The 121,896-nt window shown below is 35.1% G+C and overlaps 2 protein-coding genes across 4 annotated transcripts; one reads left to right on the forward strand and one right to left on the reverse strand.

Annotated features, from left to right (window-relative positions):
• Nucleotides 1-40,416: 40,416 nt before the first annotated feature.
• Nucleotides 40,417-72,145, reverse strand: LOC138700507 (uncharacterized). Of its 2 annotated transcripts, XM_069827109.1 has the most exons (5): nt 71,955-72,145; nt 57,111-57,432; nt 45,882-46,196; nt 43,285-43,505; nt 40,417-40,593 (listed from the first exon to the last, which is right to left on the reverse strand). In XM_069827109.1, the coding sequence occupies exons 2-3, from the start codon at nt 57,318-57,320 to the stop codon at nt 45,894-45,896; spliced, it is 513 nt and encodes a 170-aa protein (XP_069683210.1). In that variant the 5' UTR covers nt 57,321-57,432; nt 71,955-72,145; the 3' UTR covers nt 40,417-40,593; nt 43,285-43,505; nt 45,882-45,893. The 2 variants fall into 2 exon arrangements, with proteins under 2 accessions (XP_069683210.1, XP_069683211.1); XM_069827110.1 differs by lacking the exons at nt 57,111-57,432; nt 71,955-72,145 and adding an exon at nt 53,122-53,231.
• A 19,230-nt stretch (nt 72,146-91,375) lies between these two features.
• On the forward strand, nt 91,376-119,162 carry LOC138699848 (uncharacterized). Of its 2 annotated transcripts, XM_069826038.1 has the most exons (5): nt 91,376-91,512; nt 95,829-95,941; nt 108,969-109,118; nt 117,089-117,330; nt 118,945-119,162. In XM_069826038.1, exons 2-5 carry the CDS (start codon nt 95,935-95,937, stop codon nt 119,059-119,061), a joined length of 516 nt encoding a protein of 171 aa, XP_069682139.1. In that variant the 5' UTR covers nt 91,376-91,512; nt 95,829-95,934; the 3' UTR covers nt 119,062-119,162. The 2 variants fall into 2 exon arrangements, with proteins under 2 accessions (XP_069682139.1, XP_069682140.1); XM_069826039.1 differs by lacking the exon at nt 95,829-95,941 and having other exon boundaries at nt 91,379-91,512.
• Nucleotides 119,163-121,896: the final 2,734 nt, after the last annotated feature.

Raw genomic sequence — 121,896 nt, forward strand, 5'->3', positions numbered from 1 at the left:
ATCCTATAAATGGACAATTTAAGATTTTATAAGTTCCATTTATTAGTTTGGAATTTTTAGGTCCCACCAAATTAGGTCTTTAGATTTTCTTTCTTGACCTATTTTTCAAAATGAATGGGGTTTTCTCATTCCCCTTTCCTTCATTTTATTATTCATATTGGATACTATCACTATAAACATTTCAAACACTCTTTAGTGTTGTATTAATAGACATATGGATTCATTGGTTCTTGCAATTATTATTTGAGGATCTTGTTTTCTGTTTTACTTCTGCTTTAATGTGTTGATCTTCGCTGAGTAATGATCTATTTAATAATATTATTAGAATTGATATGTTTTCATAATTACGTTAATATAGTTTCGGTATCAGAGTTATCATATGATCAGTTCTGAGTTGGTTAATTGATTTAAAATGCAGGACTCCTTATACAATGTAATATTTTCTATCTCAGCTGTGACAAAACATATGGGTGGTTTGTAATATATGAGGCGTTCCGTAAGAGAAGGGCGAACCCGCCAAATATACAACTGTCAAAAGAAAAAGTGGCCGCTCTCCTGAAACAAAGTTCCCTTAGGGTATCTTCGCTACAATTCGGAGACAGGAGATGTTACATGTTGTTGGACCACGTTGCCTGATATCTACAGTTATAATTGATGTATTCTGTGTGTTATTCGATAGCGTAATGGTAGCGTTCAGGCCTCTTATTCATGAGGTCCTGCGTTCGACTACAACCTCTTGCTTTTTATGTTCTTTTTTGTTCTGTTTTTGAGAGAGACAAACTATACATAATGGCTCCTTTCTCTTTTACGATTATTTTAGTAATTAACATCAGGTTCATTAATATATTATGCCATGACTTTATCATTATGATATTGTGGCTGCAAATGGAAAGAAAAAATATTTTATTCTCAATAAAAATATCTTTCGTAGCATAAACAAAACAAATTTACTGGCGTCGGCCTGAAAACAGTCAAACAATTAAGCGTTCAAAAAACAAAACAAAAAGCCACAATTCAATATTTAGTCTATCTTCCTCTTATCTCGATCATCTTGCAGTCGAGTGGGCATGGAATTGACTAGTCTTTGCAAATAGCGACTGTTCTTAGACACGATATTCCAGGCATTCTGAACATACTTACATAAGTGTTCTGTCCATGGGCAGGTCTTTCATTGCAAACCCAGCAATCTCCAATCTTTCCTATTTTCTGCCTTCCTCTTAGTCTCCGCATATGATCCACGTATCCTAATGTCGTCTATTCTTTTCAACCAGAGACCCAACCAATTCCTTTTTCTCTTTCTAATAATTTTCAGCATCATTCTTTCTTCACTCACTTTTTCAAACACAATTTTATTTCTTATTCTGTCTGTCCACTTCACACGCACCGTTCTTCTCCACATCCACATTTCAAATGCTTCAATTCGTTTCTCTTCATTTCGTCGTAATGTCCATGTGCCTTCTCCATACAATGCCACACTCCACACAACGCACTTCACTAGTCTCTTCCTTAGTTCTTTTTCCATAGGTCCGCAGAAGATCCTTCTTCTTCTATTAAAAGCTTCCTTTGTTCATGTTTGCAGTTTTTCTTGTGAAGGATAGGCCTAAATGCGGTAACATCCCGTTGCTTTCCGCACACCACTATCTATTTCGCATCTTATTAAATTCCAGGGGGCCCAAGCGTGGAGATGAGGAGAGTGGATTTGACTAATTGGGCCCTCCGCACTTCACCGAAAATCACGGCAAGGGTTAAATATTAATTCTATCAGGATGTTTGACCCGATCAGAGACCAGGAAATCTCAATTAGCCTTTTCCCCCCGCATCCTGGACTAGCTTCTACGAATCATCAGAAAATCTTAGAGTGTGATTGGGCCAATTTTTCCGAAAATGTTTCCACACTTTTGCCCTCGTAGCTCAGCGGACGAACGTCGGAATTTAGATGTCAACGTCTCAGGTTCAATTCCTCATTACTCCATTTCACTTTATTGTGGTTCAAGATAGTATAATGTAATAATACAAAAAGAAAAACTAATACCAGTTTTATGCAACTGGATTTTTCCAAACCTAATATTAAATTTATGTTATTTATATCGCTAAAGAACGATTACAATATAAATAACTTGAATATTATTTATACAGTATCACTAAAGAACGATAACAGAATATAAATGATAAATATCGGTTTGTTTAATTAATATAAGATATTATATAATACGTATTTCATTATCTAAATTAAATAACCTATTTTACAAAGAAAGATGGTTATTTGTGTTATAATAATTACTTACATAAAATACAGATTATTTATATTGCGAAAGAACAATAACAATATAAATAACTTGAATATTATTTTATAATGCTAATGAAGGAAAACAATATAAATGATAACTTGAATATTATTTATATCGCTAAAGAACGATAACAATATAAAAAATGTAAATATTATTCATATCGGAATTTCACAGATTTATTACAGATGTATTTAAGAAATTGTAGAAGAATAGTAATTAGTAACAGTGTCCTATTTATTCTTCTTGGAGCCAAATTTGTAACTTTTAAAAGTGTGGTTACTATGTTGAAGTGTATGTGTTGCAACGGATGCTTGATTTGTTATGTATGTGAGTCAGTTATGGGATGCTTGATGCCGTCGCAATGTCGTAATTATAGTTTGATTGTGTTTGTGTGACTATTGTGTATTAATTTATGATGTATGGTACGGAAAACTGCATATTTGTGTTATAGAAGTGTTACGTATGTGTGTTGTTAATGTTTTTGTATGTTTCAAATTGATAACTGATATTTGTTTTGCAATCGCAATGCCTAATTTACGGATTGTTTATATTTTGTGTCGTACGCCGGACTCCTGGTCGTTTCGCTCTCCGACGTGTTGTCGAGGTGGGGAGGGGAAACGGGAGTGACGTGACAAGATGGCTGTCGCTTGTGGGTGGGGTAATAATAAGGAACTGTGGTGAAGTTTAAAGGAAAGACTGTTTTAAAGTAACATTTGTTTATTACAGAAATAGCTAACAAAGAAAGTATAACTGTGGTTCCCTCCTAGTCCTGTGGTAGGGGTAACGGGAGAGTCGTGATAGAAATTGATAGTTTAGAAATTCGTCCTGAGGCTTCGATGCGAGGAGAGTTATGAGGGGTGATAGTAAAGTACGACTGAATGAAAGGGAGGTAGGGGTAACGGGAGTGCCTGGGGAAAATGGGCTTGCTTTCATGTGTGTTGTGGGGTGGGCAGGATAACGAGAGAGTTGGAATCGGGATGATGGTTGATTCTCTAGGTCGAAGGATCAAACACAGCGTACTGTGCGACTTATCGACGTTCGAGAACACACCTCTTTGGATTCGGAGGATCAACACAGCGTACTATGCGACTTACCGACACTGGGGGGGGGGGGGGCGGTATGGTGACCTCTAGCGTTCGGAGGATCAACACAGCGTACTATACGACTTACCGACACTAGAGGGGGGGATTCTGAGGAGATGGTTGTGTTTAATTGAACAAGCGGGGAGTCGAAGTCAGGGTGGTGAGAGATAAGGGTGATCAGGGGAGAGAAGTGTGGGTTGGAGGTGCTGATGAGGCCTGTGGCGAGACGAGAAGAAAATAAGTACGTAAGAAGTGAAGAAGATTCGGCTGGTGTAGGAAAGAATACAGGAGACAGGGGCGCGGCTGGCTCCCTGTTCCTGGGGTGGTGGCCGTGTGTAGACACGTCCGAACAAAAGGCAAGTCTCTGCGCCTAAGCGAGAGGAGTGAGCACTGGACGAGGGCAGCTGCTAGCTAACCCCCGTCTGACCAGTCTGCCGCTCTCGAAAATCGAAAAATCGAAAGAGAATTGGGAGGAAAAATTTTAAAAGGTACGCAAAACGCGTCCTTGCAAGGGGTTGGGGGCTGTACAAACCTAAATATGTGAGCTCCAAGCCTGTTGGCCACTAGTCTCACTCCGGATTACGCTGCTCCATTGAAGGAACTCTAGAAAATTTTGAAGGGGAAGCCGAAATTGGACGTAACCTCTTAGGTACCACATACGCGAGGGGGACTGAGATTTGATCAAGTGATCACGGAACGGGAAGAGGAAGGGCGGCTGGTGTTTGCCGTTAGGATGGCGAGACGCTGTCATCTGTTGTTCGATGACAAAGCATGTGAAGGCCGTCGGAAGAAGCGCCGTGAAATCTAAATCTACAATTTGAGAGGTCCCTGCCGCTCTCTTTTTTTTTTTTTTTTTTTTTTACCTTGGGGATTTAGTGAAGTGATTTTTTTTTAATGACAGGCAGAGTAACTATCTCATGCCCCCATGTTAAATTGCTACCAGTGCACTTCATTAGAACCAGGTACCCAGCTTCGAAGCCGTTAGCCCTGTGAACTTACAATATATTTATGTTCCCCTATTGTCATAATTCAGGGTTGGTATCTAAGAAATTAGCAATTTCTTTGTGATAGTAGAAGAGAAAGAGTGGGGGAAGGGAAGTGGTCCGTGGCCCATTTCTTTTAGGGCTCATCCCGACATTTGTCTTATTGCTCAAGGGAAACCACGGAAAAACCTAGAGCAGGATGAGATATCGTGCTGACGACAAGCCAATTGGCTATAGTGTGGTCGGAATATGTTCGGGTGGGAGGTTTTAATTTAATCATTATTCAAAATACACATATATTAAAGGTCCATAAAAGTGTTAACAATTGGAACAATGCATCTAAGCTGCCAATAACGTGATGACCCTGAAACAGAGAAATAACATTATTAGTGCATTAATAGCCTTGTCTGTGTGTAGAGTCAAGTGGTTATTTAGTGTTCAAGTTGGTATTCGTCTTGTACGTTGTCGTTTCAAGCTAGAGGGTGGAGTACGCTCTTAGGTCTTTTATGTTTGTCTAACGCAGGGTTGTAATTTCCTAGTGAAGAAATTAGTGGGTTTGTGCTGCTGTACGACTTTGTGTACGTGCAGAAGGCTTGATGTGAAATATATTCTTGAATTGTCGAAATTTCTAGTTCTTCATGAATCAATCTAACAGGAGTTACTCTAGGAAGTCCTGTGATGAATCTTAAAATTTTGTTTTGGAAAACTTGTAATTTTTTACGGACTGTAATAGGTGCATGTCCCCAAGCAGGACAAGCATATAATATTACTGACCTAATTAATGTTTTATACAAAGTTAGGGCTTACTGCCAACGTTACTCGTCGCCGCGTGATCTTTGCTTTCTCCCTCATAAGAGGGAAAAACGAGCCAACCTGCTTTCTTAGAGAAAACAGAGACTGTCGTTCGCGCGGGTAGGTTTGAACCATTTAAAGTAGGACGCACGGACATCGAAAATTGAGGTACACATTTCTCTTTATGCTTATCTTTTTTGTGTATAAAACTATAGCCCTAACATACATATGTAAAATAGGGCTAATCCCCATTGGAGATACAATAATAATAATTATTATTCATATCGTTATAAAACGATAACAGAATACAAATGATGACTTGAATTTTATTCATATCTCTAAAGAACGATAACAAAATATAAATAACGTGATATCCATAAAGAACGATAACTGGATATAAATGATAATTTGAATATCATTTACATCGCTAAAGAACGATTAAAAAATAAAATGAAAACTTGAAGAAGGCCCGAACCCACAACCTTTAAATCATTAAACAAGCACTCTACCGCTGGTCTACGAGGCGCAGATAGGGAACACTTTCATAGTTCCGGAACTGCTTGTACAAGCACATGCATCGTGTAACATCGCCGCGACCCGAAGTGGACTTTGAAAATATTCGCTGTTCACGAGTGCGGCCACTTATTTTTTTGACAACTGTACCTGTAGAGATAATCGATGTTCAAAGTATTTTACCTGTAAACGAGATAAGGACGAAGCCGTCAAGGACACGTCTGTAAATAATGATAATTACTTTGTACACTCAAAAACGAGTATCTTTATTGAAAATTGCAATTAAATGTCCAATTTAATATTCCAATTTAATAGTGGTCATAGCATTATGAATTCATCAATATTATGGGAATAATTTGAAAACAGTAGTATTAGAAAAAGCAAAGGGCGTAGAATGAAGTCAATAGTGGCAGATATTAATAGCAATATAATAATAATAATAATAATAATAATAATAATAATAATAATAATAAATAAATAAAAACACTTAATCGCACTGTGATGTGACATTTACAAAGTGTCTGAAATTATTAATAAACAAAAATAAGTAGATGCCTGTCATGTTATTACCCTTGCTATTAAAAGTGGTCTCACTTGTTCTAGGAACAGAGGTACTAATAATCCATTACAGCATCTTCATGAAGATGTTCCTCTGAGTCGGTCACTGCTAGTTACACGTTTCCCCCCCCCCTCCCGCTGATCACTTCATCCAGAAACGTTCTGTGGCACATAGATAAGGAGAGCTTTCAGATCCTTTACTTTATCAGAAGTGAGTTGTATTTGCCTGACATACCTCTTTGACAAAACCAGCTGAGAGAGGTCGGTCTGTTCTTAATGCGACATCTGTTCACATCAACACTGGTTATGAGCTTAGAAATCCTATAGGCATTCTGGAGGTCATAATCACTCAACTCCCAGAAATTACGAAATACAGGTTGTATTTTCTCCATACCTAATGCGTTGAAGCACCCACAAGTAGCTAAATGGCGGGCCTATACCGCGAGCTTGCACATGTCGAGATGTTTTCGTACTAAAGTACGATTCACCTTTGTTCCTTTTAATCTTTGCTTGTACGTTTATCAATTTTTCGACATGCCTCTGACGTTTCCTATAATAATAAGATATGCCTGGTTGATTATCACTGTCACTATTACTCATACTAAGCTGTTGCAATGTCCGTAAATACACGTAATTCCTCACTACGGTTGTACTCGTCAATGTGGTTACAACAACACTGAGATAATGAATGGCGCGCTCCTTCAGGTGGAGTGGCGTATTCGCCCTTCTCGTACGGAGTAATATGAATATTATGAACCTGTCACAGACTACGCAGCTTCTCCAACCTTACAAACAATGATAATTTCGATGTAGTAAGGGAGAGCCCGCCAACGTCTGCCAGGCTTATGTTGCAAATATGTGTCTTAAATATTCAGAGGAGTAAAAAACACAAAATTCGATCCTTGGCGAGCTCGCCCTTCTCTTACAGAACGCCTCATAATATCTTATATAATCACCGTCTTCATCACTCTGTATGTATTTTTCTCATCGTCGTCATGTTCTTCAGAGAGTAATAGGTACTGTATGCATAATTTAATATTGTTATTGTCGTCATCGTCGATATTGCCCACATCACCATCAGCAGCAGCATAATACCCCTCATTCTCATAATCGTCATCTTACAATAATCACACCTCTATTTCATCATCGTTGTTGTCAAAATGCTACTATTGTAGGTACTAGTGTCAATTATTGTTGTACATGTCCCAGAGCAGATATTCGAGTCACTTCCCATTGACTGTTTTAGTAGGAGTTCTGTAATGAGTCTGCCTTGAAATCTGTTGTGTTGCCAACTTCTTGACAAGCAGTGCTTTCTGCTGCTATAATTAAAACGAGGAGAGATAAACGACATCCGACCCTATAGAGATCCACAGGGAATACATGCCAGCGACTGTCAGTTCATCTTGAGAAGGCTGCGGCTTTGTAAATTGCAGGTTGCATTAACTCCGCAATATTACTCACAGAGCAAATACATTGACCTCCCCGTGAAACCACACTTCCCGTATCTTTGAAAGCAGAAATATTTTCCGGGATTTAAAAGCATGTAGGAATGAATAAAGGTAAAGGCTCTTCTTTACGGTCTACATTAAAATTCCCATTAAAGGAAATGTATTCGAAATTTAAAAAAGGCTGTCATTAATATTTCGCATATATAGATTTTATTGAAAACATCACACTAACAATTTTGGTAGATCTCAAGATTCCGAATTTTGAAAAACAGAATATTCTGAATAAGAAATATAATACAATACTATAATCTATACTAATAATAAATCTGTAGCCGAAATTTTTCTGGTAATTTTCGATTTTAAAAAAATAATTGGTCCTAACATATACAATTAACCACCCTGAAACCGAAAATCGCTTTTTTGAAATTTTTGTTTGTACGTCTGTCTGTCTGTCTGTCTGTATGTTTGTTACCTTTTCACGCGATAATGGTTGAACCGATTTATATGAAAATTGGAATATAAATTAAGTTCGTTGTAACTTAGATTTTAGGCTATATGGCATTCAAAATACATTATTTAAAAGGGGGGTTATAAGGAGGCCTGAATTAAATAAATCGAAATATCTCGCTTATTATTGATTTTTGTGAAAAATGTTACATAACAAACGTTTCTTTAAAAATAATTTCCGATAAGTTTTATTCCTTGAAAAATTTTGATAGGACTGATATTTAATGAGATAAATGAGTTTTAAAATTAAAATAACTGCCATCTAAGGCCGTGTAATGAATTAAAAAACAAATGACTTCGTCTATAAGGGGCCTTGGGCAGCAACAATCGAAAGCTATGAAAGATAGCCTACAGATAATGTTTCTGTGTTTGTATGAAGTAATATCAGAAGCTAAATTAACTGATTTGTATAATTAATTATTAATTCACCATTTGAAAGTGTAGTTTCTCTAGATGGACATAATGCTATAATGTTATTACAGTAACTTCTGAGTGAATCGAGGACAGGTAAGATTAAAATAACTTCTTATGCACAGAAAACTTGATAGGCTATTCTGTACATTCGTTTCCTGTATTTCCTAAAATAATTTTTATGACCAAATGAGTGGTCTCTGGATCAAAATGATCGCATTTTAATTATGCAAATACAATTTAAATTAAGTAACATAATAAACGATTTATCCTTATATCAAACACGAATGTTCCCTGGATCAAATGTCGTATTTTAATTATGTAATTACTTTATATTTATTTCTAACGGGTGCAGCGGAGCGCACGGGTACGGCTAGTAGAAAGAATAAAATTACTTACTGTTAGACGAAAGAAATCAACATTATCAATTCTTGCAGTAAGCAAGTCGATATTGTTCAGTCAACTGTCCGAAGACAGGCATCAGTTTTGAGGCAATTCAACCAGAAGATAATGGGGTAGGGTGGTCAGTTCCTTTCCCCTTCCATTGTATATATCGCTGATTAGTTACATATTACACTAATCAGACTTCAGATATATATATATATATATATATATATATACAAATCATTGTTCTTCCTATGGCACATATCGTCAAGTGAGATGTACTGCCTGATAATAGATGTACTGGATGTTCATTTCAAAGTGTCATGACGTCACTGTTGTGAATCAGCGATTTGAAGCGAGTTTCAGCTTTTATGTCAGAGAAGTTGCCTATTATTCAAGGCGTTCAATCTGAACTTGAGAACGTGTACGGTATAACTTGAACGTCGTAGCAACAGATGGCGGTCTGTCGAACTGTAGCCTATTTTGCGCGGGCAAATCATACGCAGGGTATTTGTTATTATCGGTAACGGCAACATTCCACAACAAAAATCAAATGCTCCGTGTCCATGTTGACCGTCCAAGTTAATGTCAACAAATACGTAAGTAATCGTCTTAACCCTCTCCTCATAAAGAAAAAAAACTCACCTCAGTACGTGTTTCCAAACAGTTCACATTCCTGCCACTACCGGCGTTACCGTAAGTATCGGTAAGTACTCTTCAGAATGAACGCCGTACTTGCCAGGCAACTTCTCTGGCACATAGGTAATACGCCTCTGTGGAAGTGTAGGAAGATTGAATTCTCTAGGCTCATCGGCTAGCCACATGACGGCATACAGCGAGCCATGACACACTTTGAACTGAACACGCAGTATATATCAGCCAGAACCTCAATCAGAGGGAAAAAGTCAATACTACAATTTGGATATTGTCTTGCAATTTTAAACGGTAATCAATTAGGTAACATATAATAATAATAATTATTATTATTATTATTATTATTATTAATACTTTATTATTATTTCGCATTGAAATGAATATATGTACGATTAATAATACATATAAAACTTATTGTGCGTAAAAATGAGTGTCACGAAACTTACGTAGACCTACTATCTTTTTGTGCATTATACCCATTTCCCAATCAGTTTTTTTATCACACTGTTAATTATATTTTCATATTTTCTCTGATTATTATCATTTAAAATATTGCATAAATGAAATTACTACGCATTGGAATAAGGGCATATACTTTCGTTCTCAGGATTGCAAAAAAAATCATTTTAATAATCAGAAGTGAGTTATTTGACATAAATGATAGATTGTATGATTTAATTTTGAAGATTGTAGACATCTTTCTTAGCGCTACTTCCTTATGTGTAAATTCACCCATATTTTATTTTATTTATTTATTTATTTCATCAATCTTTGTTCACGTCATGGCGGATTAGATGTATTCCAGTTCTTAATCCGCCATCACTCTCAATACAAATATATCACAAAGTAATGCATAATGAACCTATAAGTTTCCTCTGTTTACAGTAATAAAACTAATAATAATAATAATAATAATAATAATAATAATAATAATAATAATAATAATATAATATAATAATAATAATAATAATAATAATAATACATAACTAGGCCTAATACTAAGTATAGCTCTTGTATTTAAAACTCCTACCTTAGCTTTTTCATTTTATGCTCAATCTCTTAAGAATTATTCTGTTAACTTCATTGACTACTCTTCGTAGTTTCTTATCGTGTAACTACTCAACATTTATAATTCCATCTCCGTTAGAGCTTTGACTTTCTCTTCCCATATAATTTTAACTCTAAAAAGAAATTTTCCTAATTTATGCAAATTGCTGGCGTTTAGGTGACCATTCATTTTTTATAAAGCTACTATAGCGTTTATTTGTAGAAATTTTTTATCTACCCAACTGTGTCTCAAATCATTCGTTGCCTGACACTTTAGCGCAATATGCATTGAGTCTTCAGCTAGTCCACACAAAGGACATTTATCCTCCTCCACGTTCCCTCTTTTATTCTTGAGTCTCCAGATACCTAATCTCCACCATGCCATTCCCGTTCTCTCTTCCCTTGAATTTAGTCTAACATATTCTTCCTGTTCCCAAAACTGCTTAACCTCCCTATAGTATTTTAGTGATCCTAGGTCTTTAATATTACTAAAAATATCTTGTCTCGAAATTTCGTTTGCCCTCTCTTTTACTATTCTTCCAATAGTTTTCGTGTTTATAGACCCTAGTTCTCTCCATAGCCAATTTAGACCTAATCTGCTTATTTCTCGTTCCAGCTCTTTCAGCCAATTTGATTTCCAATTAGCGGCTTTCATACAAAAGATACACGTTTTCATAACTGCCGAATTATTCCTACACAGAATAATACCTAAATATTTGATTTTTCTTTCTAGAATAATTCCCAGACTCGAATCGATTCCCATCTCTAATAACGCTGCCAGGTTAGAAGCATTCTCCGGTATTCCTTGAAATTTTTTACACATTTTGGCTCTTACTTTATCGATGTTTCCGCTGGATAACCTACTACCCCAGATCTCGATATTATATAATATCTTTGATTCTACTAGTGCATTATAGATGTTGACCAAATTCTTCATCCCAATATTCGGCCATTTATTTAGGCATCTGTCTACTGCTTGGAGTGCATTTTTACCTTTATTCAGTGCCAATTCATTTTGCAACTTCCAATTTCCCCTACTGTCTGTTATCACTCCTAGGTACTTGAATCTGGAAACACAATCAATTGGAACTTTATCCACGTACCATTTCTCTTTCTTACTATGCACATTGCCCTTTTTGCAGATTAGGACTTTTGATTTCTTTTCGTTTATTTTCAGATCCCAAGTTTTACAGAAGCTATTAATTTCGTTAATCGCCTTTTGAAGCCCGTTGACCGAAAATGCTCCAATAGCGCAGTCATCTGCAAAAAGTAGTCCCGGAATAGGTATGTTATCTAACACTGGGCAGTGAGAATTCACATTTGCTACATTATCTAAAATATCATTAATAAATATGTTAAATAAATAAGGGCTCAGGTTACAACCTTGTCTCACTCCTCTCGTTTGCTCGATCAATTTGGACAGATTTCCATCTGCTAGCCTAATCCTAAAACCCACATCTCTATACACTGATTTTATATTTTCTAAAAATAAGGAACTGATACCAATTTTTTCCATTTTGTACCACAATTTCTCTCTGTTAATTGAATCAAAAGCCTTTTCTAAATCAATAAAGCACCAGTACATACAACCTCTTTTAGAATGTATATATTTATCAATTATGGTTTTAATTATTAAAATGTTATCGCTTGTTCTTCTCTTTTCCCTGAATCCGCTCTGAAAGTCAGAGATGATATCATACCTCTCCATCCATGCTCTTAACCTTCTTGTTAGCAGACCTGTATAAATTTTTCCTAAGCACGATAAGAGTGATATGCCCCTATAGTTATTCGTATCTTTCTCGTCCCCTTTCCCTTTGTAAATTGGCACAAGTATTGCTGAAGCCCACGAGTCCGGGATCCTGAACCTTTTTCTCATTCCGTTAAACATTTTCACTAATATTTTTAACCAACTCTCCTTCCTACTAACTTCTTTCCAGCACTGAATGGGAATTCCATCTACTCCCGCAGATTTCTTATTTTTTAATTTACATATAAAGTCTCTAAGTTCCTCTAATTTAAAATCCTCATCGAGTATTTCATTATATCTCACAATTATGCCCGCACCACAGGTATATGGAATCTCAGCACCCATACATTTTCTCATTAATTTATTGAAATGTCTCAGCCAATCATCTTCCCCAATTTCATTTGTCTTTTTCTCCCACTTCGTCACCCGTTTAATTTCCTTCCATGCTGCTGAAATGTTATTATTGTTAATTAATACATTCAGCTTGTTAAGCTCATTCTTTGCGAAAGTTTTCTTTTTTACTACGAGTAGGTCTTTGTATTCTTTTTTCAGATTTAGAAAAGCTTCTTTATCATCTCTACTGTTACTCCCTCTCCACATCCTGTATGCCTTCTTATATCGTTTTTTGCTTTCTCTACATTCCAAATCGTACCAACTCCCATTTTCTGTCTTCCTTTGCCCCTTTAAGCTTTACATCATACTTCTACTAGCTCTTTCGATACTGTGGTAGAGTAGTTTGACTGCTTTATCAAAGTTATTATCAATTGCTTCCTGTATTCCCATTTGTAGTAATACGCTCATTTTGTCCTCTAACAAATTATTAAAGTTAACTTTTTCCTCTTCTCTCCACACGATTCTTTTGTTCTCTTTCAATCCCCTTCCATATTTGATCTCTTTACCCTCTTCACTTGAGTCTCTAATAGGTGCTTCTACTTTTAGTTCGATACTTAAAGCCATATGATTGCTTAACGATCGGTCTTCGATTCTAAAGTTAATTACCTTATACCTCAGCTCTCCTGCTATTAACATATAATCAATCACACTTTGCCCATTCGAACAAACGAACGTGAAATTCCCTTCATAGTCCTCCCCATATTTCCCGTTTAACAAGTCAAAATTCTCTTCTTCACAAAATCTTATTAGTTTCTTTCCTTCTTCATTAATTACTTTATCTTTACTATTCCTAATTTTCTCGTTATCCTCGTCCCAAAGACTAATGCTTTCAATATCCTCCTCTGCTGTCCTTGCGTTGAAATCTCCCATTAATAATATTTCCTCCACTTCGTAGTCCTCTCTTAATTTATTCACGTCCAATTTTAGCATATTCCAAAAACTTTCGTTGACATATTTAGAATTTCTTGGATGCACGTATGTGCAGCCAATTATGAATTTCACTTTCCTTTTAAAATCTAATATTCCAATCCATATTATTTCGTCTAGTTTAGAATTAATTTCGATTATCTTGCTTTCTAGTTCCTTTCTAATTATAACGGCAATTCCCCCCGGATTTCTCCCCCCCCCCTTTCCCTGTTTTCGCATAGTTTTACTAATACATATAAAGTCTTGTAATTCTAACTTTTCATTTTCCTTTAACCATGTTTCCGCTAAGCCTAGTATATCATGATCCCTTAACAACCTTATCAGATCTTTATTTTTTATTTTGTTCAGGACCCCTTCAATGTTAATAAATCCGCAATTTATTGTCTCATTGCCCAGGTTAACTACCTATTTTTTCATACCTTTGCTTGTGTTTCCATCTCCAGTCATACACCAGTTGCGGAGATTGTAGCTCTTGTTTTCCCTTCCTGATGTTAAGGTCATCAAGCTGCCATTGGGTGAGGATACCGTCACTTCATTTGACATATCCCTCGCTGTTCCTCCACGGTGCTCCGAAGATCGTAGCCCTTCTTCATCTCTTCTTCCCTGCGACGAGTCATGAATTCCAGCTGTCAGCTGTCCGGTTAACGCTGACTCATGGGTGCTCCTATTCCATACGTTGCTCTGCTGCCTCTGCAAATTCTGCCGGTTACTCTTCTCCCCCGTCACTTCTCCTGAATCAGCTGTTATCCTGTTTTCCGCATTCTTCTCCGGTGAGGATCTTGACCCGTTTCTTCTTGCTGCCCCTGGTTCTATGATGTTTCCGGCAGTATTCTAGGTCTACTAGGTTTCCGTTTATCTTCAGTTTATCCTTCACCAGGACTGCAAACTGCCCTTTTGCCCTTGCCTCTTTGAGAAACGGGACCAGTAGTCTTCTCTGCTCTCTAACTTCAGGGCTGTAATCGTGCTCCACTCTAATCCGTGACCCGTTCAAATTTCTTCTATTTTCCAAGATAAATTCTTTCGTATATAAACTCGTAAACCTGGCTACGATCGGACGATTTCTCCCTCTTCCCACTCTAAAGACTTCTTCGATCCTACCTTCGTTCACGTTCAGTCCGAAGAATTCGCTACATATGTTCGCTACTACATTGTACGTATCTAGTCTCCCTTCTCGATGCACTTCATTCACACCAAAGCTGCTTTTTCTATGGTAGAATTCGAGGTTGTTCACTCTAGAATTCACCCATATATAACTTAGGATTTACAAATTAAGAAAGACTTTCCCTTACTGATGTAGTCATCTGGCCTGAACGAGCGAAGTTAAGACGGAAATTGCAACGAAAAGTAGAGACAACTTAGGTTATAACCATTTAAATCAGTTTGCTAATGAATACAATATAAAAATTTCAAGCAGCCATTAGGAAAGTCCAAGATAAGAGAGGGTTTGGAATTGAACGGGTTACATCAGGTGCTTGTCTATGCGGATGACGTGAAATGTTACGAGAAAATCCACAGATTATTAGAGAAAACACGGGAATTTTACTTGAAGCAAGTAAAGTGATAGATCTGGAAATAAATCCCGAAAAGACAAAGTATATGATTACGTCTCGTGACCAGAGCATAGCACGAAATGGAAATATAAAAATTGGAAATTTATCCTTTCGAAAGGTGAAAAAGTTCAAATATCTTGGAGCAACAGTAAGAAATATAAACGACACTCGGAGAAAATTAAACGCAGAAAAATGGGGGCCCATACCTGTGGAGTAATGGTTAATGCGTCTGGCTGCGAAACCAGGTGGCCCGGGTCCGATTCCCGGTCGGGGCAAGTTACTGGTTGAGGTTTTTCCTCAACCCAATATGAGCAAATGCTGGGTAACTTTCGGTGCTGGACCCCGGACTCATTTCACCGGCATTATCACCTTCATCTCATTCATACGCTAAATAACCTAATATGTTGATCAAGCGTCGTAAAATAACCTACTAAAATAAAAGTAATAATACATGTGGGAAATGCCTGTTATTATTCGGTTGAGAAGCTTTTGTCATTTAATCTGCTCTCAAAAAAGCTGAAAGTTAGAATTTATGGAACAGTTATATTACTGGTTGTTCTCTATGGTTGTGAAACTTTGACTCTCATTTGAGAGCGGAACAGAGATTAAGGGTGTTTGAGAATAAGGTTCTGAGGAAAATATTTGGGGATAAGAGGGATGAAGTAAGAGGAGAATGGAGAAAGTTACACAACACAGAACTGTACGCATTGTATTCTTCACCTGACATAATTAGAAATATTAAATCCAGACATTTGAGATGGCAGAGCATCTAGCACGCATAGGCGAATACAGAAATGTATATAGAGTATTAGTTGGGAAACCGGATTGCGGTGGCCGAGACGTAGATGGGAGGATAATATTGAAATGGATTTGAGGGAGCTGAGATATGATGGTAGAGACTGGATTAATCTTGCTCAGGACAGGTGCCGATGGTGGGCTAATGTGAGGACGGAAATGAACCTCCGGGTTCCTCAAAAGCCATTTGTAAGTTAGTTCCACCTGTCCAGATTCACCTGAAATGCCAGGTTCCGAACAGCAGTTATAAAATAGCATTATGGAAAATAAACTCTAAGCTGGGACTTGAAATCATCGTATATACTATATTGACTACAAAAAAAAACGCATCTCTTCGTGAAATATCACTATAACCAATGTAACGCCCCTTTTGAACATTTCGTTACTGTGCTTACACACACACACACACACACACACACACACACATATATATATATATATATATATATATATATATATATATATTAAAAGTAATATTTTATTCTCCCTCATGAGGGATTTCCCTTGTCAAATGGTAGTATATGACCTTCCTACTACACAGTATGCATTCTAGACTTCTCTGCAATAAATTTTGTCCTTCTAGCAATAAAGTTTTGGCTTTCGAATGATATTTTTTTTTATTCATGGTTATATCTACTGTTATTGTTCAGTGAAATCATAATTGTTTAGGTTTTCAGCCAGTTTAGACCGAATATCGTCACGTAATCTTTGTAATTCTGGAAGAAACTGTAAGAGAAATATCTTAATTTGTACAACATTATTCCAGTTAGATATCTCAATTGAATCCTGAATTACAAAAATCCCCCAAGTCACATTTTTTTACAAATTCAGTTTTTCATATCGTTATAATACAGGGTCATCCGTTTGGGTATGGATAAAATAAAAACACCGTAAAACATTTTCTACTGAACTTTATTTGTTGTAACTTTGTGCATTCAACACTGAAAGATGGGAGATTCCTCAGAGCTCAACATGACCCCCATTGCGCACCCTGCACAACTCATAACGATGATACAATTCAACCCATGTCCGTTGTAAGAGGGGTGATTTGTGGAAAATCTTGAGTAATTTTTACTCTCAGATCATCAATCTTCCTGAGTTTCTGTGAATAGACGATGTCTTTAACAAAGTCAGGAAGGGTTAGATCTGGGGAGTTTGGGGACCAAGCCAAGAGATATCTGCTTCTCGTACTGAGTTTCGCCTGCTACCTCCAGCATCTTTTTTTAACACAGAACCTGTTTCTACAAATGTCCATACCACAACATTATGGAATCGTATTTAGGTAGGTCTACATAACGCACACCATACTCACGTCGAAATTCCCTTTGAACTCTTTCAAAACTTTCAAATTTAGCATACCAAAGAACACATTGTCCCCGCTGTTGATTTGTAGTAGTCATTTTAATCATCTACGATTTTCATTTGTCTTTTCATATTATGCATTGTTGATTGTGATATATGGAAACTCCCATCTTTTAATCATAATATAACCAGCAAGAAATTTTTCCTATTATCATAATGGCTTTATAATAATAAATTAATATTAGCCATACCCAAACGGATCACACTGTATTCTTAGATAGGCCTTTCAAGTGTGCTGAAACCGCATAGAGCTTGGTGTACGTTTTACAGTGTCAGTAAGTTACGGTAAATTACAGGCACACAAGTCTAGGACATGTGGAATTCTTCAGAAATCAAACAATTTTTAAGTTCGCTTTCCTTTTTTTTTTAATTGGTTTAAAACAATTTGAGGAATTATATATACCACGCGTATAATTTTCCAGTTTTGCATGTTTGTATACCTTTTTTCATTTTCTTGGCTTAAATATGCATTAAAGTAGTTCATAAAATAAAAAAATAATCCTCCGTCTTCTTCACCTAGAAAATGTATTAAAGGAATAAAATAATTGTTACCAGTTATTAATTCCAGAAACAACGCATGTCCAGGTAATTCAGATTATTTCCAGAAAATACTAAAGAACAACATTCAAGTTGATATATGAAGAGTCCACTGCAAGAATGATGGATGTCATTTGGAATACATTTTGCAGGAGAAGCATTTGAAAGTTTGAAATGCTTAGCGCTCAAAGCTTAACTGTGATTTTCCGATCATTACTGGACAATGACTATCAGTGTTAATGTCATATAACTCTGTATGTACATTCTATGTGTCTTAAGCTATGCATTGACAGTCTTGGTTCATTTTCGATAAGAAAGTGACATCCATCATTCTTGCAGTGGACTCTTCATATATCAAACACTACATCTTATTATTAAACTTTAACAAAAATAATAGTAATTTCAAAATACCACACATTTTTTAAGATAACCAGCTTTTGTGTCTTCTGCAAAATTACCTCAAATGGACATGTGGGGATTCTGCAGTTTTATTCACGATTCCATTTAGTCCTTTCCAAATATATTTAATTGCTTACTTATGTCGTTATACTAGATGATTCAAAAGTCCATGGAAAAATTTAAAGGGTGACTGAAAGAACATAATGAGTGAAGAAGGTTCCCTTGGTAGTGAGGCTACTCATTTTGTTTCAACATGATTGTTGTGCAGCATATTTCAAGCGCTTCGTTAGGGAGTTCCTGCTTATCTTTCCACACAGGTGTATTGTTCGTGGCGGGCCTGTTGTTTGGCCGTCAAGATCACCAGACCTCAGAAAAATTAACTGTTTCCTGTAGGGTCACTTGGTTACGTTAGTGTACAACGTCTCTTTGAGTGACAAGAATCAAATGAGGAAGAGCATCGTTGCCTCAGCGGACACGATTCGTGCTATTCCTGAGATCTTTCCGAGACAACGACAATAAAATACTTCGCTGTTTTCAGTTCTGTGTAGAGATCAGTGGTAATCACTTCGAGCACCTCCTTTAATGTGCACCGGTACCACTGTATCCAGTTCTGTGTGTTGTGTGCGGCGCGATTCTCCCTATATTCACGCAACTTATCGGGTTAACAACGCAACAAAGAACTTACGTATTCCTACAAGAAATGTTCGTTGCGTCCTACTCTATCATCTCTTAAAACTTTTTCACAGGCTTTTGAGCCAACCTGCATATTGTCAATTTTACTTTCATATCTGTACAATGTAGAATAATAAAATTTGCACTGACAGAACATTTGTCATCCACTTTTAAATTAAAATGCTATTACATATGGTTTCTCTAGCGTTGACACCATCCTGAACTAATTTCGCTTGTCTGAATTTAATTTAAAGCCATTAATAGAGTGAGAAATACAAGATAATTTTAGAGTACAAGGATGTTCCTAAAAGTGTGTTCATGATTAACGACCCTCCATTTTGAATTCATCTTTAGCTGTGCTTATTATTTTAGGATGCGAGAAGCGTGTCCGACCTCCTGTGTATGGACACTGGCGGTGAAATATGGGCTCGCGGTCGATAATGCAGCAAGCACTATTATTGTAATGAACAAAAGGCTTCGCAGACAGACTGGATTACGGAACAAACATTTGCTGCAGTGATGTTCAACTTTTTTTTTTCTCGCGTTGCGTGGCTTGTTTCCCGTACAACGAGGACCGGAAACAGCGACAATATATCATGCGGAGCAACAGGAGAAACAAGAAATTACGAGATTTTAAGTTGTAGTGGTCAGATAGAGTTAAAAATGTTGTGTATCAACAAACTTCTAAAGGAAGAATAAATGCTGGACCATAGAACAGGAATAGGCCTTGGTAATATTTTCCGAAACTGTATCGACTCGGCATACTTTATTTTCTGTTTTATGACAGGAAAGAAGATTCATGAATAGACTATGTCTCTATTATGATGATTATTTCCCACTCTCTCATATATGAAATTATATTTAAAACATACCGATAGGCTATAACTTATACGTACTCAGTGTTAGTGACACTATTGAGACATAAATTACTTTCACAAATATAAGAATAAAATTGTGCTGGTGACGTCATTTTGGCTAAAAACTTCCTAAATATGTAATATTTCAAACGCATATAAATTATAGTAGTTACTTATTTATGAGACAAGTTCGTAAAAGTTCTCTTTTTGGCATGAGTATAAAGGCGAAGCAGAGTTCCATAAATACACGAGGGCCAAAAAATAACTTTACGAGTGTGTGTCATGCAATGTTTTTCTACGATAGTATAAATTTACATTAAATAAATATTTAAAGTTCGAGAGGTTATAAGATCACAATGTCATGGCCGTCTAAACTCAGAACCATAAAGAAGTGAGTGTCCATGGAATGGTAGCCTGTAATTCATGTTCACGATTTCACGGCCGCCTGAACCGGCCATATAATCAAAAAAGCGGTTAGGAACATTTGAATGATACATTTTGTTACAATGAGTACTACATGTAACTTCAGAATAATAAGGGCTAAAATGTAGGTATAAATGTTAAATTTGTTACTTATTTGTGTTACGTGTAATATTTAAGTAAGTAAAGATCGAGGTAATGCAATAATTTCTTACTGAATGAAGTTTGTACATTGAATATGACATTTTCTTTGGCAGTGCGTAAAATGAACAGCAGTACATAAAGTGATTACTTACTTTTTTAGGCACTAGTGTTTTAAAGACTCACTTTATGCACTGATAACAGTGGATAAAATGCAACTCTACGCACTATCGTAGAAAAATGTTTTAAATCTTCAAATAAGAATTGCTATGGTGCGTTGTTGTTATGGATGTGGTCGAAACTTTACTGCCAGGTTAAGATGATTCTGTGCAAAAGTGTTCTTGAGAGACGGTCCTTAACTAATGCCTTCTTATCGAGTATTAATTAAGATGATTAAAATATACACTAAAAATATAATTATTACAGTATTAAAACACACATTAAAAATCATGTTTAGACCATGCATATATCAGGACTTGCGGTCCTATCTTCATTGGTCATCCTTGTTTCAGGACTTATGGTCTTATCTTCAATGAAACATGTAATAATTAATAATAATAATAATAATAATAATAATAATAATAATGCCAGTAGGCCTTCTCTTCCGCCCAGCCACACTGTAATTCTAATAGAATGCAATTGGTTACATAGTTATTACATTAATATCTAGACCATAAAACAACATGAAAGTAAATAATGAAAGTTGAATAAGTAATGTTAGTGTGACAATAATAAACATTGGTAAGAAATAGTGATGATAATAATAATAATAATAATAATAATAATAATAATAATAATAATAATAATGAGATAATTTAGATATTTATTCTGTGATATATATATATATATATATATATATATATATATATATATAACTATTAAACATTGAGAAACCTGAACCAGCTATTATTGTTAACAAGAATTGTTAGAAAAATATTTCGTTAGTCTATTCTTAAATTGGTTTGATGTCTGACAGTCCCTGACATTACTCGGTAGGGAATTCCAAGGCCGAGGAACAGCCACAGTGAAAGAAGATGAATATGAGGATGTTCGGTGGGAGGGAATGGATAATATTGAGGAGTGTTGTGATCGTGTGTCTAGGTTATAGTGGATGGATAAATTTTGAAAACGAGACGCAAGATAGACAGGAGTGGAGAAATGCAATATGTGAAAGAGAAGGGAAAGACAGTGGATTTTTCTACGATCTTCTAGACGGAACCAGGACAACATTTCGAGGGATGGTGTTACGTGATCAGCCCGGCGAATATTGCAGACGAAACGGACGCACATTTATGAACACGTTGCAGTCTCTGCGCCGAAGTAACGCTTAGATCAGTAAACAGAATATCACAGTAATCGAAGTGGGGCATCACGAGTGTTTGCACTAACATTTTTTTTTCATGGAAAAGGATAGAAAGTTCTTCAATCGTCTAATGTATGGTCTAAACATGATTTTAATGCGTGTTTTAATACCGTAATAATTATATTGTTTTTATATTTCAATCAATTGAATGAAAACACTGTCGAATTGGTAAAATGGCACCAAGAAGTAAATCACGCGCTTGATCTTAACAATGTTAAATTGGTCAACTTTGATGCACCTTATCTAAATAACTATTGAAGTTAGAGCTCTGATTTTTTTAATGATCTAGAAACACAACCATTTTAAAATTATTTAAATTGTTTATTGAAATATGATTTTTTAAGTACGTAATTTTTTTACAAAGTAAATTCAGGGTTCAATTGCATATGATGTCCCCCACAATTAAAAAAAATAAAAAGCTCATGTTAAAATATGCATGACTATGTCACAAATAACTGGTAAAAAGTTCACTTTTTTATCTTTAATGATGTGAGAAAAAAAATAAATTTACAGAAAACTAATCTTAAAGATAATCTAATATTTGTAGTGCACTCCTGATCCATATGATGGACTTTCAGAATCCTCTTCCTATTCATCAACAAGTTTTCTCTTTGCAGATCATCTTCTTTGCCTGACTATCTTCTCCAACTCATGTTCTGACCTCTCAGCATCTTTAAGTCTCTCGTCGGTCATTTTCATTCCTTTCGCCCATTTCAACAGTCACAATATTTTCATTTGATGCACGTGATGTACAAGAAATTTCAGACTCAGAAATAATAATGACTTCCTTTTTTCCAACATTTCTTCGTTTTCTTAATACTTCTCCAGTATTTCTACCCATATTTACTGTTATAAATACAAAACAAAAGAGAAAACACAGTTTTGCTGAGAAAAATACAATAACCTCGCATACTTTCTATGACAACAAAGCACTGATTTTTTCATTGTTGCCACATTTCGTTTCTCTGTAAACGAGCTAGTTAACGCATGAAATTTCCTCACAAATACTAATTGCTTAATTGCAGAAAATTTGAAACTAGATGTAGGCCTACTATTCAAGCAAAAACGATCAAAATTGTATTAAACTTTCTTGTTTGAAATATCTCAAAGAATAACCCCTGAAATTAACGACATTACTTACGGTTCACCCTGTAGACCATGCACGCGTACATACATACATATATACATACACACATTTATTTTTTTTATTTTATTGGGTTATTTTACGACGCTTTATCAACATCTTTGGTTATTTAGCGTCTGAATGAGATGAAGGTGATAATGCCGGTGAAATGAGTCCGGGGTCCAGCACCGAAAGTTACCCAGCATTTGCCCATACTGGGTTGAGGGAAAACCCCGGAAAAAACCTCACCCAAGTAACTTGCCCCGACCGGGAATCGAACCCGGGCCACCTGGTTTCGCGGCCAGACGCGATGACCGTTACTCCACAGGTGTGAACCGTACATACATACATACATACATACATACATACATACATACATACATACATACATACATACATACATACATACATACATACATACATACATACATACATACTCACTCATTCGCTCACTCACATGTCTATGAAATCGAGTCTGATCTACTTGTTCTTGAAGTAATACACGTCTTTGTACACATCGCATCGTTATGCTATTGCAGACAATTTGCTCACAACGTCCCTTTTTTATTGTTGCTGAAATAGTCCCGGAATCTGGAGTGAGGTCATATGTTCTGTTTTGTTTTGCGTTTTATTTGAGAGTACTATTTTTTAATTACCTTTCGTTATTTCCGCCCTTACTATTTGTTATGTTCATTTTTTTTTTCCGATTTTGCATTGTGTTCATCTGTTAACCTCCAGGGCATAAAAGTGTAAATAGACGAGGGTCGTCCGCAGCCATAGCAACAAGCCGAAATATGTAACACATGCAAAAATGTGCTCTGCTTTTACATTTACCACTGATAGTACTATATATATTATTACTACTACAGAATCTACGCATTTAAAACTGTTGTAAGCTTTCCATTCATCTTTTTTAATTATTTACATGTATTGTGGAGACATGCCTCGTGCATCTATTTTTCTGCTTTGTCCTGCCTACACGCCTTCTTTCAACACTCATTTTGGAGTATGATGACGTGGGACCAGATTGATATCACGACGTAGAACGTTATCTTAACAGTGAACAAACTTACTAATTTTGATGTAAGCGAGAAGCGGTCCATAATTGTGCCCGGATTTTTCTCTTCCACAGACAAATCTTTTGTATGTTTGTCTGTCTTGTCTATATCTGCCTACCTAACTACCCATGTATCTATGTATCCTTGTATTCATCTATGTATCTCTGTCTAATCTATATAATCTAATTTATCTATCTAATCTAGTCCAATCTATCTCCAGATCATTACGGATTTAATACTCGCATTCCTCCATCATCATCCACTCGTCTTTTGATTATATGTAAATGATGTGTCGCAGCCTTCAGCAACGTTCTTGAAGAATACTTCACGTGAAAATAAGATACACTTGTTTAATACTGATTTCTGTCTGTCATTTTCTCATTTGCACTTTTTTCTCATATTTCCACCCTCATTTGGTCAATTTCTCATTCCCTCGCTTGCTTATTCTCCCACACACTCATTCTCTTAAACGCCCATTCTCTCACTTCTCCATTCTCCCAAACGCTCATTCTCTCACTCGTACATTCCCACACTTGTTCATTATCTCACTTACTCATTCTCTTACTTGCTCATTTACTACTGTACTCCAACCACGAGAAAGTTTCCAGGGAATGAGAGGGAGAGGGGTGATGCTGTGAATGAATTTTGATGTCATAAGGTCACACACGTGGATACTCGTATCTCTATTCTCTAAGTCTCACAGCACAAACCATAACACTGATATACACATTTTTACACTACCCTAGTTACAAAATTAGATCACGGTTAATCTCCTGGTCTTTTAATCCCTCCATACAGGAAATAACATATGCAGGAGAGCGCATGATTTTTAAACTGACGTTATAACTCTAATATTATCTATCTACTTCCTTCCAATAGATGACGCAATAGTAAGCATATTCCTTTCACGGTTTATCTCCTGGTTGGAGAACAGTACTTTATCACGGATCGCTTTTTCATTAGCTCATTTTTATATTTTTCTCACTTGCTCATTTTTTCATTTTCGCATTTCCTCCTTGGTTCATCCGGTCATTTATTCATTATTTATGCTTTACATATATTATTATATACACAGGTTGAACCGTAAGTAACGTCATTAATTTCAAGAGGTTATTGTTTGAAATATTTCAAACAAAAACAGTTTAATAAAATTTTGCTGATTTTTTTTATCCCTTTTCGAGAAAAAAAATTGTTTTATACCAAACATTTCAAAGCCCGTTTTAGTAAAGGCATTGATTTTATTCCCAATATACTCAGTCAATTCCACACCTGTGGAGTAATGGTTAGCGCGTCTAGCCGCGAAACCAGGTGGCCCGGGTTCGATTTCCAGTCGGGACAAGTTAGGCCTACCTGGTTGAGGTTTTTTCCGGGGTTTTCCCTCAACACAATATGAGCAAATGCTGGGTAAATTTCGGTGTTGGACCCTGGACTCATTTCACCGGCATTATCACCTTTATCTCATTCAGACGTTAAATAACCTAAGATGTTGATAAAGCGTCGTAAAATAACCAACTAAAATAAAATACTCAATCAATTTAAGACAGCATTTTATTATGATAATAAATTATTTAAAGAATTTTACTTTTCTCCTTTAAATTTTTAGAAATCTAATCCGAACAAATGTAACATTTTAAAATTTCTTGCAGAATTAAAAATTAAATTTGTTCGGATCAAATTTCTGTACACTTAAAAAAGAAAACTAAAATTCTTTGAATAATGTATTATCACAATATATTGTTCTCTCTTAAATTGACTTAGCCTATTGTGAATTAAATCAATGAATTTCCCAAAACACACCATGAAATGTTTCATATAAAACAATGTTTATCTAAAAAAGGAAGCAAGAAGGAGAAAAATTGTATTAAATTATTTTGTTTGATATATCTCAAAGAATAACCACAAGAAATTAATGAAATTACTTACGGGTTCATCATTTACATATATATATATATATAGCTCGCGCAAGAAACGATTACCGAAAACCAATGGTGGCGTTGCTGTTTTGACGTGTGTATGTAGGCACGCCGAGGGGGGAGAGGTGCGAGCCGATGGAAGTACTGTTCTTCCAAGAAGATAAACATATGAGGACATCACTGTGGAAATAAAGAACGTAGCAAGACAAAAATTTTAGGCTAATTAAACGCGCAACATGTGTTTACGAATGAAATAATAATACCGTGCGATACAAGACACGTATTCACATGCAATGGAACAAACTAAAGTCGTAATGTAACTATCACAACGCAAGACTGATTCTATCGACGTCATTTCTCTTCCGACTGTACTCTTGAATATAATTCAAGCTATCTCATGACCTTTCCTGTCGCCCGCTCTTCCTTATCGCAGTGTTTGATTCGCATTCCTTCCGTCGGTATTCCGTGTTTGCGAGACCTATATATATAGCAAGAGAATGTTATTTTTATTGTCATTTCTTCCTTTATTTATTAGTTTACTTATCTATTTTCAAGTACATAGGCATACGACGTTTCTGAAAAGTGGCATAAAAGTACGATAATTATGGTAGCTGATGATTGCTAGAACGAAAATACAATGTAACAATTAGATTCCTAAATATACGCAAAAAATCTTATCTAAAAGTATACGTATGTAGAATTAAAATATGATAATTGGACCTCGAAGGGAATAAAGCATGTTTTTAAGCCCAATCTGGAGTATTACGCCTTACGCCCACGTTCTAACAAATTCTTTCTCTCTGCGACCCTACTACCAGATTCTGACCGACCACTGCCGTATGGTTGTTTTGCTTCACTGCTCCGGAAAATGGAAAAGCTTCTAATTAGAAATCGGCTCGGTGGCTCGAATTTTAACCGAGAACAGCTTCTGGGTCTTGGTGCGATATAGCCTATAGCAGACCACAGTCGAATGGCCAGAGCAGAGAATGGAAGTGAGATCGAGGGATGGCGACAACGCTACAGTCACGTCACAACGTGCCGGTGCACTGTGACCTGGTTTAGCGCAGAACGACCGCCCTTATATTGCAATTCTTAGAGCACTGAGAATTATTGTCATTAATTTCTTTATTCAATATAACTCGAATAACATCATGTACAGCTACAAATTAAGTAGACACATTTTTTATTCCCGTCAGCAATTACAGATTTCCCTCCTATCCGTAGGAATTGATATTTAGGTCTATGCCTTGTTTTATATAGGTGTAATTGGTAACTTTGCACCAGTGTTGGCCACATAACAGTGAAGTACCACTATCATAAATGGTGTCAGCGATTGAAAGATTATTATTATTATTATTATTATTATTATTATTATTATTATTATTATTATTATTATTATTATTATTATTATTATTATTATTGGTCGGCAGGGTTGTCAAACTTTCAGAACGGCCCGAGGTTCACTCAGCCTCCTATAAAATTGAGAATCGAATCTTTCCCAGGGGTAAAAGGCTGTCAGAGCGTGGTGCCGACCAAACCACCTCATTCTAGTGCCGAGGTCATGTAAAGCATGGGGCTCTACCTCCATGCCCCCAAGTGCCTTCATGGCATGTGACGGGTATACCTTTACTTTTATTATTATTATTATTATTATTATTATTATTATTATTATTATTATTATTATTATTATTATTATTATTATTATTATTATTATTGGGCGGCAGGGTTGTCAAACTTTCAGAACGGCCCGAGGTTCACTCAGCCTCCTATAAAATTGAGTATCGGATCTTTCCCAGGGGTAAAAGGCTGTCAGAGCGTGGTGCCGACCACACCACCTCATTCTAGTGCCGAGGTCATGTAAAGCATGGGGCTCTACCTCCATGCCCCCAAGTGCCTTCATGGCATGTGACGGGCATACCTTTACTTTTATTATTATCACGGCCTACTTGATGAAAGGCCACCGCACTGAATGTGGCAACGCCGCTACAATGCATTTTTGGGGGCCGACATCTGTCACATTATAGTCTGTTTGAATGTAAAATGTTTCTAAATTCTATCATGAAATAAAAGTAGATTCTCAAACTTTGTTGGATATGTATTCATAAAACATTAACCATGTTGTATCAGTGAGCAAATTAAAGACGATTCCAGCATATAGCCTACTTAATATCTCACAATTAAGGAAATAATTCAGTTTTTAACGCCATGTAGGCACGATAATACATTTCATTATTATTGTCCGAAATGATTTTTTATGAGCTTTACAAACAATGATGATAATAATAATAATAATAATAATAATAATAATAATAATAATAATAATAATAATAATAATACAAAATTGAGGTAACACAAGTCATATTCTTGCAGGTCTGAAGACTGAACTTAAAAACATAACATTAATTAATTAAAAAAGGCATTATCCATAATTGTTACATTTTTATTTAATAGGGTTCGGAAACTCTTTCCATCAAGAACTGATGGAAAAACTATTTTGGACAACTACTAAAATGTATAGGCCAAATAGAAATTATTGGGACGAAATTCAAATACAATCTGCTGAGTCATTTATACTCGAACTCACACTTTCTAAAGTCGAAATTGCAATAAAAAACCTGAAAAAGTACAAGTCTTCAGCTATAGATCAAATTCCGGCAGAATTAATAGGCTACAAGAAGGCGGTAGCGCATTATCTAGCGAAATTTATATGCTTGTATTAACTATTTTGGAAAAAGACATTGTACCAGAATAATGAAAGGAGTCCATAATTGTACCTATCTTTATAAAAGGGGAAAAGACTTACTGCAGTAACTTTCGAGGAATTTCACTTTTGTTGACTTCGTACAAAATTTTGTCCAATATTCTTTTGAGAAGATTAACTCCTTACTTAGATTAAATTATTGGGGATCATCAGTGCGGTTTTATGCGTAATATGTCGACTATAATTCACCAGATTTTTTGTATTCGACAGATATTGGAGAAAAAATGGGAGAATAAGGGTAAAGTACATCAATTATTCATAGATTTCAAAAAGGCATATGACTCGGTTAAGAGAGACGTTTTATATAATATTCTTATTGAATTTGGTATTCCAAAGAAACTAGTTGGATTAATTAAAATGTGTCTCAGTGAAACGTACAGTAGAGTCCGTATAGGCCAGTTTCTGTCGGATGCTTTTCGAATTCATTACGGGCTAAAGCAAGGAGATGCACTATCACCTTTACATTTTAATTTTGCTCCACATTATGCATTAAAAAAGTCCAGGATAATAGATAGGGTTTAGAATTGAACTGGTTACATAAACTACTTCCTTATGCGGATGACGTGAATGTTAGGAGAAAATTTACAAACTATTAGAGAAAACACGGACATTTTACTTGAAGCAAGTAAAGAGATAGGTTTCGAAGTAAATCCCGAAAAGACAAAGTATATCCTTATGTCTCGTGACCAGATATTATACGAAATGAAAATATAAAAATTGGAAATTTATCCTTCGAAGAGGTGGAAAAATTCAAATATCTTGGAGCAGCAGTAACAAATATAAATGATATTCGGGAGGAAATTAAATGCAGAATAAATATGGGAAATGCCTAATATTATTCGGTTGGTTGAGAGGCTTTTGTAATCAGTATGTTCTCAAAAATCTGAAAGTTAGAATTTATACCGGTTTTTACCAGTTGTTCTGTATGGTTGTGAAACTTGGACTCTCATTTTGAGAGAGGAACAGAGATTAAGGGAGTTTGAGAATAAGGTGCTTAGAAAATTATTTGAGGATAAGAGAGATGAAGTTACAAGAGAATGGAGAAAGTTACACAACGTAGAACTGCACGAATTGTAGCTATTCTTCATATTCGTATTAGGAATATTAAATTCATACGTTTGAGATGGGCAGGGCATGTAGTACGTATGCACGAATCCAGAAATGCATATAGAATATTAATTGGGAGGCCGTAGGGAAAAAGACTTTGGGGAGGCCGAGACATAGAGGGGAGGATAATATAAAATGTATTTGGGGGAGGTGGGATATGATGGTAGAGACTGGATTAATCTTGCACAGGATAGGGACCGATGGCGGGCTTATGTTAATGCGACAATGAACCTCCGGGTTCCTTAAGAGCCATTTGTAAGTAAGTAAGAAAGTAAGGGTTCTGCAATATATCATGGAATTCTACACAATATTTCTAATTTTTCCTCTTTGCCAGAGCAGCTAGTACTTGCAAGATCATTTTAAATTTTGCAGTAGGCCTAATTATTGAGTAGTAGGCTACGACAGATATTATTTGTTTACAAATATCGAACACTGGTTTGCCACAACGGCAGACATCTGAAACTAATGTACTAAGATTTTCATCCTCATGTGATCCTTGTTCCACCAATTTAAACTACGCCTACCTTTCGTTAAAATATCAACATGTCTCAAATGACAAAGAATTATGTATGTGAAATTATCTCTACATACATAGCTACTTCAGGTAAAGATTAATATTACTGATGACAGTGATATCTTCTGTAAGCAATCTTCCAATCTGCCACAAATCTGAGCCCCCATGTAACGTTGCCACAATTACAACGCGGTGGCCTTTCAATCAAGTAGGCCGTGATTATTATTATTATTATTATTATTATTATTATTATTATTATTATTATTATTATTATTGGGCGGCAGGGTTGTCAAACTTTCAGAACTGCCCGAGGTTCACTCAGCCTCCTATAAAATTGAGTATCGGATCTTTCCCAAGGGTAAAAGGCTATCAGAGCGTGGTGCCGACCACACCACCTCATTCTATAATCTTTTCGCTGTAAGAAAAATCCTAATAGCAAGTGACTGAAGTGAGGCTTCATTGGCCACTGTTTGGCGCCATAGATTCTCAGTACGTGTTCCCGCCTACTGTTGTACATTCTGTTTCATGTGAAACAATTCCCGTTACTCGTCAAGAAGGCCTAACCTCATTACTCTGTATTCGTTTGCGTTGGAAACATTTACTTTATAATTACTTCAATTAAATTATTTTTAAGTCTTATGTCTTCACAATGGACAGTTGAGGACACAGAAGCCATACTTCAGCACCACGTGCTTACGTGAACAGCTACGAGCTCAAGTGACGCCCCCTTGTTACAAGAACAGACTACCTCGGCATTACTGTTGGTATTCATCCGCGTTCATAGTACATAACAAAATATAAACGTAGCTTTTCTTTTACATAGCGGTTTATACATGAGTGAAGTTAAATGTTTCATCGTGTTTGACACTAGAATTGAACTTTTTATTTTCAAATAATACAGGATTGTGTTTTCCAAATACGAACTATATTTTCCTGCGTCATGTGAGTGTTTCGACTGGGAGCCAATCACGGGTATGACAGCTGCGTGTTTATGTTTATATTAGGATTTTTCTTACAGCGAAAACAGCATAGTGCCGAGGTCATGTACAGCATGGGGCTCTACCTCCATGCTCCCCAAGTGCCTTCATGGCATATGACGGGCATACCTTTACCTTTATTATTATTATTATTATTATTATTATTATTATTATTATTATTATTATTATTATTAGGCTATTATTCCTTCATAGTGTTCTGCCCTAGGGCAGGTCTTTCACTGCAAACCCAACATTCTCCAGTCTTACCTATTTTCTGCCTTCCTCTCAGTCTCCGCATAAGACCCATATATCTTAATGTCGTTTATCGACTGATATCTTCTTCTGCACCGAACTTTTCTCCCGTTCACATTCCTTCCAGTGCATCTTTTAGAAGGCAGTTTCTTCTCAACCAGTGAACTAGCCAATCTCTTTTTTCCTCTTCCTGATCAGTTTCAGCATCATTCTTTCTTCACCCACTCTTTCCAATATACGAGTAGCTTAGTGTCTTATTATGTCTGTCCATTTCAGACGCTCCATCCTTCTCCATCATTTCAAATGGTTCTCTTCCCTTCGTCGTGAAGTCCATGTTTATGTCCCATACAATGTCACACATCACACAAAACACTTCACTAGTCTCTTCCTTACTTCTTCCTCTAGAAATCCGCAGAACACGATCTTTGTTTTATTATAAACTTCATTTTCCATTGCTATCCTCCTTTTGACTTCTTGGCAGCAGCTCATGTTACTGTTTATAGTACACCCCAAGTATCTGAAGCTGTCCACTTGCTCTGTTGTCTCATTTAGAATTCACAATTTTACCTTCTTTAATTTTCTTCCCACGACCACAGTCTAATATATACAATCACGAAGCTCAATACGTAGTAAATATGCATCCATAGATAGTTGCTAATCACTAGGATCGCTAGTATCGCCTCATTACAGACAATGCAAAATAATACCGGCATAGTCTATTGTTCCTAGCACCCTCACAACTCAAGCTTCGTGACTGTATATACTGTGACTTTACTACGACAATGGTCTTCGTCCTATAGGCGTTTATCGTCATATTATTATTATTATTATTATTATTATTATTATTATTATTATTATTATTATTATTATTGCTGTTGTCGACATTATTGTAACATTTAGATTTTTGAGGAAACACATTTTTATGAATAATAAGCAAGTTTTGAGATTTGAAAAGTGAAAAAATTATATTTTATTATCGTTATAGAGATGTGTTACATATAATAAGAAGAATTAATTTGGTATAATACATTATCAGAAAAAAAATAATGAAAACTAAGAGTTTTCTTCAAAACCTAACATCTACAGTTACAAATCATTTTAAACTTTAAACAACTCTTAATATTTTACTTATTCATAGTGAAAAAATAAAATTGCATCAGTGAATAGTTTCATCATGCACTGAAACTTCATTATCATTGCTATTGTTAACTGAAGGGCACCCGTAGGATCCAATCTCAATGTTAGCGAGACGGTTAGAAAATTATAGGAAATGAATGGACGAGGAGAGAAAAATTGAACATGAAAAGTAGCCAGTTCTGAAATCTAAATCACCTTGCGTATGCATTCATAGTTTAAAGCACTCGTTTTTCTTGAATTGTTTACCGATGGTTTGGGAAAAGCGTAGAGAAAAATAAAAAAACGCGTAAAAAATAAAAAATCTCAATGGTTGCAATTTCCACCACTGGCTACCCCCTGTGAGTGCCCTTGTTTTAACTAACATCTACAGTTACAAATTTATTTTAAACTCTAAACAACTTTTAATATTTTACTTATTCATAGTAAAACCAATGAAATTACATCAATGAATCATTGTTATTACATCAGTGAATGGTTTCATCATTTAGAACTTCATTGTTGCCTTTGATAAAACTCTTGTGCTTCTACAGACGTATTGTCAAAACATTTGAGAAGTTTTTTTCCATCCTCAGCTTTCTCGACACTTACATGATTGCTTGGTGCTATTAATGGAGTATTATCTATTTCCCTGAATTGTATAACATTTTTCTTCCGTATTTCAACTGTGATTGCCGGCCCAGTTTAAGTGGTCGGCGCTTTACGTAATATAGTATTTCTTTCTGCTTTTTTTTAAACAAGCATTCTTGATTCAGTTATCTTGAAAGGTGAAACTTGTGAAACTTAAAAGTGTTGCCAATTAACAGAAATGCAGGGTTAATAAAATATTCCATACAAAGTGTTTACAAGATAAGAAAAGATTGAAAGTTGTGTAGATGATAAGTTTTGTAAAATCTTTCTCCCAGTAGATGTTGAGTTTTGACAAACTTCTCTATGTTTGTAATGAAATTGCACCAGTATATGTTAAGTTTAACTTAATTCTGATAATGTCATTCGATTCCTCTTACTTCAAAATAAACTATGTCATTATGTAACTCATATTGAACATTTTGTAGATGTTGAGTTTTGTAAAACCGATCCTCAATTTATGTTTTCTTCTTATTAAAACTGGTAAAGGAAAATTATCATCACGGATATAGTCATCCTTTCCTACTTTTTTCATTAGGAACAGCAATAAATTTTGTAGTAATATACTGAATTAGGTTTAGAGGTCAGTAGGTCTAAGGGTTTTAAGTCTAAGGACAGAAGTGTAATTTTGTAAGTCTAATGACATTTTGTCTTTGAAACCAAGTCTAATACAACCTCGTCCAAATAACAAGAACGTCTAATACTACATAGTCTAACTTGCAATGACGTCTAATACTATTATGCCTAAATTATAACAATAATACATTTATCTGTATGTTATTGTTTATTACATAAAACTCATAAATAAAATACAGTAGGCCTAATGTTAAAATAGTTGAGCAATGAAAATATACAGTAGATTAATCTTGATTTTCATCTTCCGGTGCAGCATGGAATTTCAGCCTGTAGCTTAAAGTTCTCAAGTACAAATCAATTTCTCCACAATCTTTATACTACTGGTAACGTATAACCATTCTCTCTACTTGTTTTGATTACTTTGGTAAGATTTCTTTACGGGGTGCTGAACTTTTCCATGTCCTGCCAGGAACTGTGTTACTTCATTATTACGTGGGTCTGTTCTTATACAGTATATTCTAAAAATTTCCATATGGCTGCATGATGAGATATAATCATTTTTTGGAATTTCGAGTCCCATCCTTCAACACTATTTATAGTTCTTTGGAGTCTATTTAATACAAGATTAAACACATTCAACACTTCGTAGACTTGAATGTTATCCAAGTCCTCATTGGTGACACAAGTAGCATTGCAAGCGTCTCTGAGTGAACATCTCCAGTACATCCTATAGCTGGTTCTACTTCTCAGTCTTAAGTGGTAGTCGAAATTACTATGAACTGTATTTTTTACCTTTATGCGAATTAATGTTATATGTATTCATTTTGCTAAAAAAAATTCTGAAACTGACAAAGTACCGTATTACTAAGGAAACGTATGTTCATTATCGTAACAATATCAATTTTTTCGTAAGTATTGTTAAAATTATTTGAAATTTATACACACATTTTATTTATAAATTTACACAGACGTAGATTTTATTTAGACATTTATATATTAGACGTAAATTTTATTTAGACATTTAGGCATTAGACATTTTTCTTTTAGACCTGAATTATTATTGGACATTTTTTATTAGACTTCATGTTTTATTAGACCTGCTGTCCATTAGACCTGCTGTCCATTAGACCTGCTGTCCTTAAACATAATGACCTGAAACCCTAAATTAGATGACATCACCCTTAAGAATATTGACTTTGATTGTTTTTCCCCCTGTACTCTTAAGCTAGACTATGTGTGATTTCATTCATTGCCTAAACCAATTTCAACAGATGTATTTACGTAATATCCTACGGAACCGTGTTTTCTGCTGTCAATTTTTCTCATTACAAACTTTAATTATTTCAATATTTAATGCAAGAGTTTTAATCATGAGATGTATAAAAGAATTGTTAAATTATGGTCATTATTAAGATATCAATTCAAAAACGAATAAAATTGTTTTATTGAATATAACAAATGACAAGGCGAGAGAATAAAATTTCCAACATTTTATTCTACTCGTATAATGTTTCCTACAAACCACATAAAACTGCACTTAACTCACAGTACATTACTGTTTGACATCAAAAACGTTTAAAAATTAGCATCGTTTATACGTACATCAGGGTATAAACAGCTTTGACTCTTTTTTGTCCTGTTAAACTCTGCTAATTGTTATTATGAAATCACAGAAAAGCCTAGCTGATCCAGATAAAAGCCCGCCGCACGTAATGCCATGTAGAGTGCCTTGAAAACTCTAAACAGATTCTCTCCTATCGATAAATAAAAGCTGACAATTAGATCGTTCGAAATATTTCGCAATACGCATTTTTCTGCGAATGCGTTGAACCAGAAAAATGGTCGACCACTTGTGTTGACATGTGCCTGATATTGATCCAACATTTCATCACGTCTTTTATTATTATTTTTAATGGACTGCGATGGCTATTGAATCGTTTATCGCATTTTTTTCTCTTTCCACTTGAATAAATCTGTATGTACGAGTAGATATCTAGGAATGTAGCAAGCATTGTGTTGTTTTTGTTGTGGCCAACTTTAATGTGTATCGTTTTTAAAATTCCTCCCTCTAACGGTCAGAACTTTTGTAAACAAACTGCGATGCTGGAGTAGCAAATGTATCATGCAGTATCCTACATCAGTTCCCAAATGAATTCTATTAGTATAATGTGTGTCGCAAACTTTGGACTCTCGAAGTCCAGAGAGGTTTAGACAAATACATTGGGAAATACACAGAACATACATAGCCTACATACAAAACAAACTAAATTGAAACTCAAGAGTTTAGAAAACAAAATGAGTTGAGAAAGCGTAATAAGTGCCCTGAACTTAATCCGGTCATACGACAAATGACAATAAATCGAAAGATTAATGTTTATGATCTATAAGCAACAAAATACACCGTGTCCGAAATGAAACCTACCGATAAAGAAATGAAGTAACTAGACATCCATAAAAGTTACGTACGGCCAGCTTGCACTAAAATGTAGAGAAACTCAAGCTTTTATGTCGTGAAATTGGCGAACCTGTTATTTCTATTGTTGTGTATACACAGATTGTTTTCCAAAATGGCTCCATTCACACCGCAAGAAGAAGTGCAGTGCTGTTATTGGTTAGCAGAGTTTAAGTTTCCGGTTACAGTTCAGCGGAGATTTCGTGAAAAATTCGGCCGTGCAGCTCCTGATAGGCACACCATTGTTCAATGGCACAAACATTTGCTAGAAAATGGAGACTTTCAGCGACATGGTGGCGGCGGATGAAAACGTCGAAGCCATTCGTGAAGCATTCACAAGGAGTCCACGGAAATCTGCCGGGCAAGCAAGTCGTCATTATTGGGGACCAGTCGTTGAAACTTTACACAATCATTTCCCGGGACGATGAATTGGTCGTGGTGGTCCTATTGCACGATCTCCTGATCTTACACCATTGGACTTTTTTCTTTGGGGATTCGTGAAAGACCATGTCTACAACACCAGAGTGGATAACCTTCAAGTGTTACGTCAAAGGATTATCGACACAGTAAGATCTGTAACTCCGCAGATGTTACACAATGCCTGGAGAGAGACTGAATACAGGTTAGATGTGTGTCATGCTATTAGAGGGGGACACGTTGAGATTTACTGGTGGTGACATAAACTTGAGTTAATTAATATTTTTCCCTAATTTGTTTTGTGTGTCTTAATTAAGGAATAAATTATTTAGTATCTTTATCGGTAGGCTTCATTTCGGACACGGTGTATAACGAATAATCGATTTTTATATAATGTCGTACCTTAAGTTTCTCGAGTATTTTGTAGCATAAAAAACAGAAGAATTTTAGGCTTACAAAGAAAATAAAGTTCTCAGCATGTCATTATGTTTAAAGGAATGTGTTAGTCTATCACATCTTCTAACAAATCTTTTCACACATTGTAAATCAATGGAAACGCATTTATTTAGGTTGAAATGTTCAACCCCATTACAATACATTTTCTTCACATACTAAAAATGCAATGAATGTATCACAGTAATATATTAAATTGATTACTACTGCTCCAATTCCACTGAAAAAATTTCGCTATGGATTCTATAAAACCATCAACATTAATCTCAAGGATTCATCAATGATTGTTTAGTCCGATTTTATGAATTGGTCTCTAACCTCCTCCCCCCGTAGACTTCCTGGATCTTTTTTATTTCTTCTGGTTCGTATTGTAAAAGTTATTTTGGGAATAGTGGATCAGTTGATCGTTTGTTTATTTAGGTGATCCAGCCAATTTGTTCTGTATTTGTCAAATGTGTTCAGAATACCATCAATATGTGCCTACTTTTTACGTATTTTTTCGTCCCTTTTCCGGTTCACAAGAGTGTAACAAGCTATACCTTGACCAAAACTACTTCCGACTTGATAGCAGAGAAGGGAGAGCAGTGTTGTCATATTGCCCACCTTTCGTGTAAGCGAGCGCGCTGCCGATACAGTGCAATAATGAACGGCTGACATGAACACATATATTTCTAACCAATTTGTTGAACACTAGGCATTAAAATTGATGTACATTATTATTTTATTAGTCTATTATTATAAGAAGTAGTAAGTAGTAGTAGTCGTCTTCAATGTAATACCGTTAGAAAAGCGTCGAAAGGAATGTAAACTGTAAAAACAGGTTTAAATTTAATACGAAGCCTTTACTTTTATGAGTGCCGGTATTCTTCAATGTAATATTGTTAGAAAGGCGTTGAAAAAATTGTAAACTGGTAAAAATATTTATGATTAAAAATGTACACGACCTTTTTCTTTTCCAATATCGATAACAGTGCTCTTATTAATTTTAACACAAGCAACAGTTCTTATTACGACTTGCGCCAAAGGTAAAAGAAATCCGCCATTATCTTTTTCCCTCTCAAAATACTATCTTACATAACACACCATTTCTCGCGCTTGACTCTTTAACGGGGAACCTTGTACAATATTCTTTGTTCTCCGCCTGCCTTTTCTTCCTTCCGACATTGCACAAGTCACCTGTTTAGAAACTCTCGCAGAAACTAGAAACACACTCTATTCACACACTCCATCAATAACAACGAAGGTAATACATCTAATATAATTTAAACACAATAATTATCGATCGATACACTAAAACAATAATACAATTAAATAATATTTTAATTCACACAAAGCACGCACTAACCAGCTAACTCAAAGTCATTCCGGGCACTGTATTCACCACTAGGCTGTGGTATTCACGTGCAACTTGTAAACATAGACATGGCAACACCGTTCCGTTACCATGGTTACGTGTCTCTCGTGATTGGTTGATTTGAATGGTTGCCATGGTAACATGCCAAAAGCGCCATTTGTCAGGTCGGAAGTAGTTTTGGACAGACCATAAATGTCTTATGAATCTCATTTCTGCTGATTCGAAAAGAAGAAAAATATTAACTGATATCGAGTACTGGATATCAGTACTGCACTATACGCAATAGACGATTCAGTACTATAATGCAGAAAGATAGATGGAAAGTATTTTTGTGCGAGATTGTGCGTATTTGCTTGTTTTCCGCACAGAACCAATACGCGGTAAGTGTGAAATACCACATTCAGTATTCCCAACCTAACACACATAACAATTTCCCTCTTCTTACCGCTTAAGCGCGACATTCATTTTACTGCTTTAGGCGTTTAACATAGTAATAATTATAAATTGGAAACTTACCACTGCAATTTCACATAAATTGCAATGTTAATTATTGAATAATTTCGAGGGAAAAATTGTTCCGGAGCCAGGTATCGAACCCGGGACCTTTGGTTTAACGTTAAACCAAAGGTCCCGGGTTCGATACCCGGCTCCGGAACAATTTTTCCCTCGAAATTATTCAAATCAACTTTACAGGGAGTTATACCTGAAATCTTGATTTGCAATGTTAATTATTGTTTTTGAATATTTGCAAAAATTAAGTAAAAGTCACTACTCCACGAAACTTATTGCATTCCTGATACAAGTAACATTAAGGAAGCCATGAAAAAATCAACAAGATTCCAGATGCCGATGTTATTACTGCAATATGTTATATAAATAATATTGTTAAAATATTAAAATGAAAAATAAATCATTACATAACTTTACCGTTTGTTTTAAGTTCGCATTTATAGACTGGGGGGGGGGGGAAGACAGACGTATATCACTGCCTGTTGGAGTATAGTAAACACAGAAAACATTTTATAGCAACAATGTTGAAGAAAGATATTTTGGTTTTCCGAAGTTACCGTCATTGAACAGAAACCAAGATGGAGATTTCATTGCAACTAATTAGAAATTCGTCTTTCAGGTATGTAATAAACGATCTTCGCACAAAATAATGTACGATACACGAGCGGTATGTTTGTTTCCATATTCCCGGAAATTAAAAAAGCTCAACTACGTTTCGCTTTTTCAATCTTTTCCTCGAACATGAAACGTCAACATACTGCTCTTGTAACGTATATTACTATTGTAAGTATAGGCCTAATAGGCTTAATGTGACTAATGAACTTTTACATATTTCTGGAAAAACAAAATGTAATTAAATTCTGAACAGAATAGTCATTTAAATTTGTAAATTTTTATTACGGCGACCCCTAAATCGGCACGTCCACATCTGTGGAGTAACGGTTAGCGCGTCTGGCCGCGAAATCAGTTGGCCCGGGTTCGATTCCCGGTCGGGGCAAGTTACCTGGTTGAGATTTTTCCAGGGTTTTCCCTCAACCCTATACGAGCAAATGATGGGCAACTTTCGGTGTTAGACCCCGGACTCATTTCACCGGCATTATCACTTTCATCTCATTCAGACGTAACCTAAGATGTTGATAAAGCGTCATAAAATAACCTACCTAAATCGGCACCCCGGGCCATGGCCGTCTTGGCCAGCTTTGTGTCGACCTTGGTTCAGAATCAAGTACCTACTTAGTGTAAATAACCAAAGATTCAAATTGCAAGATATGCTGATAATTTAAGAATTAAGTAAAAAGGAATACTTGAACAACAAAGGACGATCTCTGTAAGTGATAATGAGACACAAATGTGATGCACTCTATAACAATTTATTTCACCACACTGTATAATGTACCGACATTGAAGTACTATGTTGCGGACCTGTAATCGCCTCTGTCATCTGGCCAGCACAGGACAGGTTAGGTATGGAGCTTGGTTCTAATTTTCACCACAGGAGTGTAGACCTGCTGTTACACAGCCAATTCTGTCCTTTACTGAAACACGAATTCGATGCATGATGAACTGATGAGACATAAAACCCATTATATAAGCACTTAATCTACTCATCTGCCCTTAATTTTTAATTTTCCTTCAAAATTGTTATTTTTCTTTACTTTCATGTCATCTCAAAGCTTGACCTTTCTAGTTTTTAAAAATATATCAGTTTTTTCTCTCCGATGTTTGGTTAATTAGTTACTGACTTTTTATTGACCGGAAGAACCCTTTCTTTAAACCGAAAATGCAGTTCTGCAAGTGTTAATCCGTCACATTCTGTCAATTTTATATATTTTTCGTGTAATAACACTTCGAATTTGGCGGTAGAGTTTGACTATTTCACACGGTCAGGAAGCTGTGTATTTGGTTTTACAATTTTTCATACCCCTCAGGATGTAGATGATTTTTCTCCATGTTTAGTTTTACAGCATTTTACAATATTAATGTTAACACAAAGTGCACTTGGAATTGAGATACTTTCACCATTCTTGCACACACAGCCCTGCAGTATATATTGACTACACCCCAACTCTGGCTACTAGCAACAGGCATCTATAATGAACACCGATCAAAACACCCCTCATTTCTCATGAAAAACAACAACTGAATAGACTACAGTGAACTATAGTGGACTTTATGTTGTCAGCAAACAGCTGAATACACTAAGAAGATTGATTGATCATTCTTGCACCAAAATTAACTGATTAATGTAGCTAAGTGCCAAATTACAAACAGTATCCTACTGATTAGAAAGTTAATTTATTTTATGTTCGAAATTTTCAAAAAATAAAATTACATTTTTGGGATAAGATAGGGAAAAATTGTTTTCGCAGCTTATTGTGTGTTCTTTTAGGAACAATACTACTGTATGATAGAAATGTTGTTCTAACATGAAAACTGTGGACCGATGACTAAAACAAACAGGTTTCAGTTTTCGCTTTAAAAAGTTTCCCCCTGTCCCCAAAAAAATATTGTACGGGTTTATTTTGTGTGAAAGTCTTTAATTTTGTTTCAAGAAATTAGGGAGAAAAGAGTTTTAAAAAATTGGATAGAAATTGCAAATTTTTCTCCCAAAGGCAGATAACTGCCTTAAAATAGATAAAAATGCCTTCTATTTCTTCCTCTCTTCTACGTATATTCGTGACTGAGTGTATGAGCGAGTGAGCTATTCAGTTCGTCATCGACGAGTGGGTGAGTTAGTAAGTGAATCAGTGAGCAAACAAAATAATGCATGAATAATTGGGTGATTTATTTACTTTTAAGGCCCATTCACATTGAGAACGTTAACATTAACGCGAGGACATAAACGTTTTATTAAAAGCTGGTCTACAATAAACCGGGAACGAGAACCAAAAGGAGAACGGGAAGCGGAGGACATGAACTTGAAGATTTTTTATTCACAATAAACCGAGAACTAAAAATCACTATGCATATCGATATGCATGTCAATAACGATATATAAAAGTCGATATTACACATTCTTTGTTATTTGTGTATAATTGATCAATGGTGTTCATCCATGAGTACAAGCCAGCCAACATAAACGCAGGTTAACCAACTTCAAAATTTATCACATAATATTTAAGAATTCACCTCAAAATCTGTGCTTCAGTGGCTGGTCATGATAATATCTTTGAAAAATATTGGAGTGCAAGAGCTCAAATGACTTTATTGTCAAACGCCTGACAGAAAACAACAACAAACAACAACAACATATTTAAGAATTCAATTCATGTGATAATTTGGTCACGCATACCCGTAACATATTGAAAGCGATTCTACTGAATTTCTGGGTTACTTAGACAGGAAGCATGAAGAAGAAAATGTCACGGCCTCCTTGCTACAAAATATACGACCACCAAATATCTTTATGATGACAACAGAAAGAATCTGGTAGGCTGTGATCGGAAACGAGAACGGCAAAGCTAAAACTTCGCCAAATTTCACATTCCCTTTCATGTGCTCCGACAAGCCTCTCGTTAATTGTGAATGCACACATTTAAATGTATGTACTTAGGCAATTTTCCCATTTTCGTTATCGTTGTCGTTTCCGTTCCCGGTGTATTGTGGTCCGGCCTAACAGTAACAGTTGAATCACCATTCACAGTAAAAACGTGACGTTACAATAAGGTCATGAAATATATCCCTAAACAGATGACTGCAAACAATCACTGATGTTACCGCAAAAGAAAAAGTTTGGAATTTGCAATCTGTGAATAAGCCTTTCCTGTAACGTTTGTGTTCTCGCGTAAATGTTAACGTATTCATTGTGAATGGACCTTAAAAAAAGAAAAATCCCAGGCCAGGCCGGTACTCGAACCCGGATCGCGAAGATTCTGACCGTTGAAGCACCGCAGGAGTCTGTTAATACATTATTTCATGTGATTTCATCATCACTGACTAATCTCTGCACTTTAAAGGGGCACTAAGTAGTTTATTAAAATGATAACATGAAACAGTTTCGCGATCACTACGACAATTTTAAGCGTAGCCTCTAATGTATTGACATGTGACGTCAGTCACGCAGTACAGGTGGGAAGGTAAGACCTGAGCCAAACGTGGTATGCGCAGTAGACTGTGATGACATCAATTCCTCTATAGCGACCGGCGGGAAAGGGGAAAATCCTTCCTCTTTGCGCGTATTTGGCTGAAGTCTAATCTTCCCAGTTATACATATATTACTTACTTACTTAAAAATAGCGGCGACGAGGACTCTGATGTCTTGCAGGGTGAAGACAACGAGCCCGGGGGTGAGCATGCACAAAACGGAAAGTGCGAATAACACAGGGATGATGAGTAGGATGTGGGGGTTGACGAGCCAGATGATGGGCACAAGAACGGCGACCAGCAAGGCCAGTGTCACCAGCGCTACCATCTCCTCCTCTTCGTTTGTCAGCTCCACCCTTCCTGCCTGCATCATAGTAAGAGAAATTATATTACTGTGAATTTGACGTTGCGAGCATGGTAATCCGGGGAGGAAAGGTTTCGTGTCCGCGTCTATGGAAACGTGTATCTCTCTATTGTTGTTGTTAACAAATTCTTTCCTTCATTGTTGACTACTTGCTTCCTACTTTCCTCCTTCCTAAGTTTAATTTATTCAATCATATATTATTTTCTTGTAATTTGTTTTCGTTTATCTCTTTCTTTCCTCCTCCCTCTCTTTTTATTCTGTCTGTCAGTTTGTTTGCCTGTCTGCCTAACTACCTACCTATCTACATTTTTTTCTTTTGCTATTGGTGGGTACTTGATAGTTGTGTAGCCAAATTTACCGACAGAATCTTCGCCTAATATGCGCCATAGCAGGCTGGTCTACGTCAGGGGGTCTCAACCGTTGTGTAGCGCAGCCCCATGGAGTGTGTCGCGGAATTTTGGAACTGAAAAATAAATTTTATGTCATCCAGAAAGTTTCTTTACAACGCACTTTTTATTTACAACGAAGTCTTTGATGTGGTACATTTTATTTTGGGATAGATTTTACCAATGAAACGTGAACTCCTGCAACAATACTCAGTTCAGTTTTTCTGCCTGGAGATAATTCGAATGAAAGTTAACACCAGCAATAATGCTTTGTAATTCGTTCACCCTTTCCACTTAATAAAAACAGAGTTTAGCATCGTCAGAACATATTGGTCAGTTTCAGTATATACGTGTGACCGGGTGATAGTGAGACTATTTTATCAAAAGTGCTTTATTTAGATTTTATCACGGACAAATCTGAAAAGGCAATCTGAATCAAGTTCTGGGTTAGAAGACGCAGTGCTGATTCAAATAATGTGTGCGAAAATTCACAAAAACGAACTGCGTTACGTAAATATAGGGATGAATACTTGTAATATAGTTTTACGTGGCGTGAAGATGAATATAAAAAAAATCCCGAGTGTCTTCTATGCGGAAATGTTTTGTCAAATCAATCGATGGTCTCGAATAAACTAAAAATTTATTTATAACTACCGTTTTCAAATTCTACCAAGAAAATAGCGAAATCTAACAAAGGAACAGATTGCTGCATTTTGAAGATGATTTACGTGTGGCCTGTCAATCGTAAGGCTACGAAAAAAGAAACTATATGCAACTCACCAAACGCAAACTTCGCATCAATTTAAATATATGAGTTTTCAAAAACGATAATAAAAATCTTTTATCGGATATCCTGCATAAATAGGTTGGGATTTTTTGACACATAGATATTGTACCTATGTTTTTATCTAATGCCACTGAAGTTGCTGCTTGTTTTCTTTTTAAAATTTTCGAATGCGTGTTAACATCGACCTGTCAACAACATTGGATGTCCGACACTAGATAGAAGTTGTTAGCAATGCTTTTTTTCTGGTGGAACGCGCTGGAACGGCTTAGACCTTGAAAGTCTTGGTTGGACGAAAAGGAATTTAAAAACAACAAAATTTCATTGCAAAGAACAGTGGTCATCTTCCCGTCCGCTATAAAATATTCACCTTTCTCTCCAGAAGGAAGCACTGGTTATTATTATTATTATTATTATTATTATTATTATTATTATTAAAAGCAAATAAGTGCGTCGCGATATCGTGGGCGTTCAGTAAAGTGTATCGTCAGTCAAAAAAGGTTGGGAACCACTGGTCTCCGCTACACCCGAGATGAAATGAGATGAGATGAGATGAGATGAGATGAGATGAGATGAGATGAGATGAGATGAGATGAGATGAGATGAGATGAGATGAGATGAGATGAGATGAGATGAGATGAGGATGGTGATTTGTTGGGATGCGACAGAGGAACTAGAGCTCCCGGAGATTATGATGCTGCAGCATACTGCATCAGACATTCGTATGTTGCAACCTCATAAGAATGTGTGTATTCACCGTCATATTGAACGGTCCCTAGACAAAACCGTCCTGTCCGAGACGGAATGTCCGATACAGTATGCTACCGATCTAAAGAAGAATCTATGTGAGCTCCGAGCCTGTTGGCCACTTGCCTTTCCGCTTTTTAGTGTTCTGTTGGAAGGACTTGCGAGAATATTGAAGGGGAAAAGACGAAAATGAATATAACGTCGTAATACATTCTATATGATGGGACGAAATGTCAAAAAGCACGACTGAACATCAGCAGGGCAGAGTCGACGAAGTTAAAACTTTGGACAGAGTGACTGAAAAGATGTGGTGTCGCTATCCTCGCTTGACATGGGATCCGAGTCCTTGCATTGAACGAGTGGCGACCGAGTAAGCTCGCCCAGAAATACCCAAAGCGACACCCGAAGGCCAAGGCTTCAGTTTGTGTGAACTTGAACAATCAGCTGCTGTTTACTTACGAGTGATTGGCGTTAGCTTGGGATTTGACTGTGAAAGGTAGAGTTGGCGTGGTTCAGAGCAGTGATCATCCAGTCGCGCAGGGTATCCACGCAAGGTGGCAGCACGTCTCGTACCAGCCACTGCGCCGTGTCTGGTCCCATCGCCACGACCAGCAGCAGCAACAACGATACGGGCCAAAGCACCGACAGGATGCACTGGATGGCCCAGCGCAGCAGTATCCATCCCAGCAGCAGCAAACCGGTTGTGATCAGCATGGACTGAGCCTCGTTGGACAGCACCCAGTGTGGCACCATGGTGTGCAGGACGCTGGTCACCTGCGTGGACACGAAAACCAAGTCTTGACAAACACAAAAGCAGTGGAAAGGAAATAAAAAATTAAACAATGAAACGAAGACTTGCAGGATGCTGCCCACATGTTTCAAGCAAAAGAACTCATGAATAGAACAAGGATGCGTATGGGCTATTCCATATGAAACCGATCAGTAAAAAAACCTCGCATTTTTTTAATATTCTAATTTTTTCCCTATTTATACTGTACAAGGTTCTGAGGAGAGTGCATTTTCAAAAATATACTATCGAAAGTCAAACGGTTTTCGTACTATTGAGCGACAAATTTAGCGTATTTTATAAAAACAACCCTCTTTCAGCGCTCAGAACTCTGGAACCGTTTACTGCAGAACATCGAACGGGAGTTCACTTTGAAGCTGACATTTGGTAGGTTATGATAAGAAGTAATCCTTATTTTTATTTTATACAGAGAGACAGATAATCTGATTTTACTTACTTTTAGGCTTTTTGCCCATTTGTTAAAATGTAAAAAATATTGAGAAAAAAACTTGCATTATTAAGAGGGATTCGGCATTGTTTGCTTAGTGGCTTGGCAATAAGTTTCGAGGGTATTAAATAAATTATTTTCACATGCCTAGACTTGAACGGCGCAGTACCGCACGCACTGGCCGAGAGCTGAAGATAAGCGAGCGTTGGGCGTCATTTTACTCCTGTGTTATAAAAACTTGTGATAAAGCTAGCCCAGCTATGCGCTACTAGACGAAACGTCACGTGTTTGTCTCCTGGCCTTGCTTGTCTCGGCTAGCTCCCGCCTCACAGTTAGCTGGTTACTTCACGCGCGTACTATTTATTTTCTTTATTTGATATTATCAATACTTCCTTAGCAACGGTGCACCAGTAAAAAATATGTGTTTATTTGTACTTTCAGTGCGGAATCTAACCATATATTTTAAATTTTTTTTTCGTGGTCAAAGGCGTCTTAATAAAGAAAAATCTAAATTTCTCCATTTTCATAAAAAGTAAGAAAAACTATTTACATGTCAATATAAACTTTAATTTCTCAGCATCAAAATAAACCATGATTTTGATCATTGGGTGAAAGGGTTTCGGAACCACAACAGTTTAAAGTTGCTAATTTTATGAAAATACGATAAATTTAAATATTTTTAATTTAAACACTATGAAGTTCTGATGCCTCAAACTTTGCACAAAGCATTGTATCACAGTTGTCAACGGACAGAAAAAGTTTCATTGTATTTAAAAATTGCAAGGTCAATTTTCTCTATATTTCGGTCGATTTGAGATGGAATAGCTCGTATGCAAATGCATAGACCAATATTTTTACTGGACAGATGTAGGCCTAAGTCATGCAAAAACATCTTTATACATATTTTGAATGTCTGACGACGAATATTCAAGTTAATTGTGCATATTTTTTACATATTCCAAGTGTTCTTGCATGCTAAGACTATTGTTCATTGCAGCATATTTTCAAGATTTTGTTGCATATTTTGTGAAAAAAGTAATATTGTGATTTCTTTGATTAAGAATGGGTAGAACGGAGAAAAATTCTCTCCGGCACCGGGGCTCGAACCCGGATTTTCAGCTCTATGTGCTGACGCTTTTTCCACTAAGCAAAAACCAGATTCTAGTTCCGATGCGGATTGATTCCTTCTCACAATCAAACATTCTGATGGGTGCAGATTAAAAACTTAAACCTTTTTCTACCACCATGTTAATAATGTTAAAAGAAGTGCTTATACAAATTTTGGCCACTCGATCGCAATTACGAGGCCGTCCAGAAAGTGATTTCCCCTGGGATCGTTTACAGAAAAAAACACAATTGCATGCAAAGATTTATTGAAATAAATACAGCAATTGTTGCGCTATTTTTCAACATATTCCCAATGGAATTGAGACATTTGTCATACCATGGGATCAATTTTTGTATCCTTGTGTTGTAGAAATCAGCCGCCTGGGATTGGAACCAGCGTTTGACAGCCGTCTTCACCTCTCTGTCGATCCCATGATGTGACAAATTTCTCAATTTCGGTGGGAATATTTGAAAAGTAACTCGACCACCAAGGAGAACAGAGAGGTAGAACTTAAACAGGTGGGAATATTGAAAAAATAACTCGACCGCCAAAGGGCAACAGAGAGGTAGAACTTAAACAGAGAAGGATCCAATCCGGCATCGGAATTAGAATCCGGTGTAGCTTAATTGATAAAGCGTCAGCACGTAGAGCCCCGGTGCCGGAGAGAACTTTTCTCCGTTCTACGCATTCTTCACCATATGATAATGCAGAATTTCTGCATGGAAATATTATGTACTTCGGTACATCGTTGTAAAACTGATTTCTTTGGTTGTCAGCACACAATATTTTTTTGGTTAACTGCACTCGATGGCTGGAAATTCCATGCATTTCAAAGGTGAATGTGGAAAAACTAAAACAACCACTCGACTCCCTGCTTTTTTTTTTTTTCATTGAATTACTGCACAACATGAAGCATTCCCAAACATTTTTCCCTACCTGACTGTTAACACTTTTTCCCTGTTTCACTTACTCTTAGTCGGCGCTTCACCAGTCCGTGATTGTATTTTGTGTGAGTGCATTCGTTCGTCATGCCTCGTAAAAAATTATTAAAAGTAGTAGAATCACACATTTTCCACCCACAAGGTCCACTGGTTAGGCTGTTAATATAAAACTAGACATGGTGATTAAAAAAACAGGTTCAAAGTGAAGAAGGTTTTATGCTATAAAAGAGTGGCTTGCTTGAAGCTGGATCTTACAAACTCACAATTTGTATACTAAAATGTTGACCAGTTACCTCACGTGACGTTAAACAATCATTTTTAGCATTCAAAAGTATCTTCGTAGATGACGAAGTATGATAACAAATAATCTAGAAGAGTTTTTTGATAGTTGTGTTTTTCTAACCAGAAAAAGTAAGATAAACAAAGAAATAGTCTACTCGTAAAATGTACACATTGAACATTAATGCCAAATAAAAAATATAGGTCTACCTAACATATTATCCACATATTATTGTTTTTTACAAATATAGTAAATCCTACAAACTTTGGATTTTGTATGTTTTTGCACATATTTGGAGGGGTCAGAGCCATAGTGGGCCAAGCGCCATACATTAAAAACGGAGAAAACAAGGGTTAAAATTAAGTGCACACCATAATTCAATTAATCATATAGCAAATAATATATAAAGTGTGCACATTTAAACTAAATTATATATCAATCTTCATTAAATTATGGTATTCACTTAACTTTAACCCTTGCTTTCTCCGTTTTTAATAAATGGCGCTTGGCCCACTATGGCTCTGAACCCTTCATTTCTTCTTTCATTATCATAATTCAGACTTTGTTTTTGCATATAAATCCTGATCTTAATCTTAATCATGAATAAAGGTTGCAACAGAAAAAAGAAAACAACATGCAAACGAATGAGGGAAAGACGTAACACGAAGAAGATGACAAAGAAGGGAATAAGGAATAGAGGAAAGGAAGTCAAAAAAGAAGAAAATGAGTGTCGCGAAAAAGCTCGTACTTTTTTTTTTTTTTTGTAACAATTCAGTTTCTTCATCATGTTGTTGTTAACAATATCATTGTTTAGAATTTATCTCCTTAAATTGTCATATATAAAGCCCCCCTGTACAGACCAATCTCCTGGAGGTATATCTGAATTGGATGATTGTCCAATGCCCATACATGGTCTGACTTACCTCCTAGACCTAAGTTATAATTCACCAAGAAGACATAAGAGGTCGTTGAAGTTATTTCCAATGGAGAAATGCGATCACTGAAGAAATACTTTTCCTCCATTGTTCTGCGTTCATTTCTAAGTGATTCCTTAGCGCAATTTTTAAATAGTATAGCTAAAGTTTCGCTGTTATAAGTGTTATTAAAACTTATTTATATTTTCCATAGCAAATATTTACACATTTCTATAAATTCTAAGAGAAATGCATGCGAATAATTCCTTAAATCTGAACTTTCATAGCTTGCCGCCATTTCCCTACGGAGAATTTTAAAACGTAACAATGAAATCTCGACCGGATGCCCGCAGTATCGTTTGTTTCTGTGCTTACTTTTTCTGCCGCTTAATTTTGAGAGCGCTACAGTAGGAAAATTTCAACCAGTCCTAGAATTATGAAGACTTATCCCAAGGCCAAAAGCCTTGATATTTTTCGACCATACACGAGGAAACTTGCCTGTGGATTTAGGTTTGCACAGACTTGCCTCCAGTTAAGTCTTTGCGTGTATGGGGCCATTAAGACAAGTATAAAAGATTTAATATACACTGATGCAAAGCCGCCGTGGTAGTGCCAAAACCTGACTTACCGTCACCCGAGTTCAAATCTCGGCTGTGGGGGTTAGTATAGTGATGAACAAAACCAAGTGTAAGGGTTGTTCTCAGAGCTCTCCCGTTTGTTCATCGTCCTTCCATCAATATTCTCCACATTTCTCCCTTTATCATCATCTCTGTTTTGAAAAATGGGACATCTCCTGTGTTTCCATGACGTCGAGTCCATCGTCCGCCATGGTAGATGGCCCTCGCGGTTTGTCCAAAGATTGGTGGATGGCATAGATGTTGAATTGTAGATAGCTTATAGATCTGCAAAAGTGGCACTTAAGCTTCCCAGGCTCGTCCTTGCTTGGAGGGAACAAGACTTCTCCTTAATCTGCTGTATGAGGTATGGCTGACCACTACCAGAGATACGGTATACGGATTTTATGGCTCTAGATCAGTTATGTCAATCGGTGCGCATAATATATCCTACAGATAACGTTTGCGCAGATAGAGCACGCTAAGTATGCCGCAACAGAAAGTATAGTCGGATCAGTGAAACGTGAGGTACCGGTACTAAATTGCAAGCTTATTAATTTTCCCCCATCACTTGATCAGCTGCTTAAATTGGGCGATTTTCTATCTGTTAGATTCACTTAACAATTCACAACACTTCCTCGAATAAACGCATATTACACATATATCACGAAAGTATTTTTGTAACATCTCTGGAGTCGCCCTCTGTAGCTTAGTTGGTATAGCGCTGGCCTTGTATGCTCGAAATTGCGAGTTAGATCCCGGTCGAGGTCGATGGCATTTAAGTGTGTTTAAATACGACAGACTCATGTCAGTAGATTTACTGGCATGTAAAAGAACTCCTACGGGACAAAATTCCGGCACACCGGCAACGCTAATATAATAGCTGCAGTTGCGAGCGTCGTTAAATAAACCATAATTTAAAAACATCTCTGGAGGCCTTATATACGCGGTCAATCATGGCTTAATGTTAATTGTTTTTAGCAATAAGTACCATAGTCACAACAATCTTATAAAATTCCAGATTAAATTATGAAGTAATGAAGTAACTAAAATGCGATTATTTGGTCCAGAGAGCATACACTTTGGTGCAGAGATGTATTCCTTTTATATGATTTAAATTGCTATTTTATCCAAATAATTAAAATATGACTATTTGGTCCAGGGATCATCCATTTTGATGCAAGAATAATTATTCGTTTAACACATTTCTAAATCAGTCTTGAATATATTATTTAATGTATTACTTTAAACCAATATATAGTCTATATGATGTGGATTGAGTAAGAAGATAATGTTTTGGCTCCATTGTGCATCATTGTTCACGAATAAATACGAATAAAAATTAACATGGCACAAAAACAATATTTTAAGAAGTACAAGAAAAATAAATATTGTATAAATAAGTAATAAGAATGTGTACCTTAAGGAATAATAATTAATACTTAATATATGCCTCGTGTAACCTAAAGTTATTCCTTCTCTAACATTCATTTAATCATGAAGTAGCGCAACGCAAATCAGACATCAGTCACGGGAGTGGTATGGGAGGATATTAAAGTTTCAATAGATGTTCTCAACTATAGCTTAAATTAGGCCTATAGTACTTCTGGCTCTAAAGATAGCAAACAGCAGCATTGATTCTTAGCATTGATATGTTGTCTTAAGTTGTAGTTTGATTTTAATAACTTGGGCTCGGAAGTTGATGAAATATCTTCTTTCTGAGACATCACAGGGTGCAATACAAACTCGTTTCCCTTCAACACGAACTAATATACATAGCCTACTTTATTTATATATATTTTTTTTTGCATTTTTCTGTCTTTTATTGTCTATTGGTCATTTTTTAGGAAATATACATTTTACTTCTTTTTACCCTTTTATGCTTATGAACGGACTTTTTTTACGGTGTAGTCGAAGTCTATATTCGAGAACCTACTGCAGATTTCTTACGCAATTCAACTATGTCTTACAAGAATTTTCCTTATGGATGCATCAGTCTTGTCTCCTGATCACGTGTGTTACGTGCTTCCACCCATTCAACGCAACAGAGCAAATACCGCAACCGCAGTGCCCGCAGTCAGCATATTGCATCACACGTGAAGACGTAAAAATGCCGAAAGTAAAACAAAGCCGACAGAGTTTTTTTTTTTTTTTTTTTTGCGATTGTTAATGACTGAGTTTGGTAACAATGTATTTCCCACAGATGGTAATATACTATTTTGTTTGTGTTTTACTCTTAAATTCATGCTCATATTTTTTTTAATTTTAATGTCATATTTTCACCAATTTAAGGTCACTTTATAGGTAATTAGTCTGTGATTTTTAGATCATCATCTTCTGTGTCCTACAATAACATGTGAATATCTAGTGTTAAATTGGATCATGAACATGCATGCAAAGCAGTAAAAATATCAATGGCTTGTTATGTTCAGTAATAATAATACATCTGAATTATAAACTTTATAACTTATATCGTAGTGTTATATTTCAATAAGAACAAAATAGATTTTTAATATTAGACTACTTCGCGAACTTCACGATATCTTCTATCTATCCGTAAGAAGTACAAAAAAACTTGTAAAATATTGTTGAATTATTATTACTTACGTCCACCATACTGATTTTCAGATGATTCAAACTGAAATTTAAGCGCGTAACACGACAAAAAATTATTGTGAATTATTCAACACGCAATGGTTAGTTGTGTGCATCCGCCATTGTTTTGGGACCATTGTTGATGGAGGAAACAGAATATAAACGTCTTCATCTCGGCATCTTGGATTGCCAAAAGCTGGTTCTGACATGATCAGTAATATTGATAACATTACCATCACACAGTGTTGTCAGGTGAAGGGAAATTTCCCAAAAAACGGAAAATTCATGTTCATAGAGGGAAAGGGGAATTTTTGCTTAAAAACGGGAAATTTCTATTCAGTTACTAAGCGTATGCTAGAATGTTATGATTCATTAAAAATACAGTATACTATTTATAACAAATATCAAACATATTTTCACAAGTATTTATCTCTTTTAACGGTCTAGATTCATATATTGAACAAAAGCATTCAACAATTTATACATATATTGCTATTTAATTGACTAATTTCAGGCAATATTGAATGAAAACGGTTACCTTGCGCATTTTCTTATGTTTTAATAATTGGTTATTAAACTAGTGGTAATGAATTTTGCAATAGAAATTATAATTATTATGACATTACTAGTGCACTGCCGTGGAGTAACGGTTAGCGCGTCTGACCGTGTAACGAGCGGGCCCGGCCTCAAATCCTGGTTGGGACAAGTTACCTGGTTGGGATTTTTCTGGGGTTTTGCCTCAACCAACTAAAGCAGAATTGCTGCGTAACTTCCGGCGTTGGACCTCGGACTCATTTCACCATCATTAATTTACAGATCATCATCATCCATACCATAGGCCGGGTACAGTTCACGATGCACCGTGCCGTACTTGTACAAGAGCGCTGCCGTACGACTATCCAACCATTCACAGAATAGGAGTGGTAAGCACAATAAGCCTTAGGCTGCAGTGCAAGCTTTCGGGTCCCTCCTCCGTACAAGAGAAAAAGTGGCATTACTAGATTGTCACTAAATGAATGACAGACTCATATACCTAGTAGAATATATATAATATAAGTCAATACTAAAGACTTGCAGTAGAAGCTTATACCTGCAAAGTTCTTTAGTTTAGAATTATTCCTCCTTCAAAAAAAAATTATAATTGGAAAGAAGTGAAAAATGTTTTTATAAATGTATGATAAGGCGGGAAATGTTTCCCGAAATCGAGAAAATGTAGGTGATTGGCTGGAAAATTCCTTTATTGAACCTGACAACATTGCCGCCACAGATTTATGCATAAGCTCAAGAGAAATTATATCAAAACTTGTTAAATTTCGTGAAAAATATAAACTTCCTTAAGAATTGCAGGACGAAATCGTGACGTCAGATATACAATTTTCCGCTTCTGTAGTTAGAAACCACTTCATAGTGTTAATAATATGTAAATACCATAAATGGCGAAAAAGTTATAGTATCCTACCCAAAACTGCATTACTATAAGATCAACTCATAATATTATGATGTTCATAAATTGTTGAAATAACTGAAAACATGAAACTATTTCTATTGCTTTTTGTTTATTTAAAAAAATTGCATTTTTTCTGAAATTCGTTGTTACACAACTAACCATTCTCTTCTTTGTGTAGCGGAAAAAATTGTAAACTATTATGTGTATTTTGGCAAACACAAGTATCTGTGTCAGATTGTGAATAAATGACAACAGAAATTATGTAATTAGTTTCATGTCTTTCCTCGCATAATAAAAGTGTTAGGTACGAGAATATTCGCCCTCATATACAAAGCACCAACAAAAGCTCTGACATATACAACCGAATATGCAAAACTACAGCTGAATTTATAATCGAATATGCTACTCTACAGATGAATATACAACTGAATATGCTATTCTATATCTAGACATACAACTGAATAAGCTACACTACAGCTGGGTCTACAACCGAATATGCCATTCTAGACTTAGATATTCAACTGAATATGCTACACTACAGGTGGATATACAATCGAATATGCTACATTACAGCTGGATATACAACCGAATATTCTACTCTACAGATGGATATACAACCGAATATGCTACACTACAGCTGGATATACAACCGAATATGCTACATTACAGCTGAACGTATAATCGAATATGCTAGTCTACAAATAGACATATAACCGAATATGCTACACTACAGCTGGTTATACAACCTAATATGCTACATTACAGCTGGATATACAACCGAATATTCTACTCTACAGATGGATATACAACCGAATATGCTACACTACAGCTGGATATACAACCGAATATGCTACATTACAGCTAGACGTATAATCGAATATGCTATTCTACAGATGGATATACAACCGAATATGCTACACTACAGTTGGACGTATAATCGAATATACTACTCTACAAATGGATATACAACCGAATATGCTACACTACAGCTGGACGTATAATCGAATATGCTACTCTACAAATGGATGTACAACCGAATATACTACTCTACAGCTAGATATGCAACCATATATGCTACACTACAGCTGGATATACAACCGAATATACTATTCTACAGCAGATATACAACCGAATATGCTACTCTACAGCTGGATATACAACCGAATATGCTACTCTACAGCTGGATATACAACCGAATAGGCTACACTATAGCTGGATATACAACCGAATATGCTACAATATATCTGGATATGCAGCCGATTATATTATACTGCAGCTGAATATACAGGGACATCACTTTATTTTTACCAACATTTTTAACATTAACCTGGCTATACTCGGAAACACTGTTGCCCCCTTCCATTACAGGAGTTTGGTGTTGCTAGTGCAATATGTAAACAAATCATTTTACTAGGTATAGGAGGAGAGAAAAGTAGTGTATCCATTTATGTTGTAGGGAAATACGATATTACGATTTTCAGTTTGATGATCACTTTTACGGGATTTATCAAAATACGGAAGAGTAGTAACATTTTTTTTTCAAAAACTCAACTTTTCAGGCGGCTATGTTCGTTATGTAATGTCCACTTTATTTAGCATATTAATTATTGGTGTTAACATACAATATAGAGAGTGCATTTAAATTGAGGGGGTCATAAGTAAAGGCCTGTAAGTGCACTTAAGTTACTTTTGAGAAAATGGGGTTTACATATTTAAGCTTTCGTAAAATCGGTGAAATTTTTATTTAAATTTTAATGTGTGATGCGATTAAAATATCCCTTTGCCACTAAAATTTTAGATACTTTTGCTTACACTGGATGCACTTAATTCATGTTATTACAAATGTCACTAGCATTCCTTTGCTTCCAGCCACCTCAATTCAAAATAAGCTAATCTGAATTTTTAAACAATTTGCTGAAAATGGTTGCCGTTCATTACAATGCAGGCTTCAATTCTTTACGCATATTATTAAAACATTTTGAAGCATATTCTCTGAAATTGAATTTATCGTTTCTTGAATATAATTTTTAGTACGATATTATTAATATAGGTTCTTTCTTCTATAGAAAACGCAACCATATTTATGAAACACACTATACACTGCAGTGTTTACTTCACTGCTTGAAGACTTCGAATGCAACAGCGGCCGTAAGTTTGTGTGTCTGACGGGAGCAAGGACATTAGTGAAGGGGTGGGAGTGAAGTTCATTCAGAAATGCAGGTACAATAAAAATGCAAGTAAAAATAAAATGATGTCCCTGTACAACCGAGTATGCTAGCCTACAGATAGATACAATCGTATATGCTACACTTACTTATTTTAAGGAGTCCGGAGTTCATTGCCGCCCTCACATAAGCCCGCCATCGGTCCTTATCCTGAGCAAGATTAATCCAGTCTCTACAATCCCCTCTTTCTCAAATACATTTTAATATTATCCTCCCTTCTACTTCTCGGCCTCCCAAAAGTATTTTTCCCTCCGAGTATACGCTACACTACAGCGGACTGAAGCTCTAATCTGTCTTTGCCATAGTTGCGACGTTTCTTTGGAACTCACCAACAAAATAAGATTCGGAAGAAGCATTAGGCTGACTTGGAATTCATATCGTAGATCCACTGAAAAGGGTGGTCGGACCAGAACACAGTCGTCATCGTGTTTACGAGGGACACCAGACCGTCGATGATGTCCAGGAACACATATTCGAAGCCACACAGGATGCAATCCAACAAGTAAACGATTGGCTTCAGAAGACAGAGGACGAGCCATAGGAAACGTTCGAAAGTAACTACGATCACCCCCGCGAACATAACGACGACCACAAAGATCATCAGGATCACCAGCTCCATCATTCGCACTGCCGCCGTCATCTTGTTCGGTCCTAAAACAAGAAAATTCACTTTATCTTTACAATTTATACATATTACACGTTGTAACATAGCTCTTACACCATTACAAGTCATCTGCTTTAGTTTATAAATCTCTAATTATAGGAATAAAATTAAATTGCAAATATATATAATCAGGATCGTGGCCAGTGGGACGATCCCTGAAATTTTCCCGATAATTTAGGTAAAAAAAAAAAAACTTTTAGCAGTTATTTTTCTCAGTGCAAAAGTAAGTTTAAAATGAACCTTTCGAAACGTCTGAAATTCCATTTTCATTACTGTTCGAAAACCATCATCGATTATTTGCACTATAGTTACATTATTTATAATCTTAGTTTCTTTATGAACGAACACCAACAATGTACTTCCGACGTCTATTACCTTCCCTTTCTATCTCCGCCCATCACAGATGTTTTTATGTAGTATTTGGTGTAGTAGCACAGATAGTAGTGTTTTTAGTGACTATTACACTTTTACTACGTCATACTACTTTTGACCAATAAAACGGTACGAAAGGACGTCTTTCAACCAATCGCGCAATTTTATCGCGTCCCTAGCATTTGTTTGTTATTATCATTACCCTAGCATTTGATTCTTTGTTTGCCAACATTTCAAACTGCACTGGTCTGGACATGAAAGAACAGAAAATTACAAACCACTCCAGTCGATGCACAGCAGTTTCAAATATGACTCGCATTGCCATTCAAGAATAAGAATTAATAAAGATCACTGGTCATAGCTATGCATCTTCCCTGAACCCTATTTACAAATAAATGAAGAGCATCATTCGGAAATCCTGAATAAGTTGAGGAATACATCATGTACACTTTTAGACAAAAAAAAAATGACCGGGCTCCAGATTCTATGTCCGATTCGGAAGACTTCGGGTGCATTCGTCAGAGCATGATCCACACGCGGATGAATTTCTTCTGTCGTAAATGTTTCCAACACTCCACTCCCACCACTGTACCATGATTATATAGCATGCTTTTCAAAAGAGTCACCGTCTCTCTCGCATAGCGTAGTCGGTACTCGGTAGCATTGTGGTCTTGTATTCGAAAGGTTCCGAGTTCGAATCTCAGTCTATGCTTTGCTTTTTCATTCTCATTTTTTACTTCTTATATACTGATAATAACCAGTATTGTGAAATATTTAACAGAAAGTTAATATTTACAAAGGGCAATTTAGATACATAATAGCAATTCTTTCCCTTGTATCTTGTATTTAAAGAGACTAAACGAAATCTTCTCGGATAGAAATAAAGAAAAATAAACCTTAAGTAGGCCTAAAAGAAATCCTTCTCGGATAGGAATAAACAAACATAATCCTTTTCTTTGTATTAAACAAAATAAAGAAATAGATCTCGGAGATCAATAAACAAGAAGAGCTTGTCTACACGTATCTGGCCTATGTCTTCTGTCAGCCACGTTATCCCCTGATAATGACAAGAGAGAATGGTTGTTTCACGTTTAATATGCGCAGTTACATGTGCACAGAACTATTGTTTTCAGAAGTTCCAGATGTCTCTGATTAAATTACACATCAATATAGAAAAACATCTGACGTCCTTACGGGGTACACGACCTTGAATCGCCTACACAAGAAGCAAGGCTGTTACCACGGAGCTATTACAAAGCAGATATGTAACGGCACTATTTACGAGTGTAGCCAATATCTGGAACGCATTGGTTTTGTCTTTAACATTATTCATCTCGTTTTTGCAATACTATTAACATTATGATGATGATAATGATGATGATTATTATTATTATTATTATTATTTATTATTATTATTATTATTATTATTATTATTATTATTATTATTATTATTATTATTATTGCTACTACTGATAGAATTATAGTAACTGATCAATACTCCTTATGGAGAAGGGAGAAGATCCAAGAAGTGAGCATCTATTTGAATTCAAGGGTAATTAGGAAGAAGTCACCGATATTACTGAATGTTTTTGTTTAATTTTTCAACTAATCCAAACTCCTGTGCACGTTAATAAATGTATCATTTGTTTCTAGCTAGAGAAAAAATAAAACGAAACAAATATATATACTTATACGAAGGCGGATATGAACCCGGGTTTTCTGCGTGTGAAGTCAGAGTTTTACCACGGAGCTATGACACACACACACACACACACACACACAGTTCAAGCCCTTGTTTGCCGATATTAGCGTAAGTTCTTGGATCTCGCTGGTTTCGTCCTTACTACTCTGATTTTAGTCTTGTGTATCAGGCGCACAGCCGAACGGAACTTAGACAAATTTACGCTTCAAGAGTCCGATCATTTTCTTTTTTTTTGTCTAAGAGTGTACATCAATCAGTTCCACTTCTTTTGCGCACACGTCCAATATAACATCAACTGAACCACTAAAACATTCAAATTTGATAATTATACTTTCAATAATTGTTCCTTTTAAAATTATTCATGTTTATTTTTTATTTCATCATCCTTAATTAAAAGTTTTCTTGTTTATTTCATCATCCCTAATTAAAACATTTTGTTTATATTATTTAGGTTATGTTATAGCTTCTGCTATGTGATAGCATGGGTAGTCACGTATCAGAGTTGTTTAATACTAGGATTTATTGAAAACCATCTGTCAAGTGACGTTGATTACTGGGATCCAGATAATTGAAGTGGAATGCAACTTTTTTAATAAAAATGCAACTGAATCAACAAGGTCTTTTTTACTAGTAACCGTCCACAGAGTTCAATTAAGATTCCATAGTTGGCACAACTGATAACAAGAAAACAGCTAAGCATAACACACTACTGCCATCTAGCGTAACATTTGTAATGTTCAGATGGTACAATAATACATTTGAAGACAGTTGTATTCTCGTAAGTCAATATTTTATTGTATTGGAGTATTTCATTACTTCTAATCTTTATATACTTTCTTCTAATCGTGTAATAGTCGATTAAATCCCACTCGAGTTTTGATTTTCTCTAGATAAATCAAAACCTCTAGTGAGATTACTGTTGATAAAAGTAATTTTCGCTGGTGATCGATGTGAGATATAATATTATGCAGAGAGGATTATGGAATTTGACAGTAGATCGTTTTTAAACGAATCTCCACGACAGACTGTTTCAGGAATTGTTTGCACCTGATGAAACATTTAGGGCCGATTATATAAACCATTTAATTTTTGATCAGAGGTTAAATTCATCCTCGTTCTAGCTGAACTTGGAATTTTGTGTTGTGTGAAGCCTAATCTGAGAATAATTTGTCTTAAACTAAAGTCAACTTTGACTGAAGAAATTTCTCCGATTAAGTTAGATGATCCAAGTTCAGTTATTTCTTTTCTGTTTGAAATATACGAGTGGCAGACTGTGCAAAAAGAATAACCATTATTATTAATATTAATATAGCTCGCGCAAGAAACGATTACCGAAAAACAATGATGGCGTTGCTGTCTGTTTTGACGTGTGTATGTAGGCACACCGACGGGGGAGAGGTGCGAGCCGATGGAAGTACTGTCTCTTTCAAAAAGATGAACATATGAGGACATCGCTGTGGAAATAAAGAACGTAGCAAGAGAAAAATTCGAAGCTAATTAAACGCACAACATATGTTTACGAATGAAATAATAATACCGTGCGATACAAGACACGTATTCACATGCACTGGAACAAACTATAGTCGTAATGTAACTATCACAACGCAAGACTGATTCTATCGATGTCATTTCTCTTCCGACTGTACTCTTGAATATCATTCAAGTTATCTCGTGACCTTTTCTGTCGCCCTCTCTTCCTTATCACAGTGTTTGATTCGCATTCCTTCCGTCGGTAATCCGTACTTGCGAGACCTATACATAGGGTATATAATATATATATATATATATATATATATATATATATATATATTAGGGTGGCCCTTATTTTTCAACTTTCTAAAAGTTTTGCTCCCACCCCTTTATTTTGTTCCAATCAACAAAACGACGATCTGTGCAAATTTTCAGTTCAGTCAGACAACTTCTAGCCGACCCTCATCGACCATGAAGTTTTGAAATTTTAGTCCAGAAAACAATTTTTCCAATATTATTAGATAAACCTATATTATTATTATTATTATTATTATTATTATTATTATTATTATTATTATTATTATTATTTTGTGCTTTATTCACTTACTTTGTAACTAAACATGATCTTGTCTTTGATGAATGATTTTTAAATTATTGTTTCAAAATTGCCTGTGCTGATCTGCTGACTGCTAGTGTAAAGTGACTTACAAGACTTTTTTTCCTAGAGTTGTAAAATGGCATCAACCTCTTTATGTAGTTCGTCACATAAGTTAAGAAAAGACTTTAATGTCTCTCTTGTTGGCTACTTCTCCAATCAAATCGTCGAAGCCAAACTACTTTCGAACCGACAAGTTTTAAGACTTTTCCTGTACAATGTAAGAGTTGTAAATCTTACAACAAAGGAAGGTGTAGCACTGGTGATTCAAGAAGTTTCCATTTGTTGGCGAAAAGCACGAATCCTTACTAGAAGATCTGACCACTGCGTTGATAAGTTATTCAAACCCTATGATGATTGAAAGGGTTTACAGAAAAAAGTTGAGTAGAACTACAGGCAAGGAAAGAAAGAGAGATATTTTTGTGGAAATTATGGATGATCTCTTTGACGAAGCTAATTCAGATGCTTTGGGAGAGATAAAAATGAAGAGGATAGGAATTTCTTAATGCTTCAGCGCCAAAAAGGACGACCAGGCTGTATGGTTGTTGTAGATCAAAAACTAAAACACAAGGAAGAAAAGGCATTGAAGCTCAATGCAAAGGAAACTGCCAGGAAAGAAAGGACTTATGAAGAAATGTAACAACATTTTACTACCCATCAGCTTGCTACATCACAAACTGATGATTCAACATTAAGCAGCCAAAGCAGTGATGGTGGTGACAACAGTGAAAGAGCAACAACCGCAACAGCAGGAGTAGTTCCAGCACCTCGAGGTACATTGCAGGTTTTTACTCCTCGTCTCTCTGAAGATTTTGATAGGTGCAAAATCAGTGATAGAAATGGGATTTACTTATGAGGAAACTTTCGGGAGTAATACTGAAAATCTAATAATAAATCGCACTTCCTTTCAACACCTTAGAAACAATTTGGAGAAGCAAGGCACACATAAATTATTTTTCTTGCTCGAGTGTATGTTCGAGCCTAATTTTGCTCATCAGAAGCATTTAAAGCACCTTATCATTTCCTATTCATGAGTAAACTGATAAATTACCTATTGATCCAGAAATCAGTAAGGCTGCTGTAAATAAATTTTCCAACCATCTCTGGTATTTAATTCCCTAAACTGTGGCTCTATCCTTATTTGATGACTATGTTCCAACAGCGGTTAAATCAAATATGACTCAAGTTATACTGGAAGTGGACGAAAGTGAAGAAGAGAAAGACGAAGAAAATGTACTGAAGAGGTACATTCTGCACCAAAATTATTTTTCTTCCTTTACAAATATTGAGTTTTCGTCTTTTGTAACTCCTGGTACTAAAATTTTCTTCACGAGATTTTCTATCAGCACCGATTTCCTCGACAAAGATCCTTCAACTTGAAAGGATGATCCTGTTTACAAAAGTGGACTTGAAAAACTTGAGAAGATAGTTGTTGTGGATGACGTTGCAGAAAGAGAAGTCAAACTATTCAGGGTTACAATAAGTTTCTCACAAAAGATGAAACTGAGAAACAATTTGTTTTACAGATCTTTACCAGACACCATAAAAAATACCGAACTGCTACTTAATCCTCCCTTAGAAAAAAATAATGTTCAATGTTCGTTCCTTCAGATAATGTTTTGATTATATTGAAATCAGAATAATAAAAATGTGTTTCTCTTGTAGAAATTGTGTGCGTTACTAAAAAAACCTAATATTTCTTAAAATTGTCATCTTATTTCACGAATTTTTCGAATTAACTTTTGGGAAATTTCATTCAGAATATTTTTAAACAATTGCTGGGGTTTCCAGGATGTTCACATAAATTTCTCTAAGAAGAAAAAAGGAAATGGTCGAGATAGGGAAGAACATCCCGCTTTTGTATGGAATAAATCGTTGGGTGTACTATGTTACAACTTCAAAGCGTTTGTGGGTCGCCAAGCAGTTGTCCGATTGAGCTGAAAATTTGCACAGATTATTTTTTTGTTGGTTGGAACAAAATAAGAGGGTGGGAGCAGCACAATTTTAACTTTCGGAAAATTACCTATAGCTAAGGGCCACCCTAATATATATATATATATATATATATATATATATATATATATATATATATATATATATATATATAATGTTTTCAATTTCTTGCCTTAATACACAAACATTCTTATAATATTTTATTAGGCTTTATCGTGTTCAGCAGTATCAAATAACATAACCTATAATTATATTATCTTTATAATCATTAATTATTAATGGATATGATAGGTACATTCATAAATTTTCAATTAACTGTATTACTAAACGAAAATTGTCGTTTTATAAAGCTTTATTATGTTTAGCAGTATCAAGCACCATAACATGATAACAATTTGGAAAACGGTCAATATTCTTCTTATTGTTCGCCATTATTTACAATGCACAAAACAAACCAGTGTCTCCAACAGAGTGTACGGAAAGTCGCCAAAAAGTAGTTGGAAAGTCGCTAGATTTCTCGTATCAACAAAGAAAGATTAAATTTTGTCACTATGGGGTGTTAAAAAGGTCGCTAAATATCTATTTAAGCAATATAAAAGTTAAAAGAAATTGTCATTGAAAAAGAGTTAAAGTCGCTAAATTGGCGACACTGAACAAACCTGTACAACGTGGCCCGCGCATCACATACTTCACCTGTTTATGCGATGTTGCTAAATCCTTTTCACGTGAACTTAGATTGCATTTGAACCAACGTAATTTGATCGCGGAAAAGTTTTATACAATAGAAGAAGTGTCTGAATTGGGTTCACTTTCCGATCTTCGATCAAAGTTGATCTTTAGCCAGAGAGCTTACTCTTTCAGTAGGCCTAAGCTTAAACCAAGACAGAAACTAAAGTTCAAATTGAATTGATTAAAGAAACAGAAATGGCTTGCTTATACCAAAGACTGTGTGGGAGCGTGTTGCAAGTACTGTGTATTTTTTCTTCTGAGTGCGTAGGAAAGGGTATCCACAAGAGGATAGGGTCACTGACTATATCACCATCGTAGAACAATTTGAAACCCATTTGAAATCTATCACAAATCCTCAGTAATTGCAGCAGACGATCTCTTAAAAGTGAATACTTGGGAAATTAATTACGTGACGACACAGTTGAACAAAGAAAAGCAAAAATTGAAAAATATGGCTGTTCTCAATCCAATATTAGAAACTATTATAATCTTTGGGGGAAAAATGAGCTTCCACTCCGAGGATACAATGACAATGGCCAAAGAGCAAAAATGAGAAAATCGTGCATTTCTTAAGTCTAAACGACACTGCATGAAACAAAACAGTTTCACGCAGATAGAAACTGAATCAGACGGTTTGATAAAACCATTTAGCCCTTGATAAGTACAGTATGTTCGAACCTGTCATATGAACACGCTATGCAGACGAAACGTTTTGTTTGTTCCAAGCAGGGAGAGACAACCGGAAGTTGTTTCATGGTTACTTGTTTGCAGCAGGCATAATCAAGAAATATTTTTCCAGCTGACTGTTTCAGTTGTTTGCTACTACGTATAAGGAAATAGCTCCTTGGCAAGGAATTCAAAGTTGAGGGAAATGGGTTTTCTAATCAATTTGTCATCAATATTATCGGTTCGTTGTTTGCATTCTTACTACCAGTTACATATATTTTACAACTGATTTATTCTAGATGCAGTATAATTCGAAATCTGAAATAAGAATTACAGAATTGAAAAATATTCTGTTTATATTATATAGAGTAATAAAATAATAATTATTACATTAATGTTCAGAAACAAAAGTAATTGTTATCAAATATGTACTGCGACAAATTGAGAACTTTTGTCTGAAGTAAAATAAATCAATTTTTAGATGGAATGTGATGCTGAGAGCTCCTTGCGTGAAGAGAAAAACGTCCTGCTATTAACAATTTTAACTTGAAGGATTACAGCAACTGTGTGTTTGATAATAATGCTTTGTTTGCTGCAGTGTGTATTGCAGACGTTTAAAACAGCAACAAACATTTTGTTTCGAGCAGCCTGACACGGTTTGACGCAGTGTGGGTCTAACCTTAGGTTTCGATTCACTACAGATGAAGTTTTGAGGAAACCCTTTACAACATTTGAGCGTAATACATTTTACGTTAAGTCCTAATATTCAGAATAAAGGTGTGTGTGGTGTTTGCAGACAACTAATGCAAAAGCAACGTTTAAAATCAATAAAGTGCAGAATGTTTTGCTATTTTAGGGGATGAAACCTTGGATATATGATTATTTGTTTACTTGTTTATTTATTTATTTATTTATTTATTTATTTATTTATTTATTTATTTATTTATTTATTTATTTATTTATTTATTTATTTATTTATTTGTCTATTTATTTATTTATTTCTATTTTTATTTTTCTCTCTCTCTCTTTGTTTGTTTGTTTGCCAATTTGTTTATTTATTTACTTATTTCATATTTCATATTTATTATCATCATACGGCTTTCAGGTAGTGGTTTCCCTCACATTCCTGCATACGGTCCACCACTCCCTTGCTTACATTCAATCATATATCCTTTATATTTCTCCTATCATCTATTTCTCCCCATATCTTCCAATTACCTAAAGTTAAGCCCTATTTCTGTCTATTTCTTCCTCCATACTTTCTGATGTACAGTATTTTCAACTCTTAACCTTCTTTATCTTCCCTCAGTCCCATTCCCGAATACTATGAATACTGTCTACCTTACTCTTGTTTACAAACATTCTCGTCTACATCTACTCATCCATCTCTACTACTATCATTGTCATCTTTCATTACTGTTATCCCTACCTTTATGTTTAACGTTGAAACCTTCTTATCTCTGACTAGTATTCACTAATATTTATACTAGCTCATCTTTTTTATCGTATTATATTATTTGTCTCAGTTATTGTTGCAATGTTCTAATCTTTGTGACACATCCTTGCTATTTCTTGTTCTATTCACTTATCACTTTTTCATTTTATTAGATAACTTTTACGGTTCACTCTCACTACTTGCCGTCACTTTATATCTCCCCTCTCTCATTTCCCATATTTTCCCTCTCAATTACATCAAACCCTACATATTTATTTACTTGTTAATTGTGTTTACTTCTTTCTTTTCTCTTTCTTTTTTCATTCCTTTCTTTCTTATTTACTTTCTTTTTCTCTTTGTTTGTTTACTTATTATTTACTTATTTACACATGTATTTATTTATTTATCTATTTATCTATTTATTTATTTATTTATTTATTTATTTATTTATTTATTTATTTATTTATTTATTTAATAGCTATTCACATAATATAATAAAGTGTTTTTCTTTCAATGTAAAAGGTTATTAAACTTATCAAAATTGTTGACAACATTATTCAGTTTAATGATAGTAGTAATAATAATAATAATAATAACAGGTTTCAGTCCCTATAATTTTCATTATTTAAACTCCAATAATTAAATAGAAAATAATGCTAGCAGGTTAGAGCCACGAATGAGCTGTGACCTCGCCTTGTCGCAACCGCAGGATTGAATGGGCGGAAAATTTGTGTGCGTTCAAAAGCCCACAATAACAATAGCAACCGTGCATTTGTGCGCCACGTCAACAGACAAGAACCCCAGATTAAGTGCTTCCTCCATTTCAATCTCGGATTATCCCCACTGTATCACTGTACAGAAATAATTTGATTTACTACGGTGTGCACACAAATTAATTTGTCCACTATTGTTCGAATCTGAACAAGCATAACCTTTAAAGGTCGACGCAGTATAATGGAGAATATGCATGTAGATGTATTGAATTCTATCTGCTTTAGTTAAACCGGATCAGTGCTGCGTCGTCCTGCCATCTACTGACGCAATCATGCACTACGTGATGAAGGCAGTTTAGGGTATAGTCTCTAACAGTTAAATTCATAACAAATTTAGAATTCATTTCGTGTTTACTGTAGACATTTCCAGTATCTGTATTATTTATCATTTTCATTTAGTGATTCGGTAGAAGATTTCTCTTGTATTTTAAGCGTCATGACTAAAATACACTCTTCATTATCTATATTGGAAAAGAGCCCAGTTCTATGAATTGTATCTAGGAATTTGCACAATTTACATACATACATACATACATACATACATACATACATACATACATACATACATACATACATACATACATACATACATACATGCATGCATGCATGCATGCATACATACATACATACAATAAAACCGTAAGAGCTCTAACAGAAAAAATTACCGGTAACCAAATTTGCAGATATCTTCACAATAATCATAATTATACTCTTTAACTATAATATTGGAAAGTTCACGATAAGAGAAGCGAATGACTCATCAGTGCTATCTAGCGGCAGGGAATGTAGACAGTGAGGATAACGTAACACACAGCGCAGTAAATGCACCTAACAAGAGTTTTGTACTTCAACACGTGGTTTAAATCGTAAGGATTATTCTTTATTCTCATGGTTGTTGCACACAATGTCAGGGAAATGTGGAATTGTTTGTTCTGTGTTCTTCTGTAAAAACTACTCTTGGCAAAATGATGCTAGATCTTTCTTCAGATGTCCAAAAGATATAGATAGGTTAGTGACTAGTCATGTAAACACGAGTAGCCTAGTATCATTACCTTTCTGCTACAAGATTATTATTATTACTTACTTACTTACTTACTACCTTACTTACTTACTTACTTACTTACTTACTTACTTACTTACTTACTTACTTACTTACTTACTTACTGGCTTTTAAGGAACCCGGAGGTTCATTGCCGCCCTCACATAAGCCCGCCATTGGCCCCTATCCTGAGCAAGATTAATCCAGTCTCTATCATCATACCCCACCTCCCTCAAATCCATTTAATATTATCTTCTCATCTACATCTCGGCCTCCCCAAAGGTCTTTTTCCCTCCGGCCTCCCAACTAACACTCTATATTCATTTCTGGATTCGCCCATACGTGCTACATGCCCTGCCCATCTCAAACGTCTGGATTTAATTTGCTGTGGTCGTGCCAGAGAATCAGTCCCATTCCGAGGCTTATTTGAAGGTTTCGTAACAAGCTGTTTTTTTACGGTGATTGGTTGTTACCCTTCGCCCAAACCCCAAGCTGGAGGACCACCCCTCATCGGCTGTCCGCGACTGTTTATTCAATATATTCACAGCTACTCTCCATAGCTGGAGGCCGTCTCCTCGATCCGCAACCTGAGGACGCGCCATGCCGTGGTGATAGGAATTATTGTTATTATTATTATTATTATTATTATTATTATTATTATTATTATTATTATTATTATTATTATTATTATTTATGAAGCATTCAGAAGTAAGGCGCGCTCTTTACTAAGAAGAAGATAGGTTGTCTTTCCAAAATCCTCGGAGAACTAAATGGTTCTTGAATAGTAATAAGTCGTGAGAAAGTATTATTTTGTTGTTTATGTTCATACGAAAAGAAAATCAAACGAATTAAGAAAATGGTGATCATTTTTATTTAGTATAGCTGCATAGTATAACTTATCTCGAATAGTAATTTAAAATTCATGTTTTAAATTTTACTTTCTTCAGCTTGTACAGATACTGAAATAATGAACCTTGCTTCAATGTTATGAGTACGGAGATTAAAACGGCAACAGAAACAAAACACTCTGGCGACCATTACGCAACACACGGAGCCTTGTTAGTACCGCGATTTAATTGGATTGCATGCGGGTATTAAACAACGACGCATCGGCTCCCGAATTATACAATTATTCAGAGATTTTGGGTTTGATAAAGGAAGTAATTATATCGGTATCCGATGAGACCTGTTGGCCAATGTACAATGCAAATGAAGGACATTCTCTTTTTTCACGATTAGATACAGGATGAGAGAAAAAGCTTTTCAGTGATGATTACAAGTTTAAAGTAATTGTAGTTGCGAAAAACGAGAAATCTGCATATAAATTCTATGTCGTCTGCCAGAATGGTGCTTGATAAAGAACATGCGTTGAAGAGACTAATGTAATTATAAGTTACAAGTGGAACGAAGCAATTCTACGTCCAAATAAATCTGTTTTAACCACACATTTGGCTCTTTCCTGTTTCTGGATGGTGTGAATGGTCTGTTGTGTGATAGTTTCTCGCTTTGAAATACGAAGTAAAGGAAAGATAAATTTACATGTAGACACACAAGCGGAACAATATTTATGGAGTACGAATAAAATGGAGGAGAATTACATACGGTAGTGATATTTCTGTAAGCTGTAACATCAAATTATAATTTGGAAATCCCGTGCTCAACAAGAAACACAAAGTAATGACTTTCAGGAGTAAATTTTCAAGAATAGAAATTTAGGCTATTCAAACTTGTAATAATAGAAAGAGGCAATAATTTCAATTAAGCTATAATATTATGTCGTAGAATTAAGTTACAATAGAAATATGTAAGCGTTTCAGTAGATAAACAGTATAGGCCTACGTTATCTTAAAACAGGCGTTAAACGTGCGAATTTTTAAACTCTGTACTCTTGTCTTACATATACTACGTTTTCATGGAGTATTCAGATCGATCTGAATACATTACCGTATTGAAATCTTCATGAAAACGGGGATTCAAATCGATCTGAGTCTCAAGATCGATACACCTAGAACAATTCAGTTCGAATTGAGTTCCATGAAAACGGGTATCGTATTCAACTCGATCTCAATACGCGTGATCGATCGTCATTTGTTTGATGTGTCAGCTGTTTTACCAACAGCGAGGGAAATATATATGTTGAAAAGGAGTGTTGTGAAACATAATATTTCGTGTTTTCCTAAAAGTCAATATTACCATTATTCATTAACAGCCAGAATATTAAGGGCAGCGGGCTATGAACGCATACAAAAATTATGGCAAAACATGCACTGACACTTTTGAAAATATTTACCACAATATTTATGACAGCCATACATACATTTTACTACTGAATCTCGAAAGAAAGCCTAATTGAATGACATATACTTCACTTAAGTTAGATTATTCACTTGTTCTAAACAATTTGTTTAATATTGTTGCAACAAATCGAAAATACGCTGAAACGTAATATCGCATAGGTACAAATTCCCGGTAAACTAATGAGGACTTTGGTCCCACATTTTTATCAGATCTTACATATACATACAGCTATATGAAACTCACGTTTTACTTAATTTCAGAACAATCTATGGGTTTTGTAATATTTTGAAGCATTAGAGTTTGGTAAAAATAATTTTCGCAGCATGTAATAAAATTATGAAACTGGCATAATTTCAAAGTTATAGAAATAGAAACTGAGTTTCACTATCATAAGTCAATATGTAAGCTCCGATGAAAATCTAGGATCAATGGCATCATTGGTTTACCAGGAAAATGTCTTATGTGGATTTATGATGTGTATTTTCGATTTGTTGCAACAATTAAATAAATTGTAAAGAACAAATGAATAATCTAAATTAAGTGAACTATAAGCAATTCAATTAAGCAATCTCTCAAGATTCAGTGATAAAATTTATGTATGGCTGTCATAAATCTTTGGTAAATATTGTCGAAAGTGTTACTGTATGTTTTGCCATAATTTTTGTATGCGTTCATAGCCCGCTGCCCTAAGTTTTCATGCGCCTCATTTGGAAAACGCAACATTGTTTATAGCTAATGCCTACAGAGTGACCAACACGCTAATATGTCGATGACATGTTAACCAACATAACTACTTTCGAAACTTCAGTTTCCGTACTCAGGTCGTTGTCAATACGTATCGAAAATTGCATGAAAACAGGGATCGTATTCAGATCGAATTGAATACTCCATGAAAACGTAGTAAAAATATTATATTCGAATACTAATGCAACGGTGGTGATTGTACATTATTTTTTTTTTTTCTTTAACCGGCCAGAGCCGTTTACCAAAGTTATCTTTTGTTTTCTGTTTTCGTTTTCCCTTGTTTCCTTTGTTTTTACTTACACTAATACAAACACAACACCCATGTCCGAGGCGGGACTCGAACCCACAACCCTTCGGACCAAACGATAGAGACTTGCCGTGCCCCTACCGCTTGAGCCATCCGGGCTGGCAATTTTATAGGAAAATAGTAAAATGATAGCAATAAATTGGAAGTGTCCCGGATAAACCTTCCCTCAAACCGTCTCGTTCACCAGAACTGAACCGAAGTCTCTAACGTTGAAATTGTAAGCAAATAGGATAAAAATATCAAAATCCAGAAGATTTATTAAATCATTAAGCATTATCTATGAAACTTTAAACTATCATCATCTCCTTTCCTGACCTTTTCCCTTACGCTTAGACACATTGCCTTCCTATAGTACATTATACTAACCAGATTACAGAGTTGAAGCTTCAACTTGAAACTTGTTTGAACGTGTATTCATCCGAAATTACTCCATTTGAAATCACTGCGGTTTCCCTTAGTTTTGCTCCAGTTCATCAGGGTCAGTAGTTATGTAATGTAGTGTACATACTGGGTTGTCCACATTCAACTCCTAAATTTAGACATTTCTCAAATATCAAATTTGGTGAACTGTTGTGTTTCCAGGGATACTTCTATTCTTAAAAAATCGCATTGTAGGGCGAATCAGGGAGCATTAAGACAATAATTAATTTATTGTCATTAAAAACCCAACTATCTGCCTGCCTACCAGTTAGTCGAGATCATCGTTATGGTCGGCCAGTGCAGTTAGGCTATTAATAACAGGGAAGTGATACAGAACAGCCTCCTTATGTCGAGGCTACATAGAGAGCTATTGTACGCTACTTATGTTGTGTTCGCTACGTTGGCAAAATATGGCAATATTTATTTACAATTTTATTTGACTGGTTACACAGAGCTGCGTACGCTATGTTCACTATCTTAGCTGCGTCGTTGAATGTTTGATTATCGACTATATCTCCATGCCTTGTACTGGCATGCGCAGTAGACCATTGGACAGGCTTCTGTCACGCCAGATGTAGAATCAGAGTTGCCGTACGTAAGACTATGCACATAATCGTAAGCATACGACTATTTTGTAAGGTTGTACGAGTCGTACATGTGTTCATATGACAATTCTCATGCTTTTTCAAAAATTAAAAAATAAATCTACACATTTACAGACTACTCGTCCAGTGTAGTGTCTATAAAGTGATGCTCATTAACTAGGCCTACAATGCCGATACTACCGCTGTGGAGTAACTGTTAGCATGTCTGACCGTGAAATGAGCTGGCCCAGGTTCAGATTCAGGTTGGGATAAGTTGCCTGTGGGAATTGCTGGTTCAAATTATATTGTACTAGTGGCTTGTGCCGCAAATGCTGCAAACTAAGTTCATTAGACGTTCAAATAAACATTTTTCAGATTTATTTTCAATGAAGAATATCAGACATTCTGAAAGTTATTTGCTTCCATAATAATGAAAGATACTCTCTCTCTCTCTCTCTCTCTCTCTCTCTCTCGAGCCAATACTGAAGAGAACCACGCATATAAATATCTACACCACACTGCCATTAAATATATGAAAAAGACCCAACCCAACTTGATTAATAACTATAAGAATATTTGATTTTTAATAATATTATTATCTTACGTAAGTTTTATAGCTTTCAGTAACATATACTAACTTATATATACTATATAGCCGCCACTCAGTAAAATATAGAAATCAAAATCTAATTTAAGATATTCTCTACATCTACTGTACTTAGCCTATATAATCCCAAAACGTTTCACTTTCATATCATCAATATAGCATTAATATGTATAATTAATTAAAATAGTCACATCATGGCATTAACTACAATAATATTTAATTTCTAATGGTAATAATGCCATCAAACCACCTCAAGTTTTGTAGTTTTTAATATCCAATACGCAGCAGCACCCAGAAAATTACACACCCTAGAATCGAACCTGTAAATTATTTTTAGTAAGTTAAGCTTTTAATAACCAATTTAATTATTTTAGCTCTAAATATGTCAGTATTCTTGCAGATCATGGCCTTTGTGTAATATTGTTTACTGTAGTGTGTGTTTTGTTTTATTCTGAAATGCAATTAGCTAGTTCTCAAAACTGACGACAGATGGATGTTGGAAAATAGGAAAATTATGTTGAAAAATTGACATTTCACTGAAAACTACTATTTTTCTGAAAAACTTTGAGATCCAAGCTTCAAAATGAGGGGTCATTTATTAAAAGCCGTTCAGCCGTTTTCCCTTAATTTCCATTACCAGTTCAAAAAATTATATATGTATATATATATATATATATATATATATATATATATATATATATAATTTTATTGCCGCAATAACTTTAATCTTAGTTACTTTTTTATTTTTTTATATTCCTCTTATATTAATATATTATATTATATAATTTCACTGTAGCTGTAATTTTAATTTTAGTTCCTATTTTATTTTATTTTATTTTGTATATTCTCTTATAGGCTTGTTAATAATACATCTGAACTGCGACCGAACACGAGCGCAGCTCATTCGATCCTCAAATTTTGTTAATATTATTGTATCTTCTTTTTTATATTGATTGTATTATTTTATTTCGATTTCTATTGTTGTATTATGTTCTGTATTCTGTATATTTAAATTTAAATAATAAAATAAATAAATAAAAAATAAAAAAAATCAGCTTTTATGGCGCGGGAGAAGTGAGGAGGCGCCCCACCATGCCGGAAGTACATTCTGCGCCTTGTTGCAGAGGGAACATCTTCAAGAAGCAGTAGTAATTACTCTTCTATGACTGCTTTCGAAAATCTGTTGTTACTCTGTAACTGCTGAAAACCGATCACTACTAGGCTATATTATATAAGGCCATTTCGCAGGAAGCATCCCTAGGAATCTGTACCATTAACCAGGGAAGAACTTTATGAACCATTCTGTATTATGTATTTAATGTACAGGAAGAGGTAGAGAATACCAGCCTCTTATCAATAAGTTAATTCACAATTTACTCGAGGAGTGGGGTTGGTTAATAAGAAGAACTAGAAATATAAAGAGAATAAAGATAGGAAGAAGATCAATTATAATATCAATAACAGGAAAAATAATTTAAAGAACAAGAAGAATTACTATAAAAGCAAGATGCAGTAGAGAATGAAAGTACAAAGGTAAACGATATCTATGAAATAACAAGTATATAAACAGTACTAGAACAAGAACAGTGATACAAGAATTAGAACAAGTGCAAGGACTATAAAATGATAAATAGGTCTATCTCGCAATTTTGTTCTTCCTCTTCTTGTTCTTAAAGCTATAAGAACAAGAAGAGGAAGAACAAAATTGCAGTATCAAAAAAGTAAGAAGAAACAATGGAAGAATAAGAAATGAAAAAAGAACAAGATGTAGAAAAAAGATGATTATAGGCCTATATAAGAACAAAATTTACAGGAGGAAGGAGGACCGGAAAGAAGAACAAGATTTACACTAGGAACAAGGACTACTTGTAGAAAGAAAAACAAAATTTAGGCCTACACGAGAAATAAAAGAACAAGATTTACACTGGGAACAAGGAGTAAAAAGAAGAACAAAATTTACACGAGATACAAGGACTAGAAAGAAAAACAAGGTCTATAAGAGAAACAAAGAAGACAGGATCTACAAGAGGAATAAGGTCTAGAAATAAGAATAAGATCTAACTTATATGAGGAACAAGGACTAGAAAGAAGAATAAGGTGTACAGGAAGAACAAAGAATATGATGATCTATAAGAAGAAGAAGAATTAGACAGAAGAATAACGCTTACAAGAGGAGAAGGGCTAGAAACAGGAATAGGATCTATATGAGAAACAAGAATTAGAAAGAATAACAAGGTCTACAAGGAGAACAAAACAGAACAATATCTACAAGAGGGACAAAGACTAGAAGGTTTGAAAGTGGAAGAAGGGCTAGAAACAATAATATAGACCTACGAGAAGATCGAGAAAATCGTATATGAAGAATAATATCTACAAGAGGAAGAAGGACTACAAAGAAGTACAACATCTTTATGAGTAGACTTCGTTGAATTGCCACACGCAGCATGCAATCATGTTGCCGATGTACGGTAGTATAGAGGAGGTGAGCGACCGCCCGGTCTCGTAGTATAAGCAGTTCATGTTAAGAATTGTGTGACTGTCCAAATAGATAGAGCAGCTACAGCTGATGTATACCTATGTAACCACTTGTTTTTGCATTACTGTGGTTGGAATAGTCAAACCTTAACATTAGTTCAGTGCAGACAAGAATTCAATCAAACATACTACAGTGAGAGTGTTGCTGTTCCAAATAATTGCCCCTGGAATACCTAACCCCTCAGCCAGTCTTGACCCGTTGGGGAACGTGGTTGGATGCTGTTAATTATTATGCAGAATATTACGGCAAAATAATGGAGGTAATTGATGCATTGGAGAGCACAGACAGTTCCGCTGTTGCCGCTGTAAAATCATTGCCTTCTGAACAGCTATTGGAAGATATTCTGTTCCTTGATTCTAATTTTTAAATCCTGTCCAAAAGCATCACCCTGTTAGAATCGTCTAAACTACAACTCTCAGAAGCCCTTAATATAGTGGATAAAGCATCACAAACCGTTATCCAAAATAACAATTCACTAATTTCAGAAAAAGTGAAATGTAAGTTGGGAAACATTCCTAAAAATTCTGCCTATTCACAACTTCGTATTATAAATTATGTACTATCAGGTCACGACAAGATGTTTGAAGTTGGTGTACTAAAAAGTAGTAACTTTCCGTTCTTCGAATATGCACCTATTACATCGTGTGATGTTGAACGTACATTTTCCCAATATAAAAACTGTTTAAATGACCATCGGAGGAGGTTCACTTTGCAGTCGCTCAAAATGTACGTAACTCTTCACTGCAATGCACATATTCAAGAATGATGTGAGCATATTACATTAAATTTTAAGAGTAAATATATCTCACTACAAAATAATTGTGCATTTACATGTTTAGACATTTCCTACTTCAATGATCATTCATTATATTTCTTGAATGCAGGATACAGGTTTTATTGTAACCGCAGTATACTGCTCAGTGTTTACATTAGAAGCATACTTCATCCTTTGCACGCCCCTTTCTCATACAGTCTATACTGCGTGCGTAGTAAACCTTACGATTCTCGTGGCAATTCCACGAAGTCTATTTATGAGGAACAAAGACCAAAAATAAGATCAAGATCTGCAACAAAAACAAGGATTACAAAGAAGAAAAGGGTTAAAAACAAGAACTAGAAGAAGAATCACAACGACAAAAAGTAAAATAAACGTACGAAAACGTGGTGGTGGTGGTGGTGGTGGTGGTGGTGGTGGTGGTGGTGGTGGTGGTGGTGGTGGTGGTGGTGGTGGTGGTGGTGGTGGTGGTGGTGGTGGTGGTGGTGGTGGTGGTGGCGGTGGTGGCGGTGGTTGTGGTGGTGATTTAATGACATTTTCAAATATATATGTTGTTCAGCGTTGATTATTAGCCTATTATTATTATTATTATTATTATTATTATTATTATTATTATTATTATTATTATTATTATTATTATTATTATTGCCAGAAAAATACAATATAAAGAAATTGTAAATTTACAAACTTCTACCACTACACTGAGAGAGAGTGTGTTCTCGTGTTCAGAGGAAGATTCGATACATAATAAATTTACATGCATAAATTATAATAAAATAATATCTAAAAATTAATAATTGTTATTAACGAATTTCTTATATACAGTACATTCTTAAATTTCAAAGTGTTTAAGGTAAATAGATGGGTCAAGGATTCGTTTATATGCCGTAAATCTACAACACGGGACCCACAGCTTCACTTTTCTTTCGGAAGTTTATTGCCTTTCAAAGTCCATCATCCTCGATGGGTTCGAACCCACGAGCTTTAGATCCAACAGGACGATGACGAGAGTTGTAGTAAATAATGGTGTGTTTCCTGACTGCATACCAGCTTGTTTCAGCCACTGTACTTCATAGTGCAAGGAATTGTATATGTTGTCGAGAATTGCTGAAGTTTGACTCTTTTAAGTTTGCTCAGTGTTCCATTAATCGTGAAGAGCGGAACGAGCGATGTTGCAACTTGAGGATAATCAGACACTCGTGCGACATGACGGCGAAGAACGACGCGGCGCGGCGGCCGACTGAGCACATTTAATGGGGACGCAAAGTGGATTTATCGAGCGCTCCTATGCAATTCTAACAATTTTTATAGCCTAGGTCTATACTTTTCTTGTACTCTTCCTAATAGTGTGTCATTCTCATTAGGATGCTGACATATTGCATGTGCCGTTACAGGAATTGTATGAGCTGTCTTCTTCGCGTCAAGTAACGAGTTCGTTTTTTATTTAATTCTCATTGGTCAAGAATGATTTTGTTAAATATACTGGTACAATTTCTGCTGTTTCTTATATAATGTCGTCTGCTGATTCGAAAAATGAAGTCAGAATTTTTTTACTATCCACCATTTTTTTTTATTTTAGAAAAATTGATTTATTTTTATTGCTATATACAGTCCTTAACATACTAATGGAAAGAAAATATTTCAAATATTTCATTTTATTGCTTTAACAATTATTGACCTATAACTTTAGATCACCGTTGCCTGTGAAGTTAGAATTCATAAAAATGAATTTTATTTCTCATAAGACTGAAAGAGTTAGTATTAATTTTCAGTTGGGTTGTAACTTACAATCGTGAAGCAAGTTTCATAACCCGTGTTTTCTTTGTCCTAATTTTAAGTATGGTAAAAGTATCTTATGAAGTGAAACATACCTCGAAATACTGTGTAAATCACAAACAATTTTTGTTACGTTTGTGGTTAATTAACTTTGAAAGCACACAGGTGAATTTTTACTATACTATTTAAAAGTGCTTACGAGTGTTCTTTTGGTTGAAAAATAGATGAGGACAGAGATTGAGCCCCTGAAATCTGTTGTGTTCCATGTAATTCTATTAACCTAACTAGTTGGATAAAAGGTTTCCGTCATATGCCTTTTCCAGTTCCGGAAACCTAAGGATCATTGGACTGTTACTTTCTAGGAACCACAGATCAGAAGATTACAGAGAACTTGTCAGCGAGCTGATTCAGAACTATAACGTGATGGGATGTCATGTATCTCTCAAAATAACTTTTTGGATTCTCATCTTTTTTTCTTTCCTCAAAATCTTCGGGTAGTGAGCTACGAACATGGGGAACGTTTTCATCAGGATTTTTCTGAAATTTAAAGGCGCTACCAAGAAAAATGAAGCCCAAATATTCTGTCAGACTACTGTTAGATACTCAAAAGATATGTTTCTCAAGCGAAGTATAACCTAAAAATCTATTTCACATAATTTTAGGTCAATAAATATGATTTTAGGTAAAATGTTACAAGTTATCAATAGGCCTACTAGAAAACTCTGACGTACATTTCATATATTTACTCAAAAACCTTGGGTGACAGAAAAATTTTGAAAACAGATCTGAAATCACCACGAAAAATGATATAAGAATCATTCTTTATCCTTTAACAAAAAATATGTTTAATTTTGTTGACCAGTATTATTAGTATGCTTCTGTTACGACAACGACATAGCTCAGACAGTACCGAGTTGGACTCGAAACCTGAGGATGCGCTCGGGAATGGATTCGAATCCTGCTTGGGCTACTTACCCGATTTTGTTTTTTACGAAGTTTTCCCCAACTATAAGGTGAATGTCAAGTAATCTCATGGTAATACTCGGACTTAACTCGCCAAGTACCAAGTCGCCAGCACCAATTTCACCGACGAACATTAAGTTTTCAGTCCATAGTGCGTTTGAAACAGAGAAAAGGGTCAGAGGATTCATACGATCCCTGTAATTGAGTGAAATGTTCATGCTTTCATTTAGATGTTATTGTGATATTTATATTTTCAAGGTATTGGTTCTTATTTATACACTTGATATTTATAGATTTAGAAAAAGCCTACGACCCTGTGCCCATAAAGAAACTATGCGAACCACTGAACCTTATTGATACGGTATCAATAAGCTTGGTTAATATCACTTAATATTAATTATTATGTTACTAATTTCGGTTTGGTGCAAAATTTTAGTTGGAATGTGTTGTGATAAGAAATTAATCTACTCTTCGAAGTAAAGACCATTACATTCTATGCTCTTGAGTCACCTTTCAGCGAAGGTTTGTTGGCAATTTGGCAAGTAGCCATAATACATTTCAATCATTTGTGTGCCGCAAAATAGAAATTCTAGTTCAACTAGAAATATGTCAGTGCTACAGCATAGGGATCAACCCTCGTTCATATAAACCGTAACAGACCTCGTGTCCGAAAGGGTGATGATGATGATGATGATGATGATGATGATGATGATGATGATGATGATGATGATGATGATGATGATGATGATGATGATGATTATGATGAAATTAAACAAGTAATAAATATTACAGTAGAATCGATATTTAGGATACACAGTAATACAGGCAACAATTGGCCATGGGACGGAGCATACATAATTATTAGGGACCGGATTTTTATGTAATTACATATTATATTCCTTTCAACCTAACCGTATATAAATAACAAATCTTTGCAAATATTGTAATTATCATTAGTATATTAAAATTTGATACTACATATTTTTACTTTTTAAGCCCACATTACATATCATGGCTTGGTATTACATAAATCTACATATTTAGCGGTTTTATTCATTTTTACTTCTCTAAAAGGAAAAAAAAACCTCTGCTGGGGATGTTTACAATTTGAAATACACAGATTTAAAAAATCTTTTTACCTACCCAAGAAAGGATATACTGTATTTCGGGACGAAACGTAACGTCCTTAGTTCCAGGAAGTAATAGAGTCACTCACCCCATACCGCCCACTGTAAATATGAGTGAACAAAAGGCAACCTTTCTATCTTGTATTGTAAAAATCACTCAAAAAGTAGAGTTGCCTTCATGCGGTGGAGTGGGACGAGGACGACATAATTTGTTTCGAACTATAATTGTTCTGCACACGTCTTAACAAGCAGTTCCCATGCAATTTTCAACCTTACTCACCCTCTTCCTAATCCTTCCATGGAAAACCCGTGTCAAGTCTGACATGAGTCGCAATAAAGTAGCCGACTTTTGAAAAGAAGCTGGAGTAAAGCAACAAACTGTAAAGATGTTGAAAGATTAAAATAAGTAGCTTTTCAGGTTATTGCTTGACTTTTTACCTTAAATTTAGTAGACCTATACGGAAATGTGATTTTCCGAGCAATTAGGAAGTATGGTTCTGGGCTGGAATAATTCTACCGTTCTACAGTAAATGAGACAGGAATGCCACTTTTCAAACAACAGTTTGTAAATGCCTATAGTTCGAGGTATTACATTAGTAAGTAATTAGTTTCTTACAGGCAGCAGCTAAAATGCATGTGTCCCACATCTCCTCTTATGTTCTCCTAATCCAGTAAAGCGAAACAGTGCTTGCAGTTCTGTTGTGTCATTAATTTCACTCAGATCTCTAGTTTTAATACTTTTTCTTACATAAATATGTGCATATTTCACACCTTGATATTACATAAAAATCCTGTCCCTAATAATTATTTACGGATTATCAGGATATAATAATTATTGCTCAAGATGTGCGAATGCCAGGTTTATGATTAGAAAGCTTCTGCAAGAATTGGAGACAGGAGGACTTACAGTGAATACAAAAACATACCATAAAGGATGCAAATAAAATAGCTCTTATTAATGCAACATACATAAGGGCTATTCCATCTCAAATCGACCGAAATATAGAGAAAATTGACCTTGCAATTTTTAAATACAATGAAACTTTTTCTGTCCGTTGACAACTGTGATACAATGCTTTGTGCAAAGTTTGAGGCATCAGAACTTCATAATGTTTAAATTAAAAATACTTAAATTTATCGTATTTTCATAAAATTAGCAACTTTAAACTGTTGTGGCTCCGAAACCTTTTCACCCAGTGATCAAAATCATGGTTTATTTTGATCCTGAGAAGTTAAAGTTTATATTGACATGTAAATAGTTTTTCTTACTTTTTATAGAAATGCATAAATTTATATTTTTCTTCATTAAGACGCCTTTGCCCACGAAAAAATATTTTTAAAATATATGGTTAGATTCCGCATTGAAAGTACAAATAAACACATATTTTTACTGGTGCACTGTTGATAAGTAATTATTGAAAATATCAAATAAATAAAATAAATAGTACGCGCGTGAACTAACCAGCTGACTGTGAGGCTGGAGGTAGCCTAGGCAAGCAAGGCCAGAAGACATAAACAAGTGATGTTTCGTCTAGTAGCGCATAGCTGGACTAGCTTTATCACAAGTTTTCATAAACACAGGAGTAAAATGACGCCCAACGCTTGCTTATCTTCATCTCTCGGCCAGTTCGTGCGGTACTGCGCCGTTCAAGTCTAGGCGTGTGAAAATAATTTATTTAATACCCTCGAAACTTATTGCCGAGCCACTAAGCTAACAATACCGAATCCCTCTTAATAATGTAAGGTTTTTTCTCAATATTTTTTACATTTTTACAAATGGGCAAAAAGCCTAAAAGTAAGTAAAATCAGATTATCTGTCTCTCTGTATACAATAAAAATAAGGATTACTTCTTAACATAATTTACCAAATGTCAGCTTCAAAATGAGCTCCCGTTCAATGTTCTGCAGTAAACGGTTCCAGAGTTCTGAGCGCTGAAAGAGGCTTGTTTTTATAAAATACGCTAAATTTGTCGCTCAATAGTACGAAAACCGTTTGACTTTCGATAGTATATTTTTGAAAATGCACTCTCCTCAGCACCTTGTATAAATAGGGAAAAAATTAGAGTATTAAAAACATGCGAGGTTTTTTACTAATCGATTTCATATGGAATAGCCCATAATGATCTTTAATTTATTTCAAACATCAAAACCCATTCTATCACACAACCACCACTTTAACATCCCACGTAGTACAATAATATAATAATTGTAATAATATAATAATTTGTAATAATTGTAGGAATTCTGGGAATCGTGTGCCATCTTTTTAATTTGATACCATTAATATTGTTATGTTCTTCGATTAAATTGAGGCTGAAAATAACGTTTGGCTACACCAAAGTACGGGGATGGTCATTAAAACTAGTTCATAAATTAAACCTTCCAAAAAGGAATGCAGAAATCTTCTCAAAGCCGGTAGTCTGTCTATTTCACGCTATGCAGTATTCATGTGTCGAAATTGTCGCATTAGTAGAGCAATAGTCACTGTGAAGAGCTTCGACAATTTCAATGCAATCATGTCTAATTTCGACGTTAGAACGCTGGCGAGAGGCGCTTTAAAGCACTAGACATGGAATTTCCCGCAATCTCGCACATTACGAAAGGCATACTGAAGTCAGTGCAGCGTGAAATCTCTGTTTCGGATTTATACGGCCCGTTGATATTTAATTAGGTAATGAGATTATTAGTGCTTGCTGAGGCTCAAGCTTCAGTGTTTCCAGCTACAATCCATGTGATCCGAGTTCGGTGCCCGGAAACGAAGTGGAGCTTTATCTCTCTCTAAAGGGAGCGGATTTATACCTTGTTTTGTGTGGTAAACACGCAACCAGGATTCAACAGTACTTAATATTAAACCGCTTCAACAATTGTGTGGTTACATAAGTTAACTCGAGGTAAGTGGACCACATCTAGGGATGGACAAAAATAACCGGTTATTTTTGTAAGGTTAATCGCTTAATTACCGGTTATTTTTGCTTGCCGGTTTTACCTGATAACAGGATATTTTCATTAATAAACGATTATGTTAATCAATAACCGAACTACTGGTTATTTTTTTAAGGTATGTAATAAATCGAAATAATTTATTTTAAGTGTAACTTATCTCAAATATGAGTCGAATATCGTTTCTTTTTATTTGTACTCCATGTAATCTGTAGCCTAATGGAAATATAAAAATTCGAAATTTATCCTTTGAAAAAGTGGAAAAACTCAAATATCTTGGAGCAGCAGTAACAAATATATTCTATGCAGATCATTTCAAAAAGAACACATACAGCCATAACAAAATTACAAAACACTTCCACATATGCAAAACACATCTCAAATGCTAACCACACCTACAGAGACATCAACACAGACATGGAAATTCTACACATCCAACCAAAAAGCCAGAAACTAAACACACTAGAAAAATACGAAATATAGGCTACAGACACAAAAAGCACATCCAAATGAAATTCTCAACACACAACTCAATTTCAGAACACACACTCTTTGACTCCACATTACACTACACAAACACACCCTCACAGAAAACAAAACAAAAGGCGCCAAGACCAGCAACAACCAGTTCTGAAGAAGGCCAATAACAGGCCGAAACATGTTAAACAGGTACGGTAAAATCTAGCACGAGAAAGACATACGAGTATTATACATATTCTGAAACAAATATAAATGACCAGGGGGCGGATTTTGATGACAAGTCATCTGTTTCTCTTTACATTCTTTGCTACTCCCGTAAATAACTTATATAAATCCTGGATACGAGCTGCTGGTTATAGAAATGTAGAGTATTTTACGTCATTTTTGCTCATTTTTCGCTGTTTCAATCTTTTGATCCTTTTTTTTTATTTTGTGAGTCATTTTTTAATTTCTATGGCATTTTTTGGCCATCTTTTACATTTTAATGTAATTTTTTAGTCATTTAGCTGAAGACTTCAATGAGGAACTAAAACTTCCAAATATAGGAAAACTCGCAAAATTAGTACTGACACTACCCCATTCAAATGAGGAATCTGAAAGGATTTTCTCGATAGTAAGTGATGTCAAAAGGAAGAAGAGAAATAGAATAGGAGATGAAGCTCTCGGCTGAGTTGTTGTACGCTCTGCCTTCCAAACAAAAGAATTGAAGTGCAGCTCCTTTGAAATCACGAACGTCCATTTTAGTCTCCGACATTGGAATACACAAAGCTAGATATGAAGGAGATTTGGTGAATGACACATTTATCCTCATCTTTTATTGTAGTTGAAAATTTAATTATAGCCTAATTAATTCTTAATTGTATCTCATACAGTAAGTTGTGGGTAGGCCCTAAATGTGTGTTCGTATGGGAAAATGTTATACTTTCATATGAGAATACCATAGTACAGTGGTTCCCAACCGGGTGTCGCGCAGCCACATGGAGTGTGTCGCGAAATTTTGGAATTGAAAAATAAATTTTGTGCCATTCAGAAAGTCTCCACAGCGCATTATTTTATTTAGGCCAAAACGTAGTGTTTGATATGGTACATTTTATTTTGAGACAGACTTTACTAATGAAACGTGAATGCCACTCAAGTTGTTGCTTGCCTTTTTAGAATTTTGCGTATTAACATCGACCTATCTACATTGGATGTCCGACACTACGTAGAATTTGTTATCAGTGGTTTTTTTCTGGCGGAACGCTCTGAACAGCACCTTTTTGTTGCATTCTTCATCATGGTACCGAAATATGTGTGAATAATTATGTTTTTAATACAATTTTTCTTTGAATTCCGCTTAGACCTTGAAAGTCTTAGTTGTACGAAAAGAAGGTTAAAAACGACGAAATTCCCGTGCAGTGAACAGTAATCATCTTCCCGTCCGCCATAAAATATTCTACACTGAGTTTTACCATCTTTTTCTCTACAAGAAAAGCACTGATTTTTGTTATTATTATTATTATTGTTATTATTATTATTATTATTATTATTATTATTATTATTATTATTATTATTATTATTATTATTATTATTAAATAAAACCAAATAAGTATGTCACGATTCGTGGGCGTTCAGTAAAGTGTGTCGTCAGTCAAAAACGGTTGGGAACCACGGCCATAGTAGACAGTCTGGAGAGCTGTTAATTTAAGGTAGGATTTTCATTACTTATGTATAGGAGTATTCATTTTTAGATCTTTTTAGGTCATTTTTAGAGGTTTTTTTTAGATCATCAAAATCCACGCCCTGTAAATGACGCTCGTAAGGAAATTGAACGCAGAATAAATATGGAAAGTACATGCTATTATTCCGTTGAGAAGCTTTCGTATTATATTTTATTTATTTACATTCCATTGTATTCGTACATCGCTTCACAGCTAGAATATGGAACATGTTAAACGAAAAAAAAAAATCTTAATAGTATTATAAGTTAATAGCAATGCCATCTAGTCTGCTTTGAAAAAAAAAAAAAAAAAAAAAAAAACTGAAAGTCAGAGGCGGTTCTAGCCCGGTCCGGCGTGACCCTCCAGTTTTAATGAGATAGTTATTTTAAAATTCCTGAATAAATTCCTCATTTACTTGATATAAAGCAAACTAATGAATTTAATGAACTTTATTTCACAGTAATTTTAAAGTTTTATTTATTCTATATATCGTTAGTCCACCGCTGTAGAGTAATGGTCAGCACGACTGGCTATGAAACGAGCGGGCCCGGGTTCAAATCCTGGTTGAGACAAGTTACCTGGTTGGGGTTTTTCCGGAGTTTTTCCTCAACCAATTGAAACAGAATTGCTGGGTAATTTTCGGCGTTGGATCTCAGACTCATTTCGCCATCATTAATTCACATATCATCATCATCCATGCAATAGTCCGGGTTAAATTCACGGTGCGGCGTGTTGTACTTGTATAAGAGCGCGACCATTCGACTACCCAATCATTCACAAGAATAGGAGTGGTAAGCACAATAAGCCTCAGGCTGCAGTGTAAGCCTTCGGGTCCCTTCTCAGTACAAGAGAGATAAAAAAGAAATAAATATCGTTACCTTAACTCTAAAACCTTGTAATTCGCTCGGTTGTCGATTTTCACTTTTTGCGCGTTTTGAAAGTGTATTCACAGAGAAAGAAATTAATGTGGTTTCGTAGTAGCCCAATATTAGCGCTTACAGAAAAGTGTGAAAAGCCAGTCTATATAAAATGTTTGTACTGTTCAATGGCTCTTTGTCCCGACCACTTCATTTTGAATCCACACTATCATATTTAAGGTGAGTCACAAAGTTAATACTATTATTTAATCTAATACTTGTGTACTTTGCATTTTCTATATTCGTATATGTTATTACACGGTCTGTATTTTACTATTTATTATATTATTGTGCTGAATGAACACTCTTCAATTTTGTATAACTAAACTGAACTGCGCCCGACCACGAGCTTCTGTTCTTTCTGACTGCAATGTCTAATGTAGTGTAAACCGAGTGTATTAAATAAATAAATTTGAAATTTGAAAAAAAAATATATAGGCCTATATATTTTAAATGCAAATTGAATTTGTATTTCAGCAAGATTACTGCATTAATATAAGTTAAGAGAAAAAAATTGACTAGAGCATTAATGCGAGAGCTGTGATACGGTGTCGCGGAGCTATGAGGATCCGAGTGAGCGCAAGAAGCGGCATAAATAGCATCGATTTTCAGGTCATTATATTTCGTAAACGAGGAAGAAGCGAAACGGACGACTATCACCACGTTTCTTAACGAACGAAAATTAGCTTAAATATAATTTGTCATTAAATTCAAGTAGCACGACCTGGGACGGTTCCCTTGTGAGTGTAACTGTGGTGAATGCAAGGTCTTGATCATCAGTCTGTTAAGCAGGCATAGTTTCAGGGAATTTGAGTCCCATCTGGAGATATAGGGATAATTTTATCCAAAATTCGTTGTTTTTTTGGGATTTATTGATTTTCCCCTTAAAACTAAGTATTTTCTTTCATTTCGTCTTCTATTTTAGTTTTCATACAACATATTTAAGTTGCATTTAACATTTTCTTAGTACTGTATTTCATAACAAGAATAAAAATTCGACATTCCATTTTTATCATATTCCTCACTATTATTAGAGGATAAAAGGTGTCCCAAAAATAATGTGACGGTTCTTCCCTGGTGTCTTTATTCGCAGCTTTTTCTCGTAAAAAAGTGATTGGATAAGACAGTGTTGTATGAGTGTATTTGTACGAGGGGACTTTCCCTTTCCCGTAATGAACTTCCTTACAAGGAACTGTATTGCTTCACTAAGATATTCAGGTGAAGCGGATAGAGATTACGTTGAAGTAATTTTGTGATTTGTGACTTAGGCAAATAATATATTTAAAATTAAGTAAGACTAGGATAGATTTGTGTGCATGATTAGGCCCTAAGCCTACTGGCAATCTGCTAGCAAATTAATCTTCCCTTTAAAATTAAAACAAACTTTCATATGAAAAGTTTTATTTGTATGAGAAGATACTATTAATGTTTTCAATCCCGAAGTTTATAGTGAGGGGAGGGAGACTAGGGATACTAACGAAATAAAAACTTGTAAGTTAGAATAGTCTATTAAATGCTTATATTGACAGTTTAATTTTGTTCTATTTGTTGTTATAAGTTATAATAATAAAAATCATTAGCTGAAATTATATTTTGAAGTTACGGATTTTTTATTGAAATCTAGGGAAAAAATAGGATATATTTTAGGGATTTTTGGTCTAAACATGTTGGCAACACTGATAGTGATAACTGTGGCGGTAACGGTCATTTCTGCTTGAATGCAGGTTAAACTCCACTTCTCAATCAGAAATCGAACCCGTGCTTTGAGTTTGTAGTCTAAAATGCCAGCACCACAACAGGCTATAACTTACATAAATTTTATTGGGTCTAGGGCATTTCGTAACCGGAAATTTCGTCACCGTTATAGTTTGTCACCTATCTTTCGTCATTAGTTTTTTAGTCATCAACTAATGCTACATTTTGTCAACATGTTTTTGTCACTGAGGAGATTTTCTCACCGAACATATTTCGTCATCATATACATTTTGTCATTATTTTCTTTTATACTGAGGGGATTTCGTCACCAAAATAATACAGAAAATGACATTTAGGTTGTTTTTATTATGAGTCCAAAACTATCACCGTATAATTATTTTAATGCTCTGTATTAATATGGCTTTTGAATTGCATACATTCATCCTGTTTTTATGTAGTTTCAACCAAAATTCCCACTGAAGTTGTGCTCTATAGGTTCTTTTATAATGGTTTTCTTATCTGAGGAAATAAGTAGTCATCAGTGAATTACAAATGTCGCGCTGATCACATCTCCATACAATCCCTGTCTTCGTAACTTTGTACTGTATACAGTGGAGCATCGATTATCCGAAACAATTGGGGACGGGGAGTGTTCGGATAACCGATCATTTACGAAAACAAGTTGTACCAGTATCATAGAAGCAGTATGAAACAAAGAAACACTGATATTAAACACAAAACTGTACATACAGTATATATTTTGTATCACATGTCTTACAAATAAAACATGAAATTGACTAGCCAAGTTTGACGAGTTCAAAATGGCCATTAAAGAAGGCCTACAGTTTAGGAAAAGAAGTCCTTTTTTTCTTTTTTTTTTTTTTTTTTTTTTTTTTTTTGCTTCAAAACTGAGACTCGTTTTTTTGCAGCCAAATCGCTCAACTGCACTAGCGGAACTTCTACATGGCCGACTGGACTGGAACGCTTTCAGTTAACCGATGTTTCGGTTGATCGGTATTCGGATAATCGATGCTCTTCTGTATGTCCATTATATGTCGATTAACTTATCTCTTGCTCTATTACTTTTTACGAATCGAAATAATTGCGCCATACCTTAACTTGAAGATTTTTAAACTAATGAATTCTGTAACTTGAAGATTTCGAAACCAAAAAATTAATGTATCCTTGGAAACGAAATTAATAATGAAGTAGGAGGTTTTATATTACGTATCACTTTATATAACTTAGTTATTAAGGGAAGCGATAAGAAGGGGGGAAAAATTGTGGTAGCGAATAGTGATGAGGAAATTAAATTGCTGACAAAATACAAAAAACCTTTTTACAAAAACCTATGGAACAATCCAACTTTTGATTCAAAATTCTGGGACACAAAAAACGCAGATGAATAATGCATTACAAAAGAAGAACTACAAGAAGCATTAAAGAAGACGAAAAATAGTAAATCACCTGGAGAAGATAACCTAAGTTCAGAATTGTATAAATATGCAGGAGATCTGTTTCAAGAAAGATTACTAAGATTTCTAAACAGAATATATCTGACTGCCACTTTACCGGAAGAATGGAAAAATGGTGTAATTATTCCCATATATAAAACAGGAGATAAACAGAATGTTGAAAACTATAGAGGGATTAGTATCCTCAACACATGTTATAAGATATTTAGTAGGATTTTAAATAAAAAATTAAAAAAACTATGCTGAAACTTTCCTTCTGGAGTGTCAAAATGGCTTTAGAAAAGGAAGATCATGTGTAGATCCATTATTTAGTATCAAACTATTGTTAGAAAAAAGAAGAGAATTTAATTTAGAAATCCATATAGCTTTTATTGATTTTGTGAAGTCCGAAGAGACCTTTTATTCGACATATTACAAGATAAAAATATTCAAAATTTGCTATTACAAAATATAACAGAAATCTACACAGATAGCAAAATAAGTGTCAAAATAAATAACTGTATATCCGAAAGAAAATTAGTTAATAATGGAGTTCGACAAGGTTTTCCACTATCACCAACTTTGTTTAATATTTATATAAATGAAATTATTTTAAAATGGAACCAAATCTACACATCAGGAATCAAAATAACCAGTGCTCTAACATTAAATACCTTACTCTATGCCGATGATCAAGTCATAATTTCCAATTCAGAGGATAATTTACAAAGAGGATTATATACATTAAATGAAATATTAAAAGATTTTGGGATGGAAATTTCAGCACAAAAATCAAAAGTAATGGCATTTTTAGGACAAGACCCAGTCACAAGTAAGATAATACACAACAACCAATGCCTCGAACAAGTACAAAATTTCAATTATCTGGGTTGTGAAATATCTTATCAAAATGAAAAAGATGTGAACAAGAAAATTACCAAATTTACACAAATTCTAGGAATAATAAGCAATACATTAAAAGCTAAATTAGTACAAAAATCTACAAGAATAAAAATTTATAATACACTAGCATTACCCTCCCTTTTATACGGAAGCGAGATTTGGACATTAAAGAAAGAAGACATGAACTGAATCAAAGCAACGGAAATGAAATTTTTCAGGAGGACAGCAGGATATACTCTTTTAGACCGAAAAAGGAATGAAGAAATTTTAGAACAATTAGAATTAGAGTCAGTAGAAGAAAAAATCAGCAGATACAAATTCAATTTGCTAGATCATGTAAGAAGAATGGAAAATTCAAGAATCCCAAAAATTATGATACAGTATAAACCTAGAGGACATCGTCGACCAGGACGACCTTTTAGAAGACTGCTAGATGGGGCCGAAACAGGTCTACAGAGGCCTAATTCGTGAAGGATGATGATGATGATGACAAAATATGGTGGTGACAAAATGTGGTGATAAAAGTGATTTGATGACAAAATATGGTGGTGACAAAATGTTGTAGTGACAAAATTTAATATGTGACGAAATCATCGGGTGACGAAAATTCCGGATCCCGATTTTATTCAGATTTAGTTCCATAACATTTTAATTGGTCACTTAGTGGAGGAAATGGACCCTTCTCTTAAGAGCACGTTAGATGACGTGCGCCAGCTACTTTTTGGTGATTACACACTGCTCTTGTTTTCTCGTTCGCACGTTGCAGATAATATGAGCTGAACGATACGCGCAGATAAGATAACGACACGATAATTAGCTAGTCCTTGTGTGCTCTGCTCGAGGTTGTTTCAGAATTCCCAGCCGTTGTCTTTCACTTCACCTGATTCAATCATAGCTCGCCATTGATTCTACTAGATCATTGACCGTCACCGTAATTTTATAGCTCACTGGTTAATTTACCACAAAAACAAGTGAAATATTGCTCTTATGTAGAAACGGAAACTGTCGTTCAGAAATTAATCAACGAACATCGTGCATTCGCTTCGGGTGAGAATATTATTATTATCATTATTATTATTATTATTATTATTATTATTATTATTATTATGCTTCTTATTTGTTGGTATTGTAATATGAAGAGCCCGGATGTTTGGCAAAATGCCTTTTTTACTGGGTGTAAGTAAATCATTTTCATAGATATAAATGTGATTTGGAGTAAATCGAAGTGATAGCGCCAATTTTTATTTTGCCTTTTTAAGGTGGTTCTTACTAATTCAATAATAAATGTCTTTTTTGTCATTTAAAGCAGTATTTCTTGTATATTTGCAATTTTCTAATTAATTGTAGTCTAATGTAATGTGTATAAAATTTAAGTATATGAAATAATGACTCGCTTTTCAAACAATAGCAAATCTATATACTAATAATAAATCTGTAGCCAAAATTGTTCTGGTAATTTTCGATTTTCCAAAAATAATTGGTGTTAACATGTTTAATTAACCATCCTGAAACCGAAAATCGCTTTTTTTTTATTTTTGTTTGTATGTATGTATGTATGTCTGTCTGTCTATCTGTCTGTATGTTTGTTACCTTTTCACGCGCTAATGGCTGAACGGATTTCGATGAAAATTGGAATATAAATTAAGTTCGTTGCAACTTAGATTTTAGGCTATATAGCATTCAAAATACATTATTTAAAAGGGGGGTTATAAGGAGGCCTCAATTAAATAAATCGAAATATCTCGCTTATTATTGATTTTTGTGAAAAATGTTACGTGACAAACGTTTCTTTAAAAATGATTTCTGATAAGTTTTATCCTTTGAAAAATTTTGATAGGACTGATATTTAATGAGATAAATGAGTTTTAAAATTAAAATAACTGCCATCTAAGGCGGTGTATTGAAATAAAAAACAAATGACTTCGTCTATAAGGGGCCTTGGACACAACAATCGAAAGCTATGAAACGTAGCCTACAGACAATGTTTCTGTGTTTGTATTAAGTAATATAGGATGCTAAATTAACCGATTTGTATAATTAATTATTATTTCATCATTGGAGAGTGTAGTTTCTCTGGATGGACATAGTGCTATAATGTTATTACAGTAACTTGTGAGTGAATTGAGGACAGGTAAGATTAAAATAGCTTCTTATGCACAGAAAACTTGATAGGTTATTCTGTATATTCATTTCCTGTATTTCTTAAAATAATGTTTATGAACATATTCATTTTTATCTCAGAGAATTAACGAACAACGAGAGTGTATTGATTTAGTATGCAGTAATAGTACGTTAGCTTAGCAATCCATTATTTTATAATTCAAATTTTAACTATGCTCAATTGAATCGTGTTAAAATACATAAAATATATATGCAATAAATGCAATGCAAAAAAATTGGGTAATGAGCCAAGCAGATTATGTTGCGCTGTTGTAAAAGCTGTTCCTCCTGAGATTCAAGAGCTCCCACAACAAATTAAAAACTTTCTAATTCGAGTACATCCGTTATCAACACACTTTTTACATAATATAATATAATATAATATAATATAATATAATATAATATAATATAATATAATATAAACATAATAATAAATCTGTAGCCAACATTTTTCTGTTAATTTTCGCTTTTCCAAAAATAATTGGTAATAACAATTAATAACATGTTAAAGGAATTGTCATTGCACCAAATGAGTGGTCTCTGGATCAAAATGATCGCATTTTAATATTTTAAATACAATTTAAATTAAGTAACATAATAAACGATTTATCCTTCTAATCAAACACGAATGTTCCCTGGATCAAACGTCCTATTTTAATTATGTAATTACTTTATATTTATTTCTAACGGGTGCAGCGGAGCGGACGGGTACGGCTAGTAAAAAATAAAAGTAATTTATTTCGGTGCTTAATCTGTTAATAATGGTGTTTTAATACTATTGGTGTAATACGAATAATGATCGACAATCCACAGTTACATTATTATTATTATTATTATTATTATTATTATTATTATTATTAGGCCTATTATTATTATCATCATCATCAAATGATAAGCATAGAAACGCCATTTCGTAGCACTCAGATAACATATAAGATGAAAGGTAACAGATCCAGCGAGCCACGGTAATGTGTAGACCTACCTAAACCGTTTTACTAAGCTTACTAATTTCGTTCACGTAAAATAATTATTTTTACTAAGCGTGTTTTTGGTCAAGAGAAAATACAATTTACAAATGGAGTAAAAATTTGTTCTGTGTGGTTGTGAAACTTGGATTGTCACCTTGAGAGGGGAACAGAGGTTAAGGGTGTTTGAGAATAAGAAGCTTAGGAAAGAATTTGGGGCTAAGAGAGATGAAGTTATAGGAGAATGGAGAAAGTTACACATCGCAGAACTCCACGCATTGTATATATTCTTCAGCTGACATAATTAGGAAGATTAAATCCAGATGTTTGAGATGGTAAGGGCATGTAGCACGTATGGGCAAATCCAGAAATGCATATAGAGTGTTAGTTGGGAGGCCGGAGGGAAAAAGACTTTGGGGAGGCCGAAACGTGGATGGGAGGATAATATTAAAATGGATTCGAGGGAGGTGGGATATGGTGGTAGAGAATGGATTAATCTTTGTCTGGATAGGGACCAATGATGGGCTTATGTGATGGCGGCAATGAACCTCCGGGTTTTCTAAAAGCCATTTATAAGTAAGTTGTAAGTAAAAATATGTATTTTATCGTGGAACTCATTGGAACTGTTCCATTTATTTTCTATGTAGTCTGCTATGTTCGTCCAGTGTTTTTAGGAGCTGCTACGAAATGGCGTTCCCGTGCTTAACAATTACGTTATTATTATTATTATTATTATTATTATTATTATTATTATTATTATTATTATTATTATTATTATTATTATTCAGTCAATTGCTCGAAGACAGGTTTCAACCTCACAAGTGACAGCAATAAGGCATCGCTCATGAGGCAACTAAGCCAGGGGATAATAGAGTATGTTAGCCAGTTTATTATTATTATTATTATTATTATTATTATTATTATTATTATTATTATTATTATTATTATTATTGTTCAGTCAATTGCTCGAAGACAGGTTTCAATCTCACAAGTGACAACAGTAAGGCATCGCTCATGAGGCAACTAAGCCAGGAGATAATAGAGTATGTTAGCCAGTTTCTTCATTATTATTATTATTATTATTATTATTATTATTATTATGCTTAATCTGCTAATAATTGTTACTTGTTTACCAAACGTAGGCCTTACGTAATATTAACTCGCTGTTGGTTAATATTAATTACTTTATTTTTATTAATTCATTCATAGTTTCCCGCCCAATGTCAGATCTTTCACTGCAAATCCAGCATTCTCCAGGCTTTCCTATTTTTCTGCCTTCCTCTTTGTCTCCACATAAATGGGTTATTTATGGAAAGGGCCTAAGTCTTCAATACCAAATTGTTAGCAATTTAAGAAAAACTGCTTACAGGCAGAAATTTTGAAATTAAGGCTGAACTAAAAATTGTATCATAAATTCTACTAAGCATTACAGTGTGAAACTTTGTCCTCTTCATATCTAAATCGATTTATCTACACCCAAAGACCAGTTATTACATTACAAATTCATGTTCACAAAATTAGCGTCTTAGGCCCTTTCATAAATAACCCATTCACACATGATTGATTTTTTTTTTGAGTCGGATAATGTTGTGCAATTTGTGGTAAATAATACTATTAAGTCTACGTTGTACAGGACGTTTTGCTGAGTAATCTCATTTTTGTGACAGAGAATAGTATTTGATACGTGCAGAATAGGCTGTGAGTTTATGATAATGATCAGAGATAGGCCTATGTGAAGGGTAACTATGAGAGATTCGTGATGGATAATTAAGTAAGATTTGTGATGCATAATAGCTGTAAGAATTATGTCTGATCCCTGATAATAGTCCTGCTCCTAAATAATGTCATGGAATTTTGATGGATAATTCTGTGAGATTTCAGCGGAAAATGACATAAGATCTGTGGTGGCTAAAGCGATTGCCGATAAGTAGCGTCGGATTACATCAATATTTCCCAGTACCAACATTACACTATTGCTCCGTTGTCAGTCGAGTATCAGTTAATTTTGTCTGATCAAGCTCTGCAGCTTAAAATGGATATTATTTAGCCTATTTAATAGGCCTATATTTGTTTCTACTGGCAGAGTTTTATTGGCCTATTTACTTACACAGCTACAAAATGCAACGAGATCTCATTGCCGTTCACTACGTTCTGAACTTCGGAAATACTCGACTGCATATTGATGTATAGGCCTATTAGGAATTGCATTAGGTCTAACTTACATGTCGCATATTTCAGGTTTCTGCTGTGTCTTATCTCCGTGACAGATTACAGTCAGACCGATAAGAGAACTAACACTGAAAGCTGATGTCCTGCAGTAAACTGAAGTTCAAGTTCAGAGCCAATGGAAAGTAAGACCTAATTTCATTTTAATCTTAAGAATAATCAAGTGTTAATGTTTTCGATCTATTCTCTTTCTTTCTTGTTTTCTTCTGTTAAGTGTATCTCCTTTTTTCTCCTTTTGTCTTTTAAATAAGAAGGTGAGACCTGGCATGTGAGCTGTGCGATCGGGGAAAGAATGAACTGTTAGAAAGAGAGTTTGTTTCCTGATGGTTAATATTATACGAATCTACCCATACAGAAGTTTAGCTCACAAGCAAACATTATCATGGGGCCAAATAAAAAAGTTATCTTTTCTTCCACCATGTTAATAATGTCAAAACAAATGCTTATACAAATTTTGGCCACTCGAGCGCAATTATGAGAGCCGTTCAGTAATAACGTTTTCCTAGGGCCGTTTACAGAAATAAAACACAATTTCATGGAAAGATATATTGGAACAGATACAACAATTATTGGGCTATTTTTCAACATATTCCCCACCGGAATTTACATATTTTGTCATACCGTGGGATCAACTATTGTATCTCTGTATCGTAGAAGTCTGGAATCGGAACTAGTGTGTGACAGATGTCTGCACCTCTCTGTTGATCCCACGGTATGACAAATGCCTCAATTTCAGTTAGGAATATGTTGAAAAATAACTAAAATAATTTGCTATATCTGTTCCAATAAATCTTTCGATGAAATTGTGTTTTATTTCTGTAAACGGCTCCAGGGAAAGTTACTTTCTAGACGGCCCTTGCAATTGCGCTCGAGTGGCCAAAATTTGTATAAGCATTTGTTTTGACATTATTAACATAGTGGAAGAGAAAAATTAACTGTTTTGTCTGCACCCATGAGAATGTTTACTTGTCAGACAAAAACCAATGTTCCTCCTCCATATCCATTGGTAATATAGCCATGTCACATGGCAAGATCACAGGATAGGTCTTGCCTCTTCTGTTGTACTTAATTCTCTTTTTTCCTTCGCAATGTCTTCTGGCGTTTCTTCCTACTACAGTATTTTTAACATAAAATGTTTATGCGCATTACTCCGAAGAATCTGGCCATACTTTCTGTTAATATTGTGACGTCATTAATTACAGTAGTCTTTGGATGACTGAAATTATGATGTGTTTAAATCAAAGTAATTTCGAATGCAGCCAACAGTGATAAAACATAAATGTGAAACAAAGTAATGTGACATTATAATGACTGCGTTATTAGTCTCACCTCTGTGGTTTGCAAACAGATGGAACACTTGATTTTATCATATCTAAAGCAGCATTGGAATGATTCAAATTTGTTACATAATTGAGGGGTTTGGGGGAAAAACCAGGCAGTGCCAATTTTTTATAGCTGTTTATGCACATAGGAAGAAAAAAATACGCTCTATCGTTTGGTCGAAGAACCAGGTAGTTCCAAGAGTTAAAGCTGGTTCACAATAAACCGAGAACGTAAACGACAAAGAGAGCGAGAACGGAAATATTGTTAAAATACTGTATATGTATTTAAATGTAAGGATTCACAATTAACTATTGTGAATGCGCACATTTAAATGCATTTATTTTAACATTATTTCCGTTCTCGTTCTCGTTCTCGTTGTCGTTTCCATTCCCGGTATGTTGTGAATCAGCCTTTACATTCACAGTTATAATCCATTTTGGACCTGCCTCTTCTGTACATGCTTATTGTTTGGCGGTAAGTTTTTCTTCATTATCTCGAAAAGTACTGAATTGCAACTGCCTGGTTTTTCCCTCAAACACCTCAATTGTCTCCTTTTCTCTCTTGTGTTCTGGTTGTGCCACGGCACGATGGCACTGCGTCTAAACCAGCCTGGTCAGGAAACCCTTACAATGATGCGGCCTGGGTTAGCTAGCATCCCACGCCACTGCGGCGACTTTCGTTTTCCGTCCGGTGGCCAGTTCACTTGAGCCTTTCGTCGCTACCAACAGATCACTTGCATGTATCATTGAATTACCGACGTGAACAATTATTTTCCTACCTGAAACCCTTTTTATCTTTTCCGTTGATGCACCGTCTAAAATCAGTGATCTTCATATTTTGTCCCAACTTTGAGCGTTTTCTTGAGTCTCTCATCTCACACAATTGTTGGTTACTGTCAATTGATCGCTTTCCTTTTTCGCTTTTGCTGAATAAATTACCAGGAGGACTGAGAATGTAACGAATTGTTATTGAAGTTAACCTCATAAATATGCGTTGTTACGGAATTCGATGTTGAAGAAATAGTTGCACTAGAATAGCGAAGTATTCCATCCAAAAATGTGCTCAAAACAGAATGATTTGTGTACAAGTAATTTAGTCGTGAACTATTTCGAAGAACATTCTATGAATTTTATGCAAATCAAACCGCTCCGACTATGGCCCAAATTCTTAGCACTCTCCGCAGCTAAGCAATGGGTAGTGAATAGTCTACGAATTCCCATATTACACAACTAGTTGGGAGTAGTTTTTTGCAAGTGGGTCATGTTATTGTGCTCCTCCCTTCTTAAAATATGTATACACATTTTGAATTATTTTACCTAACTTTGTATATATCATTTTACAGAGATGTCAAGCGCTGGTATATTGTGCCCTTTGGCAAGCAATCTAGAGATCTTCTGCTTACAAAATCGCATGCAGGCACACGCTTTAAGAAAGATTCTACGTCATTGTTGCACCTCGTCTAAAGGCTAGATATGCCCACGTTTAACATGCCTGGTTTACCGCGTCCAGTTGGTAACACACAACGTTCACTTACATCATCGATATGAATATTTCGAGGCACAGATTGCCGAGGAAGTTATATGATAAAAAAACTGGTTTGCACTTTAAAGACAGAAAGGCAAGATATGACCCCTACGCGACTACATGTGACTATGTCGGGGGATGGTGATACACGTGAACCACACTTGTGCATTAATGAGCAATGTATTGACTTATCATTCCAGTGTTCATTATCATCATCATCATCATCATCATCATCATCATCATCGTCGTCCTTGCGTCGACTTGGTTGGCGAGTTGGTATAGCGCTGGCCTTCTATGCCCAAGGTTGCGGGTTCGATCCCGGGCCAGGTCGTTGGCATTTAAGTGTGCTTAAATGCGACAGGTTCATGTCAGTAGACTGGTATGTAAAAGAACTCCTGCGGGACAAAATTCCGGCACATCCGGCGACACTGATATAACCTCTGCAGTTGCGAGCGTCGTTAAATAAAACATAACATTTTTTCATCGTCCTTGCAGGTATTAGGTCTAGTGGCCTGTTACGGTCTCCGTTCATCTTTTCAGTGGGCGTCCCAAAGATCGTCTTCCATGTGGTATATAGCGGAGAATTTGTCTTGGGAGTCTGGAACGGACCATCCTATTGACATGGTTAAGCCATTTTTGTCTATAGTGGTTGAGATGTTCATAAATGGTGTAATTTTCAATTCTTTTGTAATTAGTTCATCCCTTTTGTGGTCAAGCAAGCTGTAGCCGGCAGTCCTCCTTAGAAATCTCATTTCCGCAGTTGTTAGGCGTTTAACATCTGAGTTTCGGACAGTCCAGGCCTCAATACCATACATGAGGACAGGTCTTGTTAGAACTTTATAAGCTTTTAACCTGGTATGTTTTTGGGTTTTCGTGGTTGTGAAAACCTGGTTGATGATTCTTAAGGCTCCATTAAAATGTTGAACATTTTCAGATATATCAGTAACAGGTAAATATGTCAAATTATAACCTAAATATTTAAATGAGTTTACCTGTTCTAACGTATGGGTTCCAATGCAAATTTTACTCCTAACTGGCTGTTTACTTTGGAACGCCATAATTTTTGTTTTGTTTGGGGAAATTTTCATATTGAAATTTTGTGTTATTATATTCATGTGATATATTGAGTATTGCAGCTCGTCTTCATTTGTAGCAAAAAGAACCTGATCGTCAGCATATAATAATGTATTTAGAGTACAAATTCGGATGTTTCCACTGTTAAATTCCAAATTTTCGAGACACATCTCATGATTCCTTGCCACACACCGGTTGGGTAACTCGGGGTTAGCCAGCAACCGACGCCTTGCATCGGGTTTTGTTTTTCTTCCGATGGTCAGTTCATTTGCAATTTTCTCAACTACCAATCAATAATGGACCATTTGCATGTCTCACTGGTTTACTGACGTGAATAATTATCTTCTAGCTGAAACGCTTTTCATTTTTGCCTTTCTTGGACCGTCCAGTATCAATTATTTTCATAATTTGTGTCTACTTTAACCATTTTCTTATATTCTTCATCTCACCAACACAAGTGTACTGTCAATAGTAATTAATTATATTAAATTCAGTCGTCTCATAAGTCCTTCTTTTCTTCCACTACATTTTTTCTCTTTCCTGCTTTCCCTTTTTCCTTCCTGATAGTTTAGAAGATCCTTAACAATAATGTGTGACGGACCAGGTAGCTACTTACCCCTTACGACTTAATTAGCGGAAAGCTGCTGCAGCCACTTCATTTGAAGCCCTCACTTGGAGTCACTTAGAAAAGAACTTGGCATTTTGCTTGCTTCACTGGTTTCCGGACATTTATTATCTTTCTACCTGAAGTCCCTTTTATTTTTGTATCTTATCAAACATTCCTAATAAATTGTCTTCATAGCTTGTCCCTACTTCCACCATTTTCCTTTGGTTCCCCATCTCATGCAGGTATACTGTCAATTGCACGCCTTCTTCTGCGTTTTTGCAGAACAAATTAGCTAAACAATTGAAAATGTAATTATTATGTATTAAGTTCAGTCCCATAAATGGTTTTTTTTTTTCTCTTTTCCAGTTTGTCTATCTTTCCTGCTTTATCTTTTTCCTTCCTTATAGTTTAGAAAATCCTAACAATGATATGGGGTGGGTCAGGTTTGCAGCCACATTGCACGCCTAACTGGTTTTTCTACCTGAAACCCTTTTCATTTCTGTATTTAATCAACTGTCCAACTCCTTACTTTCTTTTGAGGTCAGATTTATCAATTTCTTCTACCCTTTCATCTTTCCCTTTTTCCTTCCTAAAGCCCGGTCCAGAAGCTCAATGAAGTCATCAAATAAAACGACATGCAAATCATCATGTAAATCGTTGGAGTTGTGAAGCGTCCACACAGTTCAGTGTTCGCACAGTTTTTCCTCCTCAGTTTTGACGAATCCACTACGAATGAAGCTATATTGCTTTATATTTTTGCAACTTTTTTCGGTATAAAGAAGCGAAGTAGATCTATAAAAAGTTTTAATTTTTTTTTTTTTCATATCCTGCAGGATTTTTTCTCTCCCGTTAATATTTCTACAACAGACTTTTCAAATATTATAAAGAAAAACAATATTAATCGACAGAAGGTATAATCTTTTGCCAGAAATAAGTATAAAAGTTACGTGTGATGTATTGTAACCAGTGTTGAGTTCAGGTAGTGTAAGAACTGTATTTTTTTTTTATTTATCTTATTTTATTTTTTGGTCTCTTCAGTGTAAAAATAGAGTTATTAAGTTCAGACAAACTGTTTATTTAGGCCTACGCAAAGTTGTGTATATTATTTATCAGTATAGAGGAGCTTTGAGTATTATGGAATATTCGCGTAATATGGAATAGTAAAACTACGGAAACTATTTCATATGATCCTCCTGGCTCTACGCTTGCAGTCTCGCTTGAGTTGAAGTAGTGACAACTTGTTAGTAAACAGTTCTATGTTCCGTTGTTTTCTAAAACTTTTGCAGGTTATTTTATATTAGTAGACGGTTACTAAATATGCATGTGATACACAATTTAACAAAATGCACAATGTAATGAAATAGTTAATCTTAGTTATCTCACAAGGAAACATTCTCATGGGGGCAAATAACAAAATTAATTAATTTTCTTCCACCATGTTAATAATATCAGAACAAGTGCTTATACAAATTTTGGCCTCTCGAGCGCGATTACAAGGACCGTACCGAAAGTAAGTTTCCCTGGAGCCGTTTACAGAAAGAAAACTCAATTTCATGGATAAATTTATTGAAACAGATACAACGATTATGTTGAGCTATTTATAACATAACTTATTCCGCATACCATGGGATCAACAGAGAGGTGCAGATGACTGTCACACACTGGTTCCGATCCCAAGCGGCATACTTCTACGACACAGGGATACAAAATTTGATCCCACAGTGTAAAAAAAGTTTCAATTCCGATGGGAATATGTTGAAAACTAATACAACAATTGCTATATCTGTTCCAATAAATATTTCCATGAAATTTTCTTTTCTTTCTGTAAACGGCCTCCGAGAAGCTTACTTTCTGGACGACACTCGTAATTGCGCTCGAGTAGTCAAAATTTGTATAAGCATTTGTTTTTACATTATTAGCATGATGGAAGAAAGAAAATTTTATCTGCCCCCATAAGAATGTTTGCTTGTCAGTGGTATTAACTTAAGTGTTTATGTTTTTCCACGATCGTGTGGTAGAAATTTATTTTACAAATAACTATGCGGGTAGGCCTAATATATATAATACTAATATTCCATATTGTTCTTCTTATAACCATATATCTCATACGCCCATTAGGCTAACTGCAAGAAAAATAGAGGCCTAATTAATTCGAAATTAGATATTTTATTATCGGTACTTTTACATATATAGGAATACACCTATTATCAGATTCTCTATTAACGGAAATGAACATTGACTGTGTTGACATGAAACCACTGTATTTGGTTTGGATTGAATTATATCCATAAAACCTTGTTTTTTTTATGTAGTTATTTCAACAATTCACTTAATTTTCCGATTACTTAACACATTTTTAGTATTTTTTTTTAGTAAAAGCCAACATTACCAGGTAAAAATTGTTGTATTCCATATTACCCTCGTATTCCATATTACCCGTTATTTAATTAACATAAAATTAATTTATTGAGTTAATGGTATGAAAAACAATTAAAAAGAAGTTAAGCAAATCATATATTCACCAATCATTAACTTTGTGTTAATAATGTTTAGATGCTTAACAAAAACAAAAATGGTATTCCATAATACCCGAAGTTCCTCTATTAAATAGGCTATAGACAAAATTGTAAATCTCTAAAGGCTTATTTGATAAATAATGATGTAGGCCTAAACCTGCTCTAAATCGTTTAGCAACGAAGACATTTTAGCAATGAAATATTTAAGATAGCCTATTTCAGAATATGAGTTCAGAGCTGTTGTTACCGCATCGAAGAGAGACTGCCATTAATACAGTACAAAAACAAAATAGCGGACATAATATTTACAATAAAGCTAAGTTATGCTAGTGGATGCTGCATTTAAAAAATCAATTTCTTATATAATAAGGCAGTGTAAAACGTTTTAAGATTATATTTATTTATTTTAGTAGGTTATTTTACGACGCTGTATTAACATCTTAAGTTATTTAGCGTCTGAATGAGATGAAGGTGATAATGATGGTGAAATGAGTCCGGGGTCCAGCACCGAAAGTTACCCAGCATTTGCTCATATTGGGTTGAGGGAAAACCCCGGAAAAAACCTCAACCAGGTAACCTGCCCCGACCGGGAATCGAACTTTTGCTTCATAAATCTTAACGGTTTCACAATTTATTCAAGACATAGGATAGAGTTTGAGAATAGCCTATTTTACTTTCCTCGCAAGCTTTTAACATTTTATCAAGTAAGAAATGTTCTTTTTCTGTTTTCTGAATTATTTAACTCTCAAAAAGAATAAGTACGTAATGTAATAATTCTGAATGTAGCAATGACTTAAGTATTCAATCTTTCATTGAACAATCGATATCTCTCTTCATAGACTTTAATCTAATCTTGAAAAGCAAAAATGCCTTCCATAATGTAGAATAAAATCAGATTTAGAATGCTAAAATATGAAGACTATGTCAGCGCCTGAATTTGAAGTAAAAAAGAAACTCTAAGGAAATAGAGGATCAGACGAGAGAAAAGTAAAGCGTGTGGCAAATTTCTGCTTATTAGAGTCTTCTCGGACTGCAAAGAATAATAAAAAAAAAAACATTACATTACATCCTCAAATACTCCGTTTCTCTCTGCCTTCAGCTTCTGTTCTTATCCGCGTCGAAGATTATTTCATAGCTTTTACTTCCTTGTCATAGCGTCCTTAGTATTAGTAGGCCTAGTCATTATAACCAAGTTGACAGACTCAAACCCAACCAGTGACAATGTTTTTTTTTTTTTTTTTTTTTTTTTTTTTTTTTTTTTTTTTTTTTTTTTTTAACAATCCTTTGCACGGGGTACTTTGGAAAGGGAAGTAAATCTTGAGTTATTAACTCTCAGACTTATTACCCATATATGTAAGAGAACTCCCTCTACGACTGGAAGGGCTCCAGGAAAATTTTAATCTTTATATCTCGTCCAGAACAAAATTTAACTGTGCAATCCATTCATCATCGAAAACTCATATTGCTCCCAAGAGTTCAGCCTATTTTTAACTACAGTTACAGACAATAGATGGAAGAGTGTTGGTAAAATAACAGAGGAATAATGAAGGACCCAGAGAAAAATCCTCTGCAAATCTAATTTGTCCACTATAAAATTCCATCACGACCAGACCGGGGATCGAGTCCGGGCCGTTTGAATTCAGGACCAACACGCTAGTGCTAAATCACACACAAAGCAGATACTGTACATGAATTACTTCCGAATAGGCTACACAATTCCTTCCTTTTTTATCTCCCTCTGTTCTTTCTTTATTTCTTCCCTGTCCTCTTTCCTCCCTTCTTCCTTTGTTCCCTTCATTTCCTCTTTCCTCCCTTATTTCTTTATTTCTTTCCTCTTTCCTCCGTCCTTTCTTTCTTTTTTCCTTTCCTTTCGTTTTTCCTCCTATATTTCTCTATTTCCTTCCTCTTTCCTCCGTCCCTCTTTCATTTCTCCTCTTCCTATTTTTTTCCATCTTCCTTTGTTCCCTTCATTTCCTCTTTCCTTCCTCTTTCATCCATCCCTTCTTCCTTTATTTTCTTATTTTCTTCTTTCCTGCATTCTTTCTTGTTCCCTTTCTTTTCTTTTTCTCCCTTCCTGTATTCTCTTCACTCGTTCTTTCCCTTCTTTATTGTTTTCTTTCGTCTCCCTTCCTTATCTCCATTCTACTTGTTCATCTTTCCTTTTATCACCACTTCCTTGTTCCTCACTCTCTTTTCTTTTTCATTTATTTTTTGTTTATATACCTCCTCTTGCTGTGCTAGAAAGAGTGGATGAAGAAAGAAAAATGTTTAAACTGATCAGGAAGAGAAAAAAAAATATTGGCAAGGTCACTAGCTATCATGGAAGAAACTGCCTACTGAAAGATGCACTGAAAGAAATTGTGAATGAAAGAATATTTCGGGGCAGAAGTCTGTTATATTACCGGTTGTTCCGTATGGTTGTGAAACTTGGACTGTCACTCTGAGAGAGGAACAGAGATTAAGGGTGTTTGAGAATAAGGTTCTTAGGAAATATTTGGGGCTAAGAGGGATGAAGTTAGAGGAGAATGGAGAAAGTTACACAACGCAGAACTGCACGCATTGTATTCTTCACCTGACATAATTAGGAACATTAAATCCAGACGTTTGAGATGGGCAGGGCATGTAGCACGTATGGGCGAATCCAGAAATGCATATAGAGTGTTAGTTGGGAGACTGGAGGGAAAAAGACCTTTAGGGAGGCCAAGACGTATAAAAAATAATGTATTATAATCGCGATATACAATAAAATATACACACAATGTTAAAATTGGTGAATTTTTGCCGAACGTGATTTATCAGCCTGAAGATAAACTCCGACCGGAATCAATTGTGCCACTCCTAACAATTACAAAATGACTAACTATCCTAATATCTGTAACTTGCGGGTGTTAGAGGAAGTGTTGGCAGTAATGAAGTGAACTTGTGGGCTGGAAAAGCACTAGATTTTAGCTTGTGATCAAGTAATAGGGGAAAAATGTCGAAGTTGTGTCTTAGTACCTCATGATATGTTGTGTCTAGTATAGATGGGACGATAATATTAAAATGGATTTGAGGGAGGTGGGATATGATGATAGAGACTGGATTAATCTTGCAAAGGATAGGGACCGATGGCGGGCTTATGTGAGGGTGGCAATGAACCTTCTGGTTCCTTAAAAGTCATTTGTAAGTAAGCAAGTAAGTAGATATCAGATGATAGACAACCAAGAGGAGGGCGAAAAATAGGAAAAATGGGAAAATTATGGGTTTACAGAACACAACGAATTAATCTACTTATTCTTTTCCTTTTACTTAGTCCTTCCCTCATCCATTCCTTACACCTTCTTACTACGTACGTGTATTTTCAAAATCCTTATACCACAGTGGGATGGTGTAGGCTGTGACGTGCATCTTCGGGCTTCTTTCGTTTTCCCTACGGGTGGGATTACCATGGCATGGGATCGACACCACGCCGACCCTCCACATTGACAACGGTCAAGACCCTCGGCCTAGGTGGAATTTCAACCCATGGCCGTAGTCTACACGCAGCGTTAAAGCTGCAGGTAGTGATCTCATCCCCTTGAATAAAGACGTACTCAGCTCCCGGGTAATGCCCTGTGGACAGATGTACCAGCTCCGCTATGACCGCCGTGTATTTTACATGAGGCAGTGCGTTGCATCACAGTGGAGTTTTATGATTCACCCTTCTCTTGGTTTAAGACGTGATCCCGTTGTTAGGATAACGGAGACTTGGACTGTAAACTTATTTCGAGCAGTAGGGTGTTGACTTTTCGTTGAAGATCGACTGTTTATTTATTCCAACTGTATTATCTGTATAAAGGATTTCACACTGCGATAAAACTACTGATATTGAAAGATGTTATTTTCCTGACAACTTTTAGAAAGGAAGTAAGTTCACTAATTAAGATGTAATATTTAGCACTATAGCAATACCTTATAATGTAAAACATGACACGAGCAAATTAGTCTGACATTCTGTCTTGATAGCTTCATTGTTTATTCGTTGTGATCTGAAAAAAAAAAGCTACCAGGAAAACCAGTGTGATTATTTTGGTAGAAATTATTATAAGTTATTTAGTACATAAATACTTCGTGGGTAAATCGGCTTGTAGATATAAGAGTTATTTATGCAATTCCAGGCTAAAATAAAGCTTTGCTTGACAAGAGGTTCGTTTATCACAAGAACCACGAGTGATAAAGCTGTTAAACCTCAGGTTGTATACATAATGTTTTCCACTACCGTTATGATAGAAATTAATATAGTCCTAGGTATATATATATATATATAATTTATTTATTTAGTTATTTATTGTATTATTTATTTATTTATTTATTTATTTTGCAAGTGGGCAAACCCCGGGTGGTAGTGGTAACTTAATTGCACACAATAATCACTATTAATAAGTTAATATAGCCTAATTAATAAGTGAACCTAATTTTTCATTTCAACCTATACATTATATATATATATATATATATATATATATATATATATATATATATAAAGCTGTTAAACCTCTCTCTCTCTCTCTATATATATATATATATATATATATATATATATATAGAGAGAGAGAGAGAGAGAGAGAGAGAGTGTGTGTGTGTGCGTGCGTGCGTGCGTGCGTGTGATAACCTTGCAGATTTTCAGAGCGAAGAGCTCATGTTGTATGTAACAAAAATGTGTAATATCATATTGGTGGAAAATCCATAGTTTTCTCAGAAAAATTTGGACTTTTCGAAAGAATTAAATATTGATCCAGTGTTAGAGAAAATTCAAAATTATAGACAGAAATGAAACTCTCATATACTCAGGATGCCTAAAACAAAGATGCCACGGCAAGCACTAAATTACCATCCTTCAGGAACAAGATCTTTGGGCCGTCCGCTGAAACGATGGAGTGAGACCGTAACAGGCCACCAGGGTTAATACGTGATAGAAATAATAATAATAATAATAATAATAATAATAATAATAATAATAATAATAATAATAATGATAATAATAATAATAATAATAATAATAAGTGGCGCTACAGCCCGTGAAGGGCCTAGACCGACCAACCGGCTGCTGGCCTCACGCCTACATACCGAAGCAGAGGTGAACGATCATCCAACCAGAATGGAGGTATCGTGTGATTACCACGATGATCCTCCCAGCCGTTATAGCTGGCTTTCTCAACCGGATTTCGCTACCTATCGTAGCTCCCCAAGTGCATCATGATGCTGGATGAGCACCGGTCCCATACACTGGCCGAAATTTCATGAGAAAATTTCTTTCCTCATGAGGACTCGAACCAGCGCGCGTTTCGTAACGCAGGATGTCTTAGACCAAGACGCCACGGCGCGGGACAATAAGTTAATAATAATAATGCTTATTATTTCAGAGCTCTATATCTCATCTTAACTATCACATTTCTGTAATAACTTGAATTAAATCTTTATTTCCCACAAAAATATTAAATAAACTTTGCATTTCTCAGTAAACAATATTGAATGGCTCTAAGAAAAAAGCTTTCGTTTGTTTCTAAAAACAGTTGAGTAAATGCCTATTTTATACGAAGATAGTGGAAAAAATATTAAATACACCCAATAGTTCATGAGGATAAGAGGGAGAGAGGAGGGAAGAGATTGCATATAAAAAAATCACTATTCCGTATCAGTAGGGAAATCGATCTAATGTTCTTTTATCTTGAAATTTATTTTATAGCGTCATATAATGAGAAATTATAGTGAATTAATTAATCAAGTGGCGTATTAAATAATAAATGTATTAATGACAAATAATTATCCTAGGAAACCCTTAAATATGCAAGAATATCATACTAAAGATGACCATCCCGGAGATGAACACTATTTCCCAAATACGAATACTCCGTAAGTGTGCATTAAGGTGGGGGAGGCACGCCTCGTCCGCTAATGAATTCCAAGAACCAAATGATCCTACTCCTCTTCCCCCCACTTCGATACTTTGAAAGACAAAAATGCCTCCCTCATTGGTTTACAACAAATTGCTGCTATTCGCTAACCTTTTGTGAGCCACTCCCCTCAACTGACCATGGAGGAATACCTTGACAACCAAAATCTCCAGTAAGTGTTTTATTACCCTTGCAGGACAGACAGAAGTGACGACGGCTATCATGAACAGGATGCAGAAGTGGCCGCTGAAGACCGAAGACCGCACCGCAAGACGTAGGGTCCTTAGCAGCTGGCGCCACAGTACGGGCAGACTCCACTTCCAGGCAATTGCGCATCGCTATCCAGGTAAACAATGCTTCTTTATATTGCTGCGAAATTGTTAACTTAGAGTATTTCTTCCTAATGAATTTAGATTTATTGAAGGTTTCTTTAAACTAAAATCTATACATTTGACCATTATACTCATATATGTAATATTTTATTACAACAAGTGGAAAATATTAAAAGTACCGGTATTAAGTAGAGAAAGTTGCGATACGTATGCCCTAAAAATTAAAATATATTTTATAAATGTGTCAAATGAGATATCTACTTACTACTTATTCTTCACTTGTTTTTATTTATCTTCTTATTGTGATGCTGCAAGAAATCTGTTTCGATATTTTCACGGAAATAGGCCTACACATTCTTACCACATCTCATACCAATACGCTAGCTTTTGGCATTCTTCTCTCTGTCTTTGTAGACCTATATCTGTTTCTCCTAATTTATTTGTTTATTTATTTATTTATTCATTTATTTATTTATTTAGTTACTTACTAACTTATTTATTTACTTATTTACTTATTTATTGATGTATTAATTAATTTATTTATTTATTCATTTATTTATTTACTAACTTACTTAGTTAGGCCTACTTATTTATTTATTTATTTATTTATTTATTTATTTATTTATTTATTTATTTAGTTACTAACTTAATTACTTAGGCATTTATTTATTTACTTATTTATGTATTTATTTACTCACTTACTTACTTAACTAGCTAGCTTGTGAGTACAAATTAAAATTATAAAACAAAAATGTTTCTAGTCACTACCGTAAGAGCCATGCTCGTGTATGGTGTGTTCCTAGCCAATAATATAACATAAAATTTACAAAGACAGTTGATTAAATACAGTAATTAACTTAATTCAAACCAATAAATAACACACAAGAGTAAAAAAAAAGAAAGAGAAAAAGAGAGAAAAAAACACATTTAATATAAATTTACAATCAGACAGAAGCCAGTGATATCAATAAAAACATTAATATAGTCGACAGAAATAAAAGATAAAAAAATACACACATTTGTTAATATTATATATCGGAAATAATTTTATAAATTTCTTTTTTTTAAAGTTCAGTTTTAAAATATTTCAAATTTGGAAAATGGTTTGTAATTTTATTACGAAGTCTTGGGCCGAAACTAGCACCATGTTTAAGAGCTGCACTTGTAAAACATTAGGCTCAATTAATGGGAAAGTAGACTTTTGTCTTCGAGTACGATAGTCATGTCGAGTAGATTTATGTTTTATTTGATTTCTGTGGTAGTAAGTTAGTAAGCTATATTAATAAATTTCTTCAATAGTTAATACTTCAAAATCTGTATAAATTAAATTTGTTGGGTAATCCATATTTTTGGTTAGACAAATTTTTATCAATCTTCTGTGTAATAAAATGAATGGATTAAGTACAGATGATGCTACTCCGCCCCAATTTATTATACCATATTGTATTAATGATTGTACTAAAGCTAAAGATATTATTCTCAATGCCTCCTTAGTGATAAAATTTCGAAGTATTATGAATTTATAAGTTGTCTTTCTTATGCTACACATAAAATCAATTTCTTTAACCCAACGTAAATGCTGATCTATAATAATTCCACAATATTTGACTTGTGTGGAAGGTGTTAGATGTGGGCAATTACAATAATTATTTGTTAATTCATCACATGAAATATTATGTATTACTAAGTGATAATTATTCATAGGTGAAGGTAAACCTTTCGTTGTTAAAGAAAATTGAATATAGGTAGTTTTATTAGTATTTAGAGTCAAGCCAATTTTTCACTATTGGACCTGTTTTTTTTTTTTTTTTTTTTTTTTTTTTTCCCTCACATTCAATATTTGCGAGCCAGTTCATCAGGGGATGTAGCACATAAAATACAACAATTTTATATAGATATATCACAGAATGGCTGTTCGGTTGAAATTTCTTTAAGTAATTTTTTCGTGTCATTTTTTCTGTATACGTCTATATTTAACGGACTCGCCTTACATGGACTCGTTTGTCATTTTATTGAGTACTAGCCGTACCCGTGCGCTCCGCTGCACCCGTTAGAAATAAATACAAAGTAATTACATAATTAAAATAGGACATTTGATCCAGGGAACGTTCGTGTTTGATAGAAGGATAAATCGTTTAATATGTTACTTAATTTAAATTGCATCCAAATAATTAAAATGCGATCATTTTGGTCCAGAGACACTCATTTGGTGCAACCACAATTCTTTTAACATGTTTCTTAATTTTTATTACATGCAACCATACTTTAATGAAGATTGACATCATTTAGATTTAATGTGTATATTTGATTTTACTTGTTATAGGTTTCCATTGAATTATGGTAATAACTTAATTTTAACCCTTATTTTCTACGTATTCAGTAAATGGCGCTTGGCCCACTATGGTTCTGAACCCTTCAAATAACTTAAATTATATTATATTATATTATATTATATTATATTATATTATATTATATTATATTATATTATATTATATTATATTATATTATATTATATTATATTATAGACTATTATATTATATTATATTATATTATATTATATTATATTATATTATATTATATTATATTATATTATATTATATTATATCAGAAGTTACTGTAATAACATTATAGCATTATGTCCATCTCGAGAAACTACACTTTCCAATGGTGAAATAATAATTAATTATACAAATCGGTTAATTTAGCTTCCGATATTACTTCATACAAACACAGAAACATTATCTGTAGGCTATCTTTCATAGCTTTCGATTGTTGCTGTACAAGGCCCCTTTTAGACGAAGTCATTTGTTTTTTAATTCATTACACGGCCTTAGACGGCAGTTATTTTAATTTTAAAACTCATTTATCTCATTAAATATCAGTCCTATCAAATTTTTTCAAGGAATAAAACTTATCGCAAATTACTTTTAAAGAAACTTTTATTATGTAACATTTTTCACAAAAATCAGTAATAAGCTAGATATTTCGATTTATTTAATTCAGGCCTCCTTATAACCCCCCTTTTAAATAATGTATTTTGAATGCCATATAGCCTACAATCTAAGTTACAACGAACTTAATTTATATTCCAATTTTCATATAAATCGGTTCAGCCATTATCGCGTGAAAAGGTAACAAACATACAGATAGAAAGACAGACAGACAGACATACAAACAAAATTTTCAAAAAAGTGATTTTCGGTTTCAGGGTGGTTAATTATATATGTTAGGACCAATTATTTTTGTAAAATCGAAAATTACAAGAAAAATTTCGGCTACAGATTTATTATTAGTATAGATGATGTAAGCATTTCCAGGGCAACGTCAGTGTAATTTCCGTTCCACAAAAGTCTTTCATTTTTTTATATTAATGTAGGTCAAATATAAACGCTATAGGCTACATAAAAAAATATTTTGTTAAACTTCCACGCTGTTACATAATACAATAAGTGTAGGCTATGCTTTCCTTGTAAGCCAATCAGTGTTCTTATCGGATATGTAAAATTTTAATTGTTCCTCAATAATATTTTAGTGCCTAATTACTAGTATGAAAAATATGAGACGTTACAATCGTTTTTACACCAGAATTTCTAAATGCCTTTCAATGCCTGTAGGCTGTGTACAGTCATTAAAATACCTTATAGCTGCCGCATATATGACATATGCATCCTGGGGAAATGACACTGCACTGGCCGTAGTCGTTTACGTGTCCTTCCCTACTCCACTTCCCTTGGGTTCTTACTCCATTTTTTATTTCACTATTTAATACTTTCTTTCTTAATTATTCCATTCTTTCCCTATCTCTTCTTTTCTGTTTTGATGTTGCCTTTCTTTCTCCATTTTTCATTTCCCTACTTTTTTCTTTTTTGATGTTGCCTTTATTTCTCCATTTTTCGTTTCTTTATTACCTCTTTTCTTTTTCTTGTTTGATGTTGCCTTTCTTTCTCCATTTTTCGTTTCTTTATTACCTCTTTTCTTTTTTTATGTTGCCTTTCTTCCTCCATTTTTCGTTTCTCTATTTCCTCTTTTATTTTTTGATGTTGCCTTTCTTTCTCCATTTTTCGTTTCTCTATTTCCTCTTTTCTTTTTTGATGTTGAATTTCTTTCTCCATTTTTCGTTTCTCTAATTTCCTCTTCTTTTTTATGTTGCCTTTCTTTCTCCATTTTTCATTTCTCTGTTTCTTCTTTTCTGTTTTGATGTTGCCTTTCTTTCTCCATTTTTCATTTCTCTATTTCCTCTTTCCTTGTTTGATGTTGCCTTTCTTTCTCCATTTTTCATTTCTCTATTTCCTCTTTTCTTTTTTGATGTTGCCTTTCTTTCTCCATTTTCTTTTCTCTATTTCCTCTTTTCTTTTTCTTGTTTGATGTTGCCTTTCTTTCTCCATTTTTCATTTCTTGATCCCTTTATTTCTTTTCTCGTTTTTATTTCTTCTTTCTTGCTGTATTTCTTTATTTCTCTAATCCTTCTTCTCTTTTTGGTTTTTCCTTCTTAATTTCTTGATTGCTTTATTTCTACTTTTTTTCTTTCTATATTTCCTGCTGCTTTCTTTATTTCTTCTTTTATTTTTATTTTTTTCTTTCTATTTCCATTTCTATGGGACAGTTTGAAAGACAAAGTATTTCGCACAAATTCGCACATTAAAAGAACTCCAGGTTAATAGTGAGCCTGAAATAATTTCTGTTCATGAGATTAGACCAGTGAATGACAATATTCTCGCGATATCATGTAGTAAGTTTATACGAGCGGAAGGACGACACTTTCAGAAGTAGCTTATCCTAAATTTAAAAGCTTCTATGAAAAATTGGGGTAAGATTTACCCCCTAATTTTTTTTTTTTTTTTGTGTAGCCTACTAACAATGGAAGTAGGCCTACTCAAGTTGTCAGAAAGAAATATTGGACATTTCTACATCATCAGCAAGAGCTAATGACGTATTTGTCGAGTCTATACTTAAAGAAACATCTGATTTTCCAATGCGTTTAAGCAGAGGCGACCTTCACGCTTGTCACATTACATACGAAACAAATCGTAATATATAAAGAATTCCAATTTGTTACGTTCATGTGATCGACATCGGGCTGTAAACATCGCAAAGATTCGATTAATTTATTTACATTTTTGTTCCAAATAACCTCAGGAATTACTTCCATAAACCGGGGGAGAACTTTGTGAACCGCCCTGTAGAAATATCCAATATCTGACAACTTGAATACTTCCCTTGTAAGACGTACCGGTAGGCCTAAAAGTCGAAAAATTTGAAACTTCATTGTTATTATTGTTATTATTATTAGTATTATTATTGTTATTATTATTATTATTATTATTATTATTAGTAGTAGTAGTAGTAGTAGTAGTAGTATTAGTATTATTATTATTAGTATTATTACTATTATTATTATTATTATTATTATTATTATTATTATATGACAGATAGGCCTACTGTGGAAGAAACATGGTATGGAAAATGAGAGCATTCTGAAAAATCATTTCCCAACACCGTCTTCTTTCTCTAAAAGTTTGTTTTGGACTCATCGGGATTTGAAGTCCGATCTTCGGCAAGTAGAATCTTTAGTCGTCCAGCTAACATTGTGCATTCTTTTCCTTATAAAAAAAAAAAAAACAAATTTCTCGACACTGAATGCGACCTTTCAAGTAAGTTAATGGCAACGGAACAAGTGGCTGTATTTTTATGGATGCACTGAAGGTTACTGGGACAGCAGGCGTGGCACTTCTCTCAAAAGCACTTTGTACAGGAAATTGCTTGAAGATGGGAAAACATCCTAAAATCGCACCGAGTTAAGTAGCAGGCTACATGAAAACTCTATCATGAATCTGTCTCTGAGAAGTTGCCTGCTGCTTTGTCATATGTAGGCCTAAGGTTTGATTCCTCGTGGGACTTTACATTTGCGACTCAAATAGGCTAATAAGTTTATCTGATGACCGTTTTCACTGATGGTAAATCGTAGCCGGCTTTCAGAGGGAAAAAGACCTGGAATTAACGGTATCTTAATGTATTCTCGTATGTAATAATCAAAATAATTGCTGTTCCAGACTTGCAGTATTTAATTTAAGACCTCGGTGCAAAGCCGATCAAGTTCAAAAAAGAAAATTTTACAGGAGATAAAAATAACGTTCTACAAAAATTAATTTTTTACACGATAATTTAGGAAATTAGTGAAGCGCCTTCTTGAATCACGAAGTGATTATTTACGCATATCATATTACTATGATGTATTGAAGTGCATATATGATATTTCCATGTACGAATTATGCGTTATCATATGATGAAGTACTCAGAAGGATTCAATTCGGCATCGGAACTAGAATCCGGTGTGGCTTAGTGCAGTGGTTCCCAACCGGTGTGTCACGCAGCCCCATGGAGTGTGTCGCGAAATTTTGGAACTGAAACATAAATTTTATGCCATCCAGGAAGTCTCTTTACAACGCATTTTTTATTTACAACGAAGTCTTTGATATGGTACATTTTATTTTGAGACAGACTTTACCAATGAAACGTGAACACCTGCAACAATGCTCAGTTTAATTATTCTGCGTGGCGATAATTCGAATGAAAATGAACACCTCCAACAATGCTTAGTAACTCGTTTACTCTTTCCACTTAGTACGGTAATGAACAGAGTTTAGAATCGTCGGAACACATTGGTCAGTTTCAGATATACGTGTGAGCGAGTGATAGTGCGATTATTTTATCAAAAGTTCTTTGTTTATATTTTATGGATAAATTTTCAATTAAAAAAACTCAATCTGAAATTAAGTACTAGGTTAGATACAGCAGTGCTAATTCAAGTAATGTGAACGAAAGTTCCCTTCAGGATTCGCAAAAGCGTACTGCGTTTCGTAAATATTATAGTGATGAATACTTGCAATATGATTTTACGTAAAGTGAAGATGAATATAAACAAAATCCCGAATGTCTTACGTGCGAAAATATTTTGTCAAATCAGTCGGTGGTGCTAAATAAACTAAAACTGCCATTGTCAACGTCATACTTATGTCAATCAGTTAGCATTTTCTACCATGAAAATAGTGAACTCTAGGCTAAACAAAATAACAGACTGATGCATCTTGAAGATGATTTACGTATTGGCGTGTCAATCATAAGGTCACATATAGAGAAACTCTGTGCAACCCACCAAGTGCAAACCACATTAATTTAAATAGGTGAGTTTCCAAAAACGATAATAAAAATATTTTATCGGACATCCAGAATAGACAGGTTAAGTGACACGTAAGTTATCTTTGTTTTTTTTTTTCTAATGCCACTGAAGTTTTTTTTTTTTTTTTTTTTTTTTTTTTTTTTGCGTGTTAACATCGACCTATTTACAACACTGGATGTCCGACACTACATAGAAATTGTTATTAGTACTCTTTTCTGACGGAACACTCTGGTATTCCGGCACCTTTTTGTTACATTTTTCATCATGGAACCGAAATATGTGTGAATAACTATGTTTTTAATATTATTTTTCTTTGAATTCCGCTTAGTCCTTGAAAGTCTTAGTTGGACAAAAAGGAGGTTAAAAACGACAAAATTTCCGTGCAGTGAACAGTAGGCCTAATCATCTCCCCGCCCGCTATAGAATATTCTATATAGAGTTCCACCATCTTCCTCTCCAGAAGAAAAGCATTGATTGTTATTATTAGGCCTATATCATTATTTTTAATGAAAACAAATAAGTGTGTCGCGATATCGTGGGCGTTCAGTAAAGTGCGTCATCATTCACAAGAGGTTGGAAACCACTGGCTTAGTGGATAAAGCGTCAGCACGTAGAGCTGAAAACCCGGGTTCGAGTCCCCGTGCGCAGAGAATTTTTCTCCATTATGCCTATTCTTCACCATATGGTAACGCAGAATTCCTGCATGGAAATATCATACGTACTACGGTACATCATAGTAGTACAACAGTAATAGCTACAGTATTTCCGTGTCGCAGTATGTTGTATTCTTCTTTCTCTCTTACGAAGTGGACTTGGTGGAAGAGGAACAGCAAGAGGACGAGAGCCAGGTTCCAGACTGCAGGGCAGGGAACGGAGACATCATGCAGAGCACTAGGCAGCTAACGGACAGAGACATTTGCATCGTGGCCAGTGGACTAGGTGCGTCATGGCGCGTCCTGGGACTGCGTCTTAACTTCTCTCCCGAGACGCTCGACGCCATTGCCACGAGCACAACCCGTCGCTCCAAACGGCACGACGACTTCGAAAAGGTGAGGCCCATCGACTGCTTCTACATAAGTGTTCTGCCCCAGGGCAAGTCTTTCACTGCAAATCCAGCATTCTCCAATCTTCCTTGTTTTCTGCCTTTCTCTTAGTCTCTGCATATGATCCATATATCTTAGTGTCGTCTATCATCTGATATCTTCTTCTGCTCGAACTCACCTCTCGTTCACCATTCCTTCCAGTGCATCCTTTAGTAAGCAGCAGAGGTCTGCATCGGACGTTTTGGCTCGAGCGCCAAGTAGTTCATAGCATAATCCGATAGGCAGCGCACATGCATGATGGGTAAAATTGTCACGAGCGATAAATCCTCGAACGGTATAAGCCGAGCGTTAGACATTCGTTCTTGTTACAGTGATGAACTGTGTAGTAACATCATAGATGTTCATCATTTCAAAACTTTGCAGTGTTTAACTAACCTCTCCATAGTACAACTACAAAACTTGCTTTAAAATGTAATATAAATATCGTAGGTAAATTGTTTTTTTATTTTTTTTTTTCCACACAGGAGTGATTTTGTTTTTGCCACATCTGATAGATGTTATTAGATCTAAATGTAATTATAAACGGAGAACACAATCACGATAATGCAAGAACTGTATCAAATTTTCTAATTATAATAATAATAATAATAATAATAATAATAATAATAATAATAATCTCTAATAATTAGTGTAGGCCTATCAACCTTTGCGTCTGTAACAGTTGTGCAGCATGATTATTCGTTTATTATATTTTCTGTGACGTTATCTCTGTACTAATATTGTTATTAATCTACTGCTATATCAATCATATTTTGTAAAACGTTTCTACATTGTCGCAGTATATAGGCGGAACACTATGTATGGACCTATCATATTATATATGTGGTAAATCAAATATTGAATAATTATTAATTAGCAATAATAACTGTAGGCCTATATCGAAGTTTTTCATACTATTTTATTTATAACTTCATGTTTCTGTTTTGGTACGTTCCATTGACTGTTCCATTAAACGTTTGTCATAAACGCAGAAAATAAAACCTTATTTTTACCGTGTGAGCAAAACATATGTGTATCTTATCTGTCGCCTTCCCTACAAGATAAGACATGTTGGTGAGATGACCTTGTACTGTGCTTCTATTTATTACGAGCGTATCACGACTGATCGTATCTCACTCGAGGGTGCGACACTCGACCGAGTTCAAGCGAGCGATTTAACTCCAATGTAGCACTCTGGTAAGCAGTTTCTTCTCAGCCAGTTTTCCTTTTCCTCTTCCTTATCAGTTTCAACATCATTCTTTCTTCACCCACTCTTCCCAACACAACTTCACTTCTTATTCTGACTCAGATTCGTAATTTGCATTACTATATTTCGTAACATAGCCTAAGCTGGAAACAACTTCTGGCTTGTCGCAAATGAATAAAAATCTCCACAACTTTTCTGTTAGGCCTACACATCAAAATAGGCCTATTATCTTTAAAGTTTTCCAAAAAGGGGAAATAAGAATGCCAATTGCATTGGAGTAACTACAGTATTTTGCCATGAAAGACAATAAACTCACATCAGTTATGAAAATTAAACGCGCTGTTAATTATGTTGTGATTTCGCTCTCTTTATAGATGGCAGAGCAGATATTGCGTCCCTGGTCTCGGTTGTCAACGGCGACGGTTGGACGATTGGCAGTTGTTCTGTGGGAGATGGGACATCACATGACCGTATTACAACTACAACCATGATTAAATTTCATTTCAACCTATGACGTTGTTACTTCTTTTATGTAATATATTTTCTGTATATAAGTTATTTTTTAACTTTTAATTAAATTTGTTGCATATTATTTTGAATAACTTCTATTATTTACTTTCCTTGGGCTTAATGAATCCCAATTAAAGGGCGACGATATAGGCTTTTTCTTACCGAACACGGGAATTCATAACCTATGAGATGAGTTTATAATTAGTAGACTAATGGACAGAGAGTTGTCAATAGGGACACCCGATTTTCGCGAATGATTTTTTTTTATGAATTTCGCTAATTGAATCAAGAGTTACAATTTTATTGTTATAGGTATGGACTAGATTCGTTCTTTCAAATGAATTATCAGAAAATCATGAAAAAAAATCATTCGCAAAAATCTGGTGCCCCAAAGGTTTTTTTTTTTTTTTTTTGACACTCGGTCACCATTTCACAGTAGTCTACTTCCATTGTTCATTAGCATCCATGTCACAGTCTCAGAATTGAAATATTACGCAAACTTTGCATGTGACTTCAACGTCATGGGTGAAATCTGTTCTGTGCCGGGAAATAACAATATAGATTACCCAAAACCCAAGGAAGTACTTTGGCTATATTTCGTTCCAAAAGTCGGCCTGGGTAGCGTAGTCAGTATAGCCCTGGCCTTCCATGCTTGAGGTTGCGGGTTCGATCCCGGCCCAGGTCCATGGCATTTAAGTGTGTTTAAATGCGACAGGCTCATGTCAGTAGATTTACTGGCATATAAAAGAACTTCTGCGGGACAAAATTCCGGCACACCGGCGACGCTGATATAACCTCTACAGTTGCAAGCGTCGTTAAATAAACCATAATTTAAATTTCGTTCCATAATATCTGACAGGCGACGTAGGCCTAAGCATTGTCGACAGAGAGAGAAGGTTAATTCTTATTGAACTAATAGCAGAGGTCTCATTCCATGCTTATCTTGAAGTAGGGAGGTCTGAAGCGTTCTACCCCCGCCCAACTTCAAGACGAGTGTGGAATGAGACCTCTGCCATTGGTTGAAAGCAAAATTATACTTTTCTCCTCCTCTACCGGCAATGTTTACGTCGCCTGTCAGACATTGTGGAACGAAGTATAGTTCTTTTGCGAAGGATTTTGAAAAAAATATATATTTTTGTTAAAATTTTGATTACGAATTCCATGAAATTGTTTAAAAATACCAATTTTTGTAAAGTAAGTTTTCTTAGAGTGAGTTAATTATTACTTTGTTTTAGTAGTAATTTAGTCATAAAAGGTACAGGTTTCGATTAATTGCCTAAAAGGGAATAGCAGATTTCACTCTTAGGCTGTAGAACGTGCCTTTCCATTCTATATATTAGGAATTTATGTAGGCCTATTTGTATTGAATGCCAACTATGATAGCAATTTGATCTCCATCATCTGAAAGCTATAGTAGTAAGTAGTCTTTGTTAAACCCAATGTGTACAAGTTTTCAGCCAATTTTTATTTTTTCTCGGGACCTCGCAGAGTGAGGGTGATTGCGGAGTATGGTGGAGTGATGATGATAATAATGGTGAGGGGAAATTGGAAGAAATAAGAAAAAACTCCTCGTGACTCAGACGGAGATCGAATCCTGGTCGCCACGATAAAAGACATAGAGGCTAACAACTCCGCCACGGGCGAGGACTTCTTTTGGAAGATATTGGGTCTCAATCATGATGACCTACCTGTCTTCAAATTTCCTTCTGTCCACCCAGTCTTAATTTATCTGACCTTAAGGTAAGGTGATCATCATTACCTCTACCAGTGATTTCGCATTGGCATTTATAAAGGAATAAGGCTCTGATAGAATTTCCGACATTTTCTTAAATTACTTCCATAGAAGGGATAGGGTAGGATTCTCTGATACGTCTAAATAACCATTCCTAACTCTGTTACCCTACTGATAAGATACTAGTTGTCCACCACTGTGGAGTAATGTTAGCATGCATGGCCGTGAAACGAGCGGGCCCGGGTTCAAATCCTAGTTGAGACAGTTACCGTTGAGGTTTTTCCGGGGTTTTCCCTCAGCACATTAACAGCAAATGTTGGTAACTTTCGGCGCTGGATCCTAGACTCATTTCGCTGGCATTATTACCTTCATCTCATTCAGACGCTAGATAAACATAGCAGGTGATAAAGCGTTGTAAAATAAATAAAAATAAGATTCTAGTTACAAAATTGAAGCAGTTCAGTAAATTTTACCTAGAATCTTTCATTCAGAGACGAGGTTCTTTGTACCGTAAATATATATTCACTTTTCTTAAGAAATTCATTCTGTTTTAACGTTGAATAGCGTATAGTTATCAACAAACTTACCTAGACTTAAAATGTGAGTCACATTGGCGCGTGACATCTTTAAATAGACAAAAAATAGACAACACAAACGTAGGCTATGTGCAAATAAAAGAATAAATAATGAAGAGCTTCCTATCTATACTTTGGCGAACCGACGGAGGAGGGGAGGGGCTCAGAAAGCTCAAGTCTCCCCTCCCACCGCCAAAGAAGAATAAAAGAAAGAAGAAGACTTTTTAATGCCTTGACATGTCTGTATAACTCGTGATGTTTTGAATGTTTTTGCCTTAGTCTTTACTAACTTTATTGATGTTCATTATTCGTCTTTATCAAATTTTGGTATTCTAGCATTAAATCCACTTTAAATATTTCGCATGTCTACGTAGGCCTATACGTAACGTGACAGTAGCCCTTCTCGTGCCCAACTTCTCATATTCTCTTCTTTTATTCGTCTTCCTCATTGTCTAAATATTTGAATCTACGAATAAGAGAAATATTTATGCAAGAAGAAACCGTACAGA

The sequence above is a fragment of the Periplaneta americana genome, chromosome 5 (genome assembly GCF_040183065.1).
Source record: "Periplaneta americana isolate PAMFEO1 chromosome 5, P.americana_PAMFEO1_priV1, whole genome shotgun sequence".
NCBI lineage: Eukaryota > Metazoa > Arthropoda > Insecta > Blattodea > Blattidae > Periplaneta > Periplaneta americana.

Bases quoted from the DNA above. Each gene is read 5' to 3' on its own strand.
- LOC138700507 (XM_069827109.1), bottom strand. From the start codon at position 57,320: ATGGCTCGTCCTCTGTCTTCTGAAGCCAATCGTTTACTTGTTGGATTG. The intron at 46,197-57,110 runs GTGAGTTCCAAA...GTGTCCACGCAG, and splicing joins TTCCGAATCTTATTTTGTTG to GTGACCAGCGTCCTGCACAC.
- LOC138699848 (XM_069826038.1), top strand. The intron at 109,119-117,088 runs GTAAACAATGCT...TCTCTTACGAAG, and splicing joins AATTGCGCATCGCTATCCAG to TGGACTTGGTGGAAGAGGAA. The intron at 117,331-118,944 runs GTGAGGCCCATC...CTCTCTTTATAG, and splicing joins GGCACGACGACTTCGAAAAG to ATGGCAGAGCAGATATTGCG.